This window comes from Macaca fascicularis, chromosome 1 (genome assembly GCF_037993035.2).
Source record: "Macaca fascicularis isolate 582-1 chromosome 1, T2T-MFA8v1.1".
Lineage (NCBI taxonomy): Eukaryota > Metazoa > Chordata > Mammalia > Primates > Cercopithecidae > Macaca > Macaca fascicularis.
This window is the reverse complement of record NC_088375.1, coordinates 169,406,612-169,528,507: the sequence shown is the minus strand read 5'-3', so window position 1 is coordinate 169,528,507 and position 121,896 is coordinate 169,406,612. Positions and strand designations below refer to the sequence as shown.

Below are 121,896 nucleotides of genomic sequence, written 5' to 3'. Positions count from 1 at the left end.
TTATCCCACTAGTTGGGGTGGGAAATTAAAGGTTGTGTGTAAGGTGGGCACAGATCTAACAGAACGGGAATTGGGATATGCAGGGGAAGGTGGGTGGGGGAAGACAGACTCCATTTGGACTTGGTGAGTTATAGGTGCAGCACCAACATAATGCGCATGGAAGTCCTGGAATCATTTACCAAGAAGGTCCTGAGCACAGGTGAGTGACATCCCCTTCTTCCCTGTTCCCCAAGGCGCCTAGACTTTGGAGTCGGTCAGTCTTGGGTTTCAGCCTCCCGCTAGGACGCAATTTCTTGACCGCAGGATTCCTGTTGTTCACGGCTAGATCCCAAGCGCCTAGAATAGTTTCTGGCACACAGTAGGCACTCAACAAACATTTGCGGAATGAATCAATGAATGGATGGTCACATTCCATTCCTCGGCTGTAAACACAATGAAATCACCTAGCCGCAAACTTGGCGCACAGTAGGCGCTCATCAAGTTGTATTTTTCCCTTCCCTTGCAGTAGACCGCGGTACCCAGGCGACCGCGAAAGAGGAAAAGGGGTTTCTCTACCGCGCGTGGTCTGCACTTCGCTTCGCCCCCGCAGCCCTCGCTGGGTCGCGGGGAGCACGTGGGCCAGGCAGGCTGGGTGGGAGTGGAGGGGAGGGGAGGGGAGGGGAGGGGGCGGTGGCTAGCGGCTCGCGCGGAGCCGGTCTCCCGGGCTTACGTAAGGCGCGAGTCCCGTGCGGCCGGCCCGGGCTCCGCGACTGGGCGGGCGGAGACGGCGCCGCCCTGCAGGAACCGGGCTGGAAGCCTTTCGGAGTGCTGCCTCCAGCCAAGGTGTGTGTTTATTTGATTGCTTTTGGTGGCGAGGCGCGGGGCTCGGGCTCGTCGCGCGCCCCACGGCCGGGGAGCGCATCCGCTAACCCCGGGCGGAGGTGGGCCCCTCCGAGCGCTCGCGGGCGGTGGGCAGCGGCGGCAGCTGAGACGCCGGGGGATGTGACAGCCGCCGAGGAGGGGGCGAGACGCCGACCACACGTTTCCCACGTGCGAGGACCCGGCAGGGGCTCAGCCCCTAGGCCGCTCGGTGCGTGGGGCGGCGGGGGCTGGCTTTGAGTCACCCCCTTGTGCCAGCTTCCCCGGCTTGGCGGAGACTGGCTTGGGGATGCCCGGCCGCGCGGCCCCCTTCTCGGACGCGGCGTGGGGAGCGAGCTGCAGGAAAGGATGGAAGTGGGACTGGTCGCGCCGACCTCTGACCCCTGGAGGCCGAGTCGGCAGGGCGGGGCACGGCGCGCTCCAGCAGCTCTGCGTGGGGGCGAGGAGGTGGAGGAGGGCGAGGAGGTGGAGGAGGGCGGGGAGGTGTAGCGTGGCGCTCACTCCGCCTGCGAGTTGGTCCCGGCGCTGGGCTGAGGGGAGGGGTTGTCTTAAAAAGTCTCTCCTTCCCCCTGTAGGGGCGGTCGGCGAGTCCCAGTGCGAGCTGAGGGTGCCAGAGGTAGGGGGCCGAGAAACAAAGTTCCCGGGGCTCCCTCCGGGGCCGCGGTCGGGGCTGCGCGTTTGGCCGCCCCCCTCCTCGCGAAGGCAATGGCTTCCAAACTCCTGCGCGCGGTCATCCTCGGGCCGCCCGGCTCGGGAAAGGGCACCGTGTGCCAGAGGATCGCCCAGAACTTTGGCCTCCAGCATCTCTCCAGCGGCCACTTCTTGCGGGAGAACATCAAGGCCAACACCGGTGAGGGGCTGCGGGGACGAGGGCTGGGGGCGAGCCGCGTTGGGCTGGGGTGAGGCCCTGGAGGGACTGGGGCTCCCGGATCGCGGCGCCCTTCCCCCGCCCGCGTGTGGTCGTGCAGGCTCGTACGTGCCGGGGCGCATGCAGCTGGCGGCCGCGCGGCTTAACCGCGCCCGGGAGGAGGCCGAGACTCCAGGGGCGGCCGGTGGGAGGTGCCCGCGGCTCTTGTCTCCACCGCTCCTCCTGCCGCGAGGAAAAGCCCGAACCACCCGGGCGAGGGAACGAAAACTAGGCAGGGAAAACCCGGAGCTTCCCTCTCACGCTGCCCTCCTTAAAGCAGAGCCGCCCCCCTACCCCTTAGCCCTGGCCCCCTCCCGCGAGTCCCTAGAGAGCCGCGCGTCCCCTCCCGCGGCAGCCCAGAGGCGGAGCGCCGCCCACCTGTGGCAGTCGGGCGGGGCTGCGCGCCGGGGAACCTGTGGCGCCGGCGGGCTAGCAACCTTGCGCCTCTCCAGCCCCTCCACGCAGCCTCGGGGCTCGGGGCAGAGCCCTGGGTGGCTTTGAAAGGCCTGTCTGTTCGCTGTCGCCTTCTAAGGTAAACTCTTCCCAGCAACTCCCCCTCCTCCCGAAGCCGCCGGGCCTGGACGTCAGGAGACTCGGAGGAGACTCGTTCTGATAAATTACATTTTGAATGCAGCTTTCCTGGAAATGGCTTCTTGAGCTGCCTCCCTTGGCTTGAGATGCCTCCTTTGGCCGGCGTGGTGAACTTGGGGATATAGATCGCCTGATTTCTTAGTCTGACGGTGTTGAGTGCGTCCCTTTCCCCCTCTCCTCCCACTCCACGTTCACACCAGTTCCAAAAGAATTGGCGTTAAAGGGCGAGAGGTAGCGGTTGTGCTGCTGCGAGGCTCTTAACCCTTTTGGGATGGAGATACTGGTAATTAGCAACTCCTTTATGAAAAGTTGTTCTTCCCAGCGGGGGTCCTTTACTGTCGCTGCAGTTCTCAAGGGTGTCCAGGGTGGTTATTGCCCATCATGGACTAATTATCCGGGGATCTACATTTCAGAAGCACAGAGTGGTTTGAAAAGGAAGCGGGAGGACAGTACCGGAAAACAAAATGAAAGCTTAAAAGCAAGGAATTAAGTATCTGCCGAGTTTTATTCCCGACCTCTTAAGCAGGTTGAAAAAGCGGACTTTTGCAGGAAAACTCTTCCCCCACCCCCATGTCTCAAAAGGAAGAATTATGTGTACCAGATTGCACTTGAGTTTTCTTTTGTGGGTATTGTTACCTCAAGTGCGCCTATTTTGATTTTGATACATTCAAATGCATTTTATTCTTGGAATGCTGCATTTGGAACGCGGTTGAGGGGAGAACGGCCTGAGAGGGAAAGCTGGCTCTCATCCTAAGGGTTTTGTGTTTAGGTTGGGCTTCTTCATGATAGCATGGAGTCAGTGAAGGAAGACAGCGAGGAGAGATGAGCCCATTCCATAATTCTCTGCATCTGACTAGGTGACTTGTTTCCTTCTATGAGCCCATTCTATAGTTCTCTGTACCTTACTTGGTGACTTGTTTCCTTCTGGAATGAAGGGCTTCACACTGTCCATCCTGGGGCTGGACTCAAAGCGCTTTCCATTTTTAAAGAGTGTGATGGGAAGTGGCTTATTTCTGCACTTTCTTAGGGGCTTTGAAAATTTTCCATTTGCTCTTTTCCCTTGTTCTCTCTCTCTCTCTCTTTTCAACTTTCCTCTGTTCTAAATTTTAGTTTCCATTCTCTTTCAAATGCCTTCATTTCCTCCCCAGTGTTCATCCCTGGAGTGAGAAGTGACTATGAAATGTTTAGATTTTCTTTTTTCTGTTGGGAATCAAGCAGTTTTTTGCATGAGCCAATTAAGAAAAAAAACTTTATCAAAGAAAGAAGAAAAATAAAGGACAGCAATTTGTTTTGAAAATGGCTTGTTTCTAGTGGACTTTCGGGTTATCGGATTATTTTTCTCTCTCAGAAGGTCTGAGAATCTTATAGGCTTACTGCCTGGTAAATAAAACATTCCATTCCACGGTATTTTTCTGTCTGTTACCTGCTGTTTGCTTTTAGCTAATTTCCTGGTGGGAAGCACAACCACCCTTCTGTATGTACCCTTTATAATGGAAGGTTTGGAGGAGACGATGAAGCACAACAAAACCCAGGAAATAAAAACCCAGGAAATAAAAACCCAGGAAATAAAACCGTGTAGGAATTTGAATTGGAAAGTAGCTCCAGCCTGGATTTGGGCACACTCTTGTCTACATGGCTTTCCTCCTCCTGCAGCCTGGTAAAAAGCTGCTCTTTCAGGAAAGGGCCATTCTGATGTCATTGCTTCTTGGAAGTCTTCCCTCACCTCCTCTGGCAGAATTAATCTCTTTCCTCTGCACATTTTTTTTTTTTTTTTTTTTGAGACGAATCTCGTTCTCTCACCCAGGCTGGAGTGCAGTGGCGCTATCTCGGCTCACTGCAACCTCCACCTCCCGGGTTGAAGTGATTCTTTTGCTTCAGCCTCCCAAGTAGCTGGGATTACAGGCGTCTGCCGCCACACCCAGCTAATTTTTGTATTTTTCATAGAGATAGGGTTTCACCATCTCTACGAAGGTTTGAGGCCAGGCTGGTCGCGAACTCGGGACCTTAGATGATCCACCCGTCTTGGCCTCCCAAAGTGCTGGGATTACAGATGTGAGCCACCGCACCTGGCCTTCTCTGCACATACCTTATTGATTCTAATGTTGCAGTCACATATCATGCAGTGTAAAAATGCCTGTCTCTCACCCAGTAAGATATCTGCTGAGTGACTCTTGCGTGTCAGTGTTCCAGGTGCTGGGGACAATAGCATTGTTTAAGATAATTTTGTGCCTCTTTTATTTTATTATTATTATTTAGAGATACGGGGTTTTGCTTTGGTGCCCTGGCTGGTCTCAAACTCTTGGCTCAGTCTCCCAAAATGTTGGGATTACAGGTATGAGCCACTGCACCTGGCCCATTCTTGGGCCTTTTGTTCTTTCTGTCTCTACCATTGCACACTTTCCACTCTGAAACTTGGAGGACAGGGATCAGGCAAAGTACCTAATGCATAAAAGGAGCTTACCAAGTTTGTGTTAAAGGCCTGGGTCACAAATTCTAGACAGTACATCTTAATCCAGAAGTCAAGCCACCTATAGCATGGAGTCCATTTTGTTTAATTAGCTCTGATTTATGGTAAAAGTTTGTACTTAATATGGATCTGAGATTAGCTTCATGATAGCTGTCACCCATTGGCCCTTCCTGCACTGCCTAAAGTGGTATAGGCTGAGGCTTATCAGATACCTCATTTGAAGAGTCACCCCCATATATTTGGCTCAGATTTTCTTTAGCACACTGCAAGAGTAAATAGAAGGGAAAGTTCTCTTAGATTGTCAGGAGTTGGGTCTTACACTCTGTCATAAGGAATATTAGCTTTTCTCTGTGTATGTGTATGCACATGTATGTATGAGTACACACACACACACACGGACTGGCACTTTATTGAGTGAGTCCCATTATAAATTCTGATCAAATTCTCATATTTAATGATAGATTCTTTTATTGGGTCATATCTAAAGGATATGCAAATCTTGTTTTAAAGGTTGGAGAAATAGTGATATTTTTTAAAACCACGTTATACTGGATCCACTATCTCAAGTGCAGGAAAACTGGCACATCGCCGTTTGGAAGCATCTTGGACTTCATTGAGATAAAAGATGTTAAGGAACAAACCTGTTTCTGCGCACGTGCGCTCTCTCTCTCTCTCTCTATATATATTTTTTGAGACGGAGTCTCGCTCTGTCACCCAGGCTGGAGTGCAGTGGCACAATCTCGGCTCACTGCAACCTCCGCCTCCCAGGTTCAAGCAATTCTTCTGCCTCAGCCTCCTGAGTAGCTGGGAACTACAGGCACGCACCACCACGCATGGCTATTTTTGTATTTTTAGTGGAGATGGGGTTTCACCATATTGGCCAGGCTGGGCTTGAACTCCTGACCTTGTGATCTGCCTGCGTCAGCCTCCCAAAGTGCTGGGATTACAGGCGTGAGCCACCGCATCCGGCCTCTGCTCTCAATATTAACTGCAGCTCTTGCTGGAGTTTTGCTGATGGGACTAGCATTTCAAGTTAGTCTATGGGCTGAGAGCCTCTTTTTGAAAAAGATGGCCTAGTTCAGAGGGCTCAGGGTTTTTTTGGTGCTCATTAAGTATAAATGTGTGTCTTATGTAAGAGGGAAAACTTCTGAGAACTGGAAGATAGAAACATTTTATTAGAGAGACTTGAGAGCCAGAGTCTAACAATGTATCTAAAACAGGTTTCAATAGTTATCCTTTTTATAGATCATACAGAGTCTTGGCTTATTACAGGGTTTCTAGAGTATATTCTATTCCATTTCCCCTCATAGCTTGGTGAGACTCAGGAAGTAGCACAGGTCAAGCAAGGATCTGACTGGTTTTGAGACCACTTCATATACACATTATTATTGCTTTTTTGGTTTCTTTGAGGATTTTCACACGTATTTGAAGAACACTATTTGTGACTTGAGTAAGGCATTCTGTGACAGTAAGTCTGCCTTAGCCACATGCACGGTGAATCTTTGCACATCCTTCCAGTGGGATTTTTTTTCTTTTGTTTTGAGGCATAGTTTCACTCTGTGACCTAGGCTAGAGTGCAGTGGCATGAACAGGGCTCACTGCGGCCTTGACTTCCCGGGCTTAAGCGATTGTCTTACCTCAGCCCCTTAAGTAGCTGGGGCTACAGGCATGCGCCACCATGCCCAGATAATTTTGTATTTTTTTTTGTAGAGATAGGGTTTCTACTTGTTGCCCAGGCTGGTCTTGAACCCCTTAGTTCAAGCAGTCTGCCCGCCTCGGCCTCCCAAAGTGCTGAGATTCCAGGTTGTGAGCCACCATGCTTGGCCAGGATCATTTGTTAGAAGTAGTTTTCTTCTGATCAAAGTCATGCCTTGTACAAAATTTAGAAAATTGTTTTAAAACGGTAGAAGAAATGGAAGCAGTAAGTAAAAAATTACCCTTAATTCCTTAAGGGTAATTGAAGCTAATAAATTAAAGGCGCCTGTCTTAGGTTGTGTGTTTAGGGAAGGCGTCTCCAGGAGGTGAATGTCCTTATTCATACTATAGAGAATGAGCTTGTGATGATTAGGAACAGAGTGTTTCAGGAAGAAGGAACAGCAAGTGCAAAGGCCCTAAGGTGGGAATTAGCATAGCGTGTTTGAGGAACGGAAAGAAGTGGCAGTATGTTTGGAGTGTAGCAGGCAGAAGGGATGTGGAAGTAGGTCAGCTCAGGTCAGAGAGACGAGCAGGTGCCAGATCAGGTAGAGCCTGGAGGATCCTGGTAAAGATTGGATTTTATTCCAAGGGCACTGGAAAGACAAGGAAGGGTTTTACATAGGACGATGACGTGAAAAGATTTACTTTCTAAAAGTTGGATCTTTTGCCTGCTGTGTGGAGAGGTGAGGAAAAGGGAGACCAGTATGGATGAGGAGAGTGGCCTGTGTTTGGAACTTGTTGGTGGCAAAGGAAGAGAGAAATAAAGGGGTTTGAGATACGCACGAAGGCAGAGCTGACTGGAATAATGAATTGGTTGTGAGAGGTGATGGAGAGAAAGAAGTCTACAGTGAATCCTAGGATTTTGCCCTGAGCGCCTGCCTGGGTGAATGTGCTATAGGGTTGAATGAACTAGAATGTGGCTAACCAATCTTTTTGGAACAGCACATGCGTGGGCTAGCGCCTTCCTTTTACCTCGTTGCACTCCTGAGAGCAAGATGGGTCACCAGCAGCTGTACTGGAGCCACCCCTGAAAATTCAGCCAGGGTTCTCACTCTTGTCACGTCTGTTCAAACCGGCACGGTCTGATCCAGAAATATGGCCTTAATACGTGCTGCCAGTGTTTCTGTCAGTACGCGAAGGATATCAGCTTTATTAAGTTGGACTAAATAGTCTTCCTTCAAAGGATTATCCAAGGCATCTACCCAATAAAAAACCATGATGGTTCTTTGTACATCAACATTTAAACAAATAATGCTCTTACAAATGTCATTGTGTACAAATCACTGGACAAATACACTTTCTTTGGGATAGGTTTCTGGGAATAAAACTACTGGCCAAAATAGAACTTAAATCATAGTGATAATTTTTTTTTTTTTTTTAAAGACGTAGTCTTGCTCTTGTTGCCCAGGCTGGAGTGCAATGGCGCGATTTTTGGCTCACTACAACCTCTGCCTCTCGGGTTCAAGCAATTCTCCTGACTCAGCCTCCCAAATAGCTGGGATTACAGGCGCCCACCACCATGCCTGGCTAATTTTTGTATTTTTAGTAGAGACGGGGTTTCACCATGTTGGCCAGGCTGGTCTCAAACTCCTGACCTAGGTGATCCGCCTGCCTTGGCCTCCCACAGTGCTAGGATTACAGGCTGAGCCACCACACCTGGCCGACATAGAGAGAGTTTTAAACGTAGCTTACAAATATTCACTCAAGTTCTTGGTAGTTTATAGGTGCTACTTTATTTGTGTACTTTTTGGCTTAGTAAGTGTTTCAGTTAGGCCAGGAGTTCGAGACCAGCCTGGCCAACATGGCGAAACTCTGTCTCTACTAAAATACAAAAATTAGCTGGGCTTGGTGGCACGCGCCTATAGTCCCAGCTACTTGGGAGGCTGAGGCAGGAGAATCGCTTGTATCCAGGAGGCAGAGGTTGCAGTGAGCTGAGATTGCATCACTGTACTCCAGCCTAGGCAGCAGAGCAAGCTCTGTCTCAAAAAGTAGATAAAAAAATAAAATGAAAAATATTTTATTTAGGTATAGATATACTTCATACATATATAAACTGATTTTCTGATTATAGAAATAGTATAAGTTAGCAAAAGTTTAGAAAGATGAAAACAATCACTTGTAATTTACCAACTGGAAGGAAAAGTTATTGCTAATACTTTTTTTTTTTTTTAGATGGAGTCTCGCTCTGTTGCCCAGGCTAGAGTACAGTGGCACGATCTTGGCTCTTGGCTCAGTGCAACCTCCACCTCCTGGGTTCAAGTGATTCTCTTGCCTCAGCCTCCCAAGTAGCTGGGATTACGGGCACGTGCCACCACGCCTTGCTTAATTTTTTGTATTTTTAGTAGAGACAGAGTTTCACCATATTGGCCAGGCTGGTCTCGAACTCCTGACCTCAAGTCATCTGCCCACCTCGGCTTCCCAAAGTGCTGGCATTACAGGCGGTTGAGCCACCATCCATGGTGCTAATACTTTTATATACAGTATATCCTTCTAGACTTTTTCAGGAATACACACATACACATACATTTTGAGTTACATTATTATTGCATTGTATTATAGTATTACTGTTTTGAAAATTGCTTGCTTTAACAATGTATCATCTAATATTTTCCAATTCTGTTAAATACTGTTTTTTAATGTGAGTTAGATACTTATGTACAATTCCAATATTCATATATAAGTTGTTATTCCATTTTTAATTTTGAAAATGTAATACAGGTACATGCAGATGGTAAAATTTTCAAATAGTATGCTCGGAATAGAATGGAAAGTTTCACACCCGTCCCTGACTCTTGGTTCCCCAGTTTCTCTCCACAGGGGCATCTGCTTTTAACTTTTTTTGGATGTTTATCCAAAGATTTTGTTATATATCTATAGCATTCATGTGTCATATCTATAGCATATTATAGTAGTGCCTCTTTTTTTTTAATGTACACATTCATTCTTTCTATTACACTTAAGATTAGATATTGGTTTCCATCAGCATGTATCAGTTTATTCTTTTAAAAAGATATCTGCATTCTCTTTTATTGTACAGATGTATCATAGTTTGAAATCACACATTTAAATATTGAGAACCAAAGAAGCTTTGTTTATGTGGGTTATACATATAGATGTTAAATGTATTTGAAATTAAAATTGAGAAAATTTGCTGGCTGTGGGGGCTCATGCCTGTAATCCCAGCACTTTGGGAGGCTGAGGCGGGTGGATCACGAAGTCAGGAGTTTGAGACCAGCCTGACCAACATGGTGAAACCCCATCTCTACTAAAAATACAAAAATTAGCCGGGTGTAGTGGCACGCACCTGTAATCTCAGCTGCTCTGGAGGCTGAGGAGGGAGAATTACCTGAACCCAAGAGGCAGAGGTTGCAGTGAGTCAAGATAGCACCACTGCATTCCAGCCTGGACCACAGGGCGAGACTGTGTCTCAAAAAAAAAAAAAAAAGAAAATTGAGAAAATTTAAAAATATTAATTCATCAAAAACAATAATAAATCCACTGTATGTTAACAGATTTCTGTGAAAATTAACTATTTTCCAAAATGAAATCTAATGAGAAAAGTGCTGTTGTTTTTGCACATTTGCAATTTTTTTTTTTTTTTTTTTTTGAGATGGAGTCTCGCTCTGTCGCCCAGGCTGGAGTGCAGTGGCCAGATCTCAGCTCACTGCAAGCTCTGCCTCCTGGGTTTACGCCATTCTCCTGCCTCAGCCTCCTGAGTAGCTGGAACTACAGGCACCCGCCACCTCGCCCGGACGTGGTTTCACTGTGTTAGCCAGGATGGTCTTGATCTCCTGACCTCGTGATCCGCCCGTCTCTGCCTCCCAAAGTGCTGGGATTACAGGCTTGAGCCACTGCGCCTGGCCTACATTTGCAAATCTTTCTGGCCTAATAGAATAAAACTTTATTCTGATATCTAGTTCTTCATTCGGTCTTTGGTGCTATGCTGTTTTGGTTAAAGTATTTGAAGAATATCCGGTTTTATACACATGTAATTAAAGGGGAACTCATGGACCCCTGAAAAGGTCTCATGGACTCACAGGAGTCCTGGAACCACAATTTCATCAGTCTGCTGTTGATTGGAATTTAGGTTATTTATAGTCATTCGATATACAGAGTGTGCTGCACTGAATGTCCTGGTAAATGTGTCTTTCAACAAATGTTTGAGTGCCAGGCAATCTTGGCTTGTGGGATGCAAAGAGGTGAAACAAGGTCTGTTCCCTGAAGGAGCTGCTGTTTTTTGGTGGAGACAGGCAGTCAGACAGGCAGGCAAACAAGAAGAAAATAACCCAGTAGGGCCGGGTGTGGTGGTTCATGTCTGTAATCCCAGTGCTTTGGGAGGCTGAGGCTGCAGGATTACTAAAGACCAAGCAAGTGTCCAAGACCAGCTTGGATAACATAGCGAGACCTCATCTTTACTAAAAAATAGTGTAAGAAAATTAGCTGGGTGTGGTTGTGCGCATCCGTAGTCTCAGCTACTCAGGACGTTGAGGCAGGAGGATCACTTGAGCCCAAGAGGCTGAGGTTGAAGTGATCTGTGATCATGCCAGTGCACTCCAGCCTGTGCAACAGAGCAAGACCCTGTCTCGGAGAAAAAAAAAATTAATTGAGGCTGCAAGATGTGCATGCTTACAGAAGAGGCAGCTAACCCAGCATTTAGGAGGAGATGAGATTTGGGAAGGCTTTTTAGGGGAGGCGATTCCCGAGTTGAGTTTTGACAAATGAGTACAGCTACAAAAAGATGGCATGGTCATTGTCATAGCGTACCTGAAACTCCTCTTCTGGAGGAGTTTATGGTCCACAAGACGTCCTTGCTTTTATGGCTTGGCCTTTACTTTTTCTATTATCATGTTAGTCCGCATCCATCTCTAATGATGTTGTCAAAGGAAAGGGTTATCATGCCTGCCCCATATCACCTTTCCAGCCCTCATTACTTGTGTTTGCCTTTAAGATATACATAAACATAGTGGCGTTATAGTATATGCATTTAAATTTCGGCTTTTAACTTCTGGAAGGATGGCAAGCAATCCTGAAACTAGTAAATTGGGCTTCAAACTGTTAACTGTAAATTCACCCATTCTGAAGGGCATGTTGAATTACCTGTTCCCTTCAAAATCTACCAAGTAAATTGTTAAATCGTATTAGATTATGCTAGTTGGCTGTTTAACAATCTGTATTGGTACATATTGTGAGGTTTAAGGACTTGGAAATTTTGTAAATTTTTTGGATGATGTACTTTCACAATGGACAATGGATCAGACATCTCAACCGTGTATTTTTCTTTAGCAAACTAGATTTTTTCTTTTTTCTTTGAGACGGAGCTTCACTCTGTTGCCCAGGCTGAAGTACAGTGGTGTGATCTTGGCTCACTGCAATCTCTGCCTCCTGGGTTCGAGTGATTATTGTGCCTCAGCCTTCTGAGTAGTTGGGACTACAGGGTCCTGCCACCATGACCTGCTAAGTTTTTTTTTTTTTTTGCATTTTTAGTAGAGACGGGGTTTCACCATGTTCGCCAGGCTGGTCTTGAACTCCTGACCTCAGGTGATCTGCCTGCCTCGGCCTCCCAAAGTGCTGGGATTACAGGTGTGAGCCACCGTACCCGGCCCAAACCAATTTTTTTTCAAAAAGCTTGAGTAGATAATAGAGGCTTTTGGATTACTCTGTGTATTTTACTCCCTCCATTTGATGTTTAAGCTCTCAGGTTGACCTTTGAGACATAGTACAAAAGGTCTTGTTTGTACAGCTTCATGTAGTTGAATTTAAATGGTTGATGTTATATTTTAACAGTCTCTAAGTTCTGAGAGTTTTTGTACTAGTTAAACAACAGATCCAGCAGCAAGCATCCCTTACTTAGCCAGACGGATAATACTGAAATAATGCAGAGTCATTCTTGTTTATCATCTAGCTTCCAAGAAGCTAGAAATCAACTATTTTCTGATCTTCAGCACCTTTTGTCTGGGCAGCATTAACCTGTGACCCTGGCATTTTATAATTCTTGTGACTTGGTCATAACCAACATTTGCAGTGGGCGAAGCAACTGCCAGGCCCTGGACTGACTAATGAATACATATTATCTCTAATTCCCACACAGTTCTCCAGAGCAGTTGTTGTTATATCATTTGCTTTACAAATAAGTAAATGGCCTCAGAAAGGTTGAGTAACTAACTTGGTCAGGTGCAGTGGCTCATGCCTGTAATCCCAGCACTTTGGGAGGCCGAGGCGGATGGATCACTTGAGCCCAGGAGTTCGAGACCAGCCTGGGCAACACGGCAAAAGCCTGTGTCTACAAAAAATAACCAGAGTTAGCCAGTGTGTGTGGTGGCACATGCCTGTAGTCCCACCTACTTGGGAGACTGAGGTGGGAGGATTGCCTGAGCCCAGAAGGCTACAGTGAGTCTATAGTGAGGCTACAGTGAACTGTGTTTGAGCCACTGCACCCCAATCTGGGCAACGGAGCGAAACCCTGTCTCAAAAAGAAAAAAAAAGTTGACCGAGCGTGGTGGCTCACACCTGTAATCCCAGCACTTTGGGAGGCCGAGACGGGTGGATCACGAGGTCAGGAATTTGAGACCAGCCTAGCCAATAGGGTGAAACCCCATCTCTACTAAAAATACAAAAATTAGCTGGGCATGGTGGTGTGCACCTGTAGTCCCAGCTACTCGAGAGGCTGAGGCACAAGAATCGCTTGAACCCAGGAGGCGGAGGTTGCAGTGAGCCAAGATCATGCCATTGCACTCCAGCCTGGGCAACAGAGGGGGACTGTCTCAAAAAAAAAAAAAAAAAAAGAGTTGAGTGACTTACCCTAAGTCAAACAGCTTTCCACACACAAACCTCCAGAGAAGTTGTTATATCATTTACTTACAAACAGGTATGTGGCTCAGAAAGGTTGAGTAACTTGTCCTAGGTCGAACAGCTAGTTAAAGAGAAACTAGCATTCAAACCTGGGGCTCCATAGTTAGGATTAAACTTCTTCCCATTATGTTGTGCTGACATCTGAGTACTCTAGAAACTAGTGAAATACTTGTCTTATAAATACCATGTAGAGACAGTATGTCTTTGTCTGTTTGTGCGGCTATAACAAAATACCTGAGATCGAGTAATTTATAAACAACAGAAATGTATTTCTCACAGTTCTGGAGGCTGGGATTTCCAAGATGAAGGTGCTGGCAGGCTTGGTGTCTAGTAAGGCCTGTTGACTGCTTCCGAGGTTGCACCTTGAACTTTGTATTCTCACATGGCAGAAAGGATGGAAGGGGAAAAGGGCCAAAGGCCACATTAAGCTTCTTTGATTTTGTTTTTAATTTTTCTAATTTTTAAAATTTTCAACTAGAGACAGGTTCTCACTTTGTTGGCCAGGCTGCTTTTGAGCTCCTATACTCAAGCAGTTCTCCTGCCTCAGACTCCCAAGGTGATGAAGCCTCTTTATAAGACACAAGGCTTAATTTATTGTTTTTGTGTGGTTTTTTTTGGAGATGAGGTCTTGCTCTGTTGCCCAGGCTAGAGTGGAGTGGTGCAATATTGGCTCACTGCAGCCTGGAACTCCTGGGCTCAAGCAGTACTCTTGTCTTAGCCTCCAGAGTTGCAGGGACTACAGGCGCGTGCCACCATACCTGGCTAATTTTTAAATTTTTGGTAGAGATGAGATCTCCCTATATTGCCCAGGCTGGTCTTGAATTTCTGGCCTCAAGTGATCTGCCTGCACCAGCTTCTCAGAATGCTGGAATCACAGGCGTGAGCCACTACACTACAGGGGAGGAGCCCTCATGACCACTTAAAGGCCTCACCTCTTAATACTATCACATCGGTTATTAAGTTTTAGCATGTGAATCTGGGGGGCACGTTCAGACCATAGCACCATGGATAGCAGGGAGCAAGTCTGCCGAGGCTCAGAAGGCCCTTTAAGGGTAGGGTAGAAGGATGTACTTTTTGTTATTGTTGTTCTGTCCCTAAAACATTAAAAAAAAAAAACCTGAAAAAGGAAGCACTGACTTCCTGCCATAATAAAAAGGACCAAAGGAGGTCAAAAATAGAAGCCATTTGTGTTGTGAGGAGGTAGAAATTGCTTTTCATCATAATGGTAAGAGTTCAGGAATAATGCCTGAACTTGGTGTTATTTTATTATTCATTTGTCCCATTTGTCACATGTCCCAGCGTTAGGTATGGGGAGGCTGGCAAAAAAGTAAAACTTGTTCTCTGTCCTTGAGGTACTGACAGTCTAGGGTTTGAGCTCTAAGTTCTACATTATGTTCCCAGAAGGCATGGCGGTGCGCGCGCATGCATGCAGGTAGAGCATGGGCGTCATAGACAAGGCAGCAAGGAGTGCTTTGTTCACATGTACCTTTTGCCTGTAATGCCTTTCACACTTCTTTAATCTCTCCTCTCATTGCTTCCATGAAGCCTTTCCACACCTGTTGTAGCTACAGGTCATTTTCTTCTCTAAAATTCTTATACCCATTGGTACCTTTAATTTGTTATTCATTATCTTTTATAAGATGTTCTATTTCATAATTTCAGTTATTGTCTGTTGCCATTTGAATAGAAAATTTTTTTCATGACGGTTCAGTTCAACTAATGTTTTAATAGGCTGTAATGAGAGGAGAGGAGACAGAAAAAATAAGACACCTCATATACCTTATGTCTTGTACCTGATATCTTCTGGAAGTACTCTAAAGAAAATAAGATAAAGAAAATAAAGAGTGGGAAGACTACTTGTGATTGTGAAGTTAGAGACCTCTTTGAGGAGGTAGTATTTAAGCTGAGCTCTGAATAAGGGTAGGAGTCAGGCATGTGAAGATTTGGTAGCAGGTGGGGCACAGTGGTTCACGCCTGTAATCCCAGCACTTTGAGAGGCTGAGGCAGAAGGATCACTTGGGGCTAGGAGTTTGAGACCAGCCTGGGTAACAGTGAGACCCCGTCTCTATGGAAAATAAAAATAAAGTTAGCTGGACGTGGTGGTGCAGGCCTGTAGTCCCAGCTACTGGGAGGCTGAGGTGGATCACTTGTGCCCAGGAGGTGGAGGCTGCAGTGAGCTATGGTCACACCACCGCACTCTAGCCTGGGCGATAGAGTGAGAACTGTCTTAAACAAAAAGATTTGAGGCGGCGGAAACAGTATGTGGAAAGAGCCTAATATAGGAGTGAACTCAGTAAGTGGAGAGGAGCGGTGAGGAGGCTGGTGTCTTGAGCATTTTAAGTGGGGAGGAGATGGTAGAAGTGGAGACTGTATGTAGGGCCTTGAGGCATGGCCAGGAGTTTGGGCTTCATTGTAACTGGGTGAGAATCCATGGAAGGTTTTTAGGTTGTTACTTTTATTTATTTTTTATATGTAACAGCTATACTGAGTGTAACATTTGCATACAGTAAAATTTATTCTTTAAAAGTGTACAAATCAGGGCCGGGTGTGGTGGCTCACTCCTATAATCCCAGCACTTTGGGAGGCTGAGGTGGGCGGATCATGAGATCAGGAGATTGAGACCATCCTGGCCAACATGGTGAAACCCTGACTCTACTTAAAAAAAAAAAAGTGTACAAATCAGAGGTTTTTCTGTATTTTACAGAGTTGTAAAACCATCACCACTATCTAATTTCGTAACATTTTTATTTCCCCAGAAAGAAACTGTGTACCCATTAGCAGTCACTCCCCATTTCCCTCTTGCCCCAGCCCCAGGCAATTACTACTCTAGTTCTGTTTGTTTGTATGGATTTGCCTATTCTGGATAGTTGTATGTTAATATATGTGACTTTTTGTGTCTGGCTGCTTAGCATGTTTTCAAGGTGCATCTATATTGTAGTATGTATCAGTACTTTATTCACTTTTATTGTCAAATAATTTATTGAATGGGTATACCACATTTTGTTTATCCATTCATTCGTTAATGGACACTTGGGTTGTTTCCTGCTATGGGACGTTTGTATGTAAGTTTTTGTGTGGATGTAAATGTTCATTTCTCTTGGGTATATACCTAAGAATAGAATACAGGTTCATCTGGTAACTCTATGTTTAATAGTTTGTGGAAGTGCCAAACTGTTATCCAAAGCAGCTGCATCATTTTACCTTCTCACCAGCAATGAATGAAGGTTCCAGTTTCTTCTCATCATTGTCAACTTTTACCTTCTGATAAAACAAAAACTTCAGCCAAGTTTAATTGAGCAATGAATGAGTCACGAATCGGGCAGCCCTCAGAATCACAGCAGATTCATAGAGACTCCAGCACAGCCACATGGTGGAAGAAGATTTACAGACAAAGAGAAATGACTACAGAAATCGGAAGTGAGATACAGAATGGCTGGATTGGTTATAGCTCGGTGTTTGCCTTATTTGAACACAGTTAGAACACTCAGCAGTGTATGAGTGGTTGGAGTATGGTCACTGGGATTGGCCAAGACTCAGCTATTGTTACAGGTGCATACTCCTAAATTAGGTTTTTAGTCTTATCTACCTAAGCCATGTTGCAGTTTGTCCGCAAGTGTAACCTCCCAATGGGCTCACCTTGCCTGCTGCCTAGACAGAGCTAATTTATCAAGACAGGAATTGCAGTGGAGAAAGAGTAATTCATGCAGACCTGGCTGTATGGGAGACTGGAGTTTTATTATTACTCAAATCAGTCTCCCTGAGCATTCAAGGATCAGAGTTTTTAAAGATAATTTGGTGGGTGGGGCTTGGGAAGTGGGAAGTGCTGATTAGTCAGTTGGAGATGGAATCATAGGGGGTCAAAGTGAGGTTTTCTTGCTGTCTTCTGTTCCTGGGTGGGATGGCAGAACTTGTTGAGCCAGATTATGGGTCTGGGTGGTGTCAGCTGATCCACTGAGTACAGGATCTCCAAAATATCTCAAGAACTGATCTTAGATTTTACAGAATGATGTTATCCCCAGGAGCAATTTGGGGAGGTTTGGACTCTTGGAGCCAGAGGCTGCATGACCCCTAAACTGTAATTTCTAATCTTGTAGCTAATTTGTTAGTCTTGCAAAGGCAGACTGGTCCCCAGGCAAGAAGGGGGTCTTTTCGGGAAAGGGCTGTTATCAATTTTGTTTCAGAGTCAAACCCATGTACTGAATTCCTTCCCAAAGTTAGTTTGGCCTACACCCAGGAATGAACAAGGGCAGCTTAAAGGTTAGAAGCAAGATGGAGTCGGTTAGGTCTGATTTCTTTCCCTGTCATAATTTCCTCAGTTATAATTTTGCAAAGGCGGTTTCACAAGGACTCAAATACAGAAGTATGGAGTCCTTCTCAGGTCATATTTTGCTTGCTTTAACCACCCCTCACTCCCTCCCTCCCTTTCTCTCTCTTTCGATTTTAACTACCCTGTTGAGTATAAAGTGGTATTTCATTGTGGCTTTGATTTGTATTTGTCTGAGGACTAACAATGCTGAACTTCTTTTCATATGCTTACTGACCATTTGCATATCTTCTTTGGAGAAGTTCCATTCAAATCCTTTGCCCATTTTAATTGGCTCATTTGTCTCCTTATTGAATTCTTTATATATTCTGGATACAAGTCACTTATCAGATACATGATTTACAAATATTTTCTCTTATCCTGTTTCACTTTCTTGATGGCTCCCTTGAGAGCACAAGTTTTTGATTTTGATGAAGTCCAGTTGATCTGTTTTTTCTTTTGTTGCTTATGCTTTTGGTGTCATAGCTAAGACACCATTGCCTAATCCACAGTGTAGCCATTGTTTTTAAACATGGGACTGACATCTGACTCACATTTTGAATAGATCACTCAGGCTATTTGGAAACTGGGGTTGAAAGTTCTACTGTGAAACTAGGGAGAACAGTTAAGAGGCTGTCAGTATTGGCAGACAAATGGGTAGACTTTAAACTTATTAAGCACTTGTAAAATCAGTCTGTTCCAAAAGCATATTGTTAATCAGAGTAAGAAATGGTCTCTGCCTTCAACAATTTGCAAGATAAAAATACACCTAATTAATTATTTTATAAAGCAAATTATATTGAGTGCTATAAAAATAGGAATGAAAACACTTTTTTAAGAACAGTAGACGGAAGAGTTACTTGTATGAACTTTTATTAAGTTCATTTAAAAAACCTCTAGTGTCTAACATACAGTGCTTAATAGTTGTTTGTTACACCTCTGGACAGAAGAATTAAAGGGCTTTGGGAAAGATGGCGTTAGAACTGAGCCTTGAAGGATGGGCCAGGTAGTAGTAGGTGGAAACATGTGAAAGCAGGGTATTTTTTAATGTAGGGATCATGTCTGTGAGTAGACAATTAAAATTAAGGCAACTTTGTGAGGTGAGATGACACACACCACACCTGTAGTCCCAGCTACTTGGGAGGCTGAGGCAGCAGGATCACTTGAGCTCAGGAGTTCAAGGCTGTAGTGCATGATGATCCTGCCTGTGAATAGCCACTGCATTCCAGTCTAGGCAACACAGGGAGATCCCATGTCTGGGGGAAAAAAAAAAGGAACCTTCATTGAAACCTAGAGTTGGAGGAATTATAGACAAGAAGCTGGAAATGCCCCTTGGGGCTTACATGTAATTCCAGATTGAGTTCATAGTCGCTCGTGGGTGATGAATGCCTTCCTCAAACTCCTTTTGGTGGCTGTTTTTTGTAGCAGAGTGTGAAGTGGATTGTAGTGGGGGGAAACTGAAGCACAGCTAAGATGGTGCCACAACAGTTTAGATGGGGTCTAAACTGTAACAGTAATGGATAAAAGGGGATGTGAGAGGAGTGGGGGTAGTGATGGCAGTGTCTGATAGGACTGTAGGAGAATGGTGGGTGGGGCAGAGCCAAGTGCTGCCTTTTGAAGGGGTGAACTTGAATGACTGTGCTGGGAAAGTGGTCCCATTTAACACAAGGACGGCAGTCCAGGCAGTCCAGGCGTGAAGAGGATAATGAGCTTAACATACCTGTGAGAAGTTTCAGGTGGAGGTATCTGGTGGCCTTTGGCACAGCAAATGGTAGGCACAGGGAGTTAGCTATATGCTGTAGAGAAAATATAGGTGGACTTTAGAGGCAGGCATAACTCTGGCTCTACCTTTTCCTGGGGGGAAGTTAATTAAACTTGATTCCTGAGGGTCAGATGGGGTCGTCTGTGTGAAATGCCTGGCAAGTAGGGGACTTTTCTCTATTGTTTGTTCCCTTCTTTTCTGGAATCCTAATGCTTTGATTTCATTTATAATCTTCCTTAGTGAATGTGGAGCTTTGAATGGAAGCACTAGCACAATCCAGTGAGATTTAAGCTGTGTGTGCGTGTGTGTGCGCGTGCGTGTGTGTGTGTGTGTGTGTACCACCCAGCAGAGGCTACACTTGCTCACTGTTTATAAACCCCCTATTAGTTGTGCTGTCCTTCTGTTTTCCCTTGTACTTCTCTTGTGTTCAGTCTTGTCCAAACAAAAATATTTGCATTAAAGTTATGTGTATTCCTCTTTTGGAAGACTCCTTGAATCCATAATTGCTTTTTAAAATTTTTTTGAAACAGTCTTGCTTTATCTCCCAGGCTGAAGGAATACAGTGGTGTGATCAAGGCTCACTGCAGCTTCAACCTCCCAGACTCCAGCAATCCTCCCACCCCAGCCTCCCGTGTAGCCGAAACTACAGGTGCTCAACACCACACCACCAATTTTAAAGTTCTTTTGAAGACGGGGTCTCACTGTGTTGCCCAAACTGGTCTTGAACTCCTGGACTCAAGCAGTTCTCCTACCTTGGCCTCTCACAGTGTTGGGATTACAGGTGTGAGCCACTGGGGCTGGCCATACTTCCTTTTTACAAATTGTGTCATCTTGGCCAGTGTGGTGGCTCGCTCCTGTAATCCTAGCACTTTGGGAGGCCCAGGTGGGCGGATCACTTGAGGTCAGGAGCTCGAGACCAACCCGGCCAACATGGCGAAACCCTGTCTCTACTAAAAATACAAAAATTAGGTGTGGTGGCTTGCGCTTTTAGTCTCAGCTACTCAGGGGGCTGAGGCAGGAAAATCACTTGAACCTGAAACCGGAAGTTGTAGGGAGCCAAGATCAGACCACTGCACTCCAGCCTGGGTGACAGAGCAAGACTCTGTCTCAAAAAACAAAAACAGAAACAAATTATGTCATCGTTAAGAGGGGCAGTTTTCTAAGTTTTCCTGTTGGTCTAATCGGATGGATTTTTTTTCAGGGCCTTTTAATGTGCTGGGCTGCTGATATATCTGATTCAACTCCTGGTCTGCCTGGTCTGCTTTGTTTTTTGAACTCAGCTGCTTCTGTTTTTTTTTCTTCTGCATGACTGTGGTAGAACAGCCAATGTAGTTTACAAGAGAGCTATAAAATATTGATTGCATGTATGAGTACAGTTTCCCAGTTTTCTTAAATGGTAACTATAAATACTGTCTCAGGATATAATTTTGTTTTTCCAAAAGGGAAATAGTTTTTTTTTTTGTTTGTTTGTTTGTTTTTTTTACTTGTGTTACTTTAGTGGCTTAGTTTAGAAAACAAAATCAAGGATCTAGCTTGGAGCACGAAAAGAATGCAAGATCTCCTTTCCGTGGAGCTCAGAGTTCTGTTTTGGTTTTCTAGGGTTCTTAGAGACTAAACACTATGCATAACAATGAATGTGTTAATTTTAATGATTTGTTCCATTTCTTAATGTCTTAGAATTGGAAGGGATTTTAAGTCATTCTGTCCAAGTGGCCATTCTGTGCTGGATCCCTTCTATAGCAGCTGACAGCTAACTCGCCTTCTCTGGAAACAGGCTCTTTCATTGCTGGACAGGTCTAATTGTTGGAAGATTTTTTTCCCCTTATACTGAGATGAAAGCCAGCTCCTTGAAACTGTCATCCATAAACTGTCATCCATTTGTCCAACTTCAGTCTTTTGTTGTCACATAAATTAAATCCACTAGCTCTTCAGATAATTGAAAATAGTTGCTAGGCAGCACTTCTCTGACTTAAGTTGTCTTTTTTTCCACCAAGGAAAATGGCCCCAGTTCTCTCTACCATTCTTCCCATATCATTTCTAATTCTTTTTCAGCCTTTCACCATGACCCTTTTAAATTGCAGTGGCCACCACTAACAACTGGTTAAGTGTGGTAGAACCACTGTAGTAGCTTTAGCAGGTTACTCTGCATTTTTTTTTTTTTTTTGAGACAGAGTTTTACTCTTGTTGCCCAGGCTGGAGTACAATGGTGTGATCTCAGCTTACTGCAGCCTCCGCCTCCCAGGTTCAAGCTATTCTCCTGCCTCAGCCTCCCAAGTAGCTGGGCTTGCAAGCATGTGCCACCATGCCCAGCTAGTTTTGTGTTTTTAGTAGAGATGAGGTTTTACCATGTTGATCAATCTGGTCTTGAACTCCTGACTTCAGGTGATTCACCCACCTCGGCCTCCCAAAGTGCTGGGATTACAGGTGTGAGTCACTATGCCTGGCCCTGCATATTCTTTTTGTTTGTTTTTGTAAAGATGAGGGTCTCTGTTGTGTTATCTAGGTGGGTCTTGAACTCCTGGCCTCAGGTGATCCCTCCCCCTTAGGCTCCCAAAGTGCTGAGATTATAGGTACCAGCCACCATACTCACCACACCCAGCCACCACACCCAGCCTGCTCTCCATATTCTATTCTCTTTCTAAATAAACACATTATTTGGAAAGTACTTCTGAACATTGTCCTGCAGGCCACACTCTAGCTCAGTTAGTCTCAAAAGCCTACCTACCGTATTTGAGGGTGCATACCAGGGCTGTCTCAGAACCTACCAGCTACTCCAGGACTCAAATCTGTAGTTCTGTCCCTTTGAGTCTGGCCAGAGATTTTCTCCCTTGGCTTATGCTGAAGAATAAGATGGCTATCTAAAATCAATGGCAGGACAAAAATGCTGGGAGCATGGTGGAAATAACACTTAGCTTAGGCCAGGTATAGTGGCCCACGGCTGTAATCCCAGCTCTTTGGCAGGCTGAGGTGGGAGGACCACTTGAGGCCAGGACTTCTGAGACCAGCCTGGGCAATGTAGCAAGACCCTGTGTCTACAAAAATAAAAACAGCCAGCTGTGGTGGTGTACCCCTGCAGTCCCAGCTACTAGGGTGGATGAGATGGGAGGATTGCCTGAACCCAGGAGTTCAAGGATACAGTGAGCTATGATTGCGCCACTGTACCCCAGCCTGGTTGGCAGAGTGAGAACTTGTCTCAAAAAAAAAAAAAAGAGAAAAGAAAAACTTAGCCTAAATATTGCAAGATACTGTTCAGCAGTGAGCAACTCATGACTGAATTTCCCCAAATTATCTTTAATTATAGTTAATTTGGATTGTTTCCACATATCTGGATTTTCTAAAATCCAGAACTGTATTGATTTATACCAAATGACGTGGTGATGCAAAGCTCAGAGAGGTAGTGTGGTTGTGTTTAAGAGTGTAGGCTCTGGATTTAGATCCTGATTTGACCACGCTAGCTCTGTGACCTTCGGCACAGTAGTCGGTGTTTTGGGTTTACTCATGTGTAAATGAGAGTAATGGTGGAGCTAGCGCACAGGGTTTTCTAGTATTACACAGATTCATGCATACTGACGGCCTGGGCAGGGCAAGGGGAGTGAAGCTGAGGCACTCTCCTCCAGTGAAGAGTTTAAGGGGGCACCAAAAACACTCAGCAATCAAGATAAATAATAGTTTAATGTGATAAAATGAACAACATACCAAAATTTCAAATAAATTCCAGATCTGGCCTGGTCAGGATGAGGGTGAAGTAAGACTGTCAGACATATGTAGGGTCGGATCCTATTTGCATTTAAACTTTCCATAGTTTTTTTAATCATGGATTTTTGGGCGTGTTTAAAAGTATTACATTAGGGCCGGGCGCGGTGGCTCAAGCCTGTAATCCTAGCACTTTGGGAGGCCGAGACGGGCGGATCACGAGGTCAGGAGATCGAGACCATCGTGGCTAACCCGGTGAAACCCCGTCTCTACTAAAAAATACAAAAAACTAGCCGGGCGAGGTGGCGGGCGCCTGTCCCAGTTACTTGGGAGGCTGAGGCAGGAGAATGGCGTGAACCCGGGAGGCGGAGCTTGCAGTGAGCTGAGATCCGGCCACTGCACTCCAGCCCGGGCGACTCCGTCTCAAAAAAAAAAAAAAAAAAAAAAAAAAAAAAAGTATTACATTAAAGTATTAGTTTTTCTTGGTCATTGGTTGGCCGGTTTTGTGTGTGCGTGTGGCCCCTCTTCAATTCTTTGCTCACAGTCCCTCACTTCCTCACCCTAGGGTGGTGTGAGGCCAGTGTATTGGTATTTGTTGTTAGTAGTGATTACCCTAGGGTTAGTTTTGTAGAGGACATGAATTTTAGTGCCTCATGGAAAGTCCTGCCATCCCCCCGCCCCCCAGCCCCAGGACATTTTCTGTTAGGTTGTCTCAGAGTCCCAATCCAAATCTCATAATTAAGATCAGTTTTAAGGTATTAGAGGATGTCATTCTTTCTTGTCTTCTGTTAAATGGTGCTTTGAATGTCATGTTTCAAACACTGCTGGAGCTCAGATCCCAGAAAATGAAAAATAGGTGCACTTAGCTTATGCGTAGAGGAGCCTAGCCAAACCAAACAGCACGTTTGAAACATTGCTTTTCCTTTATGGCTGAGATTGTGAAAGACAGCCACAGATGGTGGCTGAGCTCTAGCTGGAACTGCTGTTAGTCGGCGCGAGATGTTCTAAGTGACGGGAGCCAGGAACTCACTGTGGTGTTTCTAGAAGTTAAATTATGATGATAGGATCTTCCTGTAATACTGGTTCTGTTTCTTGCCTTTAGTTATATCTTGGAAATCTGTCACATCGTTAGTGACTGGTGAAAGGCCAAAAAAGTTTGCAGAATCAACTATTTAAAGCTTCGTTCTTGATAGTTCAAGTGTTATGCAAGGCAGAGCAGCCCTCTGTTAAGGGTTTCAGGCTAGGCATCTTCCTTGTTAGGGTGTCATTCCTGTTCTAATTACTGGTCTGTCTTTTCTTCTTCTTCCTTTTTTTTTTTTTTTTTTGAGACAAGGTCTTGCTTTACCATCCAGGCTGGAGTGCAGTGGCATGATCATAGCTTAGTGCTGCCTCCACCTTTTGCTCAAGAGATCCTCCAGCTTCAGCCTCTTGAGTAGCTGGGACTACAGGCACATGCTACCATGCTTGGGTTTTTTTTTTTTTTGAGACGGAGTCTCACGCTGTTGCCCAGGCTGGAGTGCAGTGGCGCGATCTCGGCTCACTGCAAGCTCCGCCTCCCGGGTTCCCGCCATTCTCCTGCCTCAGCCTCCTGAGTAGCTGGGACTACAGGCGCCCGCCACTGCGCCCGGCTAATTTTTTGTATTTTTAGTAGAGACGGGGTTTCACTGTGGTCTCGATCTCCTGACCTCGTGATCCGCCCGCCTCGGCCTCCCAAAGTGCTGGGATTACAGGCTTGAGCCACCGCGCCCGGCCTTTGTTTATGTTTTGTACAGATAGGGTCTCACTGTATTGCCCAGGCTGGTCTGGAAGTCCTGGACTCAAGCAGTCTGCTTGCCTCAACCTCCCAAAGTGCTAGGATTACAGGTTTAAATATAGGCCTTTTTTTTTTTTTTTTTGGATATAGACTTATTCCGTGTTTCAAAAATAGTTGCTTTTTTATTTATTTATTTTTATTTTATTTATTTTTAAATAATTATTATTATTTTTTGAGACGGAGTCTCCCTCTGTTGCCTAGGCTGGAGTGCAGTGGTACAATCTCCGCACTGCAGCCTCCACCTCCCTGGTCAAGTGATTCTCCCGCTTCAGCCTCCCTGGTAGCTGGGACTACAGGCGCCCACCATCACACCCGGCTAATTTTGTTTTTTCAGTAGAGACAGGGTTTCACTAAATGGCCAGGCTGGTCTCAAACTCCTGACCTCCTGATCTGCCTGCCTCTGCCTCCCAAAGTGATGGGATTACAGGCGTGAGTCAACACACCCAGCCAATAGTTGCTCTTAAAAGGTCAGGTAAAACGAATGTTGTTGATGCTTTGCCTAAAATATATAGGGCTGAATAGACTGATAATCACCATAGCAGCTATCATTGGATTTTATTAGGTTTAAATTTATCTGAAGATTGTCATGTCTTTAAGTCGCAAAGAAGTAGAATCTAATTATATACTTAGGGCCGGGCATGGTGGCTCGTGCCTGTAATCCCAGCACTTTGGGAGGCTGAAGTGGGTGGATCACTTGAGGTCAGGAGTTTGAGACCAGCCTGGCCAATGTGGTGAAATCCTGTCTCTACTAAAAATAAAAAATTAGCACATGCCTATAATCCCAGCTACTCGGGAGACTGAGACATAAGAATTGCTTGAACCCAGGTGCAGAGGTTAAAGTGAGCCAAGATCGTGCCACTGCACTCCAGCCTGAGCAACAGAGAGAGACTCCATGTCAACTCTCTCTCTCTCTATATAAAAAATATATTATTATATATTATGTAATATATAATATTTTATATATAGTTGTATAATATGTAATTATACATATTAAACTCATTCCACTTCCCAAATATATATGTTATATATAATGTTATATAATGTGTGTGTGTGTATATATATATTTGGGAAGTGGAATGTGTTTAAAACGTAAACTTTACGCTTTTTAAAACGTAACTTTTGTTTTTTGACTGATTCCTTGGTGAAGTAGCTCTACTGCACCAATTGATCATCTTTAAAGACTGCAGGTATCTTCTGGTTTAGTGCTAAATGAAAAGAAAAAAGGGAGGGGATATTCTTGTCTCAAATATGTCACCTTCTTTGTACCAGTTTTTAGAGAGCAGCTGTGGCAGCTGCTGAATTATATATGCCTGCTTTGTTTTCCTCCTTTTATTTGGTGGTGGAGAAAGTGTGACAATTTTAAAGTGACTCTAAAATTAGTATATCTGGTGGAGCATTCAATTTCATGCATGTGTTATTTGGAATAGCAATATGGAATCAAATAAGATGCAGAGACTTGGGTATAGAATAAACTTACTGATGGAAATCAAGGGCCTGATGCACTGCAGGCAGTTTGATTTATGATGGAAACACCCTCAGATATCCAGGAACTCATATTGGAATAGAGACAACTGTGGGAATAGATTGTCCTACCCAGAAAGCAAAATCTGGCAGAGTTTGAGGTTTCCTATTGGGTAATTTTATTAGCTCGTTTTTAGATTAATTAGTAGAGTAAGACTTCCAGAGTTGCAAGATGAAACCCAATGCTTTCTTCTCTTCCTCGTTACTATTTCTACTTCTGGGCCATCTTGGCCAGCAAGAGCTTTTCTATTTATTTATTTATTTATTTATTTATTTGAACTCTCACTCTGTTGCCCAGGCTGGGGTGCAATGGCATGATCTGTGCTCACTGCAACCTCCGCCTTCTGAGTTCAAGCGATTCTCCTGTCTCAGCCTCTCGGGTAGTTGGGATTGCAGGCATGTACCACCATGCCTGGCTAATTTTTTGCATTTTTAATAGAGATGGGGTTTCACAATGTTGGCCAGGCTGGTCTCGAACGCCTGACCTCAAGTGAGCCACCTGTCTTGGCCTCCCAAAGTGCTGGGATTACAGGCGTGAGCCACCACGCCCGGCCTAGCAAGAGATTTTTGAACCACAAATCTTGGTTGTCAGTACTGAATCATTATGGTGTGTGGCATGGTAGTGGCTACACCATATGGGAGTAGATGTGTTCTCATGGTGGAGGTTATTAGTGACCCTGGGTGACAGTCTGTGGCACCTGGCTTGCACCACAGAGTTAACATACAACTTTCTCACTTAACAGGAGATCAGCTGTCCCTGTCTCCTGTTTTATCTGCCAAATTAGAAAGACTCGGGCCCTCATCCTTTACTCAGTGGCTTCACAGCCCTCCACACCACATCTCTAGTACTGGGTATTCTCCTTGGTCACCTCTTCCTCAGATTGCATGCTTCTGTAATTTTTCACTTCTGCCTTTCAGTCTTTCCTTGGAAAGGCTGCCCTTTCTGTATGACTTCATCCCATGTTGGACCCAACCCTTCTTCTTTCCTTCTCCCAAAGCACTACTCATACCTGTAATCTCAGTACTGTGGGAGGCCAAGGTGGGCAGATCGCTTGTGCTCAGGAGTTCGAGATCAGCCTGGGCAGCATGGTGGAACCTCGTCTCTACACAATACAAAAAAATTAGCCAGGCGTGGTGACACACGCCTACAGTCCCAGCTACTTAGGAGACTGAGGGTGGCAGGATCCCCTGAACCCGGGAAGTCGAGGATGCAGTGAGGCATAATCGCGCCACTACCCTCCAGTCTGGGTAACAAAGTGAGAGCCCGTCTCAAAAAAAAAAAAAAAAAAAAAAAAGACTACTTAGGTAAGTTGGTTGTATTAAGGTTTGGGGTGATGGGGATTAAAGTCTGGTGCAAGGAACTTGACATGGCGGGTTAGACACCAGTGTCCTAAAAACCTATCAGCCATTCCCCACACACCCCTTCAGCCACTGCCTGCCCCTCCCCTGGCTTAGGTTCAGCTCATTGATTTCTTGCTCTTTCCCCTTCTGGAGATTCTGTTCTTTTTCTGTCTCTCAGCTTTCAATCCTCCAATACCAGAAGGATTTGGCTTTCTAATCCAGAAGGTTTCCCTCTTCACCCTCAATCCCCCAAATAAACCCTAGCCTTAACTTTATCGATCCAAAAACTCATTAAATTGTTTTTCCTGAATGAAGGGCCCAGAACAAAGCATAGGCAGATGTTTTGACACTCTAGTTGGTTTTTTTCCAACCTGATTAAATTTTTAGGTGAAGTTTATTTTCCCCCAAGTGTCTCTAAGAATGCAAGGAACTTGTTTCCTTAATTCAGAGACTGAGTTTTCTTAATTTTCTTTCCTAAATTCAGAGACTGAATTTCCCTTTGGCAAAGACAGACCCTCGAGTGTCAGGGATTATTATTATTTTTTTTCTTGGCTACAATTTGCCTTCTTTTTTCTTTTTCCATTCTTCATTTACTCACTTAATTTAAAATTTTGTACTTATGGGATCCTTTGCTTCCTGATCCTTTGTTTAAGTCACTCAGCACAACAAGACCTGTCCTTGAGATGTTCTCGTTCACAAGGGGACAGGGACAGATGGTTGAACAAAGAATTACGGTGTGAGAGAAATTGCTTGAGGAAGTGAGGGAAGGCTTTGGACCCAGGGTCTAGGGAGCCACTTGCTGTAGGACACGTGTTAAGAGTTCAGGCTTTGGAACCACATTGCCTGGGAAGCCAGCCAGGCAAGTTACTCAAACACTTTCTATTTCTTCAACCACAAACCAAGAATAATAATGGTACTACTTCATACGGTTGTTGAAAGAATTAATTGAGATAATACGTACAAGGGATTATAAAAAGACTTGGCCCAATATTTGCTTATTTATTTTTTCTTTTAAAATTTTTATGGATATTTATTTTTAATGTGCTTCACAGTAGGAATGAGCTTAACCCTGCAGTTACGTGAAACACATTTTAATAATTTATAATATTTTCTCTTTTTGTGTGCCAAACACTTTTTATTTTAAACAACCAAAATAGTGGTCATGACCTTAATTTGACAACCCACGGTCCAGTACTTCCTAAGTGTTTCATTACTGTTGCCACTGGTATCGTTCTTGCTAGCTGTTGAAGGATGATTGCGTGTTGGCCCGCTCAGTGGACCGCTTGACCTTGCTGAGAGCTGAGGAGGTCCTGTCAGAAGAGTGTCCGCATCAGCTCCCTCCCTGTTCCCGTTTCCCTTCAGGAGGTTGCTGAGCAGCACACATTTTTGGAGCCCTTGCTGTAGTTCTCTAACAGGGCATTGCCAGAGTTACTACAGAGAGAGAGAGGGAAGACTCTCATGGGCAGCAGTAGCAATCCATCCTGTGTGAGCAGATGGCACTGGAGAATAGCAGCCTTGCTTCTGCTGAGCTGCAGCCAAGATCCTGCTCAGGGAGGCAGCCAACAAGGTGCACGGCACAGCCGGATAGATTCACACTCCGGGCCTTGTGCAATGGCAAGGAATTACTATTTGTGTTGCTTTAAAAGTGACATTCGTCCTTATCCTCTGAATGCAGCTAGTACTTGGGCTATGCTCAGGTTACAGGGAGGCTGTTCTGTGGTTTTTACAGAGTAAGAAAATCCAGAGGTCCCCTGAGATTTCCAGTGTAATCCTACTCTGTAGGGCTGAAAGTGCCTGCTAGAGTGGATACCAAGGCAGATTTGCAGAACATGAGCTTGAGGAGACGGTTAAACATTCTGGGTTTAAAACTCTTCTGTGATTTTGGCAAATCTTTCAGATTACTTGCCGTTTTCCTATTTGCTCCCTTGCCCAACTTCTGTTGCATTCATCCCAATCTGCTTTTCTCCTCTGCTGCTTATATAAAGCCGCATGTGGTGTTACACCAGATGTTCATGGTGTGTTTATGAATGCATGTGTTCCTATCCTGGGCCAAGAAAATACTCTTGACGTAGGACGTCCAAAATTTTTTGGCTTATGAAGCTCCAGTATCTTTTACTTTCATGACTTATTTAGTTTTAAAAGAAGGTTACTGTACTGTTTTATTCTTTGAATAAATATGAAGGATCAAATAATAATTGATTTGCTGGCGGAATGAGAAAACCTAAGGAGAAAGAATTGGCTGGATATCCTTTGTGCTTAGAGATTGGATCACCTTCTTTTTCAGTAATGCCAGCCCCTCCTCTACCCAAAGTCATGGCTGTTGTCCATGCATCTTTTTATCTTGGCTATTATAGAAACATACCCACTGCCAACACATTTCTGGACCCTGGATACAAAATTAGACTAAGTGAATATAAATATCCAGTCTGGCTAGAGAGAAAAGAGTGAAGAGGCCTCACAAAGCATTGGCCCTTATTCTCAGGAAGTGTTCTAGGGAAGGAATGGTAAAAAGAACACTAACTGATGATTCAGGCCTGAGTTCCCGTCCTGACTCCCACCCTCACGTTTAGAATGGTCATGATGATCAGTTGCTTTCGCTGCCCGTAAATGCCGGGAGACTCTTAGTCTGTAAAGTCCCCTCCTCACCACAGAGATGGAACCTTTGTGGTTTAAGGGAAGCTAGTGTGGGGAGGCTAGTCCTCTACCCTTCACACAAGGCCCCAAATGCAGGGAATTGAAGTGCCACCGCAGAGACTGCAGAGGTCCAACGGTCTACCTCTTTCTTGCAGATGAGGAAACTTGAGGCCATGGTAAGTGAAATACGTTGCTGTGTTCAGAGTCCTGTGGGCAGTGAGTTGAAAGCAGAACAAAGAGCTGGGATTCCTGATTCCCAGCCTGGCAGTAGTAGTTCCTGGTATCATATATGCCATTGCCTCGGTGTGAAGCCGTTCCAGTGTGTCAGTGTTTTTAAAAAGGGATTGTCCCTTGATAAAATGCAGATGTCAGGAAATAAATCACATTACAAATTCTTTTATTTTTAATCTCACAATTAGTGATTAAGAGATGTGCATTTGTACTTTTGAGCTCAAATCTAGGTTAAATAATTTTTCATTTTACTATTAATCTGCTTTTGACTTAGGTAATAATCGATTGTGCAGATCACAGATTTGAGTAATGTTGGCTACAACTTCCTTTGGTTGAAGACCAACAATAATTGCCCCTATCGTGAGCTAAATATTGCAGACTAAATGGCAAAGGAAAGGTATTGAAGACAGATGTATTCCATGTGAGGTCTCTTTTCCCTCAGAGACCAGTGATCGGTGACTTGATGCCACGAGCATACTAGTCTAATGTCCAAAGGAACAAAAATGAGTAGGATTATAGTCTTTATGATTTCAAAGTTTTAAAAATTATATTAAATAAGTTGTAAACCTGTCTTTGTTACCTTCTTTAGAAATAGCTTACAAATCTCTACTGGCTTGGGGTTTATTAGGACACTTTTAGGGTAAAGTTTATCTGTGTCACACAGACACCCAGAAAAGATGGCTCAAAGAGAAGCAGTTGGGCTTTGTTGGTGAAGCCTTGTACAACCTCCCTTGAGGTGACTTCCGTGTACCTGTATGTTAAAAACGGTAAATCATTTCCTTAATGCTAACCTTTCTGCTGCTTCTGTCAGAGAATACTTTGGAATCCTAATCTCAGAAATCTTTCAGAGTTGACTCATGCGTTTTGTGGGTGTTTAAGAATGTCAGATAGCTTCAGGAGGAGCAAGCATCCACTTGTGGGAACAGATCCTTCCTTGTTAAGAAATTAGGCTTGGGATCCAAACACAACCTGTGGTAATGATCTTTCTGCACCAACTTGTGTAGACTGAAGCAATAGTTGTGAGCACCAAGGGCAATATGCACCAAATGTCCACTTATGTAGTCTAATCAGGTAAAAGAATGCTTAATTCAGTAATTTTCCTCAGTTGTTCAAGGCTTGCCAAAGAATCAGACTATAAGATAGCATTTAAAGAAACCATTGCTGCACATGATGTTTCATTTGTTGAGAAGGCTTTTCTGAGTCTTAATTGCCTGAAAGTCATGACCGTGACTGTCAGGGGTGAACGATACAATACGTAAGATATGGTAAAGGGTGTAGTGAGAAGTTTATCTAATAATTTGTAGGGTCCTATGGATGGGAAGGTGGAAGAGTTTAGAGGTATGATACTTCTTCATCTCAAGTAGAGTGGCTCTCGCTTGACTGTTTTTTTTTTTTTTTTTTTTTTTTTTTTGAGACGGTGTCTCGCTGTGTCTCCCAGGCTGGAGTGCAGTGGCGTGATCTCGGCTCACTGCAAGCTCCGCCTCCCGGGTTCACGCCATTCTCCTGCCTCAGCCTCCCAAGTAGCAGAGACTACAGGCACCCGCCACCACGCCCGGCTAGTTTTTTGTATTTTTAGTAGAGACGGGGTTTCACCATGTTAGCCAGGATAGTCTCGATCTCCTGACCTTGTGATCCACCCGCCTCGGCCTCCCAAAGTGCTGGGATTACAGGCTTGAGCCACCGCGCCCGGCCCGCTTGACTGTTAAGATAGCCTCTGGCCTCAAGGGGATGATAATCTGCTCTGGAGGATTTGTAAACAATGTCTGCTCCACTGGAGGAGTGAAATGTCAGGTAAAGGTACAAGGCCACTGCATATGATTGTACAAATCGTGACCTGTCAGGGGGAACCTGGCTAAGGGGTGTGCGGGGCCTGCAGTCCAACCCTGGTTCTGCCCACCAAGTGTTCCCAGGCACACGGCTGAGTCTGCCTGGAGAAATGAGCATCTTGAAATGTGTGCGTAGTCACAGTGTGTTTACTCAGCTGGGGTCCCACAGGGCTGCCTCTGCCCACAGGGACCACCTCTGTAGTACAGACACTGAATGGACTAGCTTTAGCCCATGTGCTGGTGGATTACAGAAGTGGGGATTAACTCTCAAGGTAAGATAGGAGAAAAATGATCCGGGAAAGCTTCTTGGAGGAACACACAAACTGAAGGGTGTTTCTTCCAGCCAACTTTTCCTAGCCCTTCAGAAGCCCAACTCCAGTGTGGTAAGCTTCTTTCGGACCTGAGGTCAGATTGGAGTGTCCACCTCTGTGTTCTGTACTGTCTTTCCTCCACGAGTCTGTAGATTGTGGTAGGGTAGGAACCACAGTTGCACTTGACTCTGTGCCTGGCACAGACAAGGGGTCGAAGGATGAACGATAAGGAAATGAGGGTGGGAGGTAAGGTTGAGAAGTAGTTTCTGGCTAGATCAGAGAGACTTTGAATGCTATCCTAAGGAGTATTCATCCATGCCATCCGACAAACCAAGGAACACACTGTGGTGTCAGCAAGATAGTGACTTGTGCCACCTTGTGTTTTCAGAAGGTCTCTCTTGGAGTTGTGTCTAGGATGGATTGGGGGAGGGAGAAGGTCTGGGAGAGAGGAAAGGAAGCTGACTGGTGAGAAGGTATGGAATTAAAGGATGCTTATAGTTTGGTAGGAAGCAGCCACATAGAAACTAAGTTTTTAGTTAGTTAGAGATACAGTACCTAAAGGAAGTGGTGGTTATACAGAGCAGAACCAGGTATTTCCTTACAGTCATCAGCTCAGTTCTTTAGTAAGAACCTATCCCTTTTATACAGGTGCTAGCATCATGTTTCAGCAGGGTGTACGCTAACATGCAAAATATTTCTGTTCAAGGAAATGCTCACAAACATTAAGAAGCAGCATGTAGTGATTAAGAAAATGAACTGGGGCCAACTTGCTTGAAGTTGAGTCTAGGCTGTATAACATTAACTCAGTTACTTTGGGTAAGTTACTTAATCTCTCTGTTTCAGTTTCCTCATCTAAGAAATAAGGAATATTATACCCTAGACTTCATAGATATTTGTGAGCATTTGATGAGTTCATGTATACAAACTTTCTAGAATTGGCCAGGTGCGGTGGCTCATGCCTGTAATCCCAGCACTTTAGGAGGCCCAGGCAGGAAGAGCCCTTGAACTCAAGAGTTTGAGACCAACCTGGGCAACATGATGAGACCCCATCTCTACAAAAAAAAAAATTAGCCAGGCATGGTGGCATGTGCCTGTAGTCTCAGCTACTCTGGAGGCTGAGGCGGGAGAATTGCTTGAGTCTGGGAGGTGAAGGCTGCAGTGAGCTGTGATCACACCACTGCACTTCAGCCTCAGTGACAGAGTGAGACCCTGTCTCCAAAACAAGAACAAAAAAGAAATGGTCTAGAACAACCCTTGGCACATAGAAACAAATACTTAGATCTCCATGTTCTTGAATGAAATTTGCAAAGCAGCATCATTCCAAGTCCTTTATACATATTATGTTAATCACATACAACTTTCAAAACAACCCTGAGTGATATTATTCCCGTTTTATTGATGAAGAAACTGAGGCACAAACTTGACTGAGGCAAAAATATACATGACAGAAGTCTTATAGCCTTTAAGTACTGGTGCCAGGATTTGAACTCAGTCAGTCTGGCTCTGAAGAGTATGTACTTGACCAATTATACTGGATTCAGAATTTTCTTTGGGCCTGGCACTGGGGCTCATGTCTGTAATCCCACCACTTTGGGAGGCTGAGGCAGGAGGATCACTTGAAGTCAGGAGTTCGAGACCAGCCTGGGCAACAAGGTGAAACCCCATGTCTACTAAAAATACAAAAACTGAGGCTCATGTCTGCAATCCCACCACTTTGGGAGGCTGAGGTAGGAGGGTCACTTGAAGTCAGGAGTTCGAGACCAGCCTGGGCAACACGGTGAAACCCCATGTCTACTAAAAATACAGAAATTAGCTGGGCATGATGGCACGCACCTGTGGTCCCAGCTACTCAGGAGGCTGAGGCGTTTTCTTCATAGTTACCCATAGCAAGTGTCAGGGAGTGATTTAAAACTGTATTTTTGGTGTGAAGGAAAAGAAGGTCAAGCTTTGAACAAAAACCAATTGAAGGGTGGATACTGGATGTCTGAAATGAGTCACTTAAGTGCCAAAATGCCTTAAATTTAAGAGTTTCTGCCGTAATTTCTGCCTCTAAAGGACTTTGACATCTATTTTTTTAACCAAGGTTTTTTATTTTTTAAAGCTTATTTTCTTATTGGAAGAGATTCATCAAAGTGATATTAGGGATAATTTATAGAATGAAGTTTTTCTTCACTGTATTTTTTTTCCCCCCAAATAACTACTTTAGTGCCAAAATACTCTTACAAGTGGGGAAATAAAGAACTTGCAGTTTGAAGAATCACAAAGCTATACAGTTCATCTTTGACCAGGCCCCTTGATGCATGTATGTGTGTGTGCATGTGCGCGCACACATGTGCACTGCTGTTATTAGTGGTATTTTGGTGAAGGGATGATACCAGGGTGAGCAAGCCTTCTCCTAGTTCTGTCCCATACACACAGTCTGATACTTCACGGTAGAGCAGTCTTACAAGGGACTGGAGCTCGTTTACAGGGGTCTTTCACTCTCAGCATTTTCTGTAGAACAATGAAAAGAACATTGAGTAATTATCTCTTTCTGGTGACTTAGCCAGGCATCTTGGAAATTTGCTGTTTCGTGAACATTCCTTCAGCTCTGTCTTGTGTATCTAGTTTGCCTTCACTTTACAGACGGTCAGAACAAAAAGGTAATACAGATGTGTGGGTATATGTGTGCTACAAAGGATAACAATTTTGTATCTCCCACCCAGCCCAAGAAACAGAATGGTATCAGTACCCCTGAAGCCCCCATAGCTCCTTTCTCCATCTCTCTCCTCCAGCACTATCCTGCATCTTGTAATTATTCTCTTGCTTTACCATATACTTTTGTATATGCATGTAGCCCTCAACATTATATTGTATAATTCTGTGTTAGACTTTTACATAAACTGGCAGGCTCGTAAGGCAAAAAACTATAGAATTAAGCCTTTTTTTTGAGACACAGTCTTGCTGTGTCGCCCAGACTGCAGTGCAATGGCGCGATCTCAGCTCACTGCTACCTCCGCCTCCTGAGTTCAAATGATTCTCCTGCCTCAGCCTCCCAAGTAGCTGGGACTACAAGCGTGTGCCACCGTGCCCAGCTAAGTTTTGTATTTTTAGCAGAGACAGGGATTCGCCATTGTTGGCCAGGCTGGTGTCAAACTCCTGACCTCAAGTGATCCGCCTGCCTCGTCCTCCCAAAGCGCTGGGATTACAGGTGTGAGCCACTGTGACCGGCCAGAATTAAGCCTTTATTATTTTTATTTTGGGGTTGTGCCAGTAAATGATAGGAAGCCATTGTTATAACTTGACCTTATTTTGATAGGCCAAGTTGTCATCTGTTTGATGTCATCTGGCCAAGCAATCTGAAGACAATCACAGATAACTTCTGATGCCCCCTCCCTTTGTGGTTTCTCTGACACTTAGGAAAATGTGCCACAGCCTGGCACAGAGTAGTTGCTCAGTAAATTTTTTATTTTTTAGAGGCAGGAGTGCCTCTCTCTGTTGCCCAGGCTGGAGTGCGGTGGCGCAGCCATAGCTTGCTGCACCCTGGAACTCCTGGGCTCAAGTGATCCTCCCACATGAGTCTCCGGAGTCGCTGGGACTACAGGTGTGTGCCACCATGCCTGGCTAATTTTACATTTTTTATTGAAATGGGGTCTTGCTATTAATATGTTGCCCCGGTTGGTCTCGAATTCCTGGCCTCAATGGATCTTCCCGTCTTGGCCTCTCAAAGTGTTGGGATTACTGGTGTGAGCTACCACACTCAGTTCAAGGGTACGATGTTTGTATCTTGAGTGCCTTGTGTGGTACCTGGTGCATAGATTTGCAGAAAATTTTTGTTGGAGAAGTGGTGTGTTCAGAGAATTTTCAGCTGTGGTTCTGAGTAATTGGAGTGGCTTTGGAATCGAGGTGATGATCTGGGGTGAAACAGGAGTAGCTCTCTCATAGGTCATTGCATGGCTGACTTTTCCTTTCCTGAGTCACAAAACACACTTGTCATTGTCCTTTTGCTGGCCTTGCCTGCATTACTTATTGAAAAAAGTATATGACAAAGAGAGAAATAAGACATTCAGATAAAAAAAAAAAAAGAAAAAAAAAGACCTCATTTGCCTTTGCTTAAAGCATTAGTAGTTGAGATTTGATCCTGAGATGCTTTCATTCCAGTTGATGGATTTTACCTAACTAAAGTCAATTATTTTGAGGTGTTAATCACCACTTTTATTAAAACAAATCTTTTTGTCTCCAGTGTCAAGAAACTAAGGTAACCTAGTTGACTTTCTGTAACCCTGGACTAGTATTTTAGAGATAATCTCTTCAGTAGTGAAAGGTGAATTGGCTGGCAGATTCAATGTTTGACTAAATGCTTTCATTTAGCTTCTGACCTACAGCCTATTCCTATTTCATAATGTATTTATGTAGAACTGTATTGGCAGTGTAAGAGCCTCTGTACCTTAATTGTGATAACTACTGGCTGTTTAATTTTTCTGCCTGACACAGAGTAAAATTCCATAAACTTTTGCTATTGAAAGCTTTTGGTGGATTAGCACCCAATCCCAGTGATTGGGATTCTAAGCTCTGGAACAGACCTCATGCTAGATTGATATAGGGCCTGGCACATAGATGCTTAATAAATATCAGCTGAATGAGTATTTAGTGGATTTAAAGAGTATTCAAACCACAAAACTAACCATACCCTATATTATCAGAGGGAACAGTGTACCTTTTTTTTTTTTCCTTCCTATTTCAGGACCAAAATCAACCTTTTCTATTTTGGATCTTTATTTATTTTTTCTTTCCTTTGTTTTGTTTTGTTTTGTTTTGAGTCAGAGTCTTGCTTTGTTGCCCAAGCTAGAGTGAAGTGGCGTTATCTCGGCTCATTGCAACCTTCACGTCCTGGCTTCCAGCGATTCTCATGCCTTAGCCTCCAGAGTAGCTGGGACTGCAGGTGCACACCATCACGTCCAGCTAATTTTTTGTATTTTTGGAGGTTTTCCCATGTTGGCCAGTCTGGTCATGAACTCCTGAGCTCAGGCAACCCACCCAACCTTGGCCTCCCAAGGTGCTGGGATTACAGGCGTGAGCCACCGTGCCCCGCCAATATTTATTTCTTTTTGAGAGTCATTCAGTCCATGCAGTGTTTGTGCTGACTGTCCTGAGTATTTAGGGTTGCTGTAGAGTGGATTTTGTGCTATATAAATATCCGTATGTGTGTGTGTGTGTGTGTGTGTGTGATTTTGTGCTATATAAATATCCGTGTGTGTGTGTGTGTGTGTGTGTGTGTTCTCATGGTTTTTCTAAAGAAATGTCATCTGCTTATTGGCTCTTCAACTTAGAGGTATTTTCTTTTTAACCAGCCTTAAGATGATGCAGAATGTAAGTCCAACATCCTACTCCTTCAGCAGTTGACAGTGTTTTGGCATATGTGCTGCCCTGAATACAGTGATTTATTTCAGTCTGTTGATGTAAATGTGGACCGTTTTAATGTGTAGGAATTGAGGCTAACAAAATGTCTTTCCATATCCTGGAAGCATGAATTTTGGAGAGATGACCAACTTAATAGATAGTCTTAAGTTTTGTGTTATCGTATAATTTTAAATGCAGTATTATCTTAAAATGCACAGTTTAATAGATAGTCTTAAATTCTGAAAATTTGTATATTATCTGATCTAGTTAGAAATTGAAAATGTATATTTCCCAAGGTTACCAAGATTGTATCTATTTGAATTTAGCAGTGATTGAATGAAATAGGTTGTTAAGATGAATTGCCACAAAATTCATATTGTTGTAAGATAGGTGGAACATTGATTTTCTTCTACTATACTTCACATTGTGGATGATACCATCCATCTATCTTTCTCTCTATATGAACACATAATTTTGTTATATGTAATGTTTATAATCTGACACTTCATCTTTCCCTTTCTGAAAAAATTCTTTTATTTGTCACCTTAATCAATGGTGTTTTGTTTAATCTCATAAACACATGATGGATTTATTTGTTGGTTTTGTTGTGAAACTTAAGAAAAAGGCAAAGATAGTGGCCTATTTGGGACACCTTGTATTTATTACACTTATTTGAAACCTTTCTAGTGCTTTCTGAATTATTTGTGTGTGTGATGTGTGTGTTTGTGAACACACTCAGGATTCAGAAGCTGCGTGGGACCACGTATGTGTGTCCACAGCCCTTCTTTGGAATACTGCTTCAGAAATTAGAGCAGGTATGTCCATGCATGCTATCATCCGTATTTAATGATGCTGCTTTCTCTTCCAAGCAAACTGACAAGGGCAGATGAAGGTCCAGTTTTCCGAAATGGGCCTCAGTCTTCTGACAGGATGTTTTACTGCAGTTTGCTGTTGTCATGAGGTCTTCATTCAGATGCGGATATGTTAAGGTCATTTTGCTTTGTCTGGGGATCTTTCTGGGTTTTCATGGTGGAGATTGAGATATGTGGGACAAGTTTGATCTTCTCTCAGGTTAGAGGACATGTTGCTTGCCCTGCTTCAGAGAAGAGCCAAAGCTGGCAGGAATGGCTGCAAAAGTATGCTGCACTTAGATCATTCAATTAGTAAATTGGAGTAAGATGCCTTTGGAAGTCTTCCACAGAGTTATTTTAAACTTGGGGTCATACTGCTTGTGTTGGATTAACTCAAGGTTCTCTCTCAAGGGGCACATAAAGATTTTCCTCCACTGCTTCTGCTTTATTTAGTTCAGGCCTTCATCTTGTGCTTGGATTATTATTGCAGCCCCTTTTCTTCTACCATGCCACCTACATCCAAATGTCACATTGCCATGGGCCTGCGACCTGTGTAGACATGTAAGGCCCTGTGCTTAGTTTAGTGCTATGCTGTTGTCACCTTGAAATTCTTCATTTTCCAACAAGAGGAACATTTTCAATTTGTACTAGGCCCTACAATTTCAGTAGCTGGTCTTGGCTCTACGAATAGCATTTCTAAAACTACCTACTTAAAATTCCTCAAAGTTCACGCTCCGTATCCTGCCCATCCAGCACCATCTCTTAGTGGTGCGCTTTTCTTTGACTGTTAGTGCTTGAAGACGTTCTTCCAGGTGTACCAAATGGCCCCACACCTGTGTAACATTTGCTGTTCCTGTTTCCTTCTTCTCATTTCCCCTACCCCAACTAGTTCACTTCTATTCCTATTCATGTTTTGAAATGCTGAAGAAATGAGACTGGGCTGTGAAACCTAATATGACCTTCTTTTTTTTTTTGAGATGGAGTCTTGCTCTGTCACCCAGGCTGGTGTGATCTTGGCTCACTGTAACCTTCGCCTCTTGGACTCAAGCTTTTCTGCCTCAGCCTCCCGAGTAGCTGGGATTACAGACAGGCATACGCCACTGTGGCCGGTGAATTTTTATATTTTTAGTAGAGACAGGGTTTCTCCATGTTGGTCAGGCTAGTCTCAAACTCCTGACCTCAGGTAATCCGCCCACCTCGGCCTCCCAAAGTGCTGGGATTACAGGTATGAGCTACTGTGCCTGGCCTAATATGACCATCTTAACTAGTCATGATCACACTTTGCTTGTATTATACCTCTTTTCTAAAGGTTGCTATCTGGTGAGGTTGGACCATATTTGATTTTGGGATAATGATTCTATGGTAACTCTCCAAGATGATCAGATTGATTTTTGCAAGGTAAAAGAAAATTCTCTTATCTTCAGGTGTTCATTCATGCAACTTATTTTTTAAATTTTTTAAATTTTGATTTAATTGTTTGAGACAGAGTCTCACTCTGTCGCCCAGGCTGTAGTACAGTGGTGCAGTCTCAGCTCACTGCAACCTCTGCCTCTTGGGTTCAAACTATTCTTGTGCCTTAGCCTCCCAAGTAGCTGAGATTACAGGCATGCATCACCATGCAGCTACTTTTTTGTATTTTTAGTTGGGCGACTGTGTTGCCCAGGCTGGTCTCAAACTCCTGGCCGCAAGTGATCCGCGCCCCCTTGGCCTCCCAAAGCGCTGGGTTTACAGGCATGAGCCATCATCCTGGCCCATGCAACACATTTTTATGGGGCATCTAATATATGCCAGACTATATTTTAAGCACTGAGGATGTGGCATTGAACAAACTATTTTAACTTTTCCTTCATTGAGCTGATAATTTCTAGTAGAGGGGGCAGAAAGTGAATGAAAAAATACCTCAATATGTAATTAGATCTGGAGTTCTAGAAAACAATGCAGAATACACATTTTGGTCTTTCACCTTGGAAGATGTATATTGTTTATCTACCTTAAAGTTTGGTGGATGAGACTAAGAATGGGGCTCTCGGCCTAGCATGACTATTGCAGAGTGGGACAGCACCCAAGTTGCCAGTTACTCCATGCATCTTTTCTGATAGTGATTGTTTAGACATAGAACATAGATACCACCCAGGTATTACCCAAGAGAACTGAAAACATACACTCACACGATGTATATGAACATTCACTGCATTGTTATTCATAATAGCCAAAAAGTAGAAACAACCCAAATATCCATTATATGTATGAATAAAATGTGGTATAACCATACAATGAAATGTTATTTAGCTATAAAAAGGAGTGAAATCTGGATATGTGGTACATGGAAAACATTATGCTAAGTGAAAGAAAACAGTCACAGAAAACTATGATTCCATTTATAAGAAGTGTCCAGGGTAGGCAAATCTACAGAGACCAGAAAGATTAGTAGTTGCCGGGGGCTGGAGGGAGATGAGAAGAAGGAGTGACTGCTAATGGGGCAGGGTTTCTTTCTGAAGTAATGAAAGTGTTCTGAAATTAGGGAGTGGTGATGGTTGCCCAGCACTGAGAATATACTGAAAGCTGCTGAGTCCTAGATATAAAAATGGCAGATGTTATAGTGTGTGAATTATCACAATAAAGCTGTCATAAAAAATACTTGGGATTACCTTCTATTTGAAGGTGAGGATCTTATGAAGATTAAATGAAATGAAATAACATAAAGCACTTAAAGCCCAGTGCCTGGGACATAGTGTGCACTCAACTAATGGTGGTTGTTGTCGCTCCTAAAGTAATACTGTTTAAATATCTCTAAACTGGAACTTTTATTTATTCACTGCTACATCTCCAGAATATGACCTGTTATGGGGTGTGCAGTCAATAAATATAATACTTGTCGAATGAATGTGGCTTGCTCACATTCATGTTTAGTCACATTCACCAATGGGACTGTCTTTCTTGTTCCGCCTCTTGCAGCATGTTAGGGAGACTGCATCAAGTGGGCCTGTGTTTTGAGCTTCTTGTCTACTGGTAGTACTCAAAAGGTATGGAGCTCTTCACAGCCCATCTTTCAGTGCTTAAGTTGGGGTTGGGGGGGTATAGACGCAGTCTGGGGAGGCAAGGGCTCTACCTGAATTAAAGGTGAAAGTGGGGAGGCCAGGCATGGTGACTCACGTCTGTAATCCCAGCACTCTGGGAGGCAGAGGTGGGCGGATCACTTGAGGTCAGGAATTGGTGACCAGCCTGGCCAACATGGTGAAACCCTGTCTCTACTAAAAATACAGAAATTAGTGGGGCGTGGTGGTGCACACCTATAATCCCAGCTACTTGGGAGGCTGGGGCAGGAGAATCGCTTGAACCCAGGAGGCAGAGGTTGCGGTGAGCAGAGATTGTACCACTGCACTCCAGCCTGGGTGAGACTCCATAGCAAAAATTAAAAAAAAAAAAAATTGGGGTCAAATGATTCTTGAGCCTTTTTCTAGTAATATAATTCTGCTTATTTTATTTTATTTTTTTGAGATGGAGTCTTGCTCTGTCGCCCAGGTTGGAGTGCAGTGGTGCAATCTCAGCTCACTGCAAGCTCTGCCTCCTGGGTTCATGCCATTCTCCTGCCTCAGCCTCCCGAGTAGCTGGGACTACAGGCGCTCGCCACCACGCATGGCTAATTCTTTGTGTTTTTAGTAGAAATGGGGTTTCACTGTGTTAGCCAGGATGGTCTTGATCTCCTGACCTCATGATCCGCCCGCCTTGGCCTCCCAAAGTGCTGGGATTACAGGCGTGAGCCTCCATGCCTGGCCTACTTATTTATTTTTTTTGAGACGGAGTCTCGCTGTCACCCGGGCTGAAGTGCAGTGGCACGACCTCGGCTCACTGCAGCCTCTGTCTCCCAGGTTCAAGTGATTCTCCTGCCTTAGCCTCCCTAGTAGCTGGGATTACAGGTGTCCGCCACCACACCCAACTAATTTTTTTTTTGAGATGGAGTCTCGCTCTGTTACCCAGTGCAGTGGTGCAATCTTGGCTCATTGCAACCTCTGCCTACTGGATCAAGCGATTCTCCTGTGTCAGCCTCCCAGGTAGCTGGGATTACAGGCACCCACTACCACACTCGGCTAATTTTTGTGTTTTTAGTAGAGATGGGGTTTCACCATGTTGGCCAGGCTGGTCTCGAACTCCTGACCTCAGGTGATCCGCCTGCCTTGACCTCCCAAAATGCTGGGATTACAGGCATGAGCCACCACACCTGGCTCTTTGTGTTTTTTAAAAAAACTGAATTGGTCTGTTGAGAATGTGATTCTCTCTCTCTCTCTTTCTCTCTTTTTTTTTTTTTTTTTTTTGAGATAGAGTTGTTGCCCAGGCTGGAGTGTAATGGCGCGATCTCGGCTTACCGCAACCTCCACCTCCCGGGTTCAAGTGATTCTCCTGCCTCAGCCTCCCGAGTAGCTGGGATTACAGGCATGTACCACCACACCCGGCTAATTTTGTATTTTTAGTAGAGACAGGGATTCTCCATGTTGGTCAGACTGGTCTCAAACTCCCGACCTCAGGTGATCTGCCTGCTTTGGCTTCCCAAAGTGTTGGGATTACAGGCGTGAGCCACTGCGCCCAGCCGAGAATGTGATTCTTAAGCATTCATTATCAGTTCCCCAGAGAGCAGAGGATTTCGTTTGTGGTTAAAAAAATCAAACAACAAAAAACAATAAAACACAAATTTAGTTCTTAGAAATGTACAGATTTAAACTGATAGTTTGTTCTGCTGAACCTAACCACAATTTCTACATGTAGGAAATTAATATTTTAAATGAAGATAGAAACAGTTTTCCCCTGAAAGTATTTATATCATTTTCTTAAAACTTCACATCCTTTTATGAACTTGGCATTCCACTAATAACACTGAGTTGCTTTTACAACTGTGTCGGCAAGGTGCCATGTGTTGATTGATATTGAGGTTGATGAAAAGAAGTAAAGCTGCTGCTGTTTGTATTACGTGGCATTCTTGCTAGACCACTGGAACTTTTTTCCTTTGGTCTCTGTAAGGAATGGTTGTGCTTCTCACCTTCCTTTAGTCTTCTGTACATCGTGTGGTTGATCACGTTCCTTGTTACCGCAAACTGTTGAGAGGCTCAGTGCCCAATTTGTGGCCTGCCTCTAGGAAGTATCCTCTCTATCAGCCTTTTTATGTACCATCCTGCTTCTTGACTTTATTTTCTACTCTTATTTTTTTTTTTGCCCAATTTGTATATTTTTCTTTCTTTCTTTTTTGTTTTGTTTTTTTTTCCTGTTGCCCAGGCTGGCATGCAGTAGTGCAGTCAGTGATGCAGTCAGTGAGTTTGAGCTCACTGCAAGTGCAAACTCCTGGGCTCAAGTGATCCTCCCACCTCATCCTCCCAGAGTATTGGAATTACAGGCGTGAGCCACCACACCTGGTCACTCTTTCTTCCTTTTCTTCTGGGGGGGTGGGGGGCGGGCTATGGTATCTCAAAGAGCTGCTTTTATACTTTTTTGGGAGATAAATGTGTTAAATAAGCAGCAGTCCCACCTTATTGATGTGAATGTTTTAAAAACTTAAAACATACCTACAACTACCTAGAAATTTCCTCGCATATCAGGAAGGATGGAGAGAAGGCAAAACTGTCAGAAAAGAGTTGGTAAGCTTTGTGTTTGGGAAGTTTTTTTGAAAATCTTTTTTTTCTTGTCTTTTTAATAGAAGTTGGTGAGATGGCAAAGCAGTATATAGAGAGAAGTCTTTTGGTTCCAGACCATGTGATCACACGCCTAATGATGTCTGAGTTGGAGAATAGGCGTGGCCAGCACTGGCTCCTTGATGGTGAGTTGAAACTGGGGGTAAACCGAATTTCTGGGAATAGTCAGTTAAGGTCTTACACACTCTCTTAATTTCTTACTGAATGGAAAATGCCTTATTTTCTAAACTTTCTGTCCGTTATTTAATATTGCAGTTTGGCAACATGATAGGAACCCATTGTGGTGAAGCCTTTTATTTCTTCTGTCTCCAGATCACCATCATGAGAACCACTGACTTGAAGCAAACCTTCACTAAATTTCTGTTATTGCTTCAGCCCTTTTGTTTCCATAAGTCATCCTGAGTATAACTCCTCTTCAAACAGAGGTTCTTTCATTCCCCATAAGACACACAAAATACAATTATGAGTTATTGTTTTTCACCTGTCAGATTAACAGAGATAAAACATTGGAAAATCCTTTATTGAGTGTATAGGAAACAAATGTTGTTGAAAGTATAAAATGAGCAACCTTTGTAGAGCAATGAGCGTTATATATACTTTCTGATCCAGCAGTTCCATTCTGGATTTCTGCCTAAAGATGCAAGGAGGTTTATTTTAGCATTATTGGTAAATAGGAAGACACTGTTACTGACACTGTAAAATAATCATTATATATGTGGTATTCTGAGGACACAAAGAAGAAAATTATTCTGTTGGTGGGAGGAGGGGTTGGAACAACTGTATGGAAAGTGATGAATAGATAGATGGTCCTCACATAGATGAGTGGGGATAGGGAGGTCTTTTTTTTTTTTTTTTTTTTTTCCAGCAGAGGGACAATGTGAACAGGGTGAAAGGGGAATGAGTTGTCTTAGTATTTTTTCTGAGCCAGCAAGCAGAGATTGGCAGAGGAAATCCTGGGGTAGATAGCCTTTGATTTTGCATAAAGGTGATGGAACTGGATTTTGTTGGCTTTAGGGAGCACTGAAGAGTTGTTAAGTAGGGGTGTAATATGATCATATTTGTCTCAGAAAGACTATTCTGTTAGCAGCACAGGAGAGGTTAGGTGCTGGGGCATGGAGGAGAGTTGTGACTACAAACTTAAAAGATCATTGGAATAACTGGACTAAGGGATGTCAAAGGCCTGAATTTAAGCAATAATAGCAGTGGGATGGAAGGGAGGCACCATTCATAAGAGAGTGGGTTGAGGAGAAAGAATTGATAGGAGCTGTGGCTGATGTTAGGTACTACAGCCCCAGGGTTTTCTTTTATTGCCTTCCAGGCTTTTTGAGTTTCTTAGCTTTCATCTAAGAAAGACCCTCTCTACACTTACCTAGGCATGTTAATTTCTCTAGACTCTACTTTTAACTCACAAAAGTTAGCCCTTTTCTTAGTCTGTTTTCTGCTGCTACAACAAAGTACTTTGGGCTGGGCAATTTATAAAGAAAAGAAATTTATTTCTCATGGTTCTAGAGGCTGGAAAGTCCAAGAGCATGGTGTCAGCATCTGATGAGGGCCTTCTTGCTGCATCATCCCATGTCAGAAGGCATCAAATAGGGAAGAAGTGCATACCTCTGAGAGGGAATGGGAGCTGAACTTATCCTTGTATTAGGAGCCCATTGTTTTATCTAGAACCCACTTGTGTGATAAGCGCATTAACTCATTCATGAGGGCAGAGCCATTATGACCTAATTACGTCTTAAAGGCTCCATTTCCCATAACATTACATTGCCAATTAAATTTTTTTTTTTTTTTTTTTTTTTTTTGAGACAGAGTCTCGCTCTATCCCCTAGGCTGGAGTGCAGTGGCGCGATCTTGGCTCCACTTCCTGGGTTCGCACCATTCTCTTGCCTCAGCCTCCTGAGTAGCTGGGACTACAGGCACCCGCCACTGAGCCTGGCTAATTTTTTTTGTATTTTTAGTAGAGACGGGGTTTCACCGTGGTCTCGATCTCCTGACCTTGTGATCCGCCTGCCTCGGCCTCCCAAAGTGCTGGGATTACAGGCGTGAGCCACCACGCCCGGCCTATTAACATTGCCAATTAAATTTCAACGTGAATTTTGGAGGGGGCATTCAAACCTTAGCATTCTGCCTCTACCCACCTCCCCACCAAAAACAACTCATGTCCTGCTCACATACAAAATACATTCATTCTATCCCATTAGTCCCCAAAGTCTTAACTTGGTCTAGCATCAACTCAAAAGTCCAAGCTGAATCAGACATAGGTGAGACTTATAAAGTACAATTAATCCTGAGACAAATTTCCTTCAGCTGTGAGCCTGTGCAATCAGAGCAAGTCATTTACTTGCTATGGTAGGAAGGTGTATGATGGACATTCCCATTCCAAAGGAAGAAATAGGCAAGAAGGGGCAGGTGGTCCCCAATAAGTCCAAAATCCAGCAGGGGAGACATTAAGTCTTAAAGATGGAGAATAATTTCTGTTGACTCCATATTCTGCCTCCTGGGCACACTGGGATGGGAGTTGGGCTCCCAGGCCCTCAGAAACCCCACCCGCTATGGCTTTGCTGGGCTCAATCCACTCAGCAGCTCTCATGGGTTGGAGTTGTATACTGGTGGATTTACAGTTCTGGGGGGTGTTGACAGTGGCCCACTCCCATGGCTCCACTAGACATTGCCCTAGTGAGGACTCTGTGGAAGCCTTGACCTCACAGTTCCACTGGGCTTTGTCCTAATGGGGGTTGTCTGCAGTGGCTCTGCATTCAAAGAGTGCCTGGCATTCTTTGAAATCTAGGTGGAGGAAGCCATGACCTGTAGGTCTTGCATTTTGTGAGATGCCACCAAGGCTTACCCCTTCCCTGAAGCTGTTTGAATTATGGCTGAGGAGGCCAAGGAATGCTATCCATCTCCTGAAACATTCTACCCTCCTAGAGCTCTGGGTCTGTGATGGGAGGAGCAGTCTGGAAGATCTCTGAAATGCCTTTTAGGTCTTTCTTCCATTGTCCTGATTGATAGCACCTGGCTTTCTTCTAGCCATGCTAATCTGTTTAGCAATAGGTTGTTTGACCACACACTTAATATTCCCTCTTGAACATGCTTTTCCACTCTGAACATGGCCATGCCGAGAATTTTCCAAATTCTTCTGTTTTGCTTCTCTTTTAACTATATGGTTATCCCTCCGTATCTGCTGAGGGTAAGGGGTGTGGGAAGGGATTGGTTCCAGGACCACTCCCTCATACCAAAATCCACGCATACTGAAGCTCCACGGTCGGCCCTGTGGAACCCATGGGTACGAAAAGTCAGTCCTCCATGTGCAAGGGTTTTGCGTACTGCATATACTGTATTTGGCCAGATGTTGTGGCTCACACCTGTAATTCCAACACTTTGGGAATTCCAACACTTTGTGTTGGAAATTACAAAGTGTTTGGAATTCCAACACTGTGGGAAGCTGAGGCAGGCAGATCACTTGAGCCCAGGAGACCAGCCTGGGCAACATTGCAAAACCTCATCTCTACAAAAATTAGCCATGTGTGGTGGCATGTGCCTATAATCCCAGCTACCTGGGAGCTGAGGTAGGAGGATCACTTTAGCCTGAGAGGTTGAGGCAGCAGTGAGGCATGGTCACACCACTGCACTCCAGCCTGGATGACAGAGTGAGACCCTGTTTCAAAAGAAAAGAAAAAATGTTCGTATAAAGTGTGCCCTCAGAGTTCAAACCCGTATGGTTCAGTGGTCAACTGTATTTGATCGTCTCTTTGCTCTCACATCTCATTTTATGCAATTAAAGTAACCACACAGCAGCTTGAAAGCTTTACTGCTTTGATATTTCTTCCACCACATATCCTAGTTCATTGCTCTTAAGTTTTGCACTCCATAAATCCCTAGGGCACGGACAAAATTTGCCAAGGTCTTTGCAACTGTATAACAAGAATAACTTTTACTCCAGTTTCTAATACCTTCTTTTCTGTTTCTGTCTAAGACCTCATCAGAATGGCCTTTACTGTCTAATTGCTGCCAATATTCTGGTCATGACCACTTAGTAATTTTTTTTTTTTTTTGAGAGATGAAGACTGTCGCCCAGGCCGGTGTGCCATGGCATGATCTCAGCTCACTGCAACCTCCACCTCCCAGGTTCAAGCAATTCTCTTGCCTCAGCCTCCCAAGTAGCTGGGACTATAGGCATGTGCCACCACGCCCAACTAATTTTTGTATTTTTAATAGAGACAGGGTTTTGCCATGTTGGCCAGGCTGGTCTTGAACTCCTGACCTCAGGTGATCTGCCTGCCTCAGCCTCTCAAAGTGCTGGGATTACAGGTGTGAGCCACTGTGCCTGGCCCATTGAGTAATTTCTGAGAAGATTCAGACCTTCCCTACAGCTCCCCTCTTCTTTTGAGCCCTTGCCAGAATTGCCCTTGATGCATCATTCATGGCAATCTAGGGTGTTACTAGCCGCTTCCTTCAAATTCTTCCAGCCTCTACCCATTACCTAGTTCCAAAGCTATGGCCACATTTTTAGATATTTGTTATGGAAGCAACCCCACTCCTTGGTATCTATTTTTTGTCTTAGTCTGTTTTGTGCTGCTATAACAGAATACCTCAGGTTGGGTAATATAAAGAAAAGAAATTTATTTCTCACAGTTCTGGAGGCAGGGAAGACTAAGACCATGATGCTCACAACTGTTGAGAGTCTTCTTGCTGTGTTGTTGGAAGGCAACACATGATAAGAAGGCTCACATAAGAGAGGGAATAAGGGGTTAAACTTATGCTTTTATCAGGAGCCCACTCCTGCGATAACCAGCCCATTAATTCATTCATGAGGGTAGAGCTCTCATGACCTGATAATCTCTTAAAGGCCCCACCTCCCAATACCTTTAAATTGGCAATTAAATTTGAACATGAGTTTTGGAGTGAACATTCAAAATGTAGCACCCCCCCAATGCTTTTTGTGTAGATATTTATCATGACTGATAAACTTTGACTTTGCCACCACCTAACAGTAATTTCTCTAGTTTAAATTTTTAAATTGTAAGTCTTCTCACCTTGCAAAATGAATTTGTGTAGTTTTAGGGAACTTAAAAATCTGTGTTTAAAAAGGATCGTCTGTGTTAAACTCCCCTGGAAAGAGGGTTAGTGTAATAATTGAGAGCATGGACCCCGGTGCTGTCAGACTGCCTGACTTGAATCCCCGCTCTGCCACTTTCTGGCAGCCTGTGTGACCTTGGGCCTCTGGTTGCTCATGGAACACAAATTAGCAAAGAGTGGCAAAGTGAGCAAATATATGTAAAGTGCTTAGAAGAGTGCTTGCCCTGTATAAGTACTATATGAGTGTTTGTCATTATTTGTTGTGACTAGTGTACAGGTCCTGAAGTTTTTTGGGTGGGGGTGACTTTTTGAAGTATCCACTTCAAAAATAGCTCTAAAAGTATTTAGCCAGGCAGAATAAAAGTCAGTTTCAGTTATGGAATGTTTTCTGTATCTTTTCAGTGCTTGTTTTTGCCATGACTTCCTCTCAGGGTTGAATAACTGAAGTTCTTTGACATCATAGGCCTGTTTTAGTAAAGTACGTCAGCCTCCCAAGTGATTTGGTTAGTATTTCTCTCCTTGAAAACCCATCTGGTCACTTTTTCAGTTGCGACTTTTCTTTAAAGCTCTGGAATAAATCCATTTGGCAAGGTGTGGAGTGCGAGGGATGCCTGGTTCCTATGTTCAGCTTTAGACTCCTTATGTTACACAGGCACATGCTCTGCGGAGGATGTGCCTGTTGAGCGTGCTAAAGGTGATTGAATGTGGAAAGGTCGAGAAAGGCATTCTGATGACAGATGACTCATCATCTTGGTCCATATGGCTGTAGAGAGGCATCCTGCAAATGGTGGGTGGAAATGAGTAGAGTGGATCCAAGCCAGGGGAACCCCAAGTGGGGATGTGGGGAGGGGAGGGAGGGTGAGTGCTCTGTGGTTTGGTCAGCTTTGCTCTTGCTAAAAAAAAACGTTCAGCACTACCTTCCCTTCACTGTGCTTTCCAGTTGGGTAAGAAATATTCTTGTTTTGTTTTGTTTTTTTGAGATGGAGTCTCTTTCTGTCATCCAGGCTGGAGTGCAGTGGCGTATCTTGGTTCACTGCAATCTCTGCCTCCTGGGTTCAAGCGATTCTCCTTCCTCAGCCTCCTCAGTAGCTGGGATTACAGGTGCACACCACCATGCCTGGCTAATTTTTTGTATTTTTAGTAGAGATGGGGTTGCACCATATTGGCCAGGCTTGTCTTGAACTACTGGCCTCAAGTGATCCGCCCGCCTCGGCTTCCCAAAGTGCTGGGATTACAGGTGTGAGCCACCGCACACGGCTAATTTTTCACTTTTTTAAAAAAGGGTCGTCTATTAGTCCGTTTTCACATTGCTGATAAAGACATACCCCAGACTGGGTAATTTATACAAGAAAAAGGGTTTAATGGACTTACAGTTCCATGTGGCTTGGGAGGCCTCACAATCATGGCAGAAGGCAAGGAGGAGCAAATCACATCATACATGGATGGCAGCAGGCAAAGACAGTGAGCTTGGCAGGAAAACTCCTGTTTTTAAAACAGATCTCATGAAACTTACTCACTGTCATGAAACAGCATGGAAAAGACCTGCCCCCATAATTAAGTTGCCTTCTACCTGGTTGATCCCATGACACGTGGGAATTGTGGGAGCTACAGCTCAAGATGAGACTTGGGTGAAGACACAGCCAAACCACATCAGGCCAGCAGTGAGGTATAGCCATAGAGAGAGATGTATTAGTAACTGTTTTTTTTTTTTTTTTTTCCATTTCTAAACTTGCCTGCTTACCTGTGCCTTAAAATAGCAATCCAGAAGTTTCCCCAAATCAGTTCTAATTTATTTTTATGTACCAAGATGTAGTAGAATTATCTGCCATATTATTTTAGGGGTAGCTATCAAAATATTTTAAATCGGTATTTCAAAGTTTGGTTTTGTAGAAAAACAGCCTTAAATTTTGGAATTGTAAATGAAATGTAATTTAATCCTTTTCATTGGTAATAATGATAACCTTTAGCGCAAGAGTCATCATTTGGTCCATGGTTGTATTTGAACCCTGGTTTGTTTGTTTCATTCTGAGCAATGCTGAACACTAACAAGTGTTTTCTGAAGGTAATTCTGTTTTTAACATAAGTCAGAGTAGTTTGAATGTGTGCGGTGTTTTTGTGTGTGTCTGTTTTCCCTTAGAGCTAAATGATTTCAGACTTGAGATGTTCCTGGCTACGCAGTCACTCAGAGCCCTTGGTGTAGGTGTATGTTCAGAAACTAGACTGTAGATGCTAGAGCCAGAGTATTTTGCCCTGATTTTGCGAATGTTTTACCATACGAGGCTAGTATATAACAGCTTTGACCTTATCCTCTCCACATTTTTCCTTCTGATTCAGACCTCTGAGGAGTGTCACATCCCACTGGGCAACATATGTCTGTAGAAAAAAGCCAACAGTATCTTCTGAATCACATCTTTTAGGAAATGCCAAGGGTAGTTTTTTTTCTGTTGTCCTTGTGAATCTAGGGTATGTTTCAAGAATAAAATGTATAATAGATTTGTTTAGAAGGTCACTGAAGAATTCTGCTTTAATAATAAAAAAAATCAACTTTTTCTTCCTGTGTGTGTGTGTTCATGTGTAGGAGGGCAGTAGTTTATCTTAGTCATTTATCTTTAAGTATTTAGCCCTGAAAAATCATTGCCACATAACCCTTCTATCTCAGGTTGTTACTAAGGCAGTGATGTGTATTCTGGTATCTTGAATGGAAAGCTTAAAGCAATTCTGGTGGTTTCTAAAGAATGAAGAACAGTTGTAAAATTTGTGGAACTCTACTAGGGTGCCGTGACCATCTATGCCTGTCAAACGTGGATTGCACAATTAAAATATTTGGTTCCTCACCATTGTAGCTCTGTTCATTCAGTAAGCATTATAATATCTAATAGGTCCTGGATATTTCTAAAGTGAATAAAGTACAAGTATAACTAACTTTGCACTGGGCTGGTGACAGTAAAGAAGAATGTGTGGAAAAGAGGGAATAGAGGTAGACTAAGCTTGTCAAGGAGCTCCTGATGTAGGAGGGTTCAGAGACATATATTCAGTCACACGTGGTACAGGTGAGGTGTTCCAAGAGGTAAGTGGAATGAGTTTTGCAAGTAAGGAGTGGCATTTTTGGTCAAAATGATTGCATGAAAAAAGATGGGTGTTTAGATTAGTCTTAGTGCTACATTTCTGGAAACTCTATCCATGACCCAAGACAATGTAAATATGCCTGACAGTTTTTTTTTTTTCCCATCATCCAAAATTCTGATTTGAGGAGACAGTTGGGTGTGGTGGCTCATGCTTGTAATCCCAGCAGTTTGGGAGACAGAGGCAGGAGGATCACTTGAGCCCAGGAGTTTGAGACCAGCCTGGGCAACACGATGATAGCCCCTCTCTACAAAAATATAGAAAAATTACCTGGGCATGGTGGTGCACGCCTGTCTATACTCACAGCTAGTCAGAGGCTGAGGTGGGAGGATCACCCCAGCCTGGGGAGGTCAAGGCTGCAGTGAGCTGAGATCACGCCACTGCACTCCAGCCTGGGCCACAGAGCGAGATTCCACCTCAAAAAGAATAAAAATGAAAAGAATTTGGACAGTGACCCTTAGATGAATGTTATTTTCTTTGTGGGCGTTTTCCCCCTGGACTTTGAACATAGAGTTTGATCAAGGCATTTCTTTATTGTGTGTTTGGTTTACATGAAGGATCAGCAGTTATTTGGAGTTTGGTTTGCATAAACAATTATTTTTGGGCTGGGTGCGGTGACTCACGCCTGTAATCCCAGCACTTTGGGAGGCTGAGGTGGGCGAATCACGAGGTCAGGAGCTCGAGACCAGGCTGGCCAACATGGTGAAACCCCGTCTTTACTAAAAATACAAAAAATTAGCTGTGCGTGGTGGTGGGTGCCTGTAATCCCAGCTACGCGGGAGGCTAAGGCAGGAGAATCGCTTGAACCAGGGAGGCAGAGGTTGCAGTGAGTCGAGATCATGCTACTGCACCTTAGCCCAGGCGACAGTGCAGTAGCCTAGGCGACTCCATCTCAGGGAAAAAAAAAAAAAAAAAGTAACCAGATAACTGTAACAGTGTTCCCTAGAATGCTGTGTCATTAAGTTTGTGTTGTAAAGCAGGTTTGACAATTTTTATCATGTTAGAAGAAGGAATTGTAAAACCCAAGACCTGTGTTTGATTATAAAGCTTGACTGTCTCTTATCCAAAATGCTTGGAACCAGAAGTATTTTGGATTTCAGATTTTTTGGATTTTAGAGTATCTGCCTTATACTTACTGGTTGGGTATCTCTAATCCAAAAAAAAAAAAAAAAAAGCAAAATCTGAGATTCTTCAATAGGCATTTTCTTTGAGGATCATGTTGGCACTTAAAATTTTTGATTTTGGGGCATTTCAGAGTTCAGATTTTCCTATTAGGGATACTCGTACTTTCTAACATAAGTATTTGGATATTCTCAAATAAAATAATTTGTAGACATATAATTAATTTCAAGTTAAATAGTGCACTAAGATCAAATGACTTTGCTGGAAAAAGATAGGCAATAAGAAGAAAGAGTGTATCTGCTTCACTTAAGAAAGACTAGGTAACAGGTTTTTTTTTTTTTTTGATGGAATTTTGCTCTTGCTGCCCAGGCTGGAGTGCGATGGTGCAATCTTGGCTCCTGCCTCAGCCTCCTGAGTAGCTGGGATTACAGGCGTCTGCCACTATGCCTGGCTAATTTTTTGTATTTTTAGTAGAGATGAGGTTTCACTGTGTTGGCCAGGCTGGTCTCAAACTCCTGACCTCAGGTGATCTGCCCACCTCGGCCTCCCAAAGTGCTGTGATTACGGGTGTGAGCCACCGTGCCTGGTCTAGGTAACAGTTTTCTAAACAGAGTAATACTGGTTGAGTTACACAGGAAATACCACTATTCAGTGGGGTTATGAAGAGACATTTGGGTGACATGTGACCTGAAATTTTAGCACACTGCCATCTTCTTACACACTTTATCCAAAGTACACAGCGTGATCAGACTGTATCTAGCTGCTGATTCCCCTGAAGCTATTGCTACTCCTTTGTTAATGCTCCTAGGTGATTGCATGAATTTCTTCTGGTGCTAAGCATTCATAATTTTCGAAAAGTACTTATTGATCAGCAGCTGTGTGCCAGACACCACAGTAGAGCAACAAAGAGACTACGTGGGGCCTGGTTCTCCTGATACTCCAGTAGTGTTTTCAGCTGTTTTTTTTTTTTTTTTTTTGAGACAGAGTCTTGCTCCGTCGCCAGGCTCAGTGCAGTGGCGCGATCTCGGCTCACTGCAACCTCCGCCTCCCAGGTTCAAGCGATTCTTCTGCCTCAGCCTCCCAAGTAGCTGGGACTACGGGCAGTGCCACCACACCCAGCCAATTTTTGTATGTTTAGTAGAGATGGGGTTTCGCCATGTTGGCCAGGATAGTCTCCGTGTCTTGACCTGGTGATCTGCCTGCCTGGGCCTCCCAAAGTGCCGGGATTACAGGTGTGAGCCGCCACGCCCAGCCAGTTTTTAGCTTTTCTGCTACCCTAGGCAGTGAGGGTTATCTTTAATTTCTTTAATTTAAATCAAAAAACCCTGGTAACTCACTTTTTCTCTTAGTGACTTTTCCTACATTCTGCACCCTTGATGTCAATATGAGCTCAGAGTAGCTGACTGAAAAACATGATAAAGCCTTGGATCTTTTCTCTTTCTCATTTGATATAGATTCTGTCCTGCGTTCCTGTCCTCCATGTCCATTTCCAGTGTTTTTCTTCTGATTGATCTGACTGCTGCTTTGGGGTGAGGAACAATTGTACCATAGTATAGTAGACAATGGTGGTTTATTTTATGTGTGTCTCAGAGATTGACTAGATTTTAACATTAAAGAACATTAAGGGGACAATGTGAAAAACATATGTATACACATATTTGACTAGACCTTAGAAAAGCTTGGTTCATGGATCAATAAACAAATTGAATAGACATTTTTTGTGTCTTGATAAGCTAGGCATCCGTCATTCCCAAGAGGGAGTAGCATGCTTCCTGACCTCATAGTCCAGGAGTGCTGCACAAATGGTTGCAGAATAGGTAGGGTCTTAGGAGCACCAGTGAAGAGGGAGTGAAAGGTGACGGCTGGTGCAGAGAGGGAAGACCCTCTTTTGAAGGTGAGGGAGGCAGGTATTAGGAAGGCTTCCTGGAGAAGCGGACACCCAGAATCATATTTGCAAGGTGGGAATGAAGCACATTTTAGAGGGAGGGAAGATCACGTGGAAAAGCTCTAGAGTTATGAAACAACGTGGTGTGTTCTGGAAACCACAAGTAGTTGGGTAACCCTGGAGCTGAAAATATGAGCAGATGAGGCTGGACAAGTGGACAGGGGCAAAGGTTAAACCTTTCATGAAATTTAGAATCAGGGAGTTGAATAAGCGTCAAAGTTAATATTAAAAATGAGTTGGGGGAGTTAAAAGTAAAATTTAAAACTTTGAGTTTAAAAGTGTGAACAACATATTTTTTAACTTTATTTCCAACATTTAAAAGTTAACTGGATTGACCGGGCACGGTGGCTCACGCCTGTAATCCCAGCCCTTTGGGAGGCCGAGGTGGGCGGATCACGAGGTCAGGAGATCGAGACCGTCCTGGCTAACACGGTGAAACCCCGTCTCTACTTAAAATACAAAAAATTAGCTGGGCGCGGTTGCAAGCGCCTATAGTCCCAGCTACTCGGGAGGCTGAGGCAGGAGAATGGCGTAAACCCGGGAGACGGAGCTTGCAGTGAGCCAAGGTCGTGCCACTGCACTCCAGCCTGGGCGAAGAGCGAAATTCTGTCTCGAAAAAAAAATCACCCCTCGTCCGTTAAACCTTGTGTAGTAATGTAAAACAAAACAATATAAAACTCTTGATTGTCCTGTCACCAATAAGAGAACCCAGATTTTGGAGAGATGGACAGGTTGATTAGGGATAAAGGGAGAATGAGGTGTGTAAACTGCAGAGAATTTAATTTTATCTTTTTCTGTAATACATGATCACTATAAAACATCCAGGCCATATGGAGAATTGCAACAGAAAACAACAAATCACCTGAAATTCCACCAGCCACAAACAACCAGGGTGAACAGTTGAAAACCATCATTCTAGATACCTCCCTGTGCACATATGTAGATAGAAATGTGTAAGAAGGCATCAGACTTTCTGTGCTTTAAAAAAGTATTTAATTTTACTGAATTTTTTTTTTTTTTTTTTTTTTAAGATGGAGTCTCACCCTGTCACCGAGGCTGGAGTGCAGTGGCACAATCTCGGCTAACTGCAATCTCCACCTCCCAGGTTCAAGCGATTCTCCTACCTCAACCTCCCAAGTAGTTGGGATTACAGGCATGCACCACCATGACTGGCTAATTTTTTATATTTTTGATAGAGACAGGCTATCACCATGTTGGGTAGGCTGGTCTCAAACTTCTGACCTCAAGTAACCCACCCGCCTTGGCCTCCCAAAGTGCTGGAATTACAGGTGTGAGCCACTGTGCTCATCCTTAATTTTATTCAAATTTAACAATAACAAAACTAAAGTGAACCTGAAGGAATTATTACTGAGCTTCAGATAAATCTTTTTTCATCACCAAGGATATTAATTCCTATGAGAGCTCTTCAACATTATAAAAGCCACTAGACTGACATTTGTTTTGTTTTGTTTTAAACTCACATTTCAAATTTAGACAGGAGGCATTGTCTCTCTACAGTGAACCATGAGGGAATTTATACTTCCTTTAACCTCCTCTCACCCTTCGTCTCTCTCAATTTTTTTGGCTTTTGTCATTAAAAATTTATTACAGTTTTCTTCTGCGAATGTAATGCCTCAGTTTTTTTCTTACATTAAAAAAATTTAGATGAATTCTGTGCACTGGTTCTTTTACCCACCTCTACTCATTTTATTTTGATTAATCTCTTGGTTATATCTGTGAATATACTAGAAATCATTGAAATGTACACTTTAAATGAATTAATTGTATGGTATGTGAATTATATCTGAGTAAAAGTGCACTGCTGTTTAACACAGCTTTTTCATTCAACACTGGGTTGACTGGATTTTGTTGGATATTTTTTTTCGTCCTTCCCTCTTCTCCCCTCTCTGCAGAACAGCTCATAATATGTTTGGGAATGTCTAATTTTTCTATAGTTAGCTAACTGTGATATTTTTGAGTTGTTCTTTTGTCTTTCAAAACATTGCAACCATTGTTTCATTGTCTTCTGGCCTTGTTCCCCATTTTATTTTATTTTTATTTGTTAAATAGAGACAGGGTCTTACTCTGGCACTCAGGCAAGAGTACAATGGTGCAATCGTATTAATAACTCACTGCACTCTCAAACTCCTGGATCCTCCCGCCTCAGCCTCCCAAGTAGCTAGGACTACAGGCATATGCTGCCATGCCCAGCTAGTTTTTTATTTTTTGTTTAGACAGGGTCTTGCTATGTTGCCCAGGCTGGTCTCGAACTCTTAGGTTCAAGCAAACTTCCTGCTTGAGCTCTCCAAAGTACTTGGATTTACAGGTGTGAGCCACTGTGCACAACCCTTTTCCACCTGTTTCAAGGTGATTTTTTTTCACCCCGGTTATTTCTTCATACTTGAAGTCAATAGAATAACTTGATGTTGTTTTTATTGGATATTCTATTGACTATTTTTTGTCTTTATACTTTAAATTTTTCTTGCTTCTGTGTTTCCTTCTACTTTCAGGCACACTCGTATCTTTTTTTAAATTTTTTTTTTATTTTTTGAGATGGAGTCTCGCTCTGTCGCCCAGGCTGGAGTGCAGTGGCCAGATCTCAGCTCACTGCAAGCTCCGCCTACCAGGTTCCTGCCATTCTCCTGCCTCAGCCTCCCGAGTAGCTGGGATTACAGGCGCCCGCCACCTCGCCTGGCTAGTTTTTTGTATTTTTTAGTAGAGACGGGGTTTCACCGTGTTAGCCAGGATGGTCTCGATCTCCTGACCTCGTGATCCGCCCGCCTCCCAAAGTGCTGGGATTACAGGCTTGAGCCACCCCGCCCGGCCACACTCGTATCTTTTATTTTGAGGCAGGAGAGAATGAAACTTTGTTTATATTCCGTAACTGTTTGATTTTTCAACCTGTACATGCCGTGCACCTGTGCTGTGGGCCCTGACACTTACTGTTCCCTCTACCAGCAGTGCCCTGTCTCCAGATATCTGGGTGGATTGCTGGATACGGATCCCTACACAGATAACCATTCCTCAGAAGGTCTGTCTTGTACCATTCTGTCTACCCACGTCACTCTTCTTACATTATTATAATGTGACATTATGTATTTATCAGCATATTTGATTTTCCATTCCTCCCCTATCCCTCTACCACCAGTGCAGGCCCCAGAAAGCACAGGTTATGTCCATTTTGTTCATGGCTGTATTACCAGTACCTATAACAGTGCTTGGCATGTGGTAAAGACTTATACATCCAGTTGTAGACAGGTCATGCCTGCAATCTGTAGCTGAGCCTTTAGAAGGTATACTTGGATTCTGTTACTTTTCTGGGGATAGAAATACAGGCCTATGGTGAAATCATTTACAAATTTCTTTAGTCTTAATTGCAATACAGTGGGACCAGTTTTCCCCTAATTTGTATATGGGGACTTATATTCAAAGAACAAGCAAGCAGGCCAGACGCGGTGGCTCATGCCTATAATCCTAGCACTTTGGGAGGCCAAAGAGGAGAATTGCTTGAGTCCAGCCTGGTTAACAAAGCCAGACCCCATCTGTGTGCACGCACATGCACACACACACACACACACAAAATCCAGGTGTGGTGATGTTTGCTTGTAGTCCAGCTACTTGGGTGGGGGGTGGCTGAGGCAAGAGGAACCCTTGAGCCCAGGAGTTAGAGGTTGCAGTGAGCTATGATCACATCACTGCCCCCCATCCTGGGTGACAGCGAGACCCTGTCTCAAACAAAACAAAACAACAAACAAACCGAGCAGAATTCTTAAACGGAAGAGCCTTTAAGCAGGGGGTTTGCAGATGACAGCTCCTTCCTCAATGGAATATGCATTTGCCCTTATGGGGAAAGGGCTCAGTGATTTTAGTGTAACTTATTTAAGAATGAGGGTTATAAGGTAACAGTTTTATCTGTGTCTTTATTCAGGAAAAATCATTGCGATGATCCCAGAGGATCTCAGTGAAGCCATTTGGGAATTTCCCCAAGAATTCCTACCTGAAAGGAATTCATCTTTTATTTCCCTAAGCCTCTTTGAAGATGCACACTTGTGGTTTAAAACCAAATTTTCTGGAGTACTTATCTTCTGCTTGTTAGTGGATCACCCAGTAGTGATTGTAGCATATCTAGGTTTTTAAAGTCTTTTTTTCTTTCTTTCTTTTTCCTTCCTCCTCCCTTCCTCCTTACCTCCTTTCCTGCCTCTATCTTGCCCTGTCACCCAGGCTGGAGTGCAGTGTCACGATCACAGCTCACTGCATCTTCAGTCCCTTGGGCTCAAGGAATCCTCCCACCTCAGCTTTGGGGGTCTTTTTCTATTAACCTATAAGCTTCCTGAGGGCAGGACCCACTTATTTCAAATTTCTCAAACCCTGGGATCTATAACTAGTGTCCCAGGAAGCTTCCATGAGCAGGAAGTGGGTTCTAGAGCGCTCAGCACGGTGGGGAGTATGGGGCTCACAGAGTGACAGGAGGGAGCATAAACTTCAGTTGCCAACATCTGGAGCACAGCTGCTGCTTTTGTTTTCTTTTCTTTTTTTTTTTTTTTTACTTCTACTTTCATTTTAGGTTTAGGGGATAACTTGTGCAGGTTTGTTACACGGACTACAGGCCCCCGCCACCACGCCCGGCTAATTTTTTTATGTTGGTGGTAGAGATGGTGTTTCACCATGTTAGCCAGGCTGGTCTCGATCTCCTGACCTCGTGATCTGCCCGCCTCAGCCTCCCAAAGTGCTGGGATTATAGGTGTGAGCCACCGTGCCCGGCTACATGGGTAAATTTCGTGTACAGATGATCCTGTCACCAAGGTAGCATAGTACCTGACAGGTAGCTTTCCAACCTCTGCACCCTGGTCCTGGTTCAGGCAGTCCCTGTTGTCTGTTGTGCCCATCTTTGTGTCCATGTGTATTCAATTAGCTACCCCTTGTAAGTGGGAACACATGGTATTTGGTTTTCTGGTCCTGTGCTAGTTCTCTTAGGCTAATGGCCTTCAGCTGCATCCATGTTGCTACAAAGGACATGATCTCGTTCTTATGGCTGTGTAGTATTCCATGGTATATATATACCACATTTTCTTTATCCAGTCCACCATTGATGGGCATCTCTGTTGATTCCATGTTTTTGTTATGGTGAATAGTAACTATTATGAACATACAAATACATGTGTCTTTTTGGTAGGACAATTTATTTTTCTTTGGATATATACCCAATAATGGTTTTGCTGGTAGTTGTAAGTTCTTTGGGAAATCTCCACACTGCTTTCCACAGTGACTGAACTAATTTACATTCCCACTAGCAGTGTATAAGTGTTCCTGTTTCTCTGCAACCTTGCTGGCATTTGTTTTTTTTGACTTTTTAATAGTAGGACAGCTGCTGCTGCTTTTCACCATCTTTTAATAATAACTGGATGACATGGAATCTGGAGGTCTTTGATACAAATGTACAAGTAAACATTGTGTAAATAGATAAGGAAAGTATAAGATAGGAGAGAGAAAAGGCCTTTATGAAGCAGGTTTTGGTGGTGATTAATTTGCTACTAAGGCTTTCAGTTGGTGGTGTGAATGATTTGAAATCCTGGGCTAGGGAAGGCTGTGGAAGAATAACCAACCACCTGCTTTCAACTTTAAGCTAATCATTCAGTGATTGAGTGTCATGAACAATGGCTTGCATTTGTAACTTGGTTCTTACTTACTCAACAACTGGGAAGAGATCGGTGGTCTGAAGCAACTATGTTAGCTCCAGATCTTAATGGAGGTAGGAAGGGGGCTGATGTCGCACAGCCTTTTCACAAGCTGCCAACCCCAGGCGGATGTTGGAAGTTGCCCTTCCGAACTGCCCTTTCATTTCCATCAGGCGGAGGGCTTGCTTTGCTGCCTGGGAATGTGGTGGTGGACTCTGGCTCTGCACCCTTCCTGCAGAGTGAATGCACTCCAAATTAGAAAAACAGAAGTGTCCTACTTTCTATTCCCCACCACTGCCTCAGCTTGTTGCTGCGGCACCTCCTGCTTCAGCTGCCCTTCCTTGGGCTCTTGGCATGGCTGGGAGGAGCAGGTGCCAAGGCCCAGTGGCCAGCACTGCTGGGAACGCAATACCAGTCAGGAATTTAATGATATCTCACTGCACTTAGTACATATCTTGGGGGGTCTTAAAAAAAACAACCTGTAGATGTCACAATTAGTGATATAACAAGACAGATTCTGGAAGTAATTTAAAAATATAAAATTTCAGCTTTCAGTCTGGATTGGCTGAATGAAAAGAGTGAGCAGCTTTTCTAGGTTTGGTTAGGGGATGAGGAATAGGGATAGTCTGGTGTGGAAACATGCGGTGGAACAGTCCCCTCTGAGGAGCTAACGGGAGGAAAGCAAGCAGTCCATGCTTAAACATGATCTTTATTTTACGTTAGCTATTGGCATTTCTCCTTCTTCAACAATTAATGGAATATATTCACATTTGGAATGGGCTAATTAAGGAACCTAGAATAACGCTAGTCAGTCATTTAGAAAGCCTTTCTTGGAGTGTTACTTTTAGTAAATGTAAAAACATACTTCAACTTGTAATTCTCTCTAAATGGAAAAATTATAAATGCTGCCACCTGTTGACAAAATTTGAGTGTGCATTCTACTCCACTTGGTCAGTGATCCCTGCCCACAGGGGATCTTACTGGCTGGATGACCCTCACTAAAAATGCTTTAAAATTTGCTGGTCTGACTGTACCTTATCTGACGTTCTGTTCTTGGCAGCTGATTGGTGTGAGAATTACACCTGAATTGCTTTGATTTGTTCAGCCCAACTTGTGACACGGATGTAGATCAATTTAAAGAATGCTGAAGCTCCCAGGCTACTTTATAGACTCCACCATTTTAAGGCACCATTTCATATTGTATGCCCTGAAGCCTTAAAGTTAGGATCTGTGGCTGAAAAGTATGTTTTTCTTTTTCTTTTCTTTTTTTTTTTTTTTGAGATAGAGTCTTGCTCAGTCACCCAGGCTGGAGTGCAGTGGCATGAACATGGCTCACTGCAGTCTCACCCTCCTGGACTCAAGTGATCCTCCTGCCTCAGCCTCCTGAGTAGCTGGGACTAAAGGCACACACCACCATGCCTGGTTAATTTTAAGTTATTTTGTAGAGACAGGATCTCACTTCGTTGCCCAGGCTGGTCCCAAAATCCTGGGCTCAAGTGAAATCCTCCCAAAATGCTGGGACTGTAGGTGTTAGCCATTCTTCTCGGCTGAGTATCCATATTTTAAAAGTCTTGTAGACGAATAAATGCTGCTACTCACTTTGTAGAGCCCTTGCCCTTATGTCTAACCAGAGTGAGAGAAAGCCCCTCTTCAGGACCTGTGACACCACACCTGTGAAATAGCACCCCAAACTTTGGAGGCAGCCTTAGCCTATCCGCAGGGCCTTTGTGACCACTGCTGGGTCTATCTAGTTCCCCACACTTGCCCTGAAAATGGCACTCTTCGAGGCCAGTCACTTCCAACTCTGCCTTTCACTTCTGAGAGGAAGGTAAGCCATCCTCTTTTCTCCTTTCTTTTATATCTGCTTCGGTTTCTCTAATATTGATTCCCCTCCTCACCTTACCCTCTGGAATCCTTTTTCCTGACAGTTTCCCCCACCCTCCTCGCCACAGACCCATGCTATTTGCAGAAGTCTCCACTTTCTGTAATAAAGAGAACCTAGATTTCCCCTTAGGATGCGACTTTCTTTCTTGTCTTTTCTGTTACCGAGGACTTTCTCCTATGTGAAAATCTCATGTTGGGTGATGGTGATGGTGGTGGTGGTATTATTATTCTGCCTCCTAGTGTGTCTTTCATCCTTTGCTGAAAGCTCAAATCTATCTTTATCCTTCATGTCTTTCTTGTTCCCAAACCTGCTGTTTGTCTTTTTACCTCCAGTCCCACATTGCCTTCATTTTTTCCAAGTACTGCCCACCCCCTGCCATGCAGTTTATCCTGAGCTAGCCACTATTCTGGAATTTACATATAGTAATTTACTTATTTCTCATAATGACTTTATGAATTAGGTATTATTATTTTCATAGGCATAGAGAAGTAAAGTAACCAGGGTCACAAGTAAGGGGCTTAGCTGGACCTCAAACACAGGCAGCTTGCCTCTGGATCTATATTCCTAACTGTGAATCAACTTTTCCTTAGTCATGTGTTTCAGGTCATGTGCAAAGACGCTCATTGCAGTTTGACTGGAAACAACTTGGATGTCCATCATTAGGGGATTGGTTAAATTATGCTTTATCCAAACCATGCTGTAGTCTGCAGTTATTAAAGAGCATGATTCCCAGCACTTTGGGAAGCTGAGGCAACAGGATTGCTTGAGGCCAGGAGTTCAAGACCAGCCCAGCGAACAAACCAAGACCCTGTGTCTGCAGAAGAGAATGAGACAGTAATATGTATTATGCAGAAAAAAATCTCCAAAGAGAAAAAGCAAGGTGCAGAACATTTCTTGTTGTGTATGTGGGAAGAAAATCATCTGTACGTGCAGTGCTGGATCAGGCGGTTCCTGAAGCCATACAAGATTTGGATTCCTCAAGTCGTTTTGTAAGCTGCCCGTCACAGACATCAGGATCAGGCATTTCTCCCTGTCTGAGAATTTGCTTCTCACAGTCTGCCGTTTTCTGTTCAGGAGGAAGACAGCATGGTGTGGTACATGGCATGTGATTGTAGAGACAAATAGCACTTCATTTAAATCTAGGTTCATCACTTATCATGTGATCTTGAGCAAGTCATTTCACTTTTCCCAGCCTTGGTTTTTACAGTTTTCAAATGGGGATAAGGCCTACCTGACAGAATTATTGTGACTTTTGAGATAATATTTGCTCATTCAACAAATATTTTTATTCAGCACCTACTGTGTGCAAAGCACTCTTACAGCACTAAGGATATAGCAGTAAACAATAACTTAAAATGTTCTACTCTGATTTAGCTTACTTCTGGTGGGAATAGAAGCACTTATAAAGTAAATCGTATATGGCAAATGGTGATATATACTCTGAAGGAAAACAAAAGGAAAATAAAGGGTGAATAGGATTGTTGGCATGTGGTAGAGTGCAGTTAGAGAAGTCTTAACAAGGCACCACTGGAGCCAAGATTTGGAGGAGCTGAGGATATACATGGGAGTCTGGAGCAAAAGTGGAGGGGACATGAACTGTGAATGTCCAAGGTGGGCACATGCGTGCCTGCCTGAGAGCTGCAAGGACGCCAGTATGGCTGGCATGGAAACATGGACAGAGAAATGAGGTGAGAGAGGTGGCAGGGCAGGGGCCCAGGTGGGTAGGCCTCTGCAAGCCTGTACAGTTTTGGCTTTTCCTCTGCATATAATATATCTGGCACATCAGGGATGCTCTACAAGTGGTAACTGTGATGATAAAGATGCCACCGTGATGCTCTGCTCTTTAGGTAGGTAGAAGAAAGATAGATGGGGCAACATTGTGGGCATGATCTCAGTGCACTGCACCCTCTGCCTCCTGGGCTCAAGTGATGTTCCCACCTTAGCATCCCAAAGTGCTGGGATGAGCCACTGTGCTCAGCCTAGGATCCTCCCCCCAACTCTTTTTTTGAGACAGGATCTTGGCCTCTCACCTAGGCTGTAGTACAGTGGCACAATCACAGCTCACTGCAGCCTCGACTTGCTGGGCTTAAGCGTTCCTCCTACCTCAGCCTCCCAAGTAGCTGGGACTACAAACGGGCACCACCATGCCCACCTAATTTTTGTACTTTTTGTAGAGATGAGGTCTCACTATGTTGCCCAGGCTGGAGGATTCTTTTTAACGATTACTTTTTATATGCCTGATACAGCAGCATCATTGAATAGAAAGAGAGAGCACTTTAGCAGAAATCTAAGGACCTGATGTCATATGCATTGTGCTGTTGGCTTTCACTGAATCCAAACTTAATTAAACTGACGGTAATAACTTCTCTGTCCACCTCATAGGGTTAATGAGAAGAATAAGAGATAAGTAAATTTATAGAAATGCTTTGTGAACAGTTTCGTATATGTGAAGCATAAAGGCTATGTTTGCTGAGCTGCAGACTTGGAAGCCATGTAGTCCAGCTCCTTCGAAGGCATAGTTGTCTTGTCTTTGTGAATGCTTCTAGAAGAGGGCACTCACTACAGAAAATACCACAAATTTGCCACTTTTCTTGATTTGGATCCTTAGTTACAGTTAACAGCCTGCACGTGCACTGGTTCCTTAGAAGTTGTGCCGTGTTGCTGCCTCAAGGTACACTTGTACTATCAACAGCTTAAGAGTGAGTCTTTGTGTTGACTCCATCTGTAACCCAAATGAAACCCCACCATGATAAGGTGTTGAACTGGATCAGGAAAGTAGATTAAGGAGCTTTACTATTAAAGAGTCAGGTAGGTGGTGAAAGGGGCAAACTGAGAAACCAAGGGAAGGAGGCTTATGGAAGTAGTGGCTGTGTTGTGCCCAGGTTCTGTGCTGTGCTGGGGTTGAGCTCCCTGTGACTAATGACTACCCGTGCCGAGCTGTAACTGCCACAGAGAGCACCAGGGACTTCCCAAACTCTTAGAAAAAACCCAGAAAAGGAATTAAATGTGGGCAATTAAATGTGGGTGGATGAGGGCCTTTCTTTGCTGCTGCTGCTTTTGTATTGAATTGGGAAATGAGCTGAGCTTCTAGGTGAGCTCTACCAAAAGCAGCGGCGACTGTTTATTAACCAGCACGCTCTCCACGTGCCCAGCACTTTGCATCTTATACATTTTACAGGGATTGTCACCTTTTTTTGAGACGGAGTCTCGCTCTGTCGCCCAGACTGGAGTGCAGTGGCGCGATCTCCACTCACTGCAAGCTCCGCCTCCTGGATTCACGCCATTCTCCCGCCTCAGCCTCCCGTGTAGCTGGGACTACAGCCACCACTATGCCTGGCTAATTTTTGTATTTTTAGTGGAGACAGGGTTCCACCGTGTTAGCCAGGATGGTCTCGATCTCCTGACCTCGTGATCCGCCCGTCTCGGCCTCTCAAAGTGCTAGGATTACAGGCGTGAGCCACCGTGCCCGGCAGGGATTGTCACTTTTAATCCTCAAACTGCCCTGTGCAGTAGGCATTACCCTTTGTCATGGGCTGAGTTGCGGATGTGTCCTCTGACCCGGAATTCGTGTGTTGAAGTCCTAACCATGCCCCCTCCCCCTGCCCCTGCAATACCTCAGATTGTGACTATATTTAGAGATAAGGTCTGTAAAGAGGTGATTAAGTTAAAATGAGGTCATTAGAGTGGACCCCAATCCATTCTGACTGGTGTCCTTATAAGAAAAGGACATTTGGACTTGGATACATAGAGTAAAGACCATGTGAAGGCAGCAGGAGAGATAGCCATCTATGAATCAGAGGCCTCTGAAGGAACAAACCCTGCTGATACCTTGGTCTTGGACTTATAGCCTCCAGGATTGTTTAAGCTACCCAGTCTGTGGCAGCCCTAGAAAACTAATGTGCCCTTGCTTTTTTTTTTTTTTTTTTTTTTTTTTTTTTTGTGGTGGTGGTGGTGGTTGGTTGTTTGTTTTGAGATGGAGTCCCTCTCTGTCGCCCAGGCTGGAGTGTAGTGGCACGATCTCAGCTCACTACAACCTCTACCTCCCGGGTTCAAGCGATTCTCTTGCCTCCGCCTCCTGAGTAGCTGGGATTACAGGCGTGGGCCACCATGCCTGGGTTATTTTTGTATTTTTAGTAGAGATGGGGTTTCGCCATATTGGCCAGGCTGGTCTTGAACTCCTGACCTCAAGAGATCCATCCTTCTTGACTTCCCAGAGTGCTAGGATTACAGGCATGAGCCACTGTGCCTGGCCCCTTTTTTCATATCTGAGGAAACTAAGGATCTGAGAGTATATGAAACTTGCCAAAGTTCTCATAGTTACGGCTAGGTAAAGGCCAGGGATTAAATCCAGGTGTGTCTGTTTTCAAAGCATGTGCTAATACCTAATGTGTTATATTGAGTCTTGAGAGTGTCTACCTTAAGGCTGTTTCTCCTCACTTTTGAAATAGTGAGTGGCACCCAGATCTTTGACTTATGTCTGGTACATTGTTCTTACTAATATACCATGCTTGCTCCCCTGCCACTACTTCCCTTAGAGGTAAGATACTGGACAAGTACATGAGCGCCTCTGGAGAAGAACTGCTCAAACAGGTGACTAAGTTAGGGACTTCATAAATCTGGAAAGATTTGCATGTGTTTAGGACTTTCCTTCCCAGCTGTCTTCTGATGAAATGAGATAGAGGCAACTTGTTCTTCAAAGTGGTTTGTTACCTGCTTAGAAGTAGAGTTAAGCCTGACAGAAAAATGGGGCGGATGAGTGTTTGTTATTATACTTGCACTGTTGCTGTCACTGAGAAGTTTGGTGGTTTGTCATGAATCAGGGGTAAATATTAGAAATACCCAAGTCCTGCTCTCACTCCTAGATGTTCTACTCTAGGAAGTCTGGGACAGGATCTGAGCATCCATCATCACTGATTTTTTTCTTTTCTTTTTGAGGAAGAGTCTTGCTCTGTCACCAGGCTGGAGTGCAGTGGCGCGATCTTGGCTCACTGCAACCTCTGCCTCCCGGGTTTCAGTGATTCTCCTGCCTTAGCCTCCTGATTAGCTGGGATTACAGGTGCCTGCCCATGCCCGGCTAATTTTTGTATTTTTAGTAAGAGATGGGGTTTCACCAAGTTGGCCAGGATGGTCTTGATCTCTTGACCTCAGGTCATCCACCTGCCTCGGCCTCCCAAAGTGCTGGGATTACAGGCCTGAGCCACCGCACTCGGCCCTGATTTTTTCTTTTGAGTCTTCCTTGATGATTTTGATGTGTCTCATCAAATGGAGAATGCTTGAAGTTGTGGAATGATTTATTTCTGTAGTTGTTCCTTCTAAACCAGCTTCAGGTACCTGTTGCTTGTAGTCTAAACCACTGGAAATTCATTATCATCTGTGGTCATTAGCAGGTCTGAATGTGAGAGTCCAGTAGGTAGCAGGTGCTATCCAACATGTTTTTGAAATTTGTCTTGCTGAGTTCAACCTATGTTGTACACTTTGCGTTTTACTCCTCCAGAGGGCTCCAGAGCTCAGCTGAGCAGACTGGCTTGTACCCTCATTAGACAAGGAAACTAGCCAATAAGATTTGAGCTTTTATTTGTTGGAGGAACTAACGTTACATTATCTTTTAGAGCTTCCTATTCTTTTCTAGTGGTTACCCCCCGCCACCCCCTACCCCACCCCCTACCCCACCCCAAGCTGTCATCCTCTATCTGAAGGATATAAAGACTGTTTTCTTGTCAAGGTCACAGAAGCTAGAACACAAGGCAGGGACTGTCGCTAAGATTTCAGGTCTTTAGAAGAGGGATCTCTAAAATTCTTTGTTTACATTTATCAGTGAAAATATTGAATTTACATCTTCAATATATGGATAATTATGTATAAATTATTTATTTACCCATGCAATTTCACTAATGTGATACCTTTTTTTTCCCCCAACAGTCTTACTCTGTCACCCAGGCTGGAGTGCAGTGCTGTGAACTCAGCTCACTGCAACTTCTGCCTCCCAGGTTCAAGCAATTCTCATGCCCCAGCCTCCCTAGTGGCTGGGATTACAGGCATGTGCCACCACGCCCGGCTAATTTTTGTATTTTTAGTAGACATGCAGTTTTGCCATGTTGACCAGGCTAGTCTCAAACTGCTGGCCTCAAGTGATCCACCGGCCTGGGCTTCCCAAAGTGCTGGGATTACATGCATGAGCCATCATGCCCGTCCACTAATGCGACATTCTTTTAAAAGAACGAACCTCCCCCTTCCCCAAGGTTCAAATATTTTCTTTCTATACTCCAATGAAGATAACTTTGGAAGCCACTGCTTTAGAAAATGCTTTTCATTGGTGCAGCAGAGGTTTGGGGGGAAAGAGTTTATAGATGATTTTGAGGTTGTTTGGGCTGTAGGTACCTTTTTTTCCTTTTCTCTTTCTCTTTCTCTCTGTTTCTCTGTCTTCTTTTCTTTCTTTTTTCTTTTGTTTTTTTTTGGAGACAGGAGCTTACTATCTCACTCTGTCACCCAGGCCGGAGTGCAATAGTGTGATTGTAGCTCACTGCAGCCTTGAACTCCGTGGGCTCAAGTGATCCTCCCACCTCAGCTTCCCAAGTACCTGGGACTACAGGTGTGCATCACCAGTAACAGCTACTTTTTTAATTTTTATTTTTGGTAGAGATGCGTTCTCTCTACATTGCCCAGGCCGGCCTTGAATTCCTGACCTTAAGTGATCCCACTGCCTCGGCCTCCTAAAGTGTTGAGATTACAGGCGTGAGCAACTGTGCCTGGCCTTGCAGGCAACTTTTTTTTTTTTTTTTTTTTTTATACTTTAAGTTCTAAGGTACATGTGCATAACGTGCAGGTTTGTTACGTATGTATACTTGTGCCATGTTGGTGTGCTGCACCCATTGACTCGTCAGCACCCATCAACTCGTCATTTACATCAGGTATAACTCCCAATGCAATCCCTCCCCCCTCCCCCCTCCCCTTGCAGGCAACTTTTTATTCCAGTTGTCATCTTGACATTTTAGTGAAGAGTGGGTTGTCCAGGGAAAGGCAGAACCTGACGGGCATTGAGAGGGGATTTTATGTGGATGACTCACAGGCAGTAAGGCAGGCTTTGGAGGGAATATTGGAGAGTTTACAAGCAATAGGTATCTGAAGCAGTAGTGTGGGTGGATTTTGTCACATTCAACTCAGTGAGCACTCAGAAATCAGATTGGCATTCACACAGACTTAGGGGTTTCAATGCAGTGCTGCACATTCATGTTTGAGCCACCAACTTTCTACAGTAAGGAAAGGAGTTCTTTGAATTGTAAGTGCTGCAGGGCCATGAATACCCATTTTTAAGTTGTCATCTTGATACTTCCAATTTGGAAGGGTAGAGATGGGCTGGTATTCTTATCTGAATGGATTTAAAGTTTCTCTTCTGGATATTCCATCTTTTATTATACTTTCAGCTCTTCATCCACCTGGTTCTTTTACCTAACTAGGATATAAAGACATTTTTTAAAAAGTGATATTAGATCCAGCAAGATTTTTGTCAGAGCAGATAAACTGGAGTGATTTATTTAGGAAAAAGTTACCACTATGCAGCCCCACCCAAGCCAAACCTGGAGTTACATTTAAAGAGGTCAGTCTCTGAAGAAAAGTGTAATTTGGGCTCATATGACCTAACTCCTGAGGTCACCCAGAGCTTATACTTAAATCAGAAAAGGAAGAGATGCCCATGAGCCCACATTTTAATTTTGTTATTTCCACACATTTAGAAAAGTAGGAAGAATAAGTTTTGCAGTATCCCAATAGATTTAAAAACTCTAGTTCCCTTTAAAATCTTTTAAATAGACTTAATTTAAAATTTTTTTCCGGCTTTATCACAGTATACTTGACAAATAAGTGTATATATTTAAGGTGTACAATGTGATGCTTTGATACATGCAGTGTGACATGATTACCACAGTCAGGTTTAATAATTAACATATCCATCACCTCATACAGGTATGATGTCTTATGTGTGTGGCGAGAATCCTTAAAATCAGCTCTCAGCACATTTCAAGTATACAATACAGTATTTATGATAGTCACCATGTTATTAATCAGATTGCCTACTTTGGTTAAAGTGCAGAGTCAGGTGAAGGTCTGGGTGGAGGATCATACTTTAATTGATTTAGACTCTAATATAAATGTATATAGTTAGTTTTGCTAACCTAAGAACCTACTCATAAACAGCTAGTGTTCAAAGGATATAAGATATGATATTTTCCCTTCACTTCTTTAACAGAAAGTGGAAATGAAGGTGATGTAACTTGCCTGAGGTCACACAGGTACTTAAGAGCAGAGAAAGGACTAGAGCCAGGACTGGCTTAGTGATTTTTAGTTTAGCACATTTTAAATTTTTATCATGTGATTCCTTAATCTTTGAGTCTTCCAAATGCAGAAGCTAGGTTATAGAATAGCATATTTTATTTTAATATTACATTTATGGAGGTAGACGTTCTTGGTTAAAGCTCTTTTTTAAAAAATAATTTCAACTTTTAGATTCAGAAGATACATGTGCAGGTTTGTGGTATGGGTTTATTATGTGGTGCTAAGGTTTGGGATGCAAATTATCCCATCACGCAGATAGTGTAAAGCTCCTTTTAGAATGGTATATGCAGATTTAATTCTGTCGCTGAAAATGTTTCAAGAACTAATTGGAATTGGGCAATATCTTGCGCATTTGACTTGTATTGTTTTTGGCATTTAGGTTTTCCTAGGACATTAGGACAAGCCAAAGCCCTCGACAAAATCTGTGAAGTGGATCTAGTGATCAGTTTGAACATTCCATTTGAAACACTTAAAGATCGTCTCAGCCGCCGTTGGATTCACCCTCCTAGCGGAAGGGTATATAACCTGGACTTCAATCCACCTCATGTACATGTAAGAATATACAAAGTGCTTTCACAACCCGACAAGAAAAAGACAAACAATTTCCATTGAAAAGTGGAGAAAAGGATATAAGTAGACCATTGAAAAAAGAATAAATCTACATGACTAAAAAACATTTTTTGAATGTTCAAATGTAGTAGTCAGGGAAGGGACATTTAAGTATTTAAATAGGATATCTCTTTGGATCCATTAGACTCGCAAAATCAAAATATAAAAATTTTAATTTTATATTTATTACCGATAAATATAGGTATATAATGTATATAATTATATTTATTTAAAAAATAAAACAAAGTCTATTGCTGGTGGGATCTGGGGAAAATAGTACTCTCATTTTTGTTAGCTAAAGTATTTGTAGCCTCTTTTTAAAGCAACATAGCAATGTATATTATGAATTTTAAGTAAATATTTAATTCAGGCTACTTTTAGGAGAATAGCTGTGGAAATGGAAGCATTAGTAGATTAGGTCATGTATACATTGATGTTTGTTTCAATGTTGCTGTAGTGGCCAAAAACAAAACCAAAAAAATCTCAAAAAAGCAAATGAATGTTCATCTATAGGGAAATGGTTAAATGAATTGGAGAATATTTACACCATCTTGGAATATAATATAGTCAGTAAAAAGAATGAATTAGCACTACTTAAAACTTAATACACCTTATTTTTAGATAAGCTTTAGGTTTACATAAAAATTAAATGGAAAATCCCCTCCCTCACTCACGCTTCTCCATTATTAGCATTTTGCATTAGTGTGGTACATTTGTTACAGTTAATAAACTAATAATAGAAAAGTTATTAACTAAAATTCATAGTTTGCATTGGCGTTCTCATTTTCTCTTTTATAGTCTGGATTTTGATAAATGCACAATGACATGACATTTGTCCATCATTACTGCCTTATACAGAATCGCTTCATGGTCTTATAATATTTCCTGTGCCCTACCTATTAATTCCTCCCTGATTTTCCCCAAACTTCTGAAAACTACAGATCTTTTTGCTGTCCTTATAATTTTGCCTTCTATAGAATGTCGTATCATTGGAATCATATAGTATGTCTGCTTGTCAGACTTGCTCCTTTCAGTTAGTGATATGCACTTACACATTCTGTGTTTTTTGGAGGCTTGGTAGCTGATTTATTTTTGTAAGTGAATAATGTTCCATTGTATGGATGTACCACAGTTTATTCATTTTGAAGAACATCTTGGTTCCATGTCTTGGCATTTATGAATAAAGTTGCTCCAAATATTCATGTGCACAGTTTTGTGCAAATGTAAGTTTTCACCTATTTTGAGTAAAAACCAAGGAGTGTAATTGCTGGATTGTAAGTATATATTTAGCTTTGTGAGAAACTGGCAAAAATTGTCTTCCAAACTGGTTATTTGATTTTGCATTTCCACCAGCAGTAAATGTTTCTGTTTCTCCACATTGTCACCAATATTTAGTGTAGTCAGTGTTTTAGATTTCAGCCATTCTACTAGGTAAGCATTATAGTTTTTTGACATGGAGAAATCTTCTAAAAGTTTTTTTCTCTTCTTTTTTGAGATGGAGTCTTGCTCCATCACCTAGGCTGGAGTGCAGTGGTGTGATCTCGGCTCATTGCAGCCTCTGCCTCCTGGGTTCAAGTGATTCTTCTGCCTCAGCCTCCTGAGTAGCTGGGATTACAGGCATGTGCCACCATGCCTGGCTAGTTTTTGTATTTTTAGTAGAGACGGGGTTTCACCATGCTGACCAGACTGGTCTCGAACCCCTGACCTCAAGTGATCTACCTGCCTTGGCCTCCCAAAGTGCTGGGATAACAGGTATGAGCCACCGCGCACGGCCCTGAAAGTATTTTTCAATGAGAAGTACAAACAGCAGAATGATCCCATTTTTGTAAAACAGTGACTACACCTCTTTATATGTGTATCTGTTGGTGTGTTGAGTGTGTGATCTCTAGCTTTATAAGATCAGGGAGAAAGTCACGAGGGCTGTATCCTGAGCTGGAACTGGATGAGGGAAAGGAATCATAGTTGATGTGCAGAGTGGGCAGGTGGTTAAGTGACTAGGGAAGGCTAAAGGAATAAAAAGATTACCCTTAAAAGGTTCAAAGTATAATATTGATACAGTTGGCTCAAATTAGACATGTGTAAAGGTATATGTATACAGATATTTTAACAAATTTACTTAAATAATTATTGTTCTTTTTGATAAAGACTTTTTGGTTTATCTTTATGATAAAGACTATTTATCTGATAAAGACAGATTGAGTTGTCTTTACAATAGTGAACTCCAGTTTTAAACGGGTGGTAGGTACTATTACTTGTTATCATTCAAATGTGGAATGCATGGCATTGTGCTTTATTAGGTTAATCTTTATGGAAACATTATTACACTTGAATATAGATGGAGTCAGTAATTACTATAGAAAATTGGCCGGGCGCGGTGGCTCAAGCCTGTAATCCCAGCACTTTGGGAGGCCGAGACAGGCGGATCATGAGGTCAGGAAATCGAGACCATCCTGGCTAATACGGTGAAACCCCGTCTCTACTAAAAAATACAAAAAACTAGCCGGGCGAAGTGGCGGGTGCCTGTAGTCCCAGCTACTCGGGAGGCTGAGGCAGGAGAATGGCGTGAACCCGAGAGGAGGAGCTTGCAGTGAGCTGAGATCCGGCCACTGCACTCCAGCCTGGGTGACAGAGCAAGACTCCGTCTCAAAAAAAAAAAAAAAAAAAAGAAAATTACTTCAAGGGGCTAAGAATGGCTTCCCAACTCCTGGGTGCCATTGTGTCAGTAAAGTCCCAATGAGACTTTTTCACTTGAGTTAAGCACTCCTTTTGAAGTCTTTTAAAAATGTAAAAGTGGGCCAGGCCTATTGGCCTGGTGGGGGGGATCAAGGCCGTAGTGAGCTGTGATTGTGCCACTGCACTTCAGCCTGGGCGACGGAGTAATATCTGGCCTCCCTCCCACCTCCAAAAAAGGTAAAAGTTCTGTAATTATTTTATTAGATCCCTTCCTGATATCTGTCTCAAGAAGCTATGATGGGGGAAAAATGGGTGGGAGTAAAAAAGAAGTTCTGACAATACAGATGGGAACACTGAAGTCCAACACAGAAGCTTTACATTTTGGCTTTGTCCAGACCTGCTGATGCAGAGATTCTCATAAAATTTGAAAAGCCTTACCACTGAGTTGCTTTTCAAAGCCTGGGTTTCTCTCAAAGAACATCTGCAATTACCATGCTGCTTTTGAAGACCTTAGTGAAAGTGCTAACCTAGATCAACTCTACCAGCTGTGGTGAAGTGGCTATGTTGTCTGGGGTATATACCCTGGGGTTCGTCATCTGGCGCCAGGAAAATTTAGGACATGGACACGAGGAGTTTAGGAGCGGAGGTTTACAATAGGCAGAAGAGAAGAGAAAGAGAAACGGCTGTCTCTCTGGAGAAGAGTGCGCTCCAAGTGGAAAAGACCAGCTGGTGGTGGATGCCCTGGATTTTATAGTCCAGGGTGAGGAGATGGTGTCTGATTTACATAGGGCTTACAGATTGGTTGGATCAGGCACGACGTTTACATAGTGCTCAGGGAAGGCTGGTGGCCCCACCCTAATCTTATTATGCAAAAGAACTCTCCCTGGCCTGCCGACTTTTGTCTGCTTCTTACTGTACACGGGCTGACAAAGAGAAGGGAAGATGGAGCCACCATCTTGAACACGTCTGGTCCGTTGTTGCTGCCAGCATTCTCCCGTGCAAGCTCCCAGCTTGCTTGTCTATGTCTGCAGCTCGACTTTACAGGCTGCTCTTTGTTAGAAAATGATTTGGGTTGCTTTTCATTAAAGAGAAAAGCCTTACTGAGGACTTCCATCCCCTTACTAGCTGCCTAAGTGATTTCTTCTTAACTCCTATGTCAGTGGTGGCCGGGTTCCCTGGGAAGGAGGGGCGCCGTTGCTCTAGCATCATTCTGCTTTCTGGAAACAGGGTTGTATTTGCTGATGCTCTGAAATTCTGGAAATGACTTTCTGAGCCTTGTGACTGTAAGTAAAATAAAGAACGTGGCAGTAGAGGTAATATACAGCCTTCTCCCATCCCCATCTCTCCTGTCATGTTGGGTTAACAACCATGGAATACACATGTGATAATTACATGGCTCACTCATAAATCATAAGAATAAGTCATATACCTGAGGCCCTGAGCTGTAATGGAATTTTAGTGCATTTCACATTTATAGCCAGTTCCTGATTATCCAGTTGAGTTGCCTGTGCCTCTCGGTTCTGTTCTGGCCTACCTTCTGACAGATTTATTTCTTGTGACTATCTCCCCTGGTGAGTAATAGTCATGGACATGGGAGGCAAAATTCAAAACGTGTCCATTCTGCAATTTGTAAGGAGCTAGATTCCTGGGGAGATTAAAACAAATTGAAAATCAAGGTTTTTTTTTTTTTTTTTAATAAATTTGCCATTCTCAGAACGTTCGTCCCTGATTGTCATGGGTCATTTAATAATTCCTAATTTAATACACCTTTAAATATGTCATTTTAAAAAATATTCTAATTCATGCCTTCTATTTCTCTTTTCCTTAATTTTTGTGGTTAAGAGTTTCACTAAAATAAATGTCATTTTTTATTATTAAAAAAATTTTTTTTGAGACAGAGTCTCGCTCTGTCACCCAGGCTGGAGTGCAGTGACATGATTTCACTGCAGCCTCTGCCTCCTGGGTTCAAACGATTCTCCTGCCTCAGACTCTTGAGTAGCTAGGATTACAGGCACCCACCACCACACCTGGCTAATTGTATTTTTAGTAGAGACGGGGTTTTGCCTTGTTGGCCAGACTGGTCTTGAACTCCTGACCTTAAGTGATCCGCCCACCTTGGCCTCCCAAAGTGCTGAGATTATAGGCATGAGCCACTGTGCCCCACCCAACTGATAAATGTTGTTACATATGATGAGAGTGGGGAGTTCTTGCCTTTTTTCCCAAATTTATAGTGTGTTCAATATTTAACCCTATGTATGATGTCAGCTATAACTTTATTATAATGTGCTTCATGAGATTTTTTTGGGGAGAATAGAAGGCTAGCAAAATAATTAGACAAACACACTGCAGAAAATCATATACATTTTCAAATCAAATACATAAGACCAGCCAGGTGCAATGGCTCATGCCTGTAATCCCAGCACTTTGGGAGGCCGAGGCGGGTGGATCACCTCAGGTCAGGAGTTCAAGACCAGCCTGACCAACATGGTGAAACCCCGTCTCTACTAAAAATACAAAGATTAACTGGGCATGGTGGCAGGCGCCTGTAATCCCACCTACTCGGGAGGCTGAGGCAGGAGAATCACTTGAACCCAGGAGGCAGAGGTTGCAGTGAGCCGAGATAGAGCCATTGCACTCCAGCCTGGACAACAGAGTGAGACTCCATCTCAAAAAAAAAATAAAATAAATAAATAAATAAAATAAAAGCTGTATTAATCAGAACTAGCAGTTAAGGTATATTTTTTGTTTATTTTACATTGAGAAAGCAGCAACACATAAGAAAAGCTAAAGTGTTTTAACAAATCAACACCAGCTTCCCTTTTGAGTAATATAATTTAGGTGAGGACACAGTCACTTCAGTTTTTTTTTTTCCTTCTGTACGTTCCTACAGCGTATGTCATTATTCGATCTAGTAAAATAACCTGAATAAGGGAAATTTCATAGAAGCGCCAGGATAGAATTGGAAAGCTGGCAGAGATGGTACTGAACTGTATTCTCCTAGATTAGTATTTTTCCTAAGTAAACCAAGTTGGTTTTTTGAGATTTTGTTTTCTGCATTAAGAACTCAGGCTTTATTTTAGAAGACAAGGTAGTTTTAGGGATATTTAGAGAACCAAGATGACATTGTCTAAAGGTTTGTTGTTGGGGGAGGTTGCATGGAATTTTAGGCCGAATTGAAAGTAGCATTTATCAACAGCACTGGAACATGTTCGAAAAGATCTGAACTGTTAATAAAGATTTAATGTCAGCTCCCAGGAAATAAGGTTAACATACTGTTAAGTGTGCTATTTCTTTTTCTACTACTCTTACAATTAACACTGTCACCAAGGCCTAATTCTTCATGTGGTAGGAGTCAAAGGTGAATACACGGTTTTGCACAGAAAAGTTTTTACCTGTGAAATGGCCCAACTGTTGTCTATATTAATTGTTTTCTTTGGTATTTGTAGGGTATTGATGACGTCACTGGTGAGCCATTAGTCCAGCAGGAGGATGATAAACCTGAAGCAGTTGCTGCCAGGCTAAGACAGTACAAAGACGTGGCAAAGCCAGTCATTGAATTATACAAGTGAGTGTGCGTCGATATTTTCATGACAAAGGACAGACTGGAAAGGTGTGGAGCCTACGGGGAAGAACACTGGGCTGAGGCAGAGTAGTGTTTCTTTAAGACAGATAAACACTAACAACCCAAAACCTTCCCAGAAGTCAGATGAAATGCTGGAGCTGTACATGAAAGATAAATTTCCGTACTTTTATCCTGAAACTGTTAGAACATAAGGACCCCAAACCTGATCATCTCTATCTGTTCTGGATGTAAAACAACATTGAGATTTATTTTCATTTTCTTAAAATTTTAAGTGACTGAGATAGTGGTCCCACATATGTTGATACTCCCACATACAAATATCTGGTTCGGATAGAAGATTAGAAGAGACTTTTGGTGTGTCCCTTCTTGAAGTGTCTGTAGGGAGTTTAACAAAGAAAGGCTAAAACCATAAAGCAGAGATTAAAAATTCAAATGGCTGCAGGGGCTAGGGCAGGTATTGGAAATGAGTCTCAAACATGGTGAGGGATATGTCAAGCTAGGCAGCTGAATGACAGTTGAACTGGACAGGGTGGCTGCTCCAGCCAGTTAGCATTCTAGGGCACACAGGCCAATGATTCCCATTTTTCAGGAAGAGCAGAAGTCTGGCTTTCTGTGTGTGTGTTTTGGGGGAAATCTCAGTTTTCATATTGGCAACATATTTACATTTTTTAAATAACATGCAAGTCAAACAAATCTCTATGCTGAGTGCATTCAAAACAGCAGTTTATACTCTCTGTTACAATCACTTTCTGGCTTTGTAGTCCCCAGGAAATTTAGCAAACCTTTAGATGAGAGTTTTATGATCATATTATTATGATACAGCAATCATGTGTTCCATGATTCATTAAGTAATAAGGGTTTTATTTTTTTTTATTTTTATTTTTTTTTGAGACGGAGTCTCGCTCTGTCACCCAGGCTGGAGTGCAGTGGCCGGATCTCAGCTCACTGCAAGCTCCGCCTCCCAGGTTCACGCCATTCTCCTGCCTCAGCCTCCCGAGTAGCTGGGACTATAGGCGCCCGCCACCTCGCCCGGCTAGTTTTTTGTATTTTTTAGTAGAGACGGGGTTTCACCGTGTTAGCCAGGATGGTCTCGATCTCCTGACCTCGTGATCCACCCGTCTCGGCCTCCCAAAGTGCTGGGATTACAGGCGTGAGCCACCGCGCCCGGCCAATAAGGGTTTTAATATACCAAAGCTTTTCAGTGGTTTGCTTTTGAAAATTGTATATTGAGGCACATTTGGAATGGTGCCTATAATGCCATTCTTTGATATGTTTTAAAGGGGAGAAAAGAGGTGGCATCATGACAAGCATACTAGAATTGCAAAAGCTATGACCTTATTTAGGTACACCCAGTGGAAGTGTTGATACCTTTGAAAGGGGCTGGTTTAGCACTTAGTGTGATATATGATATAGACCATAAGATCATGCTTGTTTTATATCTAGGATCTTCTGCACTAATATGTGGAGAAGAAACCAAAAAAGCCATTGTATGTTGGACTTTGTTTTTCAGGAGCCGAGGAGTGCTCCACCAATTTTCCGGGACGGAGACGAACAAAATCTGGCCCTACGTTTACACACTTTTCTCGAACAAGATCACACCTATTCAGTCCAAAGAAGCATATTGACCCTGCCCAATGGAAGAACCAGGAAGATGTGGTCATTCATTCAATTGTGTGTGTAGTATTGGTGCTGTGTCCAAATTAGAAGCTAGCTGAGGTAGCTTGCAGCATCTTTTCTAGTTGAAATGGTGAACTGATAGGAAAACAAATGAGTAGAAAGAGTTCACAAGAGGCTCTCCTCTGCCTTTGAAAAGGAAGGTCACCTACACATGTTTAAGGTGTCTCTGCACGTGTCTCAAGCCCTTCACAAGAAAGCAAGTACAGTGTGGATTTCAAGTGGTGTGTAACTTCAGCTCCAGCTGGTTTTTGACAGCTGTTGCTGTGGTATTCTTTTTTACACATGATGGTGATAGTTTCTGGTTCTCCCCATCCCCACAAAGGCTGTTGAACCACAGCACCAGGAAGCCTGAGAATGAATCCTAAGGGCTCCAGCCCAGACTTCGTCCCAGGCTTTCTGGTGTGTGCCCCCCTGGTAACAGTGAAATTGAAGCTGCTTCCTCACAGTGGTTGTTTCTCTGGTCTTGAGTGACTGTGTCCACAGATCATTTTCTTCCGGTAGGAATAACTCCTTTTCTGTATCCGCACTCCATGGAGTCTCTCCTTTTCAGACATCCTGGGATGAAAGAATTTGGCTTTTTTTTTTTTACATCTGTTTCACTCTTTGGCCGTTAAACAAAACTGATAGTTATTGCTCTTATCCCTCTCAAATTCTTCTAAGAACTGAGAGTGATGGGGTTGTATTGAATTTCTGTATGCACCGGGAACTGAGCTATGAAGAGGATCTTATTAAACTGCTGGTCTGACTCATGGATTGACACTGTTCCTTTCTTTTATTGTGAAAAAAAAAAACCCCTAAAAGTCTTGGGGACCCCCTAAAGTCTTTTGGGAATCCTCAAAAAGCATGGGAAATACAAGTATTTAGCTACATAAATGTTGTAAGATCATATCTTATGTATAGAAGTAATAAGACCGTTTGGAATTACTAGACTAATTGAATAGTTACGGTTTCTATTCAGTACAATAAAATGTATTTTGAAAGTGCTGCTAACTATTGATGCTGACAGTGTTTCACTCCTATGAGTGACCCAAACATATTATAAATAGGTGGTAAAGGGAGTGGAGCCTGTGGGGTTGAGCAGAATGTTGTACTAACTGTGCTTGGACTAAGTATAACAGCTTTATGATTATGGGAAAACAAAATCTTTATTTTTTTTTTTTTCTGTTCCAAAGATTCATCCTGTGGGGTGGCCATAAAGTCTAGAATTAGATACTAATATTTTGTCATTCGTTATAACATAGTATCAATAAACCATTTGTTAAAAGATTTGCCTGGTTTCCAGACTTGGTGGCCACCTTGAATAATTCTTCCTATCCTCTGGGAAGGATGATGAAATTTATTCCTGCTGCCTTAAAAATATGTATCCCTTCTTCATGCATCATGACTGTCCCCAGCGAGTATCCTCTACTATTCCTGGGAGTGACTCCTGTCTGACTTTTCATACTGGTGAGAAGAAAAGAAGCCTATTGTAACACTTTAGTGATGTTGAAACACATTACTTACTTTGTGAAGATGTCCCAGTGAATGCTCTGTCAGTTCGCTGCCGTATGTCATCTATATGATAACGAATGCATCTTCCTTCTAAGTACTGCCCAAACTCTTGCCAGCTCCTCTCCCATTGTCCCTTCATGTGATTATTTTTTGGCTACCTTAGTGGAAATATAGACCAGTCTTCTCCCCATCCATCCTCTCAAACATAATGAGATTGTTTATTTTTTAGATGTATGCAGTGAAAATGCCCAGTCAGGTCTATGAATCGTCAGTGCATTATATTGACTCTGAGCACTTTAGAATGTAGAGTTGCAATTGAATGCCAGCTGTGGAGATGGGGTGCATATCAGATATGTAGATAAAACTCAGGTTTGCTGGGGAACCAGGTATAGAGAAAAATAAGTCTGATACAAGGAAAATTGCACAACTTAGAGTAGTTCTGCTATAGATAAAATTTCCACAAAATAGGAAATGTAGAGAGTTATTCTATAGAATACTAGAAAGAGTAAAGACTGCTTTTTGGAAAGAGGAAAATCTTCAAACTTCTTTCTTCACTTCCCTTTGTGTTTAGCTGACCCTCCAATGTGATCATTGCTTTTAGAGTTTGGGAGAGGTATGGGAAGTGGCCTGATCCCTGCTTCCATACTTCACTCCTCCATCCATCCATCCTTCCCCTCCAGCTAAATGGACAATTCTAGCCAACACTGAGTCACTCTTAAGTCTCAGCAGTGGGTGTGTTTGCTGAGATTGTCCAGCAGTTGAGCAGTTTGGTCTCACCTCCCTCGCTAGCTGAGACCAAAAAGAGACAAATACCTTTTTCATGGTCTTAGAAACATAATGCTTATTTCGTGGTCAGTGGCTTTTAAAAAATCTATTTCTGGTTTTCTTCAACAAACTCACTAGTTTTCCCTTAAATGATTTTGTAAAATTTAAAGTTATCCTGAAAATGTTTTGGCAAAAGTAAAATTAAAGGGACATCTTTTTTTTTTTTTTTTTTTTTTTTTTTTTTTTTTTTTTCTGTTGCCACACATGGCTGTTCCTTCACCTTTAAGCAAAGAGAGTGGTTCAGCTGGTTTCTAAGATGCCAACCTGACCTTGCATTCTGTCATTCTACCCAGCTCTTAGTTCAGTTTGCTTCCATTATCCTAACAGGCTTCTTACTGACTTAGAACTTGGAAAGGCTGCTATATTTAATACTCTCCAACACTAACGCAGACTTAAGATAGATACTGTTTATTGAAAATCTACTGAGTGAAATGTGCGGTTTTAGGACCTTTATAAGCATCTCATTTAATCTTTCTAGCATCCTGTGAAACAGCCATGATTTCATGTTGATAAACAAAGAAGACAGGGGTCCCAGGGATGTGAAGCATTTTGCCCAGGCTTCTGCTGCTGGTGACCAGTGTAGCTGGAACTCCAGCTCAGGTTTTCCTGACTCAGAAGACTGAGCTTGTTCCTCGATGTTATTAATAGCTACTTGTGTCCAAGCAACCAAGGGCCTTGAGTCTACTTGGTTCTGCTTATGGCCTCACATCAAGAATAATAGAGGTAGTCTAGGTATGGTGGAGCTGGTCCATGCCTGTAGTCCCAGTGCTTTGGGAATCCTTGATAGGAAGATTGTCAGAGGCCAAAAGTTCAAGACCAGGCTGGGCAATATCACAAGACTCCATCTCTACAGAAAAATAAAAAATTAGCCAGCCATGGTGGTGTACACTTGTGGTCCTAGTTACTCAGGAGACTGAGGCAGGAGGATTGCTTGATCCTAGGAGTTCGAGGCTGCAGTGAGCTATGATTGCACCTCTGCACCCAAGTCTGGGCAACACAGCGAGACCCTGTTTCTTAAAAAAATAAAAAATTGCAGAGCTCACCAAAGTGATGTTCACCTTTTTATGATGTTCCTTTTTTTTTTTTTTTCTTTTTCCTTTGCTTAAGCAAAGAAAGCTGCTAGAAGAGAGTCTTAGTTTTCCTGCATAAGACCTCCTTTATGAATAGAATAAACGACTGTCAGAGTAGGCTGGGCTTGGGCCCAGGCTAAACTATGAAGGAAGCAAGCTCACATCCCTTAACTACCCTTTCGGTGTCCATTGGGTTGTGCCCCGGAAGTGACCTTTGCCCTTGAGCCATCCCCAGCCCATGGTGCCCACACATAGGCTTTTGAGCTCCTTGGAGCTATCCAGACCCTGTTCACTTTTCCTTCCTGAGATTAGAACAAATCAACCCCTTCCACTCCAAACAAGGTCTTGATGATAAAGTAATCCTTAAAATGCTGGTAGATAAACAAGCGATGATGAAGCATCGAACACAGGTTAGCTCCTGACTTTTGTACCAATGTGTCTGTGTTCCATTACACATTAACATGACTCTGAGTGCCACATCCAAACCTTTGCCCACCATCTGCTTGTTGTGCAACAGTTGAGGCAGTAACCAGGGGAGATTCACTTCCTGTCTTGTCCTTCCCCAGGGATCACTCCCCTGCTGCACTCTAGCAGCCAAGCTCAGATGAGCTCCATTGTTACTCTAGGTGTGCCCATCTCTTTGGTGGGGAAGGAGAAAGGTAAGAATAGCCATGAATGAGGAAGGATTCTTGGAGGGAGGGGCCGCTGTGGTTTTTCCTGCTATTTAAGATGTTGAGACCGGATAACTTTAGAAAAATGCCTGCACAAACCCATAAATAGTGCTTTTATAAAGTTTATAAAACTTTATAAAACCTGAGTTCAGTATTTGACATTAGCTTTTTGTCCAAAGAATTGAAGCCTGCTGGAGGTCTTTGCTCAAATAATAAATACTGCATATTTCCAAATGTGTTCAGGTATAGGCACTAGGTACTGTCTGTTTACTCCATGTTAGGTACATTACATGCATTGGCTAATCAAATCCTCATCAATTACCTATGTAATAATCTCAATTTGCCTCCTGGTATTATAAATGGAAATAATCCTGTTTATTTTAAATGGGTTTTCATGTACCTATAGGGATTAGTCAGGAAATTCAAAGGGCCTTTTTTATCCCTTTTCCTAGTTTGAGCTCCCTGTTCTCTTTAACGGATAAAACAACATATTTGCTTCAGCCTGGATTCTTTGTTTTTGGTGCTTTGGTGCAGAGACAGGAAATGGGCACTCAGAGTCACACTGGTAGTTGCACACTGTATCTACAGAGGGCGTGTCTCATCTGTACTCTGCTGGGTTACAGGATTTCAGGAGGTATTTGTGTCCACCTGAAAATTCCATTTATTGCCTTTCATTTAACAGTGTCTTCCTTTCTGCAGTTGGTTTTGCTAGAGAGGCAATTCATAAGGTGAAGTCCTGTTCATGGTAGACTTGCTTTCTCACTATCCCCTTCAATTTTTAGTAACTCCCTGGTCTATTTGGTGTCTTTAAAAAAAAATAACCTGGTAATGGAGACTTCTTTTAATATGGAAATGTGGTCTGGTAGTAAGTTACTCCTTTCCACATGTAACTGACCCAGTCTGGTTTCCAAATGAGAAGTGTGCAAGCCCCAGATGTTGAGACGCCGTATTTCAACTGTGAAAAAAATCTGCTTCCTGCATCTGTTGAAATATAATTGTTCATACTTGCCATCCCTTATCTTTCTTGTAACAATATGCACAGTTTTTGCCAGAATAAATGCCATTATCTGTATGCTTCAGGGAATTTCCCAATTTGATCTGTGTGTGTGTGTGTGTGCGCGCGCGCGCATGTGTGTGTGTGAGAGAGAGAGAGCTGCAGTAAAACACTTCTAAAGGGTGAAAGCTCTTGTATGGCATAGATACCTTCCTCTGGTAATAATTAGGTTATTCCCGGAAGCACAGTGTCATTCTTTAAATAAAAGCTTTCCTGTTTAAAGCTTTTCAAAGGAGCAGACCATCTTGAAGATTTCCCCTAGCGTTGATATGTATCTAATTCATTTTATAAAATCCTTCTTGTCTTCATTTTAAAGCTTTGGCTATAGTCAGAAATGTCCTAAATAACAAACTGTTTTGTATTTAATTTAGAGAAGAGTAAAGGGAAGGAAACTCAGTCTTTATGTAAGCTCCAAGGATATTAGGGCTTAGAGGGCTTTTCTAGTTTTATGAGAATTTGTACTACTGATTTTTATATATTCTTGTTTTTGAGATGAACAGATCTCTGGGGAAATTGTTGAGTTACAATGGCATTTCACTGTGATCCCTCTCAAGCTCACATCAGTTCTGTAACCCAATGACGACCTGTCTCTTCGGTTTACTGTCCTGTGAAATGTCAGCTCAAGTTTCCCAGAAGTTGTGTGTTTATGATGAGTCAGAGTGCTTTTCCTCGGTGGGACAGTTGCTGGCTCTCTTAATTTTGGTGTATGTGCTTCAAAGTATCTAAACCTCCAGTCTGATCTGTATATGCTATCCTGTTAATTGTATTGATTATTTTGATTATCTTGCTTGAAGGTTCATACTTTTGAATTTGATAGAAATAAAGTTTTTTTCTGCTTATAACTAGTGAATTCATTTAATGTTTGTATAGCTTTTTATACTTGATAATATAAAATTTCACAAATACTTTCATTGATGCCACTCTGCAACTACTACATTACCAACAATGTTGTCTCCAATTTGCAGAAAAGCAAGATCCTGAACCAAGAATTATTATCCCCAGTCCTGTTTTCTTTTCTGCTACACCATATTGCCTTATTCATATACCCTTAAATTCCTGTTTGTCCAGCACTTTATTGTTTACAATTTTAATGTACATCCTTTGTTGTTTTTTTTCCCCTAACCTCTAGACAACCAGGGATCTTTTTTTTTTTTCTTGAAACAATTAGATAATGTGAGCAGATTCTCTCCCTGTTTTACACATTAGGAAATTCGATCGGATTATGCGACTCTAAGATTGTAGCATCTGGGATTACTCAGCAGAAGCAGAAACTATAGCAGGTCTATCACATGGGAGCTAGAACCATGAAGAAAATAGAGCTGCTGTAGGCGAAACTCCCTGAGATAGTGAGGGATGGGGAAAAATACTCTGGCATTTCCCAGCCTCACACTCTTCTGTCTGTGGGGCAGCTTCCCTTAGCTGAACCCAGCCAGAAGCCAGCTGACATAGGAGGCTGAGAAACATGTTCTTTTTTTTTTTTTTTTTTTTTTTGAGACGGAGTCTTGCTCTGTAGCCCGGGCTGGAGTGCAGTGGCCGGATCTCAGCTCACTGCAAGCTCCGCCTCCTGGGTTTAGGCCATTCTCCTGCCTCAGCCTCCGGAGTAGCTGGGACTACAAGCGCCCGCCACCTCGCCCGGCTAGTTTTTTGTATTTTTAGTAGAGACGGGGTTTCACGGTGTTAGCCAGGATGGTCTCGATCTCCTGACCTCGTGATCCGCCCGTCTCGGCCTCCCAAAGTGCTGGGATTACAGGCTTGAGCCACCGCGCCCGGCCGAGAAACATGTTCTAAAGGCTTGTCCATGCTGCTGAAAAGGCAGAGGAAAGTGGAACTGAAAAGGATGGCAATGTAGTAGATTGTGTTAAATTTAATGACATCCAGTCCCCTCCTCTTTTTTTTTGAGACAGAGTCTTGCTTTGTCACCCAGGCTGGAGTGCAGTGATGCAATCATGGCTCGCTGTGCAGCTTCAACATCCTGGGTTCATGTGATCCTCCTGCCTCAGCCTCATTAGTAGCTGAGACTACAGGTGCATGCCACAATGGGCTAATTTTTTTTTCTGATTTTTTTGTAGAGACAGGGTCTCACTATGTTGCCTAGGCTGGTCTGAAACTCCTGGGCTCAAGCAGTCCTTCCACCTTGGCCTCCCAAAGTGCTGGGATTACAGGAGTGAGCCACTGTGCCTGGCCACTTTCCCTTCTTTTGGGAGGATTTTACACCTTGACCCCATTGGCTTCAGGCTTGGACATATGGTTTGCTTTGACCAGTGAAATGTGGGCAGAAATGACGTGTGCCACTTCTGAGCAGAAGTTTTAGGAGCTAGGGCATGGTCACCATTCTCTTTTCCTTTTCAGTGAGACTGGCGACCTCACAGAGCTCTTTCAACCTGAATTCTAAAGGGAAGACACGGACCAGAGATGTAGCCAATCCATCGTAGATGAGCAGTGTACATTAAAAATAAACCTTTGCTTTACAAGCCACTGAGATTTGGATAGAGTTTATTTTCACAGCATAACTTAGCCCAAGCTGACTGATAAAACCGGGCCTAAGACTAACATATCTTGTCATCCAGTTATAACTTTGATTCTTTTATTATGCATTTTTATGCTCTCGGGTTACAAAGATGAATCAGACCGAGTTTTTGCCTGGGACTTCTTCACAATGTACTGGAGGAGATGGACATATTATTAGATTACTCTATACATGACTGTTGGAGTTGATCACTGCGCCATAAAGGAAAAAACGGAGGTAGTAACTCTCGGCTGGCCAAGTAGAGCCCATGGAAGAACTAATATTTGAGCTGAGTGATGCATGCAAAAGAGAACCCAAGCAGAGGAAATGCTAGGCACAAGAAAGTCTGAGCATGCATGGCAGGTGGAGGCCACAGCAGTGTGAGGCAGGACTGGGGAGATAATGGTAAGATTGAATTCTATTGGGAAGCGCCTGGCCTGCCTTTGGTTCGTGGTAGGCAGTATAGACTATATTGCCAGAAAATGACACCTTCAGATTTGCATGATAACGTCGTAACTGTACCATGGTCTGAACTAAGATGTGGTAGCAGAGTTCAACAAAAAAGGATGGTTGGATAATAACAGAAGAGAAAAACTTAAATGACACTAGGGAACAAAAATGAGTGAAATAGTGGTGAACGTGAGGCAGTAAGGAGTAGGGCTGTGAGGACTGGAGGACGCTGCCCTATCAGAGGGGAGCCATTGCTTAGTTCTGGACAGTTGTTACCGTCTTAAGGGCGGTGGCTCAATGCTGCCACAATTATTCAATTTGTCAAAAGAAGCCAAAAATTTGTGTTTCATGTGAAATTTTATTTTTAAGTATTTGCAGTTTTAAAAAATTAGGGGAGGGCTTTCCAGTCTTAACAACAACAACAAAAAATGCAGAGTTATCAAGAATTCTGTTTTTATTTTTATTTTATTTATTTATTTATTTTTGAGACAGAGTCTTGCTCTGTTGCCCAGGCCAGAATGCAGTGGCGAGATCTCTGCTCACTGCAAGCTCCGCCTCCTGGGTTCACGTCATTCTCCTGCCTCAGCCTCCCAAGTAGCTGGGACTACAGGCGCCCACCACCATGCCCGGGTAATTTTTGGTATTTTTAGTATAGAGACAGGGTTTCATCGTGTTAGCCAGGATGGTCTTGATCTCCTGACCTTGTTATCCACCCGCCTCGGCCTCCCAAAGTGCTGGGATTACAGGCATGAGCCACTGCGCCCAGCCGAGAATTCTGTTTTTATAAGAGAGCACTACTCATTTAAATCACTTGAGTTTCTCTCCTGCTCCATAATTCAACTGATGTGATGTTTTCCCATATTAATTTCAGCCAGTGAATATGTGCATATCCAGTGATGATTCTCTCTCTCTCTCTCTCTCTCTCTCTCTGGCAGAGGGACTACAATCAAGGCACCTTTTGTCTTGCTCAGGACCACAAGGAGTTGGGGACAGAGAGCCCTACTATTTGAAAGTGACTAGGAGCTGAGCAGTGCTCAGTCTCTCCTGTGGCCAGTTTTTCTCCTGCCAGGATCCTGGCATCAGTCCCTTTAACAAACCTAGAAGGCCTCCCATGAACAAATTATATCTCAGGTCCCATTAGTAGTTAACACTTTGCATCCCTGCCAGTCTAGTGCCATATAACCTGAGAGAGGGATGCTATTTCCTGACAAGGAGGAATCAGAAATACAAAAATGAACGGTCCATAACTAGACCAGTCAGGACAGACCAGCCATTCTCTTCAAAGCAGTGACTCAGATACACTGACCCCTCCAGATCCACTGACTATGTCAACCACCCTGGGGGCACTGACCATCTCAGACAGGCCACTCTGGACATATTGGACACCATGACATCCTGATTATTCTGGATACATTGATCATATACACCCACCACAATATGAAAGCCTTCTATTAGTCCAACAGGGTCAAGTAGAAGAGAGTAGACTAAAATTGCTTAGAGACCTGGATGAACCATCTTTTATATTTTATCTTCGTTAAAAAACAAACAAAGAAACAAAAAAAACCTTTGGTATGTTTCTTAAGTATAAAGATAATTTAAAAGAAGTGACTTATTTAGGATATACATGAAAGTCTTACCTAAAAATTTATAGATACTGCATTTATAAGTTGAGGCTAGATAGTAAGGACTCTTTGACGATAATGACAGATGCCTAGATCTGAATCTTTCTACACATTTCAAAAACCATACAGGCTTGGCATGGTGGCTCACGCCTGTAATCCCAGCACTTTGGGAGGTTGAGACAGGAGGATTGCTTGTGCCCAGTAGTTCGAGGCTGCAGTGAGCCAAGATCATGCCACTGCACTCCAGCCTAGGCAGCAGAGCAAGACCCTTTCAATACATAAATAAATACATGCATATATATATACACACACACACATACATACATACAGCTCAACAAGGACAGCAAATAAAATTATAACTCGTATCTACTAAATACTAAGAAATTTAATATGAACTCTCATTTTATTTAAAGGGGAAATCATAGTCCCAGCTATTAAGCTCAGGTAGAAGGAAGAGAAAAACAGGAATTATTTGAGAAAAGGAGAGTGCACTTGGGTCCCAGAGAGTCTCACACTAAGTGGATACCCATACTGCATCACAGCACTTGCTACTGGGGAATTGAAGGGGCTTGAGAGTGCATGGGGCCAAACATTTAAGTCTTCAGAGGGTACTGCTTCTGGGAGAGAACAAAGGAACTAAGAAAGGAAAGGTATCTCTTGGAAATTTGGTGATGAAGATGTAAGAAAAAGTTGGAAATTAAGAATCCTACAGAAAGAAGAGTTTAATAAAAATGATGGCATATTAAACTCTCCCTATCACGCCTCACTCCATGCAGAGAAAATTAAAAAAAAAGAGAGAAAGAGAAAAAAGATGCTGTTCATTAAGGAAATTGCATTTTACTGTACCAACTGAAGAGGGCACTCTGAGCTAAGAAACCTAGTAAACTACTCAACTCCTTCAACCCCATTTGTAGAAATACCTGGCCCAAGAAAATCCAACAGTCTTGAAAATAAACAGAAAATCCAGCAGTCTTGAAAATGAACATCCAAAATTATTTTTTAAAGAAAAGAAAATGAGAATCAAAATTCTTCAGCTGAGGAAAATATTCAACACCCAACTTCAAGGCAGAGAAAACTGCAGCACAACACTTCAACATAAATCAAATAGTACCAATAACAAGCAATGACATGTAAAAAACACACAAAACAGAAACTCACAAATGCAAAATAGAAGTGGGTACAAAACAAAAATTTGTGAAATGAGTTGACTGAACAAAGCAAAGAAAATGAAGGAATACACTAATCCTAAAAATTAGGGCTAAGTTATAAGGTATGCAAGAGTGTACAAATTCAAAAAAGTATACAAAGGACACATGAAAAAGTGGAATGAAAATTTCCAAGAGAATTGAAACAAAATGAAAAAAATGAAAAGCTGCAAAAGAATAGCTAGAGAAGACAAAGAAGATCTAACACACCTATAATTGAATTTTCTAAAGAAAAACAAAACAGTGAATCGAGACTAATATTCAAAGCTATAAAACAATAAAACGTACCAAAAGATTAAGTTGAAAAATCCTGAATCTATTTACTGAAAGGATGCTTTGTGTGAAAATTAACCCCGAGTTGTCAAGTGTAAGATATTTTCTTGGGTGCCCAGGAAAATACCTATAAACCTCCAGGCAAAAAGACCACATGATTCAATACACAAATCAAACAACAATGGAGCAGTGCTTTTGAGGACAGAAAGTGTGAACCATGGATTTTTATATCCAGTAAAGCTGATCTTCAGTTATCAAGGTTGATAAATAGTTTTAAAATGCAAATTCAAGTTATATTTTCTTCTCTCTTTCCTTTCTTCCTTTCCTTTCTTTCCTTCCTTTCCTTCCTTCCTTTCTTTTCTTTGTCTCATATTGTCCTCCAGACTGGAGTGCAGTGGCATGATCATAGCTCACTACAGCCTCAAATTCCTGGGCCCAAGTGCCTCAGCCTCCAGAGTAGCTGGGACTGTAGGTGTGTGGCACCACACCTGGCTAATTTTTAATTTTAATTTTAATTTTTAATTTTTTGGAGAGATGGGATCTCACTATGTTGCCCAGGCTGGTCTTGAACTCCTGGCCTCAAGCAATCCTTCCACCCTGACATCTCAAAGTCTTGGGATTACAGGAGTGAGCCACCATGCCTGTATATTTTAATATTCCTTATTAGAATCTTTTTTTTTTTCTTTTTTTTTTGAGATGGAGTCTCGCTCTGTTGCCCAGGCTGGAGTGCTATGGCATGATCTCGGTTCACTGCAACCTCCGCCTCCTGGGTTCAAGAGATTCTCCTCCCTCAGCCTCCTGAGTAGCTGGGACTACAGGCACACGGCACAACACCCAGCTAATTTTGTATTTTTTTTTTAGTAGAGACGGGGTTTCACGACATTAGCCAGACTGGTCTTGAACTCCTGACCTTGAGTGATCCGCCCACCTCGGCTTTCCAAAGTGCTGGGACTACAGGTGTGAGCCACCACCCCCGGCCCTTATTAGGAATCTGTTAACACTTGATAACAAGCCTCATTAGAGATAACTGGAGAAAATACAGCAGGTAACTGTGGTGAACACGTCCTTTATTTAATTGAAGAGACTAAATTGAAGGCAGAGACAAAAGGTGTGAGGATAATGTGTAAATGTTATATGTCCAAAAGTAGAAATAACAGGACTAATGAAATAAAAATACAGAAGAACAGAGGGAGACAGAGGAGAGCAGAATAAGTTACTTGATTGCCATATATGTAATAGGTAGAAACTGGAGGGTATTTGTAGTAGTCCATTGTCATGCTGTTAATAAAGACATACCTGGGACTGCATAATTTACAAAGGGAAGAGGTTTAATTGACTCGCAGTTCAGCATGGTTGGGGAAGCCTTAGGACACTTACAATAATGGCGGAAGGGGACACAAACATGTCCTTCTTCACATGGTGGTAGTGAGAAGTGCCCAGCAAAAATGGGGAAAAGCCCCTTATAAAACCATCAGATCACATGAGAAGTCACCATCACGAGAACAGCACGAGGGTAACCACCCCCATGATTAAATTACCTTCCACAGGGTCCCTCCCACGACACGTGGGGATTATGGGAACTATAATATGAGATTTGGGTGGGAACACAGCCAAATCTAAAGTTGACATTTAAAGTTGACAAACCAACTAGTAGAAGACTAAGTAAAGTTGTGGCAGCATTATATAGCATATTAATAGAAAATAAAAACTTTTCTAAATACCAAATAAATTGAAAAAGGACAAAGAAAAGAATACATAAATGTGGCAAATTTAATACTTATAATAAATATAAAATAATATGATGAGCTAAGACCGAACACGTCAGCCCTATCCATAAATGTAAATGGGTTTAGTTAATCTACTTTAAAAAAAGGTTTTTCAGAGAAGCTCACAAAACAAAACCCAAGTCTATGGTATACAATGGTCATATCTAAAATAAAATTATTCTGAAAGAGCACGTACAAGGAAAATGCAAACAGTAAGAAAACAGGAGTTGTGATTGTGATATAAGAGAAACTAGAATTCAGACCCAAAAATGCTAAATGAGATCAAGAAGCACACTTCACACAGTTCACACAATCCACACTGAGGATATAATAGATATGAAATGCACCAAATAATACAAAAATCTGTCTAGAAAAATCGGGGCAAACCCAGAAGTACGTAAGGTTTTTTGTTTTGTTTTTTGTTTTTGTTTTTTACAAATTAATGCACTATATGTATCTAGATACAGAAATTATAAATAAGTTTCTAGGAGGGTAGGAAAGATTCAAAATAAACAATCAATACTTATTAAACATTTTCCCCAACTTCTTATTTAGAATTTTCCCATCTACAGCAAAGTTAAAGGAATTCTGAACCTGGGGCTCTTTAACCAGCATCAGCAACTAAAATTTTTTACATTTACTTTCTCTCTCCACTGCCCTCCCACTTTCTTTTTTTTCTTTTTTGCCAAAACTTTCTAAAGAAAGTTATAGACAACATGACACTTCATCTAGGGTGACCCATCATCTTGGTGTTGCCCAAGACTGCCCAGTTTTAGCAATGAAAGCCCTGAGTTTAAGGAAGTCCCTTAGTCCCAGGCAAACCAAGACTGTTGGCCAACTTACCTCTAAATGTATTAGTATGCATTTCTTAAAAAATTTCCTACACAATCACAATGCCATTTTCATAAGAAAATGAACATTAAAATGATTAAATATTCTCATCTAATCTAGTCTTTTATATTTGCCTAATTATCCCAAAATATGTTCTCTGGTTACCCTTATACATGCCCATGACTGCCCTAAAAGCAGGTTTCCCTTGGTAATTAGTAAGTGATCTATGGGGTCATCTAAGAAGTTATACCTATCCTATTCCTCTAATAACCTTCATTTAATGGTTTTCATATCCACTGATAATATTTTCCTGAATGAATTGTTAACCCTGAGAGTTACAAAATGGTCATTTTCTATTTTTCTTTTCTTTTCTTTTCTTTTTTTTGAGACGGAGCTTCACTTTTTATGCCCAGACTGGAGTGCAATGGCACGATCTTGGCTCACTGGAACCTCTGCCTCCTGGGTTCAAGTGATTCTCCTACCTCAGCCTCCAGAGTAGCTGGGATTATACGTGTGTGCCACCACGCCCAGCTAATTTTGTATTTTTAGTAGAGACGGGGTTTCACCATGTTGGTCAGGCTGATCTTGACCTCCTGACCTCAGGTGATCCGCCCACCTTGGTGTCCCAAAGTGCTGAGATTACAGGTGAGAGCCACCGCGCCCGGCCTAAAATGGTCATTTTCTAATTATATCATTTCTTCTATATTCATTAGATTATATTCTTCTATTAAAAAAAGGAGCTTTCCCCTTTTGCCTTTGTCTGTTTCTCTTTCTCTGTGTCTTTTTGGCAGGGTGGAGGATTGGTATCACTATCCAATTTGATATCACTATCCAATTCTTTTTTCAACTTTTATTTTAGAATCAGGGGGTACATATGCAAGTTTGTTACCTGGGCATATTGTGTGATGCTGAGGATTGATTGGGGTGTGCATGATTTTGTCACCTAGGCACACAGCGAAGTACTCAACAGTTTTTCAACCCTTGTCCTTCTTTCTTCCTTGCCTTCTAGTAGTCCCCAGTTTCTGTTGTTGCCATCTTATGTCCCTGAGTACTCAATGTTTAGTTGCCACTTATAAGTGAGAACATGCAGTATTTGTTTTCTGTTCCTGAGTTATTTGCTTAGGATAATGGCCCCCAACTGCATCTATTTTGCTGCAGAGGACATGACTTTGTTCCCTTTTACAGCTGCATGGTATTCCATGGTGTATATGTGCCACATTTTCTTTATCCAGTCCACTATTGATGGGCACCTAGATTGATTCCATGTCTTTGCTATGTGAATAGTGCTGCAATGAACATGTGAATGCATAGGTCTTTTTTGGTAGAACAATATAGACCCAGTAATGGGATTGTTGGGTCAAATGGTAGTTCTGTTTTAAGTTCTTTGAGAAATCTTCACACTGCTTTCCATGGTGCCTGAACTAATTTAGATTCACTATTCTGTGGGTTGTCTTTTTACTTTTAGATAGTGCCCTTTGACACACAAAAGTTTAAATTTGTCATCTAATTTATCTATTTTTCTCTTTTAAGTACCAATTACTTAATACATGGTCACAAAGATTTATCCCTATGTTTTCTTCTAAGGTTTTATAGTTCTTATATTTAGGTTGTTGATCCTTTTTTTTTTTTTTTTTTTTTTTTTTTTTTTTTTTGAGACAGAGTCTCTCTTTGTAGCCCAGACTGGGGTGCAGTGGTGAAATCTCAGCTAATTGCAACCCCCGCCTCCTGGGTTCAAGTGATTCTTGTGCCTCAGCAACCCCAGTAGCTGGGATTACAGTTGTGTGCCACCACGCCCAGGTAATTTTTGTATTTTTAGTAGAGATGCGGTTTCACCATGTTGGCCAGGCTGGTCTCGAATGCCTGACCTCAAGTGATCCACCTGCCTCGGCCTCCCAAAGTGCTAGGATTACAGGCATGAGCCACTGCACCCGGCCCACTTTGCATTAATTTTTGCTTATGGTATGAGGTAGAGATTCAACAATTCTTTTACATGTGAATGTGCAGTTGTCCCGGCACCATTTGCTAGAATGGTCTTTCTTTCCTTATTGAATTGTCTTGGCACCCTTATTGAAAAAATTGACTGTAAGTGTATGATTTTATTTCTAGACTCTCAATTCTACTCCATTGATCTATGTCTATCTTTATGCTAGTACCACACAATCTTTATGGCTGTAGCTTTGTAGTTCATTTTAAGATAGAAAGTGTGAGCTCTAAACTTCGTTCTTTTCTTTTAAGAATGTTTTGACTCTTCTGGATCCCTTGCATTTCTATATGAATTTTAGGATCAGATTGTTGATTTCAGAAAAATAGCTAGGATTTTGATAGGGATTTTGTTAAATCAGTAGATCCATCTGGGGAGTACTGCCATTTTAACAATATTAAGTCTTCCAATATATGAATTTGTGATGTCTTTCCATTTATTTAGCTCTTTGATTTATTTCAATGATGTTTTATAATTTTCAGTGTACAGGTCTTAAAATTTATTTTGAAAAAGCTTATTCCTAAGTACTTTATTTCTTTGATGCAGTTGTAAGTGGAATTTTCATAAACTCATTTTGAGATTATTTATTGCTAGTATGTAGAAATACAATTGATTTTTGTATATTGATCTTATATCAAACTCCTTTATTAGCTCTAATGATTATTCTTTCTCATTCTCAGATTGTCACGAATTTGGTCTGACCCTCTTCAAGTTGTTCTTGTTTCCTTTTAATGTGGTACCACCAGTGTTTGAGTGCTTCTGTGAGTTTTGGCATAAGATCTCACAGTCATCCAATACTTTCCCCTTCAAGACCTGGAATTAACTATTTTTCAAAAGAGTCTTGGTTTCTTTTAGTGGGGAAGGGTATTTTCCGCTTCTTAATTTTAATTGTTTTATCTTGTCCAATTACACTAGTTAATATTTCCAATACACTGTTAAATAGTGATGGAGATAAAGTCATCTTTGACTTGTTCCTGACCTTAGAAGAAACATCTCTTCATGTTTCTCCATTAAATAAGAATTCTTAAATTTCCTGTTTTAAAAGTTTGCCACATCCCTTTTATTGATTTTTTTCTGAAAATTATGGGTATATGTTACAATCCATTCAATTTATGCTTTTATCTTTTAAAATCCCCTTCCTGGTGCTTTCTTTAGTTCAGTTTGTTGTTTTTCTAGCCCTTGAGAATTTAATTCATTTATATTTGTTATGTTTCATATGTATTTAAGGTTGTGGATTTTTTTCTGATATTTGTCATAATAGCTCACAAATTCAGAAATGTAACATTTTTCATTATAACATTTTTCCAGAAATTTTCCAATGTTGTTTTGTATATTCTCTTTCACACAATAGTTGCTCAATAGTTTTTCTTTTAGATTTCTAGATAGAAGGGCTTTTTAGTTTTGATATTAATTTCTAGCTTTATTGCATTGTGACCAAATAATTTTTTTTGTATTATGCCTACTTTACGGAACTTTTGAAGATATTTTTTGGTCAAATTTTGTGACTCTCCATGAGTGCTTAAAAAGAAGGTATGTTCCTCTGTCACTGCATATCTGCATTTAAGTCATGGACTGTGAAAGAGTTCAATTATTAGATTCATTAAGTGTTGCACTGGGACCCAACCAATCAGCACTCTCGACTCAAAGGCCCCCCCACCCACCAAATTATTCTTAAGAACTCTGATCGCTGAATGCTCTGAGAGACTTATTTGAGTAATAATAAAACTCTGGTCTTCTGCACAGCTGGCTCTGCATGAATTACTTTCTCTATTTCAATTCCCCTCTCTTGATACATTGGTTCTGTCTAGGCAGTGAGTGAGCAAGGTGAACCCATTGGGCAGTTACAAATTTGGGGGCTTGTCTGGGATTGCCCTTGTGGGCAATGGTTCTGTAGTTCCCCTCTGGTGACAGATCCTGAGGCCAGCCCAAGTGGTCATCTAGTTCTCTTAAACTGGGGGCTGACTCTGGCACCATCTCTAGCAATGAAGCACTGCCAACCCAGTGAGCTGACATTTGTGAACCCACTGATACCACTCAACAGATTCCAAACTAGAGATTCAGCAGCAAAAGAAAAGGTGACGTGTACAAGAGATACCCCTGTTTCTCCTTCTTGCTTGCTGATTCTTTACAAACAGACTGGTTATGTTTCATTTCCTCCTTACTGGGGATATACTCATGAGTCATGGATTCCTCAAATGAGTTTCTGATTTTATTTAACTTCCAACTGGGCTCTTCAGTAGAACCCCAAATCCTATTTTATCTCTATTGTTTCAGACTCCTCTTATGTTGAGTTTTGATTTTGTCACTAAAGGTGTTAGGGAGTAGGAAAAGTAGACTATACATTCCCTCCTTCACCACACTTGACTACCTTTATCTCATGTCTCATCTAGGAGACCTAAAACGGGGGAGGAGGAAAATCAGAGGGAGAGGATCCAGTAGTCCTAGAGCAGGACTCCTGCAAAGATCAGTGGGAGGGGAAGTAGATCCATGTATTTAAAGTAAGGTCACACCTGTTTTATCATGTACAAGCCTTTCTTCTTAGCCTTGGATGGTTCAGTGACTTAGATGCAAGTAAAATCATGCTGATGAGATTTACAGCTGGGAGGGATCACTATCTGGATAAAAAAATAAAGATTTCAAAAGACCTTGAGTCTAGGTCAAAACAACAAAATGCAATTAAATGCTAAGTTCTACATTTATGTTTCAAAATTCAGTTACGAAAGTATATAGGATAGGAGAGACATGGCTTGATAACAATTTATATGAAAAAATTCCAAGATTTTAGATGACTCTAAATTAGCTCAACCTAATGTTAGAAAATCTTTCACACCCTCAAAAACATCTGATAAAATCTTGGTTCCTGTAATAGAAATGTAGTATTGTATTCAGGTTAATGAAAGTGATCATATCATTGAACTCGGCAGTGGAAATATTTCCAGATATATTTATTGTAAATAAAAAATATGAACAATGTGTAGATTATGACACCATTTGTGTAAATAATATCATGTATATGTGTATATGTGCTAGTCTGTATGGAATAGATATGAACAACATTCTACATTTAAGTTTCAACATTCAGTTGCAGAAGTATAACCTTCATAAAATTTTTAAAAATGCTTTCAATCCTTTCTCATGGCCATGCATCTTGGTAGACATTGAACATAGAAGTTGGGCAATATATGAAGAACTTAGGAGGGCTCTAGGTTCTATTTTTTAGAAAGATATTGTGAAAGGAGAAAATATTCAAAGTAGAACGGAAGGATATAAAAGGAGCAGAAGGAGGGTGTGACAGGGGAGGGGACACGTGTTCATATTCTTCAGCTGTAATGAGCAGCCCAAGGCAGAACAAAGACCAGCAACAAAACGCCATAAGAAGACCGTTCTATGTTCAATTCAAGGAAGGTCTACAAAGCTCAGATTATCCTGTTACGGATAAGACTGAGTTTCCTTTCCTTTGTGTCCCCTGACAACTGGGATGATGATGATGTTATAAACAATAATGCATACCATTTATTGAGCGTTTACTAAGTGTTTTTCACTATCTTGTTTAATCCTCTCTACAATGCTATGAAGGGCAGAGAGATTAAATAACTTGCCCAAGGATTGAGTGTCCACCCACAACCCCACAAAAGAGGGTATGTTGGTCTGTTTGGGCTACTGTAACAAAATACTATAAATTGAGTTGGGTAGTTATAAACAACAGAAATCTCTTTCTTTCTTTTTATTTTCTTTCTTTACACCTTTGACTTCTTAGGCTCAAGTGAGCCTCCCACCTCAGATTCCCAAAGTGTTTGATTATAGGCATGAGCCACCATGTCGAGCCCAGAAATTTCCTTCTCATAGTTGTAGAGGCTGGGAAGTTAAAGATCAAGATGTTCAGTGTACATTAGTTGAAGGACAAAGAATAATCTATAGCCAGTGTGGTGGCTCACGCCTGTAATCCCAGCACTTTGGGAGGCCAAGGTGGGTGGATTGCTTGAGGTCAGGAGTTCGAGACCAGCCTGGCCAACATGGTGAAACCCTGTCTCTGCTAAAAATACAAAAATTAGCCGGGTATGGTGGTGGGTGTTTGTAATCCCAGCTACTTGGGAGGCTGAGGCAAGAGAATCTCTTGAACCTGGGAGGTGGAGGTTGCAGTGAGCCAAGATTTCACCACTGCACTCCAGCCTGGGCAACAGAGTGAGACACCATCTCCTGCTCCAAAAAAAAAAAAAAAGAATAATCTCTAAAAAGGAGTAAGCCATAGTGAAATAAGAAGGGCTCTGGAGTAAAATGCTCTGCTTGTGGCTATAGATCTTGAAATGAGCCCAAGGTATGTGAAACATGTTTCTAGAGCAGCCCTTGTCCAATAGAACATTCTGGAATGATAGAAATGTGCCATGACTGTGATATACAATAGATAGCCACTAGCCACATGTAGGTATCACTCTTTAATCTTGTGAACTTTTTAGCAAAATGAGAGTGCAGCCTATTTGACAATCCACTGTAAGGTTTGATATATGTGGATGTCATGTTCAGTGTACATTAGTTGAAGGAGAAAGAATAATCTCTGAATAGGAGTAAACCATAGTGAAATAAGAAGGACTTTGGAATAAAATGCTTTGCTTGTGGATATAGATCTTGAAACAAGCCCAAAGTACATGAAGCATGTTCCTAGAGCAGTGATTGTCTGATAGAATATTCTGGAATGATAGAAATGTTTCATGACTGTGACATACAATAGATAGCCAGTAGCCACATGTAGGCATCACTCTTTAATCTTGTAAACTTTAGATTAAAAATAAATTTAAAGTGGAGACTACCCTTAATTGTTTTCTGCACTAATGACAGTCCTATCGTCATTGCCATTGGGGAAACAGAAACATGAAACAACACTATTGGCTCCAGTGGCTCCAGAGGCATTTGGGTTAGGTTATATAGTTTAGCTTATATTCTGGAACTTTCAGTAAAAGAGGACAGGCAACAGGGTTCTTCAAGCATAATAAAAGACATTTAAATAATGAAGTTTCAAGGATGTGATCTTCTCCAAAAACCAAGACCTTCTCATTTCTCTCTCTTTAGCCACACACATGCATATACTACACATTTATTGATTCATTGCGAAAAAAAAAATTGCCATTCTGTCAGGTATGGTGGCTCATGCCTGTAGTCCCAGCACTTTGGGAGGCTGAGGTGGGAGGATCGCTTGAGCCCAGGAATTCAAACCAGCCTGGGCAATAGAGTGAGACCCCATCTCTACAGAAAATAAAACAATTAGCTGGGTGTGATGGTGTGTGCCTATAGTCCCAGCTACTCTGGAGGCTGAGGTAGGAGGAATGTTTGAGCCTGGGAGGTTGAGGCTACAGTGAGCTGAGATCATGTCACTGTACTCCAGCCTGGGTGACAGAGTGAAACCCTGTCTCAAAAAAAAAAAGTCATCCTTTTTGTCTGTCACTGTCTCTCTCAATGGACAAAGTACTAGAGTAAGTTACCATTTACTGAGCCTATTTGATCGTTTACATGTAACAGCAACACTCATCACATCTGTGAAGTAGGTGCTAGGTATTATTTCCATTTTACAGATTGGGAAACAGAAACTTAGAGAAGTTAGGCAAGTTGGCCAAGGCTGTAAAGTTAGTCAGTGGCAGAGCCAGGATTCATACAGTTGTGCTTAGCTGGAAAGTTTAGGCCCTTTCTACTTGCTCTCCTCCACTCACACCACACCCACATGTGCATATACATGCACGCACACACACACAAATCTTGTATCCTGTTGACTTCGAGTACTGTCATATTCATATTTCTGGACCTAGCTTTGTAAACACAATGACATGCATGGAATTCAGGATTTTTTTTCCCCATTTTGTTTTTCTCCATGCCCAGTGAGCCAGATGTACAAATAAGTGGGCTTACTTGGTTTGCATTTTTGACATTTGAAAAGAAATTCCATGTTGCTCATGCTCATGAATGTGCCTCAGGCACTTGGGTGTTTCCACTTGGTGGAAGATCTTCTCTCAGACCACATTCTTTTCCCATGGACTTCAGGGACTGTGGCAAAAGCCTGCCACTGGATCTGCCTGGAGCAAGCAGTGACTGTGGGAGTTAGAGGCTTCTGGTCTTTTTTCAGCTCCAGCTGGAAGAGTTCCATAAAATCATGTGATGTTTGGACTAAAAGGGCAAGCTAAAGAATGTCCCTTGCATCTTTCTCTGACCAGCGAAGTCTAAGCAGTGAGCAAGGGAGCCTCTCCAAGCAGCTGTTTCAATCCACTGGATGTGCCAGGACAGTGGAATAAAAGGTGAGTCTCTAAGCCAGGCCCAGTGGGGCTATTAACACTTAGCACTATTTCAGAGCAGCCTGTGAGAGTCAGGATGCACAGGGAAGGATATTGGGAGGCCCTGGAAGGGAACTTCTAGGTCATCTGGTTAAGTTCCCTCCACTAATGGGAGAGAGTAGCAGTGTTGGTGGTCAAGAAGTGAGCTAGGAGAAAAAGGGACATAGCTAGTCTTTCATAGATGGTTTGGTTAACCAGGACTAGATTTCTAGGTGTCTTAACCCTAAGGCCAGGTAAAAGGTCCCAGGACAGAGGACAACCCTAATTGGTGGCACGTCGTCACCGTTCCTGAGTAGCTTTGCTAACTAGATCACTTTTTTTTTTTTTTTTGAGACAGGGTCTCCCTCTATCGCCCAGGCTGGAGTGCAGTGGCGTGACCTTGGCTCACTGCAACCTCTGCCTTCAAGTGATTCTCCTGCCTCAGCCTCCTGAGTAACTGGGATTACAGGTGCGTACCACCACGCCTGGCTTATTTTTGTATTTTTAGTAGAGAAGAGGTTTCACTATTTTGGCCATGCTGGTCTTGAACTCCTGACCTCAAGTGATCCACCTGCCTTAGCCACCTAAAGTGTTGGGATTACAGGTATGAGTCACCGTGCCCAGGCAACATCACTTCTTCTAAAGGCCTATTTCTTCAGTCCGGATGCCAAGGAGAGTGAGAGCTGCTGTAGAAGAAAGCAGCTTATTGCTGATAGAGAGAGAACATCTCTCAGTTTCCACTTTCTTCCCAGTTTCCTTCTTCATTTCACATTTAGAGCTTCCTATTCGTCTTCTTTTTTTTTTTTTTTGAGACAGAATCTTGCTCTGTCACCCAGGCTGGAGTGCACTGGTGCAATCTGGGCTCACTGCAATCTTCACCTCCCAGGATCAAGTGATTCTCCTGTCTCAGCTATCCAAGTAGCCAGGACTACAGATGCGTGCCACCATGGCCGGCTAATTTTTTTTTTTTTTTTTAAGTAGAGATGGGGTTTCACCATGCTGACCAGGCTGGTCTCAAACTCCTGACCTCAGGCAATCTGCCGGCCTTGGCCTCTCAAAGTGCTGAGATTACAGGTGTCAGCCACCACATTGGGCCAACTTCCTATTTTTCTGAATTAGAGAAAGAACAAAATGGGGTTTTCCCAATTTTTTTTTCTCTCTCTGTTTCTCTCTCTTATGTTTTGTTTTTGTTTTCGTTTTTTTTTTTTTTTTTTTTTTTTTTTGAGATACAGTCTTGCTCTGTCTCAAAAACTCCCAGGCTGGAGTGCAGTGGCATGATCATGGCTCCCAGCAGCCTCAACCTCCCAGGCTCAAGCAATCCTCCCAAGTAGCCAGGAGTATAGATGCATGCTACTGGGGTTTCACCATGTTGGCCAGGATATCCTCGATCTCCTGACCTTGTGATCCGCCCGCCTGAGCCTCCCAAAGTGCTAGGATTACAGGCGTGAGCCACCATGCCCGGCGGACTCAGCTGAATTTTAAGTATTGAATTGAACTATATGAAATTGTTGATATGCAACCTAAAAAAACTAAAATGCTTTGTTTTGAGATAATTGTAGATTGATATGTAGTTGTAAGGAATAATACCGAAAGACCCATGTACTCTTTTACCTGTTTTCTCCTAATAGTAACATTGTGCAAAACTATAATCTAATATAGTAACCAATAAGTTGATACTGATACAGTAAAGATACACACAGAACAGTTTCATCACCACAGAATCCCTTCCATAGCTACATGCATCCTGCTCCTCCCTGGAAGCTACTATTTTGTCCTCCATTTGTATAATTTTACCATTTAAAAAATTATATAAATGAAAATGTATAGTATTGGGATTAGCTTTTTATCCTTATCATAATTCCTTGGAGATTCACTAAGATTGTTATATGTGTCAATAGTTTGTTACTTTTTATTGCTCACTAGTATTCCATGGTATGCATGTACCACAGCTTGTTTTACCATTGACCCATTAAAAGATGCCTGGGTTGTTTCCAGTTTTAGGTTGTTACAAAGTAAAGCTACTGAACATTCCTTTTATAGGATTTTGTGGGTTTTCATTTTTTCTGGGATAAATACCCAAGAGCGCAATTGCCGGATTGTATGGTAGTTGTGTGTTTAGTTTTCTAAGAAACTGCTAAACTCTTCCAGGGTGTCTGTGCCAGTTTACATTCCTGTCAGTGATGTAGGAGTGATTCAGTTTCTCTGCTACATCCTTATTCTGTTAGGTGTGTAGTGATATCTTATTGTGGTTTTAATTTGTATTTCCCTAATGGTTAATAATGTTGAATTTCTTTTCTTTTTTTTTTTTTTTTTTTTTTTTGAGACGGAGTCTAGCTCTGTTGCCCAGGCTGGAGTGCAGTGGCCGGATCTCAGCTCACTGCAAGCCCCGCCTCCCGGGTTCACGCCATTCTCCTGCCTCAGCCTCCCGAGTAGCTGGGAGTACAGGCGCCCGCCACCTCGCCCGGCTAATTTTTTTTGTATTTTAGTAGAGACGGGGTTTCACCGTGTTAGCCAGGATGATCTCGATCTCCTGAACTCGTGATCCGCCCGTCTCGGCCTCCCAAAGTGCTGGGATTACAGGCTTGAGCCACCGCGCCCGGCCCTGAATTTCTTTTCATATGCTTATTTGTTATCTATATTTCTGCTTCAGGGAAATACGTGTTCATGTCTTTTGCACATTTTAATTTTTTTTTTTTTTTGAGACAGAGTCTCACTATATTGCCTATGTTGGAGTGCAATGGCGTGACCTTGGCTCACTGCAACCTCCACTCCTGGGTTCCAACAGTTCTCCTGCCTCAGCCTCCCAAGTACCTGGGATTACAGGCATGCGCCACCATGCCTGACTAATGTTGTATTTTTAGTAGAGACAGGGTTTCACCATGTTGGTCAGCCTGGTCTTGAACTCCTGACCTCAAGTGATCCACCTGCCTCGGCCTCCCAAAGTACTGAGATTACAAGTGTGAGCCACTGCACCCTCCAGTTTGTTTGTTTTTTAATGCTGAGTTTTGAGAATTCTTTACATATTCTAAATACTCCTTTGTTGGCTATGTGGTTTCAAGTATTTTCCCCAGTTGGTAGTATGTCTTTTCATCTTCTTAACAGGGTCTTTCACAGAGCAAAAATAATCTTGATAAGGTCCAACTTAACAATTTTTCCACTTATTGTGCTTTTGGTAACAAGCCAAAGAACTCTCTGTATAGCTCTGGGTACTAGAAAATTTTCTCCTATTTCTTTCTAAGTTTTATAGTTTTACATTTAAGTCTAGAATCCATTTTGACTTGATTTTTGTATAAGGTATGAAGTTTGGGTCCTGGATCTTCTCTCTCCTTTTTTTTCCCTACAGATATCCAATTGCTCCAGCATCATTTGTTGAAAAACACATTTCTTCCACTGAATTGTTTTTGATCCTTTGTCAAAAATTAGTTGGACAGATTTATGTGTGTCTATTCTATTTCTGGGTCTTTAGTCTGTTCCGTTGATGTATGTGTCTATTTTTCTGCCAACATGCCACTGTTTTTGAAACTGTACCTTTATAGTAGGCTTCAAATTTGGGTGGAGTGATTCCTCCCATTTTATTTTATGTACACAAACACTTTTTCTGCCCGCCGCCACCCAATCACTTGAAGGCATGTTAAATGCATCATGGCTCTTTATTCCTAAATGCTTTCATGTGCATTTTCTTTCAATTTTTTTTCATATTTTTCAATTTTTAATAAGAGAGACAAAAGGTTTCACCACATTGCCCAGGCTGGTCTTGAACTCCTGAGCTCAAGCCACCTGTCCACCTCAGCCTCCCAAAGTGCTGGGATTACAGGCGAAGCCACTGTGTGGGGTTTCAGTGTGTATTTTCTTAAAATAGGGGTATTTTCTTACATAATCACAGTGTAGTTATCAATGTCAGCAAGTTTTTTATTGATAAGCATTTTTCTCTAATCTGCTACCTATATTTAATTTTTTTTTTTTTGTAAAATTAACTCAGTAATATGCTTTACAGCCTTAAAAAACAAAAAACAAAAGACTACAAAACAGGGTCCAGTCTAGAGTCAGGTATTGCATTTAGCTGCAATGTCTCTTCGGTCACCTTTTTTTTTTTTTTGAGATGGAGTCTTGCTCTGTCTCCCAGGCTGGAGTGCAATAGCGCAATCTTGGCTCGCTGCAACCTCTGCCTCCCAGGTTCAAGTGATTCTGCTGCCTCAGCCTCCCAAGTAGCTGGGATTACAGGTGCACGCCACCGTGCCCAGCTAATTTTTGTAATTTTAGTAGAGACGGGGTTTCACCATGTTGGCCAGGCTGGTCTCAAACCTCTGACCTCAGGTGATTCATCTGCCTCGGCCTCCCAAAGTACTGGGATTATAGGCGTGAACCACTGTGCCCAGCCAAGTCACCTCGAATCTAGAACATCTCCATAGCTTTTCTTCTTATTTTATGACATTGATACTTTTGAGGAATACAGCACTTCTCTGACCCTTTTAATAGTGGATTCCTTGTTTTGGGTTTATCTGATGTTTCCCCATGATTAGCTTCACGCTGTGCATGTTTGGCCAGAAGACTCCATAAGTGATGTGTCTTTCTCAGCATATCACATCAGCAGGCATTCGATTTTCACCTGTCTCCACTGGTGATTTTTTTTTTTTTTTTTTTTTTACAGAATGTGACTCTGTCAGCCAGGCTGGAGTATAGTGGCACCATCTCGGCTCACTGCAGCCTCTACCTCGCTGAGGTGATTCTCCCACCTCAGCCTCCTGAGTAGCTGGGACTGCAGGTGTGTTCCACCATGCCTGGCTAATATGTGTGTGTGTGTGTGTGTGTGTGTATGCATTTTTGGTAGAGACAGGTTTTTGCTTTGCTGCGAAGGCTGCTCTTGAACTCCTGGGCTCAAGTGATCTGACTGCCTTGGCTGCCCGAAGTGCTGGGATTACAGGTGTGAGCCACCGTGCCCGATCTCCACCAGTGATTTTAATTTTGGTCACCTATAGAAGCTCTTGTCTGATATTGTTTGGGCCTACAAAAATGGCAATTTCATAATTTGACCTAACGTAAAACCTTGATTGAGGTTTTAGATATCTACCCTGTACTCTCTGATGCTCAGCTTCCTAATCTGTTGAGTTTGGAGATTGTTTCTGCCCCCCGAGTATTATTCGGGAGGCTGAGGCAGGAGAATCATTTGAACCCGGGAGGCAGAGGTTGTGGTGAACTGAGATGACGTCATTGCACTCCAGCCTGAGCAGTATGTAAAATCTGCCACATAAAAAGCATTCTATAAATATTAGCTATTATTATTGCAGCCAGGTCGTGTTCAAGGGCGTTGGTTTTGATCTTCCTCTCAGTCTCTCGCAATTCCAAGCAAAATCTCAACAGAGACCAGTGGTGGCATGGGGATGGGGTGAGGGAGCTTCAGTTCCGCCATTTCAGTTTCCTCATCTGGAAAATGGGAAACGCCTCCCACACCATGGGGTTGCAATGAGGTTTCATGAAATGTGTGTAAAAGTAGCTGGACATGGAACAGGTTCTCAAAAAATCATGGGTGACTAGTAATCCCTTGTATTAGGAAAACAGGAATATCTGTCAGAATTAAAACCACTTTCTAACGTGATGTTGTTTCATTCTGAGGCGGTAGCACGGTGTGAGTAAACATCGTCAGAGCCTAGGGCTCTGGAATTTCTTTAGCGCTGTGTGATTGTGAGCAGATGCCTTACCCTCTCGGAGCGTGGAGTGTATGGTTTGTAACTGGGAGATAAAATGGGTGAGAGCCCCCCAGGACTTCTGTATTAATTAAGGGTGCTAACTGTGCCTCCCGAGTGAGGGGCGCGGGCCAGCGCTCACCCCCACGCCTCGGGCGCCAGGCACCGCCGTGTGGGCCGGGCGGGGACGCCTCCCCGGTCCGCGCCAGCCACGGCTCCAGGCCCTAAGCTCCGCCCCCGGCGCGCGTCTCCCGGCAGCGGCCCGGCACCTGGCAGACGCGCGGCGGCGGCGGCGAGCGGTGGCGCTCGGCTCGGGCGGCGGCGGCGGGGGAGGGCGCGGCGCACCGATGGGCGCCACTGAGAAGGGAGGCCAGAAGAGCCGGAAGCTGTTTTCCTTGCAGCGGCCGTGGAAGGCGACCCGGCGGCTGTGGAGGCCGCGCTCAGCTCGCCAGGCGGGGCAGGGTGAGTGTGGGCGCGGCCGGTCGGGACCTGTTACCCTGAGGCAGGGGCGCCGCGGCGGCGGGGCGGTCCCCGGCGGTCTCTCGGGCCGCGTTCTCGGCCCCGGGAGCCTGGATGCCTAGGCGACCCCCGAACCCGACCCTTGGCCGCGGGGACGGGGACCGCTGGGGAAGCGCACCACTGGGGAAGCGCAGGGTTTTGTCTCGGCACAGTCTCCTTTCCCCTAGCCCCTGCTCGTTGCTTTGGCTCTGGACACAGGGAAGCCACGGTGGCGCGGCGACACAGCCTCACTGAGGTTAGCTTGTCCCCGCCCCTGCACCTGGCCTGGCGCCTGCAATGCAGTGCCCTTTGGGGGAATGAATCCGAACCCGAGGGTCCCTTTAAGGTCCTCCTGCCCTGTACCCACCTCCTTTCTACCTGCCTGCGGTGATCTCGAAGCTCTCGCCGCGATAAACTATTTCCTAGCACACTCAGTCCTGTCCTCGCCAGGGCCTCAACTCACAGCCAATCACTGACTCACTCCATTCATTCATTCCACAATTTTTATCGAGCCCCTCCATCTGCCTTGATCGGAGGAGAACACGATGGGCAAGGGCTTGTGGAACTGCTTCGAGAGAGGAAGACAGACATTACACACGCAAAACAGAGAAAGCCCGGTACACATTGCTATGTGTGCTTGGAGGGAATCAGATAGTCTGCTGAGAGAGGAAAAAAGGCAGGGGGCCCGAGTTTCCTTGGCAGGCGGACTGGGAAGGCCTCTCCGAGGCACTGCAAGTTAGCGGAGACCCGAGGACTGACGAGGAGTTACTCCAGCGTGGAGCCGAGTAATAGAGAATAGCAAGTGAAAAGGTTCCCAGAGTGCCTGAACTGAGCAAGGGGAAAGTGAGGGATGCAGGGCCCGGATGAGGTCTGGGCAGAACATGAGGAGGAGTTCAGATTTTATTCAACATGAGCTGGGAAAAAACACTGAAGTGTGCTAAGCAGGGAAGTGACCTGATCTGCTGGTTCCCGGCTTTTCTCTGTTTGCAGTGTCCATGCCCGCATCTCAGCCTGCCGGATTCCTACCCTACTGCCAAGACTAGCACAAATGCAGTCTCTTCCCTGAAATCTTTGGGGTTCCTGCCACCTGTAACCCCTCCTTTAGCATTTCGTCACCTGTAGAGCGTTTGTCACTGTTCATTTGGTATTAAAGATTCCACATTCTCATCCATTTCATCTTTGCATCCCCCACCAGGCTAAGTGCAGGGCTTGGTACTGTGTAGATACTGCTTATAAATGTGTCTTGTCTTGTCCTTTTTGTCTGTTTCCATCGTCTGAGGATCCTTCCTCTGAGGGGTTGACATGCCTTATTTCTAAAATGGCCGACCAGATGCAGGGCAGAGCCAGACTGCACCAGGACCCTGCCATCGATATAGTCACCTCACCCACTCCTGGTGTTTTGAGGATTAAATAAATTAATGAATTAAACGAGTTAGTAGTTACAAAGTGTTAGTACCTAGTAAGCATTATAAAAATAAATTTGAAAATGACCAGCAATAATTATCTTTCAAATATTTATTTATTGCATTAAAAACAAGCTTTTCTATTGGTGGTTGTTAGGGAGACTCTGCAGCTTGTCATTGTCATCCTGCCGGCTTCCAAGTATGTGTTCCTACTTTTTTTAAGTCAGTGCACCAATAAAATTCGTTCTGTACTGTCATCAAGAACTATTGCTGAGGCCGGGCGCGGTGGCTCAATCCTGTAATCCCAGCACTTTGGGAGGCGAGGCGGACAGATCACTTAAGGTCAGGAGTTCGAGACCAGCCTGGCCACGGTGGTGAAACCCCGTCTCTACTAAAAATACAAAAATTAGCTGGGTGTGGTGGCGTACACCTGTAGTCCCAGCTACCTGGGAGGCTGAGGCAGGAAAATCGCTTGAACCCAAGAGGCAGAGGCTGCAGTGAGCTGAGATTGCACCACTGCACTCCAGCCTGGGTCACAGAGTGAGATTCTGTCTCAAACAAACAAACAAAAAGAACTATTGCTGAAACTAAATAGGGCGGAAGGCTGACCACTTCTTATCATGAGCTTAAATGAAATCGATGATTGCAACAAGTATCCCTTGAGTGATAATTACATGCATAGTGTTATTCCAGATGTTGTGTGAATGCTTACAAAAGAGGAATAAATGAATATTGCCACTGTAGTAACTTGGGTTAGAATAAGTGTTCTAGTCTTATAATTTTTATTTTAATTTTTAAAATATTTGTTCTGGGATACACATACAGGATGTTCAGGTTTGTTACATAGGTAAAGGTGTGCCAAGGTGGTTTGCTGCACCTATCAACCCTTCACTTAGGTATTAAGCCCAGCATGCATTAGCTATTCTTCCTGATGCTCTCCCTCCCCTGCCCTCACCACCACGGGCCCCAGTGTGTGTTGGTCCCCTCCCTGTGTCCATGTGTTCTCATTGTTCAGCTCCCACTTATAAGTGAGAACAACTGGTGTTTGGTTTTCTGTTCCTGCATTAGTTTTATAATTTTTAAAACCAGATCTGTAGTGCCTAAAAAACCATCTCTGCTTCTGTGTTCCTGACCTAGCGTTTACTCACAGCTTCCCAGGGCTCATTGCCATCTCACACCTCTCTTTTCTTAGATAGGATCTTGGCTGCTCACTACATTCCTCTACTATCTATCTTCCCCTTTCCTCATAAGCCCTGGGTATAAAGCCATTCTAATATCTAATGTTACATGATACTTGACATCTTAAAGAATAGTTCAACTATAGGCTTTTGTTTAGATCTTGACAATACCCCTGGAAGGAGAGAGGGCAGATGTTATGTATTTCCCCCATTTTATATATAAAGGAAGGTGAAGCAAGAGATACCAAGTGATATGCTGGAGGTCATGTGACTGGTGAGTGGCAGATTCAGGCCTGTCTATACAACATCCTTTCTGCCACATCTCCCTCCATACATGAAAAAACATGTTTCAATAGCTATACTCATAGAAGAGGGAAGTAAAATGAATAAATATTATACAATAAAAGAAATCTATATTTCAATTTTATTTGATTTTTTAAAGTTAACCTGAATTTCTTATGATGATGTTAACATCACTTTGGGCATCTAGAATCATATGCTTTGATGTCAGACAGGCTATTATTTGAATCTGCCACTCATAAATGGCACATTAATAAGCTGTGTGATATTAGACAATGTCCTTAGTCTTTCAAAAATGGAGTTATATATTATCTGAAGAATGAGGATGACAATTCCTATGTCATGTAACTGTGATGATTAAATGCACTTCTGGTACATAGAGGTTCACAAAGGGCTGGTTATTTTTATTAATATTAGGTTTACTATTATATGTATTCATATTAATAAAACAAAACCTAATATTAATATGGTTGAAAATGTAGACTATTCTTAGAAAATAGTCTAGAAAACCTAGAAAAGTCTAGAAAACCTAGAAAAGTCTAGAAATTATTAGAAAACCATAATATTAATATGGCTGAAAATCTAGACTACTATTCATATACTATTGTTAGTATAGACTAATAACAGTGTAGAGTTTCATAATAGTCCAGACTGCTGTTAGTCTAGATTAATGCTTAGTCTAGATTGTCAACCATATGATCACACTCAAAATACGGTTAAAAGTTCAGTGCCCTCTAGGAAGCAACCACAGCTGGAGGCTTTTTGGGGGCAGTTAACCCTTCTGCGTCAACCAGAAGGTCCTTCTTTCTGCCACCTTCTTCTTTTTCATCAGGAGGCTGCAGGGGTGAAGGAACATAGCTTCTAAGGATTTCTGTCATCTTTTCATCCTAATACTGTGTCCTGAACATAGCAGACATTCAATAAATATGTCTGGAATGAAAGATTCCTTCCATTTTTATATATTTCCAAAGAGAAGGACTCTGAAATTTACACTCTGAACATTTGTCACTAAAAGTTTAGCATAACTATCTAAAGGGACAATTACTGCATCAAACTGTATATATATATTTTTGATTTTGAGAGCTATTGCCAAGTTGACCTTTGTATATTTGTGCGAATTCAATTTCTGCCAACTGTGTATAAGCTCCCTGATTCCTTACTGAATATGGTCAGACTTTTAAATGCTTGCTAATTTGATGGGTATGAAATGGTATTCCATGTTGTTTTATATTGAATTTTCTTGACGAATAATGAAGCTGAGTATCTTTTCACATGAATATTGGCCATTCTTGTGTGAACCTTTGTGAAAGGCCTATTGATGTCTTTCTCATTTCTTTAACTTGGTGTTTTTTTTTTTTTTCTTATCCATTTTAGGAATTCTTTAAATATTCTGGATATGAATTATTTGTTGGTTTAGAGGTCTAAACAACTTTTAAAAATATACTTAATTATGCCAGTAGTTCTAAATGAACAAGCTGTGCTGAATTGAAATTAACCCTCCAAATGCTTCCATCCATTCCAGAAAACCATTTTACTCAAATATCAAAGTTTGTAGGTTACAGAAAAGGGAGCAAATGAAGAAAGCATTTTATGAGCAGTAGACTTCTCTAGCCCTTGAAATTATGGTAGATAACCGGCCTTGAGTTCCTCCCACCAGAAATTCCTTCCTCTAAACCCTGTGGCGGGCGAGGAGCCCTTTCCTGAGCTATGGTATTCTCTGGGAAGACACAGGTTGGAACTAGAGTCATTGTCCATCAGTAGATAGTATTTTCCAGAACAATTTACTTGGAGAAAAGGACAGAATTTCTGTCACGTTGATCAGTGGTTTATTCTCTCACTGCCATTGTCTAGCCATATGTCCCTAAAAACAAGCCACATTGAATGGAGGTCATGATCCCTACCTAGCCTATTCCTAAGGATATTAGAGAGATCAAATGAGACCATAAAAATGAAAGGGCTGTGTAAATACAAGGTTTATTAGCCAGGCTATGGGAAGTAACCAACACTTTGTCAGAGTGGGAAAACCTTACTGACCCACAATCTTTGGGTCTGTGGCTCTGGCTCTCCTCCTACCACCTGTTCTGCATACAGGTGCATGATTGTAGAGAGCCGTGGTTCTCCAAGCTTGGTTTCTAGACCAGCAGCATCAACATCACTCAGGATCTTGTTAGAAATGCAAATTCTAGGCCCCCTCTCAGAGCTACCAAATCACAAACTGAGGGGTGGGAGGATGGGAGGATGGGGAGGGATAGGAGGCTGGGACCTGGAAATGTGTTTTAATAAACTCCGCAGTAATTCTGACACATGCTAAAGGTTGAGAACCACTGACCTAGTAGGATGAGCAAGGGTTTTACAGTCAGCAAATGTGGGTTTAAATCTCAACTCTCCTACTTGCCAACTTGTGACGTGTAAATTACTAGACCGTCTTGGGTTTCCAAACTCTTACCAATAAAAGGAAGACTGAGTGTGGTGTTGCAGGTGAAGCTACTCTCCTTTCCTTCCCATTTCCCTCACAGGACTGTGTGAGAAATAAATGACATGACGATTCTGGACTTTGCTATGTTTAGCTATGTGTCTCCTTTGGCAAGTCTTCTTGCCTCTCTGCCTCGTTTTTCTCATCTAATAAAACGAATGGCAAGAGTTAACGTGTGCATTGCTTTTGTCACATTATGTGCCAGCCACCGTCTTAAAGATTGTGTATGATTTTATTTTATTCTTATAATAATCCTGTTTTACAGCTTTCATTTTACACATAAGAAAAACTGAAGCAGAGAGAGGTTCAGTAACATTTCCAAAGTTATACAACTAGTAAGCTGGGATTCAAACCCTGGAGGTCTGCTCTGAGTCCTTGCATTAAAGACAATGCTTGCCAAATAGTAAGTTCTCAACAAATGTATGATGATGATGATAAGAAAATAGCTTGGCATATAGTAGGTACTCCATATAACCCATGCTGCCCTCTTCTCTGTGGCTAGCCCTAATTCTAAACATCTACCCCCTCCCCGCAGTAAGCACATTTTCTTTTTTCTTCTCACCTCTTTTCTGGCCATTTGGGTGCTTTGAGCAAGCCAGACAGAAGCTTGGCTGGGTGCAGGAAGACCGAGTGTGGGGTTGCAGGTAAAGCCACTCTTTGGGAATGAATGACTAAGCAAGCAGAAGCTCTAGACAAGTCATTGAAAGATCATTTCATCTGCCTAATTTGGGACATGTGTTCTAGGTCTCTGCTTACCTATCAACTAATCAAGAATTAAAATGCCTCAAAAATTCCAGGGGCATGTAAAAGCTTTTTTTTTTTTTTTTTTAATTTACTTATTTTTTTTTGGTGCCCAGTGTTTCCTCAGAGTAAAATTTGCAGCTGGGAAAGTTTAATCCACAGTATGACAGCAGTGTTTTTTTTCCTTTCATTTTTGTTTTGCTCGGACAATAAAAAGCCTTATTCCCTTTCAATTCAGGGTTTCACTCGTTGTTCTTGAAAATTCCCTTCAGTTTAGCTCTCAAGATGGCCTCGCTTGCTGAGCATGAGTCACTGGTTTAGTGACTCAGAGTGGCATCTAACAAGGCAAGGATGTGCAGGGTTGTCAAGGGACTTAGTGGCCAGTGGAGCCTGCCTGAAGCTTTTCCTAAACCCAGTTTTTGAGATAGAGCATCTTGTCCATTAGCCGCTGTTTCTAATCATCCTCAGTACCAGTTTATCTGAAGCTTGGGGTCTGACAGAGATATTGCCTTGTTGTGGAAAGCTCTAGACTCCATCCTTGTCCTTAACTGGGTGTGGCCTTGAGATTTACTGTGTGACATGACAAGACTTCTGAGAGTTCACCCAGCTCTGCTTGGAATAGCCACAGAATCAGGAGGCCTGTGCTTCTGGAAATACTGCATCAGGAGGGAAAATAAAGGCTCTTTATATTTGATGAGGCCTTCAAACCTCTTTCAACTTAAGGAGAAAAAAGATCAATTAAAGTTGGATAGAGAAACAGACACATGTGATGAAGCAAATATACCCAAATGTACTTGGATATGGGGCCACTGAATAATTCTTTCAACTTTTTGGTGTGTTTGAAACTTTTCAAAATACAATGTTAGGTACAATGCAAATACCCCTAGAAATGACTACACTTTTGAAAACATTATTACTTCCTTTTGCAATATAAATGGGTGTCTTCCTTCCCTTCTTCTACTTCCTTTCTACTCCTAGCATTGGTCTTTTTAAAATTTTGGTTTGGGGAGCCTTCTTTATTAAAAAGGGCCTGGAATAGTTAGAAAGAATGAATAAGACCTAGTATTTGATAGCACAACAAGGTAACTACAGTCAATAATGATTTAATTGTACATGTTAAAATAACTGAAAGAGTATAATTGGATTGTTTGTAACACAAAGGATAAATGCTTGAGGGGATGGATACTCCATATTCCATGATGTGATTATTACACGTGGCATGCCTGTATCAAAATTTCTCATGTACCTCATAAATATATATACCTACTATATACCCACAAAAATTAAAAATAAAAAAAATTTTAAAAAGGGCCTGGAGTGAGGGTGGTTGGTGATTGGTTATTCCTTTATTCCTTTATGCCAACGACTTCATATTCTTCTTCATATGTAATTCTCACAATAATCCTACAAACTAGTTATTATTTTCCATATTTTATGAGGAAACTGAAGCTTAGGGGAGTAAACTTGACCCAGTTACAAGGTAATACTACTCATCTTACAGCATTTATGGAGCCCTTATGTGTCAGGCTTTGTGCTATGAACCTTAAACGTATTAACTTGTTTGAGCCTCACCCAGCTGTGGAAGATGGGTACCATTATCGCCTCCATCCTGCAGATCAGAAAATGGAAACTTAAGAGAGGTGCAGCAGCTTGTCTCAGCTTATATTCCAGGGGCTGGTACATGGCAGGGCCCATGTTTGAATCCATTCTCTTACGCTTTATTTTATTTATTTTTTGAGACACAGTCTGGTCTGTCACCCAGGGTCTTTCTTGCTCTGTTGCCCATGGCTCACTGCAGCCTTGACCTCCCAGACTCAAGCATCCTCCCATCTCAGCCTCCCAAGTAGCTGGACCACAGGCTCATGCCATCATGCCCAGCAAACTAAAAAATTTTTTTCGTAGAGACAGGGTCTCACTATGTTGCCCAGGCTGGTTTTGAACTCCTGACCTCAAGCAATCCTACCACCTTGGCCTCCTAAAGTGCTGGGATTACAGGCATCAGCCACCTCTCCCAGTCCTCTTTTGCTTTGGAGCTTTTGCCCTACTATTCAAACCCACGCCTTGGAGTTTTTTTGCCTACTTTGGTAAATTGGCATAAGTGGAAGCCTCTTGACCTGAGACCACAGGCTCCTGAGGACAGAGAATGTTTTGTTCAGCACTGTGTCATTCCTAGTGTTCACAGCAGTGCTGGTACCATGAATATTATTGAATAAAAGAGTGCATGAATGATGGCTTCTCACCACCTACTCCCTCACCTTCTCAGTCCCCCAAAGTGCTCCTCTTGGGCACATTTTGGCTATCCTGGACTTGGTCCTTGGAGATAAAGATGTCAGTTTCTCTGATGTGGTTTAGCCAATGTCTCATTTGGTGGCTGGTAAGGAGTTGTAATGAAGGCAGATTTTCCTTATTGGTCTTAAGTTGTCAAAGACAGCAGAAAGATATTATCCACTGCCAAGGAAAGATGGAACCAAAAACAAATACTTAAAGTTCCCAAAGCTTTCAGGGAGTCTTCCAGTTGTGGCAACGAGAAGTCAACTCAAGGCCCCCTAATAGCCATGAAAGCTCTCACATTATAGCTATATTTGACTCTCGGGTTGCAGTAATGAACAGGTGAACACTGACAATTAGTCCTCTTAAATGTGCCCAAGCAGTTGGTAATTATACCCTACATTTATTTAGTGTTTTGTTTACAAAATTCTGTTCTCCCTTTTAATGATATGAACAACCCAGTACATATATAGGACAGCTATGATTATTCCCACTTTACAGATGAGAAAACTCATGCCAGAGAGGTTCTGTCACTTGCCCTACACTACTCAGTTAATAAAAGGTAGAGATGGTAGAGATAGGTCTTCAACCCTTTTAATGCCTAGTCCCGCAAATTTTTAATATCAATATTGCATTTAACTCAGTAATTTCTGAGGATGAGAGTAACAGGAAGATGTATTCCTTTCTGTTGCTCTTCTTCCAATTTCATTATGTATTTGAGTCAGTCAGTCTTTCTGGCTACCAGTTTACCAATCTGTATCATGGGGAATAAACACCATCCATCAGTGAGTATGCATGAAGCAGAGGAGATTGGGAGGGTTCAGAACTTAAAGAACAGTTTCTGAGTGAAGCCATTTGGAAGAGACTGTGATGACTCGTACCCATTTTCCATAAAACAAGTAAAATGGCACCTCCCTTGGCCACCCTACCTAAAATGGCACCCCTGTTACTTCATTACCATGTTTCATTTTTCTTCACAACATTTATTGCCATTTATTATATGTCTACATTACCTGTCTGAATCCTTGCACCAGAGTGCAATAGCCAAGAAGGCAGGGACCTGAAACCCTAACAGGTGGAATAGTGCCTGGCACAAATAACCATGTGTTGAATAAATGATTGAAGGAATGAATGAATGAATCTGAGCTGTGAAATGATTTAGAGTAAGTGAACTGAATGACTGAAAGATTTACTTGAATCCTCCTTACTCTCCAACAGAGGGGTCTTATGGTTTGGTATCCTCATGCCTATTCCTAGTCTGCCACTCAGTGGCTTACAACCAGTCACTAAAGCCTCCTTGAGTATCAACTTAGGCCTGGGTGAAATGGGTTCAATAACTTGTGTCCATGCAGCAGACACAGGCCATTATATTGCACTGTATGCCTCTGTACTATAATGCCTGTGAGCAGCTTGAGGACCGAGGGCTGGTCCTGTGCATTGTTGTATCCCCAGTACTTAGCATACAGCCTGGTCCACAGAGAGGTAAAATAAATGTTGAATGAATGAATGAAAGTACAGGGCTCTTAATCCTCCTCCAAAGCTGACTTACCATCTGAAAATAAACCTGGTGCATGACACAGACATTCCCCTTTCAATTCAGAGATGAGGAGGCGCTAAACAGTTGGTTCCCTATCCTGAGGGAAGGAAAGGCAAACCTCGGCTCCAGATCCGGTTCCATGCCATGTTTTGGAATTTGTGTTTACGTCTGCCTTCATCCCCATCCTTTCCGCTCCAGTATAAGCAAAATTATAACCCCGCACACCGACTTGCATGCAATTATCATAGCCCGAGTGCTCCTCCGTTGAGAGACTTCGCCCCCGAGACCGCTGACTGTGAATGACAAATCAAAAGTCAGGGTTGCAGAATCAGACGGACTTTCCTGCTCATTTGCAGCAGAGGGAGGAAGCAGAGAATGAAAGATTCTGAAAATAAAGGTAAGGGGCGGACTGCAGAAGGATGGCTAAGAGAGGGCTAAAGGCTAAAAGATCCTAGGGATGCGATGTCACTCCACAGACATATTTAGTTTGTATTAATGACTAGTTTAAAATTACCGTGCCTATATTAACATTCTAGTTATATAATAAATATGATGACTTTAAAAAATGACTAGCTTCTAGTTTCCAAATATTGTGTCATTCAGCTTTCCATTTTTGTAGTACTAAATATAACTCTATTTTTGCATTCTTCATTTAATCTTGGCTGAGTAACACAGCTTTCACAGATTTCCTTAGACTAGCTCCCAGATTTTTGATAATTTTATTTTGGGGGTGTTCACAATAGTTAATAATGAATATACAGGTTTTCAATACATTATTAGAATTGGAATATCTGAAATACTTGGGACTTAAAACAGTTTGGGTTCTCAAGGTAAACGCTGACGGAGAATCCTTTAATGAACATTAATCTTTTTAGGAGCGCTCCATGGGGAGCCGTCGCTGACCTTCAGAACTGTTTATCTTGCAGAGAAATGTTGGGATGTAAACTACCCCCAGTCCATCAGCCTCCACTCCTTACCTCCCCCTCACCTCCCAACACTCTAATTCTGTTGGGGGCGGGGATGGGGGAAGAGAGAAACCGATTTAAATAAAAACTCAAAAAAGGAAAAGGCTCACTGAAAAATGAGCCAACCAAATTTTAAGTTCAACAACAAGCATTCTGGAGGATTCTGGGGTTTTAAATTCGGAGGCTCCTTAAATGTTCTGCCGCATTTGGGGGAGGAGCAATGGACCCTTAGGTCTCCGGAGGCTACACGTGTTCCCCGATCCCGTTTCCGGGGGGAGCCCTTCCTTCCTATTGAGCTGGTCGTGCTCCTGGCCCGCGTGCCCAGGAAGGGCGCAGAGGGGCCGCGCGCCCGGGGGAGAGCGCTCGCGCTGTCGCCCGGGCGGAGGACGCTGTCTCCGCGCGGCGGTGCCGGGCCGCTGCTTCCGGAACGCTAATTTTAGGGTTCGCCGGCCCCTCTTTCTTTTCACCCGGTTTCCGTGCGAGCCGCTGCGCAGCAGACTGCGCTTCGAGTGCGCTGGGTTTTAAGGAGGCCCCGGCGCTTTCCCTTTGGGCTTGGGGGCTTGGGTGCGCAGGTGGGGGCTGGCACGCAGCCCCGCGGGCAGGTTTCGCGCAGCGACCCTCCCGGCACCCGAGCTAAGTTCTTTGGGTGAGGGGTGCAACAACGGAGGCCCCAAAGCTCTCTGCGCGCAGCGCCGCCGGTCTTGGCCTTCTCCAGTCCTCGGGAGCCTGCCACCCTCTCTGCCTTGTTATAGGAATCCCCTCCTGGTGGTGGGCAATGATGTATACATATTCAACGTTAGAAAAAGAAGGAAAAAAAAAAAAAGCCCACTCACAACCTAATGCCAATGGAGAGAATGGTATTTTAATCTATGAAACTGTAATGAAGGCTCTTAAACAATCCCACTTTCCATAATTGAGGCTTTCAAAAGGGCCAGGTAGTGGTGTTTGTATTAACATCTCATAGGCTCTGGATCTTTCACATCCACGTATTGATCTATGTGGTTTTGACGTTTACATTTTAATGAAGCAGCCTTAGTGGGGAAGAAAACAGCTATGCATGGGCCTAGTAAGCGGGAAGAGGAGCTGTTCACTCCTGTTTCTAAGCCAGCATTTACGAGTAGGTATTACCTGTGTGTGAAATCGAAGTATTTTAAAATTAACTCTAGGAAGAATGTTGGTTTTTCCTTTGTTGTTTTCAGTGGTTGGAGAAAGGGTTTATTGGAGAGAAAAAAAAATTGCTTATTTGCCAAGTCATGCTAGGCCATGGACATGATTTAGAAAAAAAATTAAAGCTGCCTGAATTGGAGGCTCAGGTTAAGGTTAATATTCAACATTGTTTGAAATGGAAACACTCCTGGTTTCTCAGTGTATCAGTGTGTTTTAAGCTCAGATCCCTGGACTTTTTTTTAAAGGAGAATTGGTATTTAGAATTTTTTTTTTTGAGACAGAGTCATGCCCTGTTGCCCAGGTGGGAGTGCAATGGTGCGATCTCTGCTCACTGCAATCTCTGCCTCCCAGGTTCAAGCGATTCTCCTGCCTCAGCCTCCCAAGTAGCTGGGATTACAGGCGCATGCCACCATGGCCGGTTAATTTTTGTATTTTTAGCAGAGACGGGGTTTCACCATGTTGGCCAGGCTGGTCTCGAACTCCAGACCGCAGGCGATCCATCTGCCTCGGCTTCCCAAAGTGCTGGAATTACAGGCGTGAGCCACCGTGTCTGACCAGTATTTAAAATTTTTTATTTTACTTTATACTGGAAAGAGCCTCGGGTTTGGAGTCAAGATTGGTAGACTCTGGCTTGTTCAGTTATAATTCATTTGTGACCTAGGACAGGACTTTTTATTTCTTTGGGTCTCAGTTTCTTTATCTCTAAAATGGAGAGCTACCATCACATGAGTGGTTCAGTAAATGTTGACTTGTGGCTTAAGAACTGCCTGCCTGCCCTTTCCATCTTTTTAGTTCGTCTTAGGACAATTCAATGAGGTTTTTAATACAAAAGACATTGTGTAACATTGATCCAGCATATCTCAAAATGTTTTGCAAGCCAGGAAAAAGAAATTAAGTATAAGGCAACTGAAAAGAAAATAGTTGAGTGAGTTAATAAGTAGATATTGGCAAACATGACAGCTAATTATAATAATAACAACTATAGCTCCTATTTAATGAACAACTGTTATGTGAAAAGCTCTCTGGGAGGTGCTTTACATATTGTCACAACACTGCAAGGTAGGTGGTATTTTATTTTGAAGAAATGGATTAAGAATTTTGTACAGGGATACATAGCTAGTTAATGGCAGAGCCATGATTCAAAACCAGGTCTTTTTTTAATCTCCAAAACCATTCACATGGTAGGCAAGTACTTGAAAATAAGTAGCCCTGTACTCTGTAAAATTACAGTTTTTAATAAA

At 42.7% G+C, this 121,896-nt stretch overlaps 2 protein-coding genes and 1 pseudogene across 21 annotated transcripts in view; all 3 read left to right on the top strand.

Moving 5' to 3' along the window:
• Positions 1–725: 725 nt before the first annotated feature.
• AK4 (adenylate kinase 4) lies at positions 726–86,359 on the top strand. Of its 13 annotated transcripts, none has more exons than XM_065521060.1 (7): positions 726–822; positions 1,434–1,708; positions 43,353–43,463; positions 44,716–44,835; positions 72,244–72,416; positions 78,593–78,711; positions 80,240–86,359. In XM_065521060.1, exons 2-7 carry the CDS (start codon positions 1,564–1,566, stop codon positions 80,352–80,354), a joined length of 783 nt encoding a protein of 260 aa, XP_065377132.1. In that variant the 5' UTR covers positions 726–822; positions 1,434–1,563; the 3' UTR covers positions 80,355–86,359. The 13 variants fall into 13 exon arrangements, 11 of the variants coding, with proteins under 11 accessions (XP_065377132.1, XP_065377134.1, XP_073860779.1 ...); XM_065521062.1 differs by having other exon boundaries at positions 726–920; XM_074004678.1 differs by having other exon boundaries at positions 726–1,069.
• Positions 7,304–7,734, top strand: LOC135965141 (small ribosomal subunit protein uS14-like; annotated as a pseudogene).
• Positions 86,360–108,399: 22,040 nt separating the features above from the next.
• DNAJC6 (DnaJ heat shock protein family (Hsp40) member C6) overlaps positions 108,400–121,896 on the top strand; it is a 157,775-nt gene continuing 144,278 nt past the window's right edge. For 5 of the 8 annotated variants that reach the window (XM_005543155.5, XM_005543151.5, XM_065521053.2 and 2 more), the window contains exon 1: positions 108,400–108,587. In XM_005543155.5, the coding sequence (XP_005543212.2) occupies positions 108,473–108,587 (115 nt within the window). In that variant the 5' untranslated portion in view covers positions 108,400–108,472. Of the gene's footprint in view, positions 108,588–118,719; positions 118,921–120,501; positions 120,606–121,896 lie in introns of those variants that run through there. The other 3 variants (XM_005543148.5, XM_005543149.5, XM_045369602.3) reach the window with 2 other exon arrangements.

What these genes read in the sequence shown, in the direction of transcription:
- AK4 (XM_065521060.1), top strand. Translation starts at nt 1,564, where the DNA reads ATGGCTTCCAAACTCCTGCGCGCGGTCATCCTCGGGCCGCCCGGCTCG. An exon ending in GAACATCAAGGCCAACACCG is followed by an intron (nt 1,709 to 43,352) that starts GTGAGGGGCTGC and finishes TTTTTGAGATAG; the next exon opens with AGTTGTTGCCCAGGCTGGAG. An exon ending in CCGAGTAGCTGGGATTACAG is followed by an intron (nt 43,464 to 44,715) that starts GCATGTACCACC and finishes TCTTTTTAATAG; the next exon opens with AAGTTGGTGAGATGGCAAAG.